A 144,179-nucleotide genomic window follows, 5' to 3' on the forward strand; every position below is an offset into this window, starting at 1 on the left:
CACTGTACCGCACCTACAGTTGTGACTGTACCGCACCTACAGTTGTGACTGTACCGCACCTACAGTTGTGACTGTACCGCACCTTCAGTTGTGACTGTACCGCACCTTCAATGTCTTAATGACCTTGTCCTTTTTAAGGTTATTTTCTCTAAAATAAGACAAATGACAAAACCACTGAGTCCTGGAATAGTTTAATTTGGGTTTATAAAATACTCAATATGAAAATGTAAAGTGATTTGAAAGTGCATCTGCAAAGATTTCAAAAAAATTCTAGTTCTATGTGTGTGCCGGTGTATGACAGAAACACTCTCTCATTCTATCACACCTGCGCTTCTTTGCATTATAGTATAATATATCTGAAATGATTTCTGCTAAAGAACAGTATCTACTATAGCTCATAAAGATCATTATGTTCTCTCACCTTCCATTTTTTTGTCATACTAAATTTCAGTTTACAGTTCTCACATGTCCCAAGAATTAATCGCACCCCAACGATTAATCGTGTACTGGCACCCAAAAGGTTAAATGAGTGATTATTTCTAAATGTTTTTTTCTCTATGACCTTCAAATGCATGATTATTTTAATGTGAAGCTTATTTATGATATGTTAATTAAAATTGGAAAACAACAGTTTATAATATTGTTGGTTTATACGTGTGCATGTGTAATTACTTGACAAATTAATTTTAGATTTCATTACCATACTAACACATTATGTATTTGATAATTATACAGTACAGCCACTACATTTTATTTAAAATAACAACAAGAAATTATTTATTTCATTTAAACGCCCATAGGGCTTTTACATACAATGCAATTATGTTTTTTAAATACAATAACAATAAAGAGTTTACATAGTATATGAGAATATACAGATTACATAAAATATAAGATTTAACAATGCATAGGTTAACAAAATATAAGTAATATGAAACAAGAGTTACAAAACGTAGGTAACATGAAGTTTAAGTAAATGAAATAAAAATATATGATCTGCCAATATCCTCCAAATCAATTGAATGAAAAGGGATGAAATTGTTGTTCACATTAGCCTATAAACTATGTAACTTTAATTAACAAGCTCTATTATGCAAGATTAGGATAAGAATCGACAAAAGTCTAATAGAAAAACATTTAGTTGAGTATTATAATATTAAACCAAGTATCACAATATTAAGTTAAGTATTATAACATTAAACCAAGTATTATAATATTAAACCAAGTATTATAATATTAAACTAAGTATTAAAATATTAAGTCAAGTATCATAACATTAAACAAAGTACTATAATATTAAGTGAAGTATCATAATATTAAACTAAGTATTATAATATTTATTTATTTAAACGTATTTTGTAGAGTAGTAGAAATAGTTCGCATACTCCGTTTAATGTTTGCCAAGTTCATATTTGACATACAGATTTGATAATAATGTGTTTATAGGCTGATAGACATTCAGTACCGTTAGTGTTCTCGCAATATTTATTCCCTGCACTGTGTAGTCGGTTCATTACTGAATTTACTTCTGCTTTGGTACCTGCAATGTTACAATGGTAAGGTACCTTCTGACGAACTGTTCTACTAGGCATATGAAAGTCTATCAACCTAAGGAGTTCAGGGAGTCGAACATGTTATTAACAATTTTATAAAGAAAAAAGAAATCAGAACATATTCTTCTTTCTTTTAATGTGGCAAGGCCCATGACTTTCAACAGTGAGGTGTAGTTAATGTTTTCAATAGGAATACCTAATCTATAATTTATATTCCGTAAAAATTTATGTTGGATTCGCTCGATAGATTTTTCATGAATATTGTAAAATGGATTCCAAATGGTTGAGTTGAATTCTAAATGGCTTCTGACAATGGATGAATACAATATTTTTAAAGTTTTAAAATTTTTGAAATCTTTTGAAGTTCTTAATATGAAACCCAACATTTGCATCGCTTTAGTGGTTATATTGTTAATGTGGGAGATAAATTTTAATTTGGTATCAAATATTATCCCCAGGTCTTTTATTTCGGGTACAGATACTAAGGCTTGATTATTCATACAGTATGTGAAAATCAATGGGTTTTTCTTCCTATAAAATTTCATGACTTGACACTTTTTTACATTGAGGGTTAATTTATTTAGGATACACCAATCAGTAAAGCTAATGAGATTTTATTGTAATAATAAGCAGTCATTAATATTGTCAATAATTCGGTAAATTTTCATATCATCTGCGAACATCAAAATAAAGACACGTTTAAATATATTTGTAACGTCATTTATAAATATGTTGAAAAGAATGGGTCCTAGATGTGATCCCTGGGGCACGCCGCTTGTAGCTGTAAAAGTGTAGGACAGTTGACCTTTAATGCAGACAGTAAGCTCTCGATTAGACAGAATATTCTTAAACCAGGATAGTACGTTACCGGTTATGCCAATTTTCGCCAGTTTGCTAACAAGAATTTTATGGCAAACCTTATCAAACGCTTTGCTGAAATCAGTATATATAGAATCGACTTGTTGTCTATTAGCAAGTGCATTTGTTATATAATTTTCGTACAGAGATAGATTGGTTAAGGTTGATCTGTTTGAAACAAAACCATGTTGGCAAGTTGTAATGATGGATTTCACGCTGGGGTTTATCTCTAGAAGAATTAATTTTTCAAAAATCTTGGGTATTGATGATTGGATACAAATTGGACGATAAATTTCAATTGCAGATCTATCCCCGCATTTAAATATTGGAGTTAAGTAACTTTTTTTCCAAAGTTTTGGGAAATTTCCCGTTGACAGAGACTTATTAAATAATATGAACAACGGAATGGATAAGCTGTCTGCACAGTTTTTGATCAAGATGGGTGGAATTTGATCCGGCCCGGAACTTAATTTTGGTTCAAGTGTTTTAAGGTAATTTGTAATGTCGGTGATGTTAATATTAATATTTGATAATTGCAAGTTTATATCAGAATTAAATTCCGGAATTTGTTCATCTGAAATGTCAGGTTCAAACGCATCTTTAAAGAAATCGGCAAACATGTCAACAATTTCTTTTATGTTGCTAGAACTCCCTTGTTTATGATTCATAGTTCCGGGGATCCCGACTTCATTTTTTTCATAGACTTTACGTGTTTCCAGAAATGTTTTACATCGTGATTTATAGTATTTTCCACTCCCATTATATAATTTTTATAACTATTTTTAGACAAATTTTTGCAAGCTTTCCTGACACTTTTAAATTTAATATAATTAGGTACAGATCTATGTTCTTTATAGATTTTATGAGATTCTTTTTTACAATTTATCAAGTGAATTAATTCCTTAGTGAACCATATTGGATACGTTGATTCTTTATGTTGGGTAAGAGGAATATTATTTGAAATTACATTATTGAGTTGCGAGTAAAAATAGTCAGTATTATAATCAATATTACCGTCATTTAGACTCGTCCAGTCAATGTTAGACAGTACCTCATTAACTTTATTGTAATCTGCGTTTTTAAAATTGTAACAAATTCTTGAGATTTTAAGATTATCATTTCCAGTGTAGGGTATAGAAATTATAAGTGTAGGATGGTGTTTATCTATAGGGACAATGAACTCAGGAGATTCGTATACATTTACATTATCTTCATTTGAGAATATCAAATCGAGAATGCGATTGTTAACATTGGGTACGTTATTAAATTGAGAAAGATTTAAATAAGAACACATATCCAGAATATCCCTTTCACAATCAGAAATCGGCGAGTAATTAGGATCGTTAAACTTACAATTCGGTAGGTTGTAATCACCACAGACAATTATTGCGTGTGTTGGAAATTTTGTTTTTACATACTCGACATCCTCACAGTGATTTTTGTATATCGACAAGTCCGAGTTGGGAGGAATATAATATACACTGCCAATAATAGTTTTACACGATTTTCCGCTTAATAGTACAAATATTTGCTCAACATCATAATTTTTATGTTTAATTAATTTAGAGTTAGTGCTTTTATTTACTGCTATTAAGACGCCCCCTCCTCTTGTTTCGGCACTAGTATTATGACTCCGGTCCATTCGGTATATGTTGTGATTCGGTAATCCGAGCTCCGCTGAATGAATGGAAGGTTCCAACCAGGTTTCGGTGACTACGATGACGTCTTGTGTGATGGTAGGAGCTTTAACTTTGAATTTGCCGAGTTTTGATTTGATACCCCTGATATTACCCCTGAGTTACTCCATAATGTATGTACTAGAAATCTCCCTTGTATGTATATTTGGAATTGGAATATATCACAGTTCTAGAAGTCTCCCATGTATGTATATTTGGAATTGGAATATATCACAGTTCTAGAGGTCTCCCATGTAATGTATTCGCAGAAGTCTGAGACGTTATCCTGTGACCGCCAGAACCATCATTATCTCGCAGAGAGGTCAGGAGTCAAAATAATCAGAGTACGAGTATATTGGTTGTGTTGTTTTCCTGTTCGACGTTTTATCTTTTTAGAGTTATCAGTCTATTTATGTCTGTCAAGTCAATGCATACAAATCTGTGTTTATGAACCCAGAATAAAATGTAGCAAATAAATTATCAAGCCTATAAAAATGGCTTAAAAGTGCGAAATCTCGTACTTACTATTTTTCGGGTAGGGTTTTATTTTAAATGCGGCCAAATAAGTTCTTTAGAAAATAATCGTTTGGTGTTTTGTGCCTGAACTTCACAAAATTAAGTAAAAAACGCTTTTGGTACTCTGTATCCATTCATTAAAGGCTATTAAAACATTATTTTGGTACTCTGTATCCATTCATTAAAGGTTATCAAAACACGCTTTTGGTACTCTGTATCCATTCATTAAAAGCTATTAAAACACACATTTGGTACTCTGTATCCATTCATTAAAGGCTATCAAAACACACTTTTGGTACTCTGTATCCATTCATTAAAGGCTATCAAAACACGCTTTTGGTACTCTGTATTCATTCATTAAAGGCTATCAGTACACGCTTTCAGTACTCTGTATCCATTCATTAAAGGCTATGAAAACAGACTTTTGGTATTCTTTATTCGAGCATTGAAGGCTATTATCTTCTTTGATTTTTACGACATATATGTTTTTTTCCTCCGGCGGATTTGTTAAAAAGTAGTTTTGTTAGTATAAACGATAGCTTGACAGAGCGCGACAAACATGCATTATGGAGGTGATAAGTATGATCTAGTGATATAAGTCCTCTGTCCTAAATGAGATTATTCTAACCTTATCTAGTACATTACAGATGTTTTAAATAAAGTTAACGAATTAAAATATTGTTAAAATGTTATTAATCTGTGAAAGTTAGTATCTCTTATACGTTTTTTAAATGACGGAAATTTTGTGCAGAACATTATTTGTGTATGGCCAATTGCCTTTAAAATGAGCCCTTCCACCTAAATACGTTGTTACATCTTTCACATGAGAACGGCTTTACCCCAAAATGTATTATTTTGTGACGCACCAAATGGTTCTTTCAATTAAAACTCTTCTTGAAAACATCGCACACAAATGGCTTGACACCAAAATGAACCGCCATATGGTGTCCCAAGTGATCTTTAAGCCGAAACTTTTTTTGCAATCATCACATTGGAATGGTTTCTCACTCAAGTTGAGGACATTATGAGCGGTTAAGTTACATTCTTTATAAAAAACCTTCTCGCACGCTTTACAAGGATAAGATACCTTTTGACAATGTATTCTCATGTGACGGACTAGGTGATTCGTGGAACCAAACGCCTTGTTGCAGTGTTTACATACAAACGGTTTTTCAACCAAGTGTATTTTCATATGTACGAGCAGCATGTTTACCAGAGAAAAGCTTTCTTTTCACTTTTCAAATGAAACAGACTTGTCCATAGTATGAATCTTTTCATGTTTCACCAAGTCGTTCTTTGTAAAGAAGCATTTCATGCAGACCCCACAAATAAACGATTTATTATCAGAATGATACTTGGTTATTCATACCTTATGATATAAAAAAAAGGAAAGGATACTTGGTTATTCAAATACCTTATAAATAACCAAGTATCCTTTCTGGCTAAGCGTTTTACCACACTCGTCACACTCATACGCTTTAATTCCAGCGTGAATTCTCTTGTGACTATCTAGATAAGCTTTGCGTTTGGAGTTTTAGTTACGTTGGTCACACGAGAATGATCTTTAACCGGTGTGAATTTTTCTATGGCTGTCCAAATAACTTTTCCGTGCAAAAGCAATACTGCACTCTTCACACTGAAAGGGTTTCGCGTCTGAATGGGTTTTCTTATGACTTTCTAGGTGTGATTTTTGACCGAAGGTTTTCTCGCATTGGTTGCAATGGTATGGCGTTACACCGGAATGAATTAATGTATGTCTCTTAAGGTTTTTTGATTTGCGAATACGTTGTGACAAATTTCGCGACAATGCTTGTTGTTGACAAGTTCTCCTGCCAAAGGTCTTCTCCCAACGAATTCCAGCTCGTTGGTTTCCTGGTCCTGTGGGTTAGTTTCGATCTTCGGCAGACAGAAGTTTCCAACTTCGGGGTTGAGGGCTGGATAGAAAGCGACAGTGAATACTCCAAAGAAGAGTGACGGGGACTCTCCGTAACCGGATTAAACAAAACAGAACTTGAACAAAATAAGATATTTTTAAAGTTAGGTTAAGTTTGTTATAAAATACTAATTTCGGCTACGCGTCTCTCGTAAGACCGGTTTAATTAATTTTAGAACTTTGAATTTAAGTGAATTGTTTGTTTGTTCCTCCATCCTCTTCCCTTCAGCCTTAAAACTCAGTTTATACCCAAGTTGGGGATGCTATAGTAACACGGCTAAGGGGAAATAGGATTAACATGAACAAAAGACAGAACAGTACAACTTTACAAACCGTCTGAGGATATATTTCTCTCGGTGCAGTCTTCCTGCAGCGCGGGAACCCTCAATTCCACTCCGTATTCCGGCAGAGTAGGGGAGGTAGGGGAGGGATTGGCACTTTTTCACAATTAAATGTATAAAAAATTAGATCTTATAGATAATCAATATTTATTGCCAATTCTTATTTCACCACACATTTGGTTAGATATTTTAGAGAGAACTTTCTTGAAATTATAATCAGTCTCAACATTACGAGATAATTTCAGAAGTTATTCAAAAGTGCCTGATGCTCCCTATGGCAGGGAGGTTTGGACATACCCTGTGGGAGGCTTGGGCATGGCCTATAAAACACTTGATATCCATAATAGTATTCAAAAATAAAAGTTAACAACAAATAAAAAAACATCTTAAATAGTATCTTAACTTATCTAAGATTAGGTATAACCCACAAAGGTTTATCAAATGTGTACTTAGAGCTACCACGTTTGGTTTTATTGCATGTCTTTGGTCCTGGCAATTTGGTTTTGATGTCATCTAGTGGGACACTAGCTACGTCATCTACTTCAGGAAAAAAAAAGGTGTTTCTTATCTTACTCAGCCTCACAAATTTTATTGTAGCCATGGTATGACTAATGTCTTCGATTCGGCCGACATAGTGCACAACAGTCTTTTTTGTAGTAAATTTATCGATCCAATTTTCAGGAATATTAGTTTTCTTTATGGCTACAGCATAGTCATAGACCAATTTACGTGCTTGTATCTTTGCCAATCCATAATTATGTTTAGAACAAACTATCATGTAATTTGACAATTTTTGTTCTTCTTCGTCGGTGAAAATTTGTGAGGTTATAAATCTGTGCGAAGAATCCTTTACAGAATCTTGTTTACTTTTATCTTGTAAACTTGATCTAGGGATATGATATTTATCAGCTGTTGTTTTTATTTTTGATCCTTTTGATACCTCTTCTATGGCTCGTAATATCAAATCTTTAGGAATTTCCCATCGCAAACCTTTCTTTTTGAATTAGAAGGGCATCTTTCTGTAATAAAAACTTATTCAAATAGTTTAATTAAAGCAGGTAATAAGAATTTTAAAAAATCCTCCTATACTCAATATATAGTAGGGAGCTTTGGGCATGCCCAAACCTCCCTCACATCAGAATGCCCATTACTCCCTCTGTATACATTTTCAAAATAAGTTACCGGTATTTCTTTTTATTTAGGTATTTAAGCATGAATTTCAGTTTGATTTATAAGTTAGTAAATATACAAGAGATATATTATAAAAAATAGACATACCTTTCGTTAGTTGTCTCTTTATTACGATCCGAAACCACAAAAAAATATTCACTTTTACGAGTGCATTACCTTCAAACGTGTCTGTGTGTAACAACTGACAGAAATCACAGAAAGTCTATGGATGAACAGTGTTGTCAGTCGGTAAAGTAAACTACAAAATTAGGAAAAAAATAAAATCTGTGACCGGATCAGAATAAAAGGGGGGTGCCTATGTCTCCCGACTTCCCGTCCCTCCCCTACCTCCCCTACATCTATAGTCCATCTGCCCAACTTCGAGTAGGTACTTCTTCTTTCACACGAGAAGGGAGAATATCAACAGAAGTGTCTGAAGTATGAAGAGAAATCTTCCAGTCATTCGCTTGAATTTCACATTCACTCTCTTTGGGGTGAATTGCCTAATACAAAAAAAAAAAAAAAGATTTCCGTAGAAGGTTCAGCTAATTGAGAGAGATGCTTCAACTGCATGGCAGATGGCATGCACATTCGCTTCTCCTTTGCAAATTGTAAACCCATATCTCCTTTGATCAATTCCTATCATTTCTTGTTTCAAATTACAAAGTACATCTGGAGTATTAGACGATGTTTTGCACTTATTGATGTGATCTTTTGATTTGCGGAAGAATTCAGTCGTCGGAGTTAGAATCTGAAAGCTGACATAAAGAGGACATTTTCCATTACTTTTAGAATCGTAGTTAAAACCTTCCATAGAGGCCTCAAACGGCTCAACTTTAAGGTCCATGATGATTATTGTTAAATAAGCATAACGTGCTTAATGTTTCGGAGAATATGTCACGTTTATAACAAAGGGGGTAACAAATAAGCTATAGGTACCTACATATCATTTCAGGATGCCATTCTTCAACGCGGAGATGAATTGATCCCTACCTAAAACGAGCAGTACTAATTGAATTGATTGAATACTTCAGCGTTCTATGGTGGCCATTGTACGTCTTCAGTAATACGAAGCAAATAACGCTTTGAAGTTGATATTCTCAATATGCACAGAATTATACTAGGCTTTCATTTTGACAGCTTCATGCCGCTGGAGATACGGATAAACGACTCCGATCGTCCATAGATTTGTTCCCACTAGTCCGTAGAAATAATAGTGTATCTCTTTTGATTCTATTTTATAAACGCTGGTTACAGTGATGTCCTTGCCGAAGGCAAAAAACTTTATCTTGCTTTTATTTATAGCGAGAAAGGGACAACACGCGACTACGAAATGTGTGTTATTTTAATCAAGTAGTTTAGTTTGAAACATGCTGAATGCAAGCAATGCATCAGTATCAGAGATGTGCAAAATGGGTACTCAAAACCATTTGAAATGCAAAATGCAAATGGGTCAAAACATTTCCATTTGAAAATTCAAAATGCAAAATGGTTTTTAGAAAAGCATTTCAAATGCAAAATACCAATTTTCAAAATGCATTGAAAATGCAAAATGTTTTCTCAGGTCAAAAAATTAAAATAATTATAGAATTTTTAAACAATTTTGTCATTTAATAATGGACATCAATGTAGAACATACATATTACATGATGGTAAATCCAAAAACACCACGACTACAGATTATGAAACCACAAAAAATTTGCGCGGGACTAATGTTGCCAACGTAAAAACATAGAAACTGCCTTCTAACATTTAATATAACAGCGTCATGGCCCCATGTTCAGTATGTTTTGTAATGGTATCACTCAATTGCCAGGGCTCCTACCAGGGAGCAACTTGGCAAATGTAAATTATCTCTCATAGCGAAGTTGAGGACCGACTGATATTTGGGGCTTATGATAAAAAAAATGAGTGGAGATAGTAGGAAGAATGTCGCAAAAAAGCATTTAAAATGGAAAATGCATTGAGAAGAGCATTTAAATTGCAAAATGCAAAATGGTTTTTAGAAAAGCATTTAAATGCAAAATGGAAAATACCCGTTTTGCATTTCCAATTGAAATGGATTTATTTGAAATAAAGCACATCTCTGATCAGTATTAGTACTGTGTTTCATGCACCTAGACCCCGCGGCATTCTCGCCGGTTTTTTCGTCTCATCACCGAACTTAAAGTACTAATATCTAAAAAAAATACATAATTATAAACAATACTGTCACTTCGCTTTGCTTTAGTTTCATATAAAAATAATTAATGAAAAATTCACAAAATTTAATCATTTTTCCCCGTCGATAATTTTCAATTGCTTCCATCGCCTCAACAAACGTTGAAATTTGACGAATTGTTCATATTCTCCGAAACAACCCGTCCTAAATTTTTCCCAATAAATTGATAGCTAGTAGAGGTGGGTCCTATGAGTACTTTTCGTTACTGGGTACAATGAGTACAGGTACAGAAAAATACCGGTGACAAAATACTCAAAAATAAATATTTGTAATATTGTAATAATATTTATAAATATACCTGAGGATTGATTCAGAATAAGTAATTCTAATGAACTCGCATAAATTCTGCCCACAAATTCCTCACAAATATTCTACGTGAGCTTGATTCCCCCTTTTATTATTCAAAAAACATGGGGGGGGATTTTCTGTAAAACATAATTCCCCACAAAAAAATTCAAAATGAGTGCTCCCCACAAAATATTTATGTGATTCCCTACAATGATTTTTGGAAATCCATGGGGAGGGGGAGGGTAGCTACGGAATTCCATTTCGAAAAATTCCTTACCCATGGAAAATACCTATCAAAAATACCTACTAAAAATACCCATCAAAAATACCCATCAAAAATACTCATTAAAAATACCTACTAAAAACACCTGGTAAAAGTACCTATTAAAAATATTTTGTCCCAGTATAAAATACTCGTGAGTGTTTTGGAACCAGGTATTTTGGAGATCTGTCACAAGTACAAAGTATCGCATGGAAATACCCGGTACTTTTACTGGGTACGATAAATACGCCTCACCTTAAGGCCCGTTTATAATAGGAATAAGCGGTAAGAATAAGCCGTAAAGCCCTAGGCCGTAGAAGTTGGAAGATAGGAAACTTGTGTATCCGTTTATAATAGATGGCAATAATCTCTTATTTTATTCCAAAACCGAAAAGATGGTCCAACTTTATCTTTTGCGGTTACGGATTACAGAAAGCTGAGATATATACCGAGATTTATGTATTTTCGATCGATACTCTATGGTATCTACTATTTGACAAGAGTGGTTTATTTATGTATTTGACAATCGAACAATAATATTTGTGTTGTAGAAGTCCTAACAATTTATAGAAATTGGTCTGCGACATTCTTGTATATTTCTTAAGTTGATCGTTGTCTACTGTCGCCATGTCTTCAAACAAATTATGGAAATGTCCTGTTTTCTTCCTTTTATGATTAATGGGACGCACACTCCAACGTCGTTTTTTCCTTATTTTTTTCGTCAACTGTGTGTCTCCTATTGCAGCGTATGCTAGCCCCAGAATTGACAAAAACATTCCACATGCAACAATATCTGTTGCACTTCTATGGACGTATTCTATTCTATTCCTATTTCAATTATAAACGACGATCTAAAATATTACGGATTACGGTTTACGGCACCGGCCTATTCTTACCGCTTATTCCTATTATAAACGAGCCTTTAGAGGTGAAGTAATAGCTAGGTAATAAAATAATTATAGCTAGGTAATAAAATAATTTGTGTGTATTTTACAAAAGAAATCTTATTTTTTGGCTTTTGTAACTGTTTGCTAAGTAATGAAAATATTTTATCGTCACGTACGAGGTCGTTTTGGCACTTTTTTAATGCAATGACTCTAAGCGACGCGTGGCAGTTTAGTACTCAAACTACGAAATTGAAAGCAATACAAGTAACTTGTTTTTGGCTTGCCACTACGAGATTTTTTCAGCGAATTACAAATTTTTTGTTTTAAATCCACACTCCGTCACTGTCATTCTCATTGTTTCTCGTGTTCAACAGCTGTTATTGGCAAGTATGTCAAAAAGCGTCCCCGCTCTTTCATACACACTAAATAATAACAGTTAAAAATGACACAAATGGTGCCATGCCATTTCGTTGTGATTGTAAAGGCGCGCGAGTGTAGGTACGTACGTACATCATTCAACGAAACTCGAATAAAATATGTTACCGGACAGCAAAGTGCCAATTACATTTTTTACTCCAAATGCGCTAAGGAATAGCTGGTTAAAGTTTGTCACGTGCCGATACACGCATATATTGTGAAGTCATGGATTTTTATATATAATATTATTCAACATTTTTGGCTATTCGATAAAAAAAAACAACATAAAGCGCATCACGGTATGGCAATACCAACACGGCGTCTTTAAAGTACGGTATCTATGGTTAAGTTTGACGTTTCACGAATGACAGATTGATCATAAATTTGATTGCCTGGGCGTTATGTGCGATTCTTAATAACTTCTTCATGATATCACCCACCAATAGAAGAGTCATGGATTCCACCAGCTCTGACAGTTGTGTTCCAGGGACTGCGCCAGGTCAGAAATATCAATAATATATTATCAAGAGATAGGAGTGAGTCTCCCAGGTGAAAATCAGAATCGAATCGTTATTCCTTCAAATGGGTGTAGCCGTGTGTTTGGTTACCAGATCTAAATACCCCGGTGCTTCTCAACCTACTTCTCACCCATCTCCTCCCCCAGCCCAGACTACCGCAGCCTGACAACATAACCCAATTCATTTATTCATTAGGACACTCACAGTACGTTTTACTACAAGTTATATGGTTCTCAATTAAAATATAAATAGCTAATATACCCATTACGAATGTCCTTAATGTCTTGTTAATTACGTAGGTGTAAGTAATGATAAACAAGAATAGGATATGTGTGAAAAGTGGAAGAAATTTTTACAAATTTATTTAAATCAATAAGTACACGAAGCCCACGAATTGAAATTGACTTTTAATAAAACTTGTTGTTAATCATTTCGGATCGCTGGCAACGCTTAATGCGATTTTTTTAATAAAACCATATGATTCACCTAAATTACTATAAAAGGAAACCATCTGAATTTGGAATTTTTTTAATTTTAGCATTCTAATTTTTATTTACGTTAAATGAACCTTCGCTTTCGATATATGGGATGACAGCCATTTAAAATAATGTTTGTTGATGACATTTTCTTATGTTGGTATTTCTGATACTATACGAGTGGCTAGAAGAAACTTTATAACCATGCGTTATACTCTAAGCTAATTAGGTAGGTACTATTTTGGCTAAAATGAAAAAAAAAATATAGGTATTTAGGCATGTTTTTTTCAAATATAAAAGATTACTATAGGTTAGGTTAGTATAGGTTAGGTTAGTATATGTTAGGTTAGGTTAGGTTGGTTAGGATGGTTAGGATAGGTTAGATAAGGTTGGGTTACGTTAGGTTTTTTACCAAGACAATTATTATTTTTTTTATTAAACTTGCTTAAACACCCTAATTGAATTTGATTTTATTTCCAAAGTTCCGTCAAAATTGTGCCTACATAATATGAGTGAATTAAATGTTATTAACGTTTCTTCTAGCCCCTCGTGTAGTATCAAGAATACCAACATATTAAAACACCGTTGTCATCAGGTCATCCCATACAACGAAAGCGAATTTTCATTAAAAATTAAAATGCTAAAATAAAAAATTCCAAATGCAGATGGTTTCCTTCTATAGTAATTAATTTGAATCAAACGGTTTTATTTATAAAAAAATCGTTTTAAGCATGGCCGGCGATCCCGAATATTTAAGTTCTTTAAAGTTAAGCGCAGGGTTTTTAAATTAGTTTTATACTTTAGAAAAATGAACAGCCTTAGCATTTTTTCGGGGTATATGTTATGATTGTGCGAGTGATTTATGTTTTTATTTAGTTATTTGCTCCATTCGTGTTGTTAATAATAATAATAATATGGCATTTATATAGCGCAGTTTAGTGTCATTTCACTTCAAGTGCGCTTTACTATAACAAACTTAAAAACGGTAATTCAGTATTAGTGGTCATGTTCTTAAAATTATTCCTACAGTGTGCCTTACCCAATACAGATCTAATATTATAACACTAAACACAATACTGTTTATACAAAGTGATGACAAAACTAAGATTAACAATAACAGCAGGACAGGACAAAACAAGAACATTAAAACTATAACATAATATAAAACAGTAAGTAGTTTGTGCTCAGAAATGAGAATCTTCCGAGCAGAAATTTTAAAAGGTAAAATAAGGAGACAAACGAAACCAAACAATATCCGGAAGTTTGAGAATATGGCTTATTATAAAATATTGAAAAGAAGTTATGATTTATGAATGGTAGGATTTTTTAAATAATGAATTGCGTGGTATGCCTGGTACGCCTCATTGGAACATTTAAACCAAAAATAGATTAAAAAAATTCAGATTGCAGATTATGTAGAAACAATAGACCTGACAATTTACATCTTTTTGTGAAGTTAACATATTATTTGTAGTTTTATTTCTTGAAAATTTATTCTGAATGCTTTATTTTATATCTATGTTTACCTTGTATTGATGATTCCATATTGTGGAAGCATATTCCAGTGAGAAGAACAATATGTCTAGAGTCTTAGCACTTTTAAAAACTTTACTCATTCTTAAAAGGAAACTTAGCATCTTGTAGGATTTTGATATAATTTGTTCGATGTACTTTTCAAAAATTAATTTGCTGTCTAAGTAAAGACCTAGTTCTTTACATGTAGGCATAGATTGTAGAAGTTTTATTGTTCAAGTTGTAAGGATGGATAATTTAATTTTTATTTCTAGTGAACGTAATCGAGCGACACTTAAATATATTAAAGGCAAATTAGTTTGATTCACAGTTCGCGTATAAATGATTGAGATCTTTTTGTAATTTCATACAATCGGGTAAAAATTTAATATTTTTAAACATTTTCATATCATCCGCGTATAGCACGAAGTAACTATTTTGTAAGCATACATAAATGTCATATGTAAATATTAATTAAGAGTGGTCCGAGATGCGTCCCCTGGGGCACACCTGGCGGCGAAAGTGAATTATTAGAACAAGATGGGGACGCCCGAGAAAATAAAAATATGAATAAAGAAAAATACAATTGATTAAAAAAGAAAACATTGTGATAGTGCCAAACAGCATTGACGAAATCGCCATTTAGGTGAGGGGTAAGGCTTTCGACTAGCAATCCGAAGGTCGCGGGTTCAAATACCGGCGTGCGCAAGTAAATTATATTTTATGAATTTGTGTTATTTCAGAATTTATTAATTTAAAATAATAAAACATATTATACTTGCAGTACGTTCCACAGTTAAAGGATCTCTCATTATCGCCCTGGTGTAAGACCATCACTCAACTACACCGCTTTCTATTTTGAAACGTTGCTTGAAATGGCTTTGGCCATGTTTGGTAACTAGCCAGGTACTTCCCCACCCTCCTCTTCCCCTCCCCCGCTACCTTCAGCCTCACAATATACCCCAATTGGGGATGCCATAGCCTCACTAGCTCCAAACGGTTGGGAGCAGTTGGGACTCTTGTGCGGTTTTACTTGTTCTTATTGTTGGTATTTACTTAAATAACCCTTTCGTTTTATTTTTAAGTACTTATATCCTATGTTTTTTTAAAGGAAAAAATGATGAAGGATTTTTCGTAGAAGTCCCAATAACGAGTATCTTGGAAGCTGAAATAAAACCCGTTCCCGCTTCATCTAAAAAGAAGAAGAAGACGAAACCTCGATCGGGAGATGATCAGAAAGTCAAAAGTAAGTAATGACGTCTTTTATTTAAAAAATGAAAACGATTTCGATATCACAATTGGTAAATAAGTTACTCGTGGAGACAATGAAGTTGTGTTGGTCGCAACGAAATCTTTTTATTTTCTGCGTGTTATTCTGTTTTATATTCTTTATATACTTTCTATTATATAAAATGTACATGTATTGTATATATTAACCTTCCGGAAAAAAATCTCTAAATTGTAGTGAAAACCTTATCAAAATCCGTTGCGTAGTTGTTAGGAATGTGGCTCCCCACGTTATGCGCCAGTGTTAGGAATTTGGAGAATTACGTAGGGTGCCAGTATTAGGAATTGGCGAGGGACACCCCACGATATGAATAGAAATTATTATTATTTAAAAATTATCTGTCATCTATATGTTGCACTAACTACATGTGAAAGTGCCTTGGGCGACAAATAAGTAAATAAATAAATTAGTCTATTGGCTGAAGGTTGTTTATACTCAACTTTCATGAGTCTGTGAGACGTGGCTTCATACTATGTTGAATTGTGGTGACGACAGTAACCTGCTGGCTACCGCGTCATCATTTCCGATGAGTGGAGAAATGACAATACGATAAACGCAAACACTGGCTTCTTGATTTCGGTGAATTCTGTACAGCGTTATCACAAATGTGGTCGTAAAGCTTGTACATTGGTTCTAGTTTATTGAAACCCTAATTCTGTTGAATTATTTCCAGAAAAGAAAAAGAGACCGAAGCCGCCGTCAGAACCGGAGGTGACCATCTGTCTGCAGTGCAATCAGACCTTCAAGCGTAAATACCAGCTGAAGGAACACATGTGGGTCCATACCGGTCAGAAACCATTTGCATGTCCACAGTGCCCCAACACCTACACGCAGAGCATCAGCCTGAAGAACCACCTCCTTGCGCACACGGGGGAGAAACCCTTCTCGTGTCCGGACTGTGGCGACCTCTTCAGTACCAACAAGAACCTCAAGATACACCAGGCTAACCACAGCGTCAACAAACCCTACTCCTGCAACGTGTGCAACTATTCCTGCGTTCGCCAAAGCATCATGAGGGCACACATGCAAATTCACACCGGTCAAAAGGCTTACGCGTGCAACGTCTGCAGCTATAAATGCTACCGGAAGGCAAATCTACAGATCCACTTGCTGATTCACTCCGGTAAAAAGGAGTTTTCGTGTTTGGAGTGCGGTTATTCCTGCACGACCAAGTATCGCCTGGATAGTCACATGCTGTGCCACACTGCTGATTACCCCTTTTCCTGCACCGTATGCTCCTATACTTGCCAATACAAAGACTATCTCAGGAAGCACATGCGTATACACAAGAACCAAGCGAAAAAGCAGCAAGCGATGGATAAAGACGAAGCGCTTAAAGTCGTGTAATCTTTCGGATTTTCTAGTTTTTTTTTAACCGCTTATTTGATTTTAAGATGAGATGTCGCGACAAAGAGAAGATGATCCGATATAAATGTGTCGTGGGGAGCGTAAGCACAAATTTTCGATATTTCTGCTAAAAATTGTTAAAACTTTTTAGGCTTGTCCATGAATTTCAAACGGAAAAATATAGAAAAACACCAATCATTTTGCTGATTCTTAAATTTAAGCTTTAGGTCTCGGTTACACAAGAGTTTCTTTGTCTTAATGAAGAATCCTTTCTAATGATATCTTAGTTTCAAGAACAGTAAAACGAAATGTGCACGTTTGGTCGAAGGTAAGTACTTATTTTCGGTTGTAATCGATTTGAATCTTAATTAGCTTTAAGGTAAGGCAAAATAATAGAAACTGCTTTATTCTTAAATATGTTAAAAGCGGAAAAAAATATTAAAATTGTAATTTTTCTTATGTAAGTTAATGTTAGTGCTTACTCCGAGGATGAAATACATAGAAAAAAAATCATAACACTAAATAGATAAAACGATATAAGTGCGCTGGGCGTGTCTGTATGCCCCGAGTGACCTGCAATAATTATCAACTGTCTGATGTAATTGATACAATATTTCATCAGACGGTTATTTCATCGGCTTGTCTAGGGCCTAGGAGTCAAAAGATCTGCTGCAAATTAACGACCTTTTAATCAATTTTAGCTCTAAATAACACTCTGAGATTATTGCAATGATACCCAGGAATTCCGTGTAGGCACATTAGCACTGCCTACGCTGCTGTATTCGCTTAACATGAAAATATAAATAATATTTAAATTCATTAAATTACTAGCTTTACCCCGCCACGCTTTGCTGTGGTCGGTCTGTCTGTGCAGATAGAGAAACGATAACGAGTGTTGCTTTTACGTCCAACAGATGGCGTAGTTTAAAAAAAATCATGTTTTACTTGTCACAGGTGACATCTATATAATATATATAAACACACGCGTATTCGAATGCAACGTTGTTTCAAAATTTCAAAGCAATCGGTGAAGAAATTTCGGATATTTAAGATTATGAACATTTAAATTTTAATTTAAAAATATGCGCGAAGTTCCGCAGCGAATTGCAGCTAAAATAAGCTCAAACGTGGCTTAAGCATTAACTACGGCTGTCCAAATGCCGCCAACGTCAGATTAGATTATTCAATGTTCACTTATTATGCAGAATATTATGTACATGTGTAAAGTGAGCTTTGTAGGCATTCAAGTTATGACGCTTATGTGTTAGTTTTTGTGTTAATGGTATGGCAGTGCTTGTGGAACCAATGGCAATCGGTGACATATGTTGATACCCACATTAGTACTCATGGTTGACTTTATTCCACGCACTTGTCAGGTTGAAAACGTATGTCATTATTTATTAATCGTGATTTATCTGAAAAAATATTGTAAGTATTATCTTGTAAAACTTGTAGTAGTGAGAGAAATGTATGTTTAGCTAAATTTAAGAAAAAACCTGCCACATATGTGTATAATATATATCTAATAATACAGTGTTTTCATTCTTCCTACCCTGATTCAAAATTCCGTGCATGCCACTGGCTGATACTGATCAACAAACTAATTTCTAAATAAAATCATTCTTAAAAATTGGTAATTAATATAAACTAAATAATCTAAACCCTCCATACCAATGCGCTTTGAATCCGCGCCACTAGCTATGAAATTATGTACTCACAATAGTCTGTTGAAGCTTGATTTTAGAGTAGCCAGTGGGTGATATAAATATATACAATAGCAACGAATAAACGGTATGACGAAAAAACATTATTTTATTTAAGGAAAAAGATTTTCATAACCTTTCTCTTGCCGAGAGGACGTTCTTAAATTTCACAAACAAAAATCATCGATGTAACCAATAAATCTCTAAGTCGAGCTAGATCGCTAAATAATACAAGAATATTCCGAGTGCACCAAAGCCATTCTCGTGTTCTAGCTGTAACTTTTTACGCTCCCAAAGTCAAGATTGAATTTGTGCTTGTGTAGAAAAACCAGCTAAACTAGAATACGCTTCTGCTGTATGGCCCTCATGTCAGCTGAAATAAATTGATATTTCGGAAAAAATTTAAATTTATGATATCTACATGAGAATGAGGTACTTACCATGATGCTATGTAAAGATTATAATCTCTGACAGACACTTCCAAAGTCTCCAGTCAAGAAGGAGTGGGGTCCATGGAGTAATAGCGTATAAATTCGTAAATAATTTGGTAGATAATCCATAACTGCCGGAATGCTACCGCTACGCGCGGCACCGCGATCTTCTATACAGGGTGTATCGGCACGTACCCGACAAACTTTAACCAGCTATTCCTTAGCATATTTGGAGTAAAAAATCTTATGTGCACTTTGCTGTCCGGTAACGTTTTTTTTAATAAAAAATGTATTATTCATATTTTCACCACATGTCACATGTCATGTTCACTCTTTTATCCTTTGTCAAAGTTTGAAAACCCATCTGGCAAATATTTTATTCGAATTCCGTTGAATAATGCACGTGTGTACCTATATTGGCGCACTTTTACAATCACAACGAAATGGCACGGCACCATTCGTCTCATTTTTAACTATTATTATTTAGTGTGTGCGAAAGAGCGAAGACGCTTTTTGACATACTTGCTTATAACAGCTGTTGAATACGAAACGCAATGCCAATGACAGTGATGTAGTGTGGAAATTTAATTTTTTTTTTTGTTTTTAATTGAAAAAAAATGCTACCGGACAGCAAAGTGCCCATAACATTTTTTACTCCAAATGTGCTAAGGAATAGCTGGTTAAAGTTTGTCGGGTTAGTGCCGATACACCTTGTATAGTGCACATAACCGAACGTTTTGGCTATAGCCCGATCTGCTATCGACCAATGCCCCCTAACTTTTTTGCATTGTTGTAAATAATTATTTGGTATTACGTGTTTTTTGACCGGTTTCTGTTTTGGTCCTCCATGATTTCGCGTGTTAGAAACAGCAAAGTGAAATTTGGAACAAGAGGATGACAATATTAAAGTTACTCACAGTTCTCATGGGAAAGGTCACTATTTGTAATGTAGATGGGAGTTGTACTTCTAGTAGCTTGTCTTGATGAATAAATATATTTTTCCAAATACCTGTTCCCTAGCATTACGCACCAGTAATGGTATGTCCAACATTTTTATTTCCTTAAATTTCCCTAGATTATGGATTGGTTTTGTGTGGAGTATTGCTTACTCGGTGCTGGATTCCCCACAATATTTTAAAATCCATAGGGGGGGTATTGCTAAGGAATTTAAAACGATATAATTCCCACATTTTTTTGTGACCTCTGATGCGTTTGCTTTACGGGTGTTCCAAGTAATTGGATTAGTAAAACCCTATTCTCATTAAGCGTCTAGCGAGTATTACGCGTCTTGCGTTTATGGAACGCGTAATATTTAAGAACAAATACTAAGTACGAAATAATCTTTGACACGTCTGTTCTAGTATACGCTTCACCTTTATTCTAATGGCCGTTTCAGTTGATTTCGATAGTAATCAGGAACTTTACAAGTCGCAACACTCTTGTATACCACGCGTGGTTTTCCCGTTCACTGTGAAGATTTGAATCAGAATACTGCGCAGCGATGTCACTCATTAGAAGGTCATTATTGCATTTTTTTAAGAAGAATACTGCACAGCGCTGTCACACATTAAAAGGTTATTATATCACTTAAAACTTTGTGACCTTGATAGGTGTTAAACTTGCTATTTTTGTTAGACGTTTTGTAGAGAAGTGTATGGGAAAAATTAATATTTAACAACACGAGCCACATTTTTTAGAACATTTGATATATTTTTCAAATGATTATTATAAATATATAAAATGTTCGCAGGAAGCAGTTTCATAAGAAGTTTCAAACCAATTCATGGTAGCTACAGGTATTAAGGACTTAGTCCCAACAGCTCACAACTTGTCCAATTGGAGTATGTTGTGAAATTGAAAGTAGTGGGATGGGAAGGAGATATGAGATGGAGAGTATCACAATTGAATTATTTGTGAAAAAACACAAATTAAATAAGTACAAACAATTAATTTGCGCGCCGGGATTTGAACTTCTGAATTCGCAGTCGAGTACTTAACTCCTCGACCACAGAGGCTGTCCAAAATTGAAAGAAAGAAGAAGACTAATTGAATCAAGCAGAAGTAGTTGGTTTCATACCGTGTGAGTTTTTAATAGAGATTCAAGCCGGGCCTTTGCTACAAGAAAAGTGCACTCATCACACGAGAATGGTTTCTCTTCACAATGGGAAAGTGTGTGGACTCTCCAGTGCTCTGTTCTCACGGTGGTGTGGTCGCAGCTCTGGCATGTAAAGGGCGCGCGCCCGCGTGTTGTTATGTATCTGAATTGCCGTTTCATATCGTGATTCATATCGCAATAAGGCTGCTCGCCCGAGCGCACGTTTACGTGAGCAGTGAAGTAATCTTTGCGCGAGCACGAGTAGTCTCATTCCGTGCACGGATATACTCTAACATCAGCGTGCACGCGCAAGTGAGCCTGCAACCTGTTGGCAGAAGTCAATTCCTTTCTGCACATGGAAACGTCTTTCGGAGCTGTGCAGACGCAGGTGCTTGTTATGGTTTTTTCTAGAATTGCTCGCATAAGTACAGTCCGCGCACGAGTGCTTTAAAATGTGTCTTTTAAGGGTTGATTTCTATGCGAACGACGCACTGACCGGGTTGGCTTCACTGTGAGTTAGTAATAATAATAATACGAATTTATTCCAGAATGTTTGCAGGGGTAGTGCAATTCAATACATTCCATATTTAAAATAATATACATAATAAGCTTAAGAAAAATAATAATAATACATTGGTGATTCCGATAGGCACAAAAAAGCAGAATTTAAGGGAAAAAAGATAAAATATAAACACAAAAATGAGTGTAAGCAGCCGTTTATGGAGGATATTTGCACATCTCCCGTCTCCAGAGGGCCATCAGAGGGGACTCCATCCAGGCAACCATGGCAGTGATGATAGCGTTACTTGATTGGCGTAGTCTGCGCCATAAGCTTCCCATGTGATGGCGGAGAAACTCTCTGAAAGAGTGTACTCGTCCCTCCAGGAAAATTTCCGTGGCGCTGCTGTGTCTCGGTAGGCGGAATAGTTGGCGATAAGCATTATTGTAAGCGACTTATAGCTTATGCCATCGGGAAGCAGTGTAATCCACCTACAGTTCTGACGTGTACAGCGAAGTGCAAAATGCGTTGAAAAGTATCTTTTTCACGTTTGTACTGCAAAGGTGAAAACGACTTGACAGCATACCTGCTCTAACGGATATCGCTCTTCTTTGCCTTTTCATATCATCGATGTCTTTCATGTCATCTGTCATAATATGTCCCAGGTATTTGACGCTACGACTAACATCCATTTTCCTTCCATCTAGCCATACTGAAGGTATTAGCATGTTTTCGTTTTTGCATTTGAAAACCATAACTATTGATTTGGAAGTATTATATTCAAAGTTATGATTTTATGCTAAATCTTCACATATTTGGAGTAGTTTCATTAGTGCGCTAGGTGACGGTGCTAAAAGAACCATATCATTTGTATAATTAATATTGTTTACACATACTCCTTGAACATGACAAAGTTAAGTTAAAACATGCAACGTCAAGATAAGATAAGAAGCGTAGCTGCATTCCGCGCATTTAAAAGGTTTTTCACAATCATTGCTTTGTGGAAAGGGACTTCTCGTAGAGAGAAAATTAAAATGGTTTAACACCGGAGTGAATAAGTAGGTGGTTTTTTTAGATTTGATTTCCTAGAACTGACATAACCACATACGGAACAAGAGAAAGGTTTTTGCATTGTATGCGTCAGGTTATGATTGTTTACGTTGCTCAAAAGCGCATACAAAACTGCATTTATCACAAGAGAATTGCTTCTGCTTGGAGAGGTGAATTCAACACACCTTTAAAAAGTGATATAGAGTTATTATAAGTGATGAAACCAATACTAGGTTTAATAGTTACCAACGAAACTTATTTAACCTTGTTTTTGCTTCATAAGTTTTCATGAATTTATATCACTTTTTGTAAGTGTGTTTTTTTTAAGTTTAATATATATGTACCTATAAGTGGCTACAGGATGTTATATAAGTACCTACATATGGTTACAAAATATATTTATGTTCGCAATCTTACCAATGAAGAAACTGATTATTGTGCTTGGTGAGCGAGTTACACTAATCATAAGAAAAATAGAATACCATTATGCTATAGGTAAGTATATATACTGTTCCTATTGTTTTTTCAGTAAGAAGTCAATTGGAGTATAACTCACCTATTTGGTCCCCTTTATATAAAGTTCATTCCAATAATATAGAAAGAGTTCAGCACAAATTTCTTAAGTACGTAAATTTTAAGCTCAGAATTCCTATTGATTATATTAATTATGTCAGTTTGATGAAACAATTGCATCTAATAACACTGTCTGACAGGAGAATTATTTCAGACCTGGTTTTGTTACACAGAGTCATTAACAACTTAATTGATAGTCCTGCCATCCTTTCCACTATTAAACTACATGTGCTGACTAGGAATACAAGACAAAATATAACATTCTTCTGTAATACATACTCGAACAACTATCAGACACACTCACTGACCAATAGGATGCATGATATGGACAACAAGTATGGGGGTGCTATTGATTTATTTATTAACTCCATATTTAGAATTAAGCATAATCTACACCAACACTTTGTTGAATCCTACAAATTAGAGTAGCGTTGGTAAATTAGTTTTAATGATTTGTCTTATATGTAGTGTTGTTGTAATTTCTTTTTTACTTGATGTTACTCTTACGTTTTACTAATATTGCTTCATATTTTTTAATATTTTCCCATTATACTTGTAATCACAATTTTACAAGTGTGTATTTTGTACCTTCTTTAAAATGGATTACATCTATTTACTGTCAATCTCCTGTATAATACATATTCTCCTATGTACACTGCATCTTGTATCACTTCTATGTAAAAGCCTTTTTAGGCGTATAAATATATAAATAAATAAATAAATACAATAGGAACAATTACTTCTGGATTATTTATATGTGTAGTTGTACATATATAGTTTTCTGTTACATACTAATTATTGAGTAATTAGGAACATCTAAATACAGTGTTGAATTGTCATTTTTATGAGATACCCGGTCACCGGAAAAAGGCATAATGGGTTGGAATCTGGTGTCGGAAGTATGAACCTATCCCTCCCACTGCGGTGAAATGCGATTATTTTTGAGAATCCGGCTGATAGGTCATTGGGGAAGTGGTAAGAAGACGAATAAAAGAGGTTGTGATGACTCCGGACAGATGCTCACGCAGTTGGTGAAGTGGTCGACGGTGAATTCCCCGTGAGCGCACTTGTAAGACTGACCGAAGTACTTTGACGTGGCCGTTTTATATAGGCGCAAATTCGTTCGAGAATATTCCGTGCAATCGCAAGTAGATAGGCCGGCGGCTTCGTTATTATTCTAGAAGCGTCACTTCGCCATGTCACGGCGGTTTATATGGTGACGACTCATCCGAGAGACTTTCCCAAGGGGGGTCGACTCCGACCTAAATTTTGGTCCTAGAATGGTGGTGCTTTATGTGACGTCATAGCAATATTTAAAATGCCAATATCCAATAGGAACACTTTGAACGCCATAGAAGAACTGAGTTGTATAAAATGGGATATCTGTGGTAACAAAAGTCAAAACACCACATGTTTATGCAGGGGCGTATAACTCCCGCATGACCTTATAACCCTGATGGGAGGAGTTATTCAATACCCAAATTCTTATAGACAAAGCTGTTGTGGCTGAAAGCTCAGATCTCATTGGCTTAGAGCAAAAATTGTAGTTTGTTCTCTCGCTCTCTACCATAGCGATTTGTGTAACAGAAAGAGAAGCTAAGCATGCTTTATGCTCCGATAAAAATTAACGGTAATTTCCAAGACGCCATTTCGTAAGTTGAAAAGTCAGTTGATGTTTTTACGTAAATATTTTGAATTTTCTTTCACCCATCTAAAAATAATGTTACGTGCTAGAATTCTTCAAGGTGATAAATTAATGCCGTGTTGTGTTAAAGTGTGTTATCCGGTCTATCTCCACCAATTGAAAGAAGGACCCGAACCCGTTTGTAAAATACAGGTACTAACCTCTCGTTCTTTGATACAATGTTCCTGATTTCTGAATGTACTTCATTGGCTAATAATTTAATTAATTTTCCTTTTCAGACCTATCCGTATTCCGACGCGATACAATACCACGTATTAGGATGCTAAAACTGCTAAAAAAGCCACGATTACATCATACAAGGTCATTTAAACCTCTCCAGAATCGCATCATGTAAGTATTCAGATTTAACCAGCATTTTCCCTGATGTTTGCTGACGACAGAGCTGTGGAAATTATATGAAACCCTTGCAGGAGAATTTGAATAACTTCTAGTGCTGTGGCAATAATAATGAACACTTAAATTTGTTGAATATGTATTTTGTGTATATATTCTTGTATTTTTGTGCAAGGTCAAATTAAATCCTATTAAGTTGTTGCAGTAAGACTGGGTTCGATTCCTAGTTGAGACCGTTACTTTTTATTTTTCTGTGTCTTGTTCTGTTTCATGTTTTGTTTAGATATATTAGTTTTATCTTCTACTTCAATGATAAATCAATGCTCAATACATCGGTTGTACTGACCCTGTTTTGTATTACTGTCCATTGTCTTTTTGAAAATAAAAGTATTTTTATGTGTGCATAGTTGTGGGTTTTTTTTATTTTCCTTTTCCTGCATTCCAATATTTTTATTTTTAAAATATAATTTTTGTGGGCTATTGAATGAACGATGTTCGCTGGGTGTAGTTATATTGTTTATGGTTACACTTTTTTTAAATGGCCTTGAGATTTATTTATGGTCCACGATATATTTACCTGTCTGGACCAAACGACCGTTTTATCTGTGGTCGTCTGTGGTTAAGGGGGTGACAAAATGGCGCCATACAAAAAGCCCGAAGATATCGATCTAGAGAGTGGTTTATTTATGTGTTTATGGTTATGTTCATGGTTCTTCGCCGACGTAAATATTTGTGAAAAGTGAAAGTAGATTTGTTAAAATGCCTCGCTAATTTCGCTGTAGTGTCGAAAGCTGTGAGGATGTTGTTTCAGTGCGACACGACAATAACGAGAGTCTGTTTCGGGAATGGGCGTGGAGAATTGGCAGAATAGATTATATTTATTACCCGATTTTGGCAAATTATGTACATGTTTGTAGTTCGCATTTTGCAAAAAAATTAAAAACGACGTGGCTCGTTGAAAAAAAATGCTTTGCCGACCCTTAATCTTCCAGATATCGGAATATATCGGGATTTACCTGGTGCACAAGGGACCCGGGATGTTAACCAAAATGCAGGTGCGAATCTCCCTCTGTTTGTTTAATGTTTCTAATGTAACTTATCATTAACTTTATTTATTATTAGAGAGATAGAATGAAAGAATAGACGTTGATTTGAGTCGTTATTATGATAAAAATATTCATTCAATAGAATTATTATTTCTTCAAAGCCAGCAACTGAATTACAGATATAATATTCTATGTTTTGTTTGAGTAATGTGATGTTTATTTATTTCAGAAGCTAATGTCTTCCCTGAACCCAGCAGCGGGCTCATTGCTGCCAATATGGACGTAGAAGCGTATACCTTCATACGCTTCTATATACAACTGTTTTATTTTTCTCTAAAGTAAATAATATTCTAATATTCTGTTTTGGTGTGTTAACATTTTATTGTCATTTAAAATGTGTTTTGTGTTTACACAAGCTTGTATGTCCCTTTTTGTGTTATCTGTGTTTGAGTAATAAAATAATTCATGCAATTACGAGTTTTTCATTTTTAAATAATATTTTAGGCTAATAAATTGGGACCGTATTTATATTGTCTATGGTAGTACCGTTTTTTTTTTTTACTTTCCTCTATCTTTGGTCGATGGTTTGTGACGTCGTGACAACATATTCCCTTCTCTTTCTTTTTCTCTTAGTTCCAAAAAAATCCGTCGGACGAAATATGTTCAGTACTAAAAGCACGAAGATGACGATCTAGGTGTAAGTTCATTTATGGACTTTCCTAAAAGTTAGTGCGCCAAAACCTGATTTATCAATCGGGCTTTGTCTGTCGGATGAGTCACCAGCTCAGGGTAGCAAGGTAGATGACTCCATACTCAGGAGGTGGGCACTGCTGTGAATATCATTTGGGCACTGTGTAGAGGAGGAATAGGTTTGTAATAAAATAGTTTAAAATTATCCCAAGAAAATAAGTTATATGTTGAATATTACATAATTGTAAGCGACTGGGCAGACGGATCGGTCAACTAGGTGCTAAAGAAGGTATCACAAAGTAAATTTTCTTAGAAGATTAAGAAATAAACTAAATGGAAACACTACAGAGTTCATTTATAAAACTATAGTTGCTCCACATTTAGATTATTGCTATACTATGTTATATTTGCCCAATGAAGGAAATTTGAACAGACTATATGTTATACAGAATAGAGCTATGAGATGTATACTGGGAAAAGGCAAATAAGCAAACATTAATCAAATGAGAGAGCAGCTAAATTGGATTCCAATAAAAAAAGAGACTGTTATTTAATGTGTTAACTTTTGTGCATAAAGTCATGAACAACCAAATGCCAAAATATTTTAAGGATGAAATTGTTTTTAATATAGATGTTCATAATTACGAAACCAGAAATGTAAATGGAATTAGATTGCCACATATGAAGAAATTAAAATCACAGAACCGCCTAATGTACAAAGGACTAAAGATGTATGATGAAATATGCATGTAAGTCTGAAGAATGAATGTATTTAAAAAGAAATGTTATGTTTATTGTAAAAATATTTAAAGTTACAAAATGAAATATTATCGTGTTTATATTCAAATGTTGTATAAACTAACTCAATAAATAATATAAAACAAACAAACCTCACCCCATAAACCAATGGCAGAGGTGTTGTTTAAATATAAACGTGATAAGACGTTTCATTTATGTTTGAATATGTTGATAAACAATTACATTTAATCTTCCAGATTGAAGAAATTTGACAAATTCCAAAAACGTTCGGTTTTACCTTATATATCCCGAAATTAAAATTAATTTAATTAAAAATGTTGTTAAACGTCGTGTTAACTTACATCAATTTGAAATAATCTACCCAGAATTAGTGATTTCTCGATCTTTTGACTAATTTTAACATTTAATTTAGAAAGTAAAAAGTCATCAATGTCACAAAGTAATTCCATAGATAAAGTTGAAGTTGAAAAGAGTGGCTAGAAGAGCTTCAGGACCAACCTGATATTTAGGCCAAATTGGTGTTCTTATGCAACAGGCATTTTATGATGCCCCTAGGAAATAAAATAATGTTCTCTTTGTTTTCCGTCAGCCCCGGTTCACTCGCAAGACTTTCCAAAAATCGCTCAAATGCATGCCACGTCATACTTATAATATACGTGGTAAGCGTTTTTTCAACTGAGTGGACGATATCTCTCAGTATCTCGTTGATATAAGACCACCATCCGGAATTGAAACGTCGCTTGAAATGGCTTTGGCCATGTTTGGTGGCCGATCCAGGTATAATATTACCTGGAATAGCCAGGTACTCCCCCATCTCTTTCCTTCAGCCTCACAAAATACCGTAATTGGGGATGCCATAGTCTCAGTTGGGACTATTGTGCGGTTTCACATCAAAAAAACTTTTTCACTTTTAAAATTAAAATATTACAATTATTAAATATGAATGTAAATTTCAAATACACAAATATAAAAGTTAACAATACCTAGCTTCTAAAATGGAATTCGTTAACGACAACTTAAAATAAGAAGTTTATAGCACATTTAAAATATTCCAAAATTTTATGAGGAAATTCAACAGCTAAAACACTTGAATATATAAAACTAGCCTGACCCCCATAGAAATTGTTCAAAAAGTCATAATAAAAATAATACTAAAAAACCTCCAGACTTCTCCACTGAACGCATATCCGAAGAATTCAAAATTCCTACATGGACGGGTTGTTTCGGAGAATTTGAACAATTCTTCAAATTTCAAAGTTAATTTTCAGGTTCTGTGAAAGATTTTTCCAAGTTCTGTTTTTATTTCAGTTCTGTCAAGCAACTAGCCTATAATGATATAATAACAGAACTTGAATAGGACTTTCACAGAACCCGAAAATGAACATTGAAATTTGATGAATTGTTCAAATTTTCCGAAACAACTAGTCCAACACTTTTTTATGAAAAATTCAAATTATAAAAGAAAAAGATAAATACTGATTCATGGCTGAAAATCGAACCAGACTTAAATATATATTTGCATGCCCTAAACTACACACTTCTTTTGCCCAGCACCATTATACCCACCAAGGAAAATGGTTCTTTGATAAATTACCAGAAGAAATTAGAAGCATTAATGATAAAAAAAAAACAAATATTGAACCATATAAAAAAAATATTTTATGGAAATCGTTAACAAAAAAACTAATTCCCCTAGTTTCACTTGAAAATCTCACAAATTATCCCACTATACTCTATTTATCCTCCATAATATATATTTTTTCTTCCTTCCAAATACAATAATTTTTATGGATTTTAATTCTGTAATTTTTTTTTTACTTTGTAACCTAGTTATATTATTTTTTCGCAAATGTACACTCCTCTTCCATCCACAAGCAAATGCTTTTAATGGAAGTGTAGTATAAATTAAAACAGTGTGACTTGTAAACATTGTATATTTGTTGTAAAAAACACAAATAAAAGGTCAGCTGGGGTAAATGCGTTTATTCATTATATTGCATCTATTCATCCTCCTTCGTTTGATGTTTAAAATATATGTAATTAATGCCATCCTGTAACTAATGCCATCTAGTGATTTTCTTGTGTATTATGTCATCATTCAGAAGTCTGTAGGCATCGCTCCTTCGTTTAATGTTTAATGTAGATGTAATTAATGCCATCTAGTGATTTTCTTGTGTATTATGTCATCATTCAGAAGTCTGTAGGCATCGCTCCTTCGTTTAATGTTTAATGTAGATGTAATTAATGCCATCTAGTGATTTTCTTGTGTATTATGTCATCACTCAGAAGTCCGCAGGCAATGGCAAAAAAGTGAGTGAAAAATGAGTGACGTGTCGCATTTTGTATCTTCTATAATCTTGAATTTCTTTCTGATCACCTTGATAGAGTGTGGGTTTTAAATTTACGGTGAGTTAAAAAGAAATAATACTATTTTCAATTAAACTTTACGGGAGTAAGTTACGTAATGCACATTAAAAACACTGTACTGGACACTAGAGGTGGGTCCTATGAGTACAATTCGTTACTGGGTACAATGAGTACAGGTACAGAGAAATACCGGTGACAAAATACTCAAAAGTATTTAATACCGACCTGAGGATTGATTCAGAATAAGTAATTCTAAACTGCACTCACATAAATTCTGCCCACATATTCCCCACAAATTTTCTACGCAAGCTTGATTCCCCCATTTATTATTCGAAATCCTTGAGGAGGGTTGTTAAATAATTTCTGTAAAACATAATTCCCCACGAAAACTTTCAAAATGAGTACTCCCCCACCAAAAATTTTAAATCCATGGGGGGGGGGGGTTGTTACAGAATTTCTGTGATTCCAGGATTAACCGTTGAAAATTCTCGTCAAAAATACCCACTAAAAATACCCATCAAAAATACCTTCTAAAAATACCCATCATACCTATTAAAAATATTTTATCCCGGCATAAAATACTTATGAGTATTTTGTAGATCTGTCACAAGTACAAAGTATCTACTGTACTTTTACTGGGTATGATAAATACGCCTCACCTCTACTCGACACCTATGCCAGTGACATCGACTCCTTTCCCTTACTGTGCTAAAAAAATACACGCGTTACGGTGCTGTGTAGTCAGTACACATCTCAAAATAAACAATTTAATATGGGAAAAATATGAATATTCATAGCTAATCGATTATAATTATTATATGTTATATCAAAAGTGATAATAATTGTAATTTAATTGCTGAAAACTTGAAAAAACCATCGGCAGATGCTAAAGAAACGTGCGAGGGATCCACATCTAACGACGGTTCGAGGCCAACTGGCTAGCGGCGCGGCTGGTAGCTGGCACAAACACAGCTGTGCGGTCGTAGGTATCGATGGTCTAAATCAAAAACAACAACTGCAGAAGTGTGGATATCTCATGTTCCCGCATAGCGAATTAAAGCGGGACATCAATAGCGTGTCATTTCCTCGCACACTCTTCGCGTATTTTGTATCACACGGTTGATTGTATTGGTGTATTTGTTCCCGATTTTTAACAAAAAAACTCTGATTTTTAATTGAATTTGAAAACTATGTAATATATATTTTTTTAATTCAGTGCATAAATGTATAACGGAGGAATACCTAAAATCTGAACCCAGAATTTATTATATTTATAGAGTTATTAAAGTTATTAGAAGCAATGTGTAGTAAATATACACCACAGATGAGGAAAGGTTAAAATGCCGGTTTCCACTCGGGGGTATCACAGGGAAGGATTTGCAATGAAACACAACTTTGCGAATGTCGTCGGACAACTGACTAATTGGGCCAGTTGTGTGCATATTTATTGAGTTGAAATTCAACAGTTTATTCATGTGTTAATGTGCAGCAATTATTTTTATCACTAAACAGAATGGATGAGAGCATTAAGGAACAAAGAAAAAATAACCGAAATTTAATTACTACGGTTAAATCCCATTTGACACGTGATACGTGTCCGGTGATAAGCATCATAAAGGATTCGACGTCGTAAAATGTGTGATAACAGATAAACATTCATTTCCTTAATTATTTAGGAACATCCACCAGCTGTCTGGTACAAACATAAAAGACATCAAATTCAAACTCTAATGTACAGATATTCCAACAAATTATTAGAAATCCGCGAGAAAAAACGTAAAAACTCTTACGGTTAATGGTTGAATATTTCTGTTTTTGTCCGAACTTGTTCTTGTGACGTCATGCAAAATAAATAACGGGCGATATCTCTGTCGATGTGTAAAGTTACAGGAATATGCCCATAGATGGCAATACGATGCATATTTACAGAATCTATGCGACGCCTGATGTCCATAGCCGTCCATACACCTTTGGCGAAAGTGTGTACCATCATTCATGGGCGCCGGGGGGGGCAAGGGGGGGCACTTGCCCCCCCCCCCCTGGATTGATTAAAAATAGTCAAATAATGTTAATTTTATTTTAAATAATTAGATATTGTGTTTGCCTTAAGTCAAATCCTTCGATATTGTGCAAACTGGTATACCACATTGATAATTTTGAAACTGAAGTCTTGAGTTGGTTTGATTTTTGTAAAACGCGAGAATACAAAAGTAGCCAAGACTTCATCGACTTGTTACCTTTTACAAAGTTTTATCCGAGTGTCAGGTATGCCTTACTAGTTTTGCTAAGATTACCAGCAACAACATGTACGGTGGAGCAATCGTTCAGCACATTACATCGTGTAAAAACATGGCTTAGATCAAACGTCTGTCTGGATTGTGCATGTTAAGCGTACACAGAGACAATGTGAACTGCAACAAAAAAGACTTTATGGACAAAATTGTAGAGTTTGTTTGGTAGAGATAACAGACGACTCCAGTTCTTGTTTAAAGAATAAATTTTATTTTAAATTTATGTTGTTATAGTATACATATATATTGTGTTAAATTGTTACTACAGTATGCCCTTCATTACTACAGTGTTCTGTAGGTTCGTTCACCATACAAATACTCTACAGTAAATTAAAACTACATTAAAACATTAGTAAAAATATTTTGCCCCATCCTAGAAAATTTTCTGCGCGCCCATGCCATAGTTCATTAGCGTCCATACTCCCGGAAAGGTTAAAATAATTATTTTAAAGAAACCATTGCAAAAAAAATAAAAATAAAAAAAATATATATATATCAGTTGAGTCTATTTTACGCTTATTAGTAAGGTATTTGTTCAATAACCGCTAACCAGTTAAATAATATTAAAAAAAAAAACACATTTATTAGTTAGACTGTATATATATTTTAAAACATTGGGTTATTATACATTTTAAATTCCTGAAAAAAAACTATGAATTGTTTTTATTATTTTGGAATTGGTTGTATCTTGAACATAGCAATTATCATTATATTATTGTAATAAAAGAAACTTGTTGATTTAATAATCTCTGTTTTGAATTAGCTTTCCTAAATGACACGCTATCACAATTTTTAAAATGTACGTCCAAGGTACAAACTTCGCAATATGTCCGACGTACAACACTCTTGTTGTAAATTTCTAATCTAAATTAGCATTGCCTAAAATCACCATTAATTTCAAACATACAAATCAAAGCACGCTCAACAGATGCTAAAATCACACAAAATAAAGTGGGCAAATGTAAGAACATATTTTTGCAGTAGGGATTGTTATCAGGAACTTTTTTAATATATATGCCTTCCTGCAAATAGCAAAGCTTCCAAACATCCTGTTGACAGATCAATCCACCAGCATAATGGCAACCTTTCACAATCATAATCATATTTTAAAGTCAAATTAGATTTAGATTTTTCAGCAAAACCCTGCCATCTATTGGGAATGTCAACAAGCTCTAAATAATTTAGTTCTCCTTTAAATACATAGAGGCATGAAACAATTCTTGAGGTACCATATAAAAAAAATGTATAATTATTAACACAATGTTTGCGGCCGGTCAATGATTTCAATCCACTTTGTAAAGCGGACAATTTTTTCAGATTCGCACGTAAATGACAGACGCAATATTTTTTACAAATAATTTGTAACAGCAGAATGGAGGCAAAAGCAAAAATGGGGAACGTCTTGAACCAAAGAATATCGTTACAGCATTGAAAAAATGTAAAGATACAAAACAGAATGTTACCGCAATGCTGTATGTTCTAGGGCCACAGTCTGACACCCGGCAATGTCTCTACGAATTGCCGGGTATTCTAATTTTTACTTAACAGAATAACAATGCGTTTTGGCTTTTCCCGTCGTCTACCAATAGCAAAAAAATACATAAAAAACGCTTCAAAGCGTCTCCCTCTTTCTACCAATCGTACCAAAAGACGCGTTTAGGCGTCTCCAACAAACGATGTGATTAACCCTTTCAGCCCCAGTGTTAATTCAAATTAACGTGAACTTTGTGATTTTTTTACCGTAATGGTAGCAATTTAGAAAAGACATGTTTTTGTTTTCTTATAGCATGTAATTTTTTCTGTGGCGTCCGCTCGGTTGAAATCCTTATTCCCGCCACAACATCGACAAATATTTTGACATCTGCTGATTGTGAGTTTCATTGAATTTCTGCCGTCATTGATTACTTCATTTAAGGTGAGATATCAATATTTTCTAATAGAATTATAAATATTTTAACGCATAAAGATGTGTTCTACAGTAATAAAATCAGTCCAATTCACTTTTCACAATCATTTGCCAGAATATTGTAAATGAATTTCAATGTTCATTCAAATTAACACTGGTATTGACGGACATGTTTTCGACTAGCGTGGTGAATTTTTAAATATTTATTATCCTAGATTATTTCTTTATTTCTGAATGAATTTTAGTAAAAATGTTATTTGTTTGTACCTTAGAGATTATAACTACATTGTAAATGTACATTTTTGACATGAAACAGTTATTAGTATGACTTTTGTGTTATGTTTATTTCACCTTACTATTTAAAAAATACCCTCTGACATCCAATGTTAATCCAAATTAACATAGAAAAATTTCTAAAAAACAAAAAAAAAATCATTTTCAAAAATTTTCAAATAATTTTCTAATGTATTATCAAGCATTACATATTTTATATGTGTGGAAACAATAATGCGGGTGTGAAAGGGTTAATAAAAAAGCAAAAAATAAATTATGGAAAAGTGATAATAGATTCACAGTAACAACTTATACACGAAAGCCGCTTTGTTAATACTGCGGGAAGATTGCAAGATATTTGAGTGAGAAACCGATAAGGTAAACTGATACGCTTGTGCAAGACACAAGCACGCGGGTGTTTGCCTTGTTGGTGGAGGCAGCCACAGCGGTGTGGTTCCTGTCGGTGTGGGGGCGGCGCGTCCGCACCGTCAGCTGGAATACTGCCTCGGCCACTCCGCGGGCCGACCGGACCAGAAGGGAGAACTCACCAGAGTCCGAAGGCAGAGCTTCAAGGATGCTAAGCCGGGCTATGTAGCAATCAGGCGACGAGGAGTTCTGCAAACAGCGTTTAGTTACATGTATATTAACGCTCTTTTAAATAGGAATACATTCTACAAAGTGTATAAACATTGGAGGGGACCCCGCCACTTTCGAAACATACGCTTTTCTCTTTCACCGCACACGTCAAGAGTCTGCTCTCTTACCCTCCAATGTCCTTGCATACGGGGTTAGCAAGCAGTATGCAAGTACTTACAATGTCCCTGAATACGGGGTTAGCAAGCAGTATGCAAGTACTTACAATGTCCCTGAATACGGGGTTAGCAAGCAGTATGCAAGTACTTACAATGTCCCTGCATACGGGGTTAGCAAGCAGTATGCAAGTACTTACAATGTCCCTGAATACGGGGTTAGCAAGCAGTATGCAAGTACTTACAATGTCCCTGAATACGGGGTTAGCAAGCAGTATGCAAGTACTTACAATGTCCCTGCATACGGGGTTAGCAAGCAGTATGCAAGTACTTACAATGTCCCTGCATACGGGGTTAGCAAGCAGTATGCAAGTACTTACAATGTCCCTGAATACGGGGTTAGCAAGCAGTATGCAAGTACTTACAATGTCCCTTAATACGGGGTTATCAAGCAGTATGCAAGTACTTACAATGTCCCTGAATACGGGGTAAGCAAGCAGTATGCAAGTACTCACATACATTAGTTTAATATTACAGACACCACAATCTGAAAATAAAAGGGTAAATAATGTAAAATAAACTGCATTATATTTTATTATAAGCAATAATTATTAGCCTGAAACACCAACACAAATTGAAAAAAATCTCCCGAGAATAAGAAATGCTGCCGACGGGAATTGAACCTGCAGCCTTGACCGGTGTCCACGGCATTTAATTTTTAGTTAATGTTAATTTCAGGCTAATAATTATTGCTTGTCCTTTGTGCTCTGCATAATAAAACATTGTCTTGTTTATCTTTAAGTCAAAATATTACACCATTATTTTTATTTATTTTTTTGTATTTAATAAATGTTTACATGTTACATTTTTTGACATTTTTTTAATTACCATACTAGGCTAATGCCCGTGTTATGGTAGTTATACATGAAATAATAATAACAATGACATAAAAGAACTAAAAAATACTATTTTATAGAAACATAAGTATGCAAGTATGAATCATACATGAAGAAATAATAAAAATAACTTAGAAGAACTAAAAAATACTATTTTATAGAAACATAAGAAGTAAAGAAAAAAAAAACAAATTTAATGATAAATAAAACTAAAAACAAATATTTTAACATTAATAGTAAACTGAAAAATAAAGAAAAAGTACATGTATATTTAAAAAGATACAAATAAAAATTAAAAATATTAAACTTAGAGCGTGAGCACACAGAGAGCGGTCAGGAGGTCCGAGTTCCGAGTTCCGCGTTCGGCGTTCATTAGAATGTACTGATACTATAACAACAACGCACACAGTGGGCAGTCAGACCGCGGCGGTCAAAACGGAACGCTGCGTTCTAAGAGTTCTTTTGCCGCCGAGGCAGAGAACGCCAGAACGCCGCGATGTTTGAGGTTACAAACACAGAAATGTTAATTGAATTGGTTAGGGAAAGGAGTTTGTTATACGATTTAAGTGATATAAATTATAAAAAACGCGAAAAAAAAGTCGAAGCTTGGTTTGAAATTGCTACTAGTAAATTTAAATTTTAAGTAAATTTTATTATTAGTAAATTCGCCTTGTTCTTCTCGCGTTGTGTTGATTGGGTGCACCCAATACTTTTTTTTATTTTTAGAAGCTGTTAAGCTCCACAAGAGCAATATATTTTCACGGATGATGAACTTTCTAGTGACATGTTGCATATGCAAAGACCCAAACGAAACTAGAACGCGAGAATTTGAACGCCGCTTGTGTGCGTTGGAACTCTTGAGCGGTCAACGGTCACTAGAACGCAGAACTCTGAGAACGCTCTCTGTGTGCTCACGCCCTAAGATTAAAATATAAACATAATTAATATAGATTGTTTAATGCATATAATTGTTTGTGTGCAAGTTTATTTATCGTAGGTATTATCTATAAGACAACGTTTATTATAATGATAATGATAATGAATAATATGTCCCGACGCCATCTAGTAGGAAATTTAGTATTTAACAATTCCTTTGGTTGTTGGTTGTTTTCTGGTGAAAAAATCAATAAGCAATAATTGTTGATTAAAATACTAGCATTATATATTTATTGTATTATTTGACAGTTAAAAATAAGCCGACGTTGTGGTTCAGTGCACCTGACCAGTAATCAGAAGGGGTGGGTTCAATTCCAGTCTGCGGTATTTATTATTTGGCAGTTAAAAATAATCAATTCACGTCTGCGGCATTTATTATTTGGCGTTTAAAAATAAGCCCACGTGGTGGTTTAGTTCACCTGACTGCCAATCAGAATCGGCAGCGGCATTTATTATTTTCTGAAGATTTTTTCAATTTTGTGTTAGTTATTATTACTTATAATAATGTTTTGTTTACTTTGACACCACACGCGAGACAAACAATACACAGAGAATAATTATTTTCCTTTCAGTCATCGTCATCTTCGGGGATGCTGTGTGAGCATACTAATCAAATAAAAAATGTAGCCCTGCTTATTTATTTACTAAGAATTAACGGCACAAGTGAATTTAAATTTAAATTTCAGTGTTTTTGATTTATCTAAGAGATGCTGTTGATTTTTATGTTTCCATAATATGAATTAAATTTTTTTTTCAAATTAACTCCCAGTGATTTCATTACCTTAGTTGGACAAGGTTTTTTAAAGACATTTTTTTCTAAATGAACTGAATTCAAAACCATTTCTTTTGTCCATTTTTATCCAAAATAACTTTCAAAGTCATCTTGGTTGTATTTCTGTAGTTACTTGTATGACGAAGTTCAAAGTTTGAAGGATTTTAAAGATAAGATAGGCCGTAATTATTTTCTTCAGGGCATTCTGTTGAGCTATATTGGGAGGTGGGTTTGAGTACCGCCGCCCACTTATTGGATAACCAACACCTCTGCTATAAGTCGCCCCAAGTGGTTAGCTACGTCTGGTGAGTTAGCAGAGATGAGATGTGTTCAGGATGTGCCTGCCCACAAGCTGCGTGGTGTACCAGATCGGGAGAGGCTCTCTCTTGAACCATTGCCTTTTGACTGACTTTTCTCTACCTTCTATAAATATAATATGCATGTATTATATGCATCTTCCGCAAGAAATAATTACTGTATTATTTAATAGCTGAAGTGTAGCCGGCTATTAAATAATATTATGATGTTTTGTATTTTTGAGTAGCGCAGTTTCAATGACAAATAATCTAACGGCGATGGTTGGGTTAGGTTAGGTTAGGTTGGGTTAAGTATTATCAACGCCTTGGCGCATAGGAAAGTTGGCGCCCGGAGCGCACTGCTCCAATTGCGTCCACTAAGGATCGGCCTTTATTATGGTTAGCAAACAACTTCACTCTAGTTTAGTACTTTATCGAAAGTACAAACTCAAAATTCGATCATAACCTAACATTAAGGTTATTATTTTTTTGGTAAACTAATGTTTAAGACAAGATTTTTTATGCATAGCACAAAGGGTAACAATTATTTTACAAGCAATAATTATTAGCCTGAAACACTCATCCACATTGAAAAATCTCCTGATAAAAGTTACATGACGCCAACGGGACTTGAACCCGTGTCCTTTCGATTTCCGGTCGACAGCTCTGACCACAAGTTCTAGTATCTTCACCAAAAAATGTAGACAATTTGTCTTGACGCCATCTAGTGAGAGAGTTAGCACTTACAATGCCTTTCTCATATAAAATAAAGTTGGTTGTTTTCAGGTGAAAAATGTAATAAGCAGTAATTGTTGAATGAAACACTAGTAAATATTGAATTATTTCGCGGATAAGAGATAAGCCGCCATAGCTCAGTGGTCAGAGCTGTCGACCGGAAATCGAAAGGACACGGGTTCAAGTCCCGTTGGCGTCATGTATCTCTTATCAGGAGATTTTTCAATGTGGATGAGTGTTTCAGGGTAATAATTATTGCTTATAAAATAATTGTTATCATTAAGGTGTATAAAAATACCTACATAATATATTAAAATTGAAAGGATAAGTTGTACTCTGATGGGTGCTTACCGTGTAGTTGTGCGTCACAATGCGGCCATGGCTGGCAGCCAGCGGCAGAGCAAGGCCCGCAGCGAGCCACACTACCCGGCTGGGCGCGGGGGCTGAGCAGTACTCGCTCTCCAGCAGCACGGGGCCCCCCTCTACAGCCGGCACCGTGGCGTTAGTCGGGTACACTGTGGGGCCCCCTGCAGTCATACACGTACACTTATTTATTTATTTATTTATTATTGGATAATTTGTATAGCGCCGCTTTTGTGAGATATCACCTCAGGGGCGCTTTACAGTTGATGCAGGTATAAATATTACAAAAATAGAGTGAAGTTAAGTTAAGTAAAATGAAGTATAGGAACAGGTGACACGAAGATAGAAGATGGAGACTCTGCAGCAAGAATCCTAGGTGGTGAAGAAACTGGATCATCTGCTGCAGCGAGAGAGTCCACCAACAGTGCCAGCACGAGGTTCGTCATCCGTCCAGGTATGTGTCTGCTGCTAATAAAGCGCTGACACACTATCCTCTCACAGATGCCAGACCTTGGCAGCATCTCTGTGACGTTCTACGAAGATAGAAGATGGAGGCTCTGCAGCAAGAATCCTAAGTGGTGAAGGAACTGGACCAGCTGCTGTCCACCAACAGTGCCAGCACGAGGTTCGTCATCCGTCCAGGTATGTGTCTGCTGCTAATAAAGCGCTGACACACTATCCTCTCACAGATGCCAGACCTTGGCAGCATCTCTGTGACGTTCTACGAAGATAGAAGATGGAGGCTCTGCAGCAAGAATCCTAAGTGGTGAAGGAACTGGACCAGCTGCTGTCCACCAACAGTGCCAGCACGAGGTTCGTCATCCGTCCAGGTATGTGTCTGCTGCTAATAAAGCGCTGACACACTATCCTCTCACAGATGCCAGACCTTGGCAGCATCTCTGTGACGTTCTACGAAGATAGAAGATGGAGGCTCTGCAGCAAGAATCCTAAGTGGTGAAGGAACTGGACCAGCTGCTGTCCACCAACAGTGCCAGCACGAGGTTCGTCATCCGTCCAGGTATGTGTCTGCTGCTAATAAAGCGCTGACACACTATCCTCTCACAGATGCCAGACCTTGGCAGCATCTCTGTGACGTTCTACGAAGATAGAAGATGGAGGCTCTGCAGCAAGAATCCTAAGTGGTGAAGGAACTGGACCAGCTGCTGTCCACCAACAGTGCCAGCACGAGGTTCGTCATCCGTCCAGGTATGTGTCTGCTGCTAATAAAGCGCTGACACACTATCCTCTCACAGATGCCAGACCTTGGCAGCATCTCTGTGACGTTCTACGAAGATAGAAGATGGAGGCTCTGCAGCAAGAATCCTAAGTGGTGAAGGAACTGGACCAGCTGCTGCAGTAAGAGAGTCCACCGCGTCCAACAACAGCGTCCAGGTATGTATCTGCTGCTAATAAAGCGCTGACACCTCACATAGATAAGAGACCCTGGCAGCACTGCTGTACTGCAGCACTTCACATTGATAGACCAGCCAATCAGCGAAAGGGGGCCAGAACAGGCTTCGGGAAGCGTTGCAACCGCCTCTGACAGTATACAGGCCATAATCACTATTTTACCCACCTCACTCATTTTTAGCGTCACTACGCCAGGTGGTTCGGATAAAAACGAACATTCAGATCCTGCACAGATAAGTTCCACAATGGACTTGTGTGCGTAGAGTCTTCTGGTGCCAACAAATGTCTGACATAAATGACAGAAGAGAGTTTGAATTTCCGGGTGCAAAGGTGAAATATTTAATGTTTTAAAAATATGTTTTGCAAAATACGAAAGGGTTTCGTATTTGTCTGTAATTTTTTTTCTGTTAAGCATTTTATGACGGTCAGCGGAATTACATTTACTAAATTTATTTTATTTATTTATTACACGCCCTAGTGGGCTTTTCTTTAAAAAAATACAAGCATTTTGTATCAGAGTAAACACTTAGAAACTAATACAATAAAGAAGAATGTAAACATAATGGCAACAATGAATCCTCACGCATATAATTGAATTTAAAAGATTCAACAAAACAAAATAGTAGAAGCGGAGAAGTTATATGGGTACATAGGTCTATTTGTGTCTAGAAGAATAAAAGTGATAGAATATACAACATTTATACTGATTAGTTTTCAAATGAAATATATCACCCAGATCAGAATATTTGTTTCCGAGATTGTGAAGTCTCGGAATCGGAGAATTTTGGTAAGCTAGTGTCCTGGTGTTATTAAAGTAAAATGTCGGCATGATTTTTTGGGAACATGGATATTGATACATTTAAGTAATTCGGGACAGTCAATATTAAAATGTAGTATTCTTTGTAACAGTATTAAATCTGTGCTTATTCTTCTTTCTGTAAGTTTCAATAATTTTCAAAATGAATTCAAATAAGTCGAAGATACACCTGTTTAGTATTGAAACAGTTTTTTTTGGATAATACCTACTATCATTTTTCCCATCATATACCTACTATCCATCTCCTTCCCTAAAAACAGTCTTACCCACATTGGAGAAATTATGAAGATTTATGTTGCACTGTAAATTATCGCAAGTCTTAACCTTAGTTTCGTCGTTGTATTATTCATATGCAAATATCAAAATTCTCTCGTTTTTCTCGTTCATCTCGTTGTGGAGGAAATTTCACCCAGTGCAAGTGCATCGAGAGCCCTATTGCCTGGATTCATGGGAATTCCAGGTAGGCTGTTTCCTTCATTCCACATTTCCTGTGATTTATTCAGAACCAATTGAATGAGCTCCTTACTGTCGTTTTTTAATATAAATTTGATTTACAGTTCATTTTTTTTTTTTTTTTTTTTGTTGTTTGTTTTTGGGGTGTTATGCCGTGTTGCGCTAACTCCTTCTTTAGCCGACGTTTCGGACAGCGTTGCAGTGTCCATCATCAGGGCAGATCCGGTAGATCCGAAGATGTGTAATTTTTGGTTGTCGAGTTTGTGCTTATTTATTTGTGGCCTGGGCCCGTCCAAGTGCGAAATGCAAACGGAAGTGGCGACATCTTGTGGCGAATTGTGAAAGCACAGTATTTATGTTAGCCTGGGGCCCATCCAAATGTGAAATGCCAACGGAAGTGGCGCCATCTTGTGGCGAATTCTAGAATTAGAAAACCGATTGACAGAGGTAAGAGTAGATGTACCCAGTATCAAGGTTTAAATGCAATGGTTTTATATTGTATTATTATATGGTATTGGAGTATACTTAGACATGTTATTTGCGTTTAGCTTTGGTGTAGCCGTCAATTACCGGATACCAAGAGCTGTTGAGCTTAGCTCCGTCGTCTCTATTGATATTAAATGGATTTTTGTAGATTTCAATTGCCTCCATAATCAGGCGTGATCTATAAGTTTTGGGTCTTCCCAGGACCTCGGGAGCAAATCCAAAGTAATGGCCGGTTGGATTTGCTCCCGAGGTCCTGGGAAGACCCAAAACTTATAGATCACGCCTGATTATGGAGGCAATTGAAATCTACAAAAATCCATTTAATATCAATAGAGACGACGGAGCTAAGCTCAACAGCTCTTGGTATCCGGTAATTGACGGCTACACCAAAGCTAAACGCAAATAACATGTCTAAGTATACTCCAATACCATATAATAATACAATATAAAACCATTGCATTTAAACCTTGATACTGGGTACATCTACTCTTACCTCTGTCAATCGGTTTTCTAATTCTAGAATTCGCCACAAGATGGCGCCACTTCCGTTGGCATTTCACATTTGGATGGGCCCCAGGCTAACATAAATACTGTGCTTTCACAATTCGCCACAAGATGTCGCCACTTCCGTTTGCATTTCGCACTTGGACGGGCCCAGGCCACAAATAAATAAGCACAAACTCGACAACCAAAAATTACACATCTTCGGATCTACCGGATCTGCCCTGATGATGGACACTGCAACGCTGTCCGAAACGTCGGCTAAAGAAGGAGTTAGCGCAACACGGCATAACACCCCAAAAACAAACAACAAAAATGCTTTTGGCCGTGAGAATCTAAAAACTTACCTACAGTAGAGGTGAAGCGTATTTACTAGAACAGATGTTTGGAACAGATATTTCAAAGAGACTTTCGTACTTAGTATTTGTTCTTAAGTATTGCGCGTCTTGCGAGTCTTGCGCGTCTTGCGAGTATTGCACGTCTTGCGAGTCTTGCGAGTATTGTACGTCTTGCGAGTATTGCACGTCTTGCGAGTATTGGACGTCTTGCGAGTCTTGCGAGTATTGGACGTCTTGCGAGTCTTGCGAGTATTGGACGTCTCACGCGTCTTGCTAGTCTTGCGCGTCTCGCGTCTCGCGTATTCATACCGAGGGCGGGGCATATGTATAGGCATCTCGTTACTCGCTTACATAAGAAGAGTGTTTCCCTAATCTTTGAATATTAGGGAAACACTCTTCTTATGTAGGTGAGTAAGGGAGAAAGGATATGATACTGAATTAATTTAGTAGATCGCGATCAGCGCGATCTCGACTGGTATTGTCAATAAATTCCGACAGTATGCGTCCACCAGTTAAAAAAGGTTTTAGCAAGAGTACAAAAGCATCGCCGGAGACGAGGTCCGGCCGGGCGCTTCCTACCTAGTGCACATAATTAGTGCACGGCTAATGTATTATTTCTCGCTTTCGAAAATTGGAAGCTATCTTGTGCGAACTGTGAACGAAAGTGGCGCCATCTAGAAATAAAATATTAGGGCTTTATAAAAAAATATTTTCACTGTGTTCTTTGTTGGCATTTAAAATCTTTGTTGTTGAGATGCACCACCATAATAAAGCTTGGCTTGTGTATGTGGGGGTGTAATATTATGTTCGTTATTTTTACTATGAGTATTCTGTTTATATTTTCAGTGTATTTTTAAGGTGGTATTTAAAATGTTTATTGTTATTTCTAATACTTTCTGATAATGTATTAAAAAAAATTCACTCCAAGATATTTATAGTTGAATTGCACTGTTTTTTAATTACTTTCTCGAGTTGTGAGAGTTGATGTTTATCTGGGTTTTCTATTATTTTAAAAGGTGCAGTTTTATTTAGACTATTTTCTTTGTAAATTTGTAAAATTACGTGATATAAAAATAATGCATTTAGTTTTCTGACTTTAAATTCTTTAAACAGAAGTTCTGATGAATATGTACCTATATGATTTAAGTGGAATTATTTTTTAATTATTATTTTTTTGAATCTATGATGTATCTTAGTTTCCTCACTCTGTCTTTGAGTACTTTAATGTGTGTGGACGATTTTATGCATTAATTTGTCTACTGTAATGTATAGGTATTTTATTTCGGTTTGGTTTTCTATCACTAAACACGAGATATTGCAGTTATGTTGTTGTGTATTTGCTTAGAGTGGATTATAATTAATTTTTCTTTAGTGTTCCTTGTTTTTTTATGCAGAATTGCATATAATAAATTTTTTTTAAACATAGTGTTAAGTAGTAAATTTATGTCAAACCACTTCTTTAGTTCATTAATATATCTGTGTTGGCCATGTTGTTTATTTCCGTCTATGTTTAGCTTTTATTAGTAGCACTGTGTCGTCCTTTTGTTTCACCTTAATTACTATAAAAGGCAATCTGCTCTGCATCTGGGAAATTGAAATTTTAACATTCTGATTTTCATTTAAATAAAATGAAAATTCGCTTTCGTTGTATGGGATGACAGACATTTAATAATTTAACTTCTCGGGGCCTCTTATTTAGGTAGCAAGTTTTCCGTGCTAAGACTCATTTATCAAATTAATTAGGTAAGGTAAGATGAGAACCTCCGAAACCGGTTCGTTCAGACAGTAATAAATAAAGTTTTAAAAATTTATTTTATTTTGCTTCATTGAAATTGAAATCCCATGATGGATTTGAAATGATAATTTTTTGGGGGAATTACTTTTTGAGAAATTCTCTAACAACCCCCCCCCCCCCCCCTTATATAATGAGTAATAAGTGAAATACTAGGGAACAGGTATTTGGACTAGGTATTTATTCGTACTTGTACCAATTGTTCCGAGTATCAAGAAGAGCTAGTACGACTCACCTCTAACCTACAGTTCATTTTATTATTATTATAATGTAAAGAGCAGGCAGCATTCTGCTGATGCGCTCATATCTGATTTCACAACAAGTTTGCCAGTAATTGAGTTGTTTTAAGTTTGAATTAAGTCCTTTCTTCTCTCCAAATGTGAATCCAATAGAGCTTTTAATTGATTTATATTTGTTGCATCGATGACATGTTGTGTAGAACACGTTACAACACCATTGCAAGAATCTTGCATATTTGGAGTCACTTTAAAAGACTACAGATGTAGAAGATCCTTTCTAAAAGAATTAAATATTTGCTTTCTACATTAGAGACTTGAAATAAAAATTCCATTGACTAATTCATTTGTGACTTGGGAATATGTGGCATTGAATAAAGTAATTTTAAAAACAAAATAACAGTTTGCCTACTTGAAATCAGTGCAGCAAATAATTGTTGAAACAAGTAAATAAAGCGTGTAATGACTTACTTGATGACAAAACAGCAAATTTTGAGATGCGCGTAAAGGTGAATACATCTGTATGTGCCTAAGTTCGAAGCCCACAGACACAGAGCAAATATGTCACCCTAACCAGTGGCGGTTTTCTCTAAAGTGCGTTTGTGCGGCGAACCCCCATTAAAAAGATGAGAAAATAAAACAAACTTGTTTTATAATAATATAAGCACATTATAGATAGCACGCTATTAAAATTTCGCCTTCAAAACCCGCGCCACCGAAAAATACGATACATATTCCAAATTTTGTGCGAGTTGAAATCCGCGCCAAACTCTTCATACAAAAGAATTTTAGCCGGTACAGATCCCTATGACGGTGACATATACAAAATTTGGTCTTTCTTTGCAAAAGTAAGACAAATTGTGTGCGCCGAACACGCGTTATGTTATCACGTGACCTCCGAACATTGACGAATGTAACCGAAGAAACCCGAGAACTTCGCGGTCGACGTTTGACCTTTAGGGAAGCAAGTGTTATTTTTTATGTTATATTATGGTATTTAACTTTGTAGTCATTTTTGTACATATTTTTGTTTTCTTGTTTCTGCATTTCTCCAACCGTTTGCTTATGGCATTTGCAAATCTACTACCTATTGAAGTAGACTTAGTAAATTTATTTCGTGCCACCTTTATTTGTTTTTTTTTTATGTTTTAAATATCTATTATATGTATATTCTACGAAATTATTCTTCTCGAAAAAACAATAATAATTAGCAACATACATTGAGTGCTATAAAAACATTAAACAATTTAATTCCTATAAAACTTTTCTCATTATCTAATATTTGTGTCTAGTGAAGTGATTTAAAAACAATAATATGTAGGTACCCCTCCCACTAACTTTATTTAAGTTGTGTGACTGCTGCCGTATTCGACTATTTGACGAAGGACAACAGTAAGTAAATTTTAATTAGATATGTTTATCTTCTCTTGAATTTCTGAACCCCCTGTTAAAAAGACCACGAACCGCCACTGACCCTAACGCAGAAGTTCCCAAAGTGGTCTATATTTATTTTTATTTTTTCATGTTCTCCATAAAACGGTTATACACCAATATATCAAGGAGAAGATTACAAATTAAAAAGCTTACAGAGGCAGTTTTACTATTTCGTGACATGTGTTAAAAGATAGTTACTGAATTGTCTGTAGGTGACATTGAAAATGTCTATGGCTATGCAGAATCGTTAAGCAGTTGAGTCGCTCTGTTTATTGGCGCGTTCTGATAGGCAGAAGTCCTCGCTTTCGGAGCATATAAGAGTGCATGGGATCTCCCTCCAGTATTATTGTTAGTTAACCTCTTTCAACATAGGCGGATTGTGTATTGTACCAGAGATTAACTTAAAAAAGTGTTTGCCTCAAAATATTTTTCTGCGGGCTTCTAATGTATTGAAATCGAGCATTCCTGTTAAGAACAAGGATGGATACAGGAATGGATAGTATGTATATTCCCTCATATACAGGTAACGCATAAAACTTTTTTGTACTTTTTCTATTTCAAAGATATGGTTTTGTTCTGAAGGGGGCCAAATAATGGAGCTGTATTCCAGGATGCTGCGGACAAGTGCTTCATATGTTCTTGGACTCCCAGGGGTCGATATCGGCTTGCTGGGGGTCAACATTTAGGAGTTCCGTAAATGAAACAATAGACGTAATACAAATATAATAGACTGTGAATTTACTTATTTGATATTTGTATTTTTATATTTTGTAAAGTTGTTAATTGAGGTATATAAATAGAGTCTACGTTCCTTTTCTCTTCAGAATTAATATATTAAAGCAAAACATTGCACATTGGAAGCCGCTAATTATCCTAATTCCCCAACTTGATTTTGAAAAACATCCAGGGTAATAATGACGTTCAACGTTTAAATGCACTTCACACAGGCTTCAAAACTAAGTTTGAGGACATTTTAACTATGGAAATGGAACGTTGAAGAATCGGATATCATGTGACAAGAAGAACTGACAAATAACTTAAGGGGTAGTTCTGTAGGGCCAGCTACAGAAAGAAATTCCTGTTGCTTATCCTGTTCCATTTTCATTTGGTGTAATACCTCACAAGGGTGCCCCTGTCTGCACAATGTAAAGACAGAGGAACTATACCGCCACCCGGTTGTTGGACAGGCAAGGGAAGGGAATCTTTTTACGAAAAAAAAAAAAAATTTCATGGGTCGTTAATAGTTTTAGGAAAATTCAATATTCGGCAGGCAGGGGATCTACGGAATTTTTTTTTTTTTGAAAGTGGCAAAAACGGGACAAAAAAATTTAGGAACCTCTGCCCTAAAGAACTCGGTAATGTTCGGTTCCAAGTCCAACAAAGCATTTGTGACGCACAAGAATAACTAATTTTGGCTCTTAGAATACTACATCACCGTTCAGAACAGACTTTATGTTTTATGAATTATACCATAGGTTTCTTAGCTTCCTTGACTGTAATGTTATAATCGAGTGGGTCTTGTCGGCCATAATTATCCTTTGGTGGTTCAACGCACGTCTGCACCGGGAGCACGGTGGGGTAAGTAGATATGCCTACCTGAAGAGAGAGCGTGCCGCCCCGCTTCGGGCCCTGGCCGGCCCTGACAGCGGTACTCCCCGCGGGAGGTGTACAGCAGTCCGGCGGGGGCGGGGGCCGCAGAGCTCGACACGTGCGGAGACCAACAACCCTCGCTTCTTTGGTGGTTCAACGCACGTCTGCACCGGGAGCACGGTGGGGTAAGTAGATATGCCTACCTGAAGAGAGAGCGTGCCGCCCCGCTTCGGGCCCTGGCCGGCCCTGACAGCGGTACTCCCCGCGGGAGGTGTACAGCAGTCCGGCGGGGGCGGGGGCCGCAGAGCTCGACACGTGCGGAGACCAACAACCCTCGCTTCTTTGGTGGTTCAACGCACGTCTGCACCGGGAGCACGGTGGGGTAAGTAGATATGCCTACCTGAAGAGAGAGCGTGCCGCCCCGCTTCGGGCCCTGGCCGGCCCTGACAGCGGTACTCCCCGCGGGAGGTGTACAGCAGTCCGGCGGGGGCGGGGGCCGCAGAGCTCGACACGTGCGGAGACCAACAACCCTCGCTTCTTTGGTGGTTCAACGCACGTCTGCACCGGGAGCACGGTGGGGTAAGTAGATATGCCTACCTGAAGAGAGAGCGTGCCGCCCCGCTTCGGGCCCTGGCCGGCCCTGACAGCGGTACTCCCCGCGGGAGGTGTACAGCAGTCCGGCGGGGGCGGGGGCCGCAGAGCTCGACACGTGCGGAGACCAACAACCCTCGCTTCTTTGGTGGTTCAACGCACGTCTGCACCGGGAGCACGGTGGGGTAAGTAGATATGCCTACCTGAAGAGAGAGCGTGCCGCCCCGCTTCGGGCCCTGGCCGGCCCTGACAGCGGTACTCCCCGCGGGAGGTGTACAGCAGTCCGGCGGGGGCGGGGGCCGCAGAGCTCGACACGTGCGGAGACCAACAACCCTCGCTTCTTTGGTGGTTCAACGCACGTCTGCACCGGGAGCACGGTGGGGTAAGTAGATATGCCTACCTGAAGAGAGAGCGTGCCGCCCCGCTTCGGGCCCTGGCCGGCCCTGACAGCGGTACTCCCCGCGGGAGGTGTACAGCAGTCCGGCGGGGGCGGGGGCCGCAGAGCTCGACACGTGCGGAGACCAACAACCCTCGCTTCTTTGGTGGTTCAACGCACGTCTGCACCGGGAGCACGGTGGGGTAAGTAGATATGCCTACCTGAAGAGAGAGCGTGCCGCCCCGCTTCGGGCCCTGGCCGGCCCTGACAGCGGTACTCCCCGCGGGAGGTGTACAGCAGTCCGGCGGGGGCGGGGGCCGCAGAGCTCGACACGTGCGGAGACCAACAACCCTCGCTTCTTTGGTGGTTCAACGCACGTCTGCACCGGGAGCACGGTGGGGTAAGTAGATATGCCTACCTGAAGAGAGAGCGTGCCGCCCCGCTTCGGGCCCTGGCCGGCCCTGACAGCGGTACTCCCCGCGGGAGGTGTACAGCAGTCCGGCGGGGGCGGGGGCCGCAGAGCTCGACACGTGCGGAGACCAACAACCCTCGCTTCTTTGGTGGTTCAACGCACGTCTGCACCGGGAGCACGGTGGGGTAAGTAGATATGCCTACCTGAAGAGAGAGCGTGCCGCCCCGCTTCGGGCCCTGGCCGGCCCTGACAGCGGTACTCCCCGCGGGAGGTGTACAGCAGTCCGGCGGGGGCGGGGGCCGCAGAGCTCGACACGTGCGGAGACCAACAACCCTCGCTTCTTTGGTGGTTCAACGCACGTCTGCACCGGGAGCACGGTGGGGTAAGTAGATATGCCTACCTGAAGAGAGAGCGTGCCGCCCCGCTTCGGGCCCTGGCCGGCCCTGACAGCGGTACTCCCCGCGGGAGGTGTACAGCAGTCCGGCGGGGGCGGGGGCCGCAGAGCTCGACACGTGCGGAGACCAACAACCCTCGCTTCTTTGGTGGTTCAACGCACGTCTGCACCGGGAGCACGGTGGGGTAAGTAGATATGCCTACCTGAAGAGAGAGCGTGCCGCCCCGCTTCGGGCCCTGGCCGGCCCTGACAGCGGTACTCCCCGCGGGAGGTGTACAGCAGTCCGGCGGGGGCGGGGGCCGCAGAGCTCGACACGTGCGGAGACCAACAACCCTCGCTTCTTTGGTGGTTCAACGCACGTCTGCACCGGGAGCACGGTGGGGTAAGTAGATATGCCTACCTGAAGAGAGAGCGTGCCGCCCCGCTTCGGGCCCTGGCCGGCCCTGACAGCGGTACTCCCCGCGGGAGGTGTACAGCAGTCCGGCGGGGGCGGGGGCCGCAGAGCTCGACACGTGCGGAGACCAACAACCCTCGCTTCTTTGGTGGTTCAACGCACGTCTGCACCGGGAGCACGGTGGGGTAAGTAGATATGCCTACCTGAAGAGAGAGCGTGCCGCCCCGCTTCGGGCCCTGGCCGGCCCTGACAGCGGTACTCCCCGCGGGAGGTGTACAGCAGTCCGGCGGGGGCGGGGGCCGCAGAGCTCGACACGTGCGGAGACCAACAACCCTCGCTTCTTTGGTGGTTCAACGCACGTCTGCACCGGGAGCACGGTGGGGTAAGTAGATATGCCTACCTGAAGAGAGAGCGTGCCGCCCCGCTTCGGGCCCTGGCCGGCCCTGACAGCGGTACTCCCCGCGGGAGGTGTACAGCAGTCCGGCGGGGGCGGGGGCCGCAGAGCTCGACACGTGCGGAGACCAACAACCCTCGCTTCTTTGGTGGTTCAACGCACGTCTGCACCGGGAGCACGGTGGGGTAAGTAGATATGCCTACCTGAAGAGAGAGCGTGCCGCCCCGCTTCGGGCCCTGGCCGGCCCTGACAGCGGTACTCCCCGCGGGAGGTGTACAGCAGTCCGGCGGGGGCGGGGGCCGCAGAGCTCGACACGTGCGGAGACCAACAACCCTCGCTTCTTTGGTGGTTCAACGCACGTCTGCACCGGGAGCACGGTGGGGTAAGTAGATATGCCTACCTGAAGAGAGAGCGTGCCGCCCCGCTTCGGGCCCTGGCCGGCCCTGACAGCGGTACTCCCCGCGGGAGGTGTACAGCAGTCCGGCGGGGGCGGGGGCCGCAGAGCTCGACACGTGCGGAGACCAACAACCCTCGCTTCTTTGGTGGTTCAACGCACGTCTGCACCGGGAGCACGGTGGGGTAAGTAGATATGCCTACCTGAAGAGAGAGCGTGCCGCCCCGCTTCGGGCCCTGGCCGGCCCTGACAGCGGTACTCCCCGCGGGAGGTGTACAGCAGTCCGGCGGGGGCGGGGGCCGCAGAGCTCGACACGTGCGGAGACCAACAACCCTCGCTTCTTTGGTGGTTCAACGCACGTCTGCACCGGGAGCACGGTGGGGTAAGTAGATATGCCTACCTGAAGAGAGAGCGTGCCGCCCCGCTTCGGGCCCTGGCCGGCCCTGACAGCGGTACTCCCCGCGGGAGGTGTACAGCAGTCCGGCGGGGGCGGGGGCCGCAGAGCTCGACACGTGCGGAGACCAACAACCCTCGCTTCTTTGGTGGTTCAACGCACGTCTGCACCGGGAGCACGGTGGGGTAAGTAGATATGCCTACCTGAAGAGAGAGCGTGCCGCCCCGCTTCGGGCCCTGGCCGGCCCTGACAGCGGTACTCCCCGCGGGAGGTGTACAGCAGTCCGGCGGGGGCGGGGGCCGCAGAGCTCGACACGTGCGGAGACCAACAACCCTCGCTTCTTTGGTGGTTCAACGCACGTCTGCACCGGGAGCACGGTGGGGTAAGTAGATATGCCTACCTGAAGAGAGAGCGTGCCGCCCCGCTTCGGGCCCTGGCCGGCCCTGACAGCGGTACTCCCCGCGGGAGGTGTACAGCAGTCCGGCGGGGGCGGGGGCCGCAGAGCTCGACACGTGCGGAGACCAACAACCCTCGCTTCTTTGGTGGTTCAACGCACGTCTGCACCGGGAGCACGGTGGGGTAAGTAGATATGCCTACCTGAAGAGAGAGCGTGCCGCCCCGCTTCGGGCCCTGGCCGGCCCTGACAGCGGTACTCCCCGCGGGAGGTGTACAGCAGTCCGGCGGGGGCGGGGGCCGCAGAGCTCGACACGTGCGGAGACCAACAACCCTCGCTTCTTTGGTGGTTCAACGCACGTCTGCACCGGGAGCACGGTGGGGTAAGTAGATATGCCTACCTGAAGAGAGAGCGTGCCGCCCCGCTTCGGGCCCTGGCCGGCCCTGACAGCGGTACTCCCCGCGGGAGGTGTACAGCAGTCCGGCGGGGGCGGGGGCCGCAGAGCTCGACACGTGCGGAGACCAACAACCCTCGCTTCCTGCGACACATTACATATATACATGAAATTAGTTAATTCATTAGCGCACAACAACATCAAAACACAATACATCAAAACAAAACACAATTTGAAAATGGATTACTATGACGATTTTTCGGTCCCAGACACTAAGGTTTATGAAAATATGACAGAACTAAATAACTACATAATTGAGGGAAATACAGATTTCAATTTAATAAATTTAAATATAAGAAGCATACGCAAACATTTTGATGATTTCTGTATTTTCCTCAATTCTCTAGATTTTCGTCCAAATGTAATCATACTTACCGAAACGCAAATGCGTGACTCAATACCCTACCACATCTCCGATTATGAGACTTACTCACTACCCTGTAAACATACTTCTCACGATGGTCTCTCAATATTTTACAGTTCAAATAAAATAACTAACGTAATAATTAATATCCCCAAATTTAAGTATTCTAATGCCATACATTTATCCTTCACACATAACAGTAAAACATACTCTATACTTGCTATATATCGCTCCCCTTCCTTAGACTCTAAATCCTTTATCACAGAACTTAAATATTTTATAAATGAAAATATTTGCAATCAATCCGATTTCTCATTTATTGTAGGTGATATAAACATCAACATTGATAATTCGATCCTAAACCCTATTGCAAACGAATATCTAAATGTTATATATAGCGAGGGTTATCTGTCTTACATAAATAAACCCACTAGATATGGCCATCACGCTGATTCTTGCCTCGATCCTATATTACTCAAAACTAATACAAATTTTATACCCAGATCAGCTGTCCTAAAATTCGATATCACAGACCACTACCCAACCTTTTTCGGTCACAGTAAATTAAATTTTCATCATACAACTAAAGAACAACAAGTGGAAAAAAATAAAATTAACTACCAAACACTAAACAATTCTCTAAAAAAAGAAACTTGGAACCAAGTTTTATCCAATGATGACCCAAATCAATCACTGAATACATTCTATTCGATATTAAATAATAATATCAAAAATAGTCTAGAATTAACACGAACACCTAAAAGAAAACATAAAAAAATTAAACCATGGATCACGCGTGGACTGATAATTGCAAGTCAACACAGGAACAAACTGTACAAAATTTACAAAAACCATGAGAATTACTGTATGGTAAAAGGTGTACCATCTAATGGAAATTTACGTCAGCAATACATAATCTATAGAAATTTTTTTAATATTCTTATGAAGAAATGTAAACAAGAATACTATGCAAACCAATTGCAAAAAGCTGATAATGATTCTAAAAAAACATGGCAAGTCATAAATGAAATAACGAATAGAACACACAAAATAAAAAGATTTCCCGAAAAAATTGTAACAGACGATAAAATAGTCATAACGGATGTAGGAAAAATCGCAAATAAATTCAATGATTTCTTTACAAACGTTGCCGCAGATTTAATAAATAATAATCCCTCATTTCAAAACAGTATACATAAATCAACCCAAATAGACATACCCACCCCCGAATATACTCCTAATTTATCTCAATTTAAACGGATAACTGAATCTGAAATTATAAAACACATTGACAATCTTAAAACAAATACAGCCAATGGTCCAGATGAATTAAGCTGTATCACAATCAAGTCTATTAAACAACACATTTCTATGCCCTTACAACACATTTTTAATTCCTGCCTTGAAAAAAACATTTTCCCAAATGCATTTAAACTCTCAATTATTGTACCCATACATAAATCTGGATCGATCTCTAAACTTGACAACTACAGACCAATATCGCTGATATCCCAACTTGCAAAGATATTAGAAAAAATCATAAAGATACAAGTACTAGAGTTTCTAGAATCTAATGCACTCTTGTCACCACACCAATATGGTTTCAGATCAGGTCTTAGTACTGATGATGCTTTATTTAATCTAACAAAAAAATTATACACCAATCTAGATTCGAATATGAAAAGTTTAACAATATTCTTAGACCTAAAAAAGGCTTTTGATACCGTCAATCATAATAAACTGCTTGGAAAACTTAATAATATGGGAATCAAAAATAATTGTCTGTCACTTTTAACAAATTATTTACTTGATCGCAGACAATCCACAAAAATTGGCGTAAATATTAGTAAACCAGCATCTATGAGACATGGGGTTCCACAAGGAACAGTTATAGGTCCGCTTTTGTTTCTAATTTATATTAATGACCTATGTAATATTAGTATTCCGGGAAAACTTTTCTCGTATGCTGACGATACTGCAATCACAGTTCATGGTAAATCCTGGGACGAGGTCTCTAAAAATGCAAATAAGTGCACAATTATTGTCAAAGAATGGCTCAATCAAAACCTTCTAACTCTGAACTGTGAAAAAACTATATATATTCCTTTTTATAATACCAAAAAAGCGGCACCCTTAACTCATCTAAGTATAAGGTTTCACAAAAATACTTGCAATCCTGTCTTATGCACTAACTGTACAGAAATGAAATCGGGGAATACAGTTAAATATTTAGGAATTATAATAGACAGCCAACTCAAATGGACAAATCACGTAGAAAAGCTTGTAAATAAACTTAGATATTTAACTTATATTTTTAAACGTTTAAATAATATAGTAGATATCAAAAGAATCAAATTGGTGTATCATGCATTGGTGCAATCATCAGTATCTTATGGAATAATTGCATGGGGGGGGATTTATAACACCCATATTAAGCCACTAGAAATAACACAAAAACTAATACTAAAAATAATGTTGCATAAAGATATGACCTACCCCTCCTTGCAATTATTCGAAGAGGCTAAATTGTTAGAGATAAGAAAAATTTACTGTACACAATGTTTAAAATATATATTTGCTCGAAATTTTCTTTTTATAAAAAATGAAAATCGGTCTAGTAATAGGGTAAATAATGTATTTAAAGTTCCACTGTGCAAAACAAGGCTTGCGCAAAGACATGCTTATTTTATTACACCAAAAATTTATAATGCACTCTATACCAATACAGAAATCAAATGTGAAAATATATCATCCTACAGGAAACATAAAAATGTAATAAAGTCTTGGATAAATACCATAGATATTAATATTTACCTGCTGTAACATCTGATCTTAATCTCTATTAACTTTTAACAAATCCTTATTAACTTTTATTTTTCATATTTAATCCCGTAAATACAGTAAATAATGATTTTACTATAAATATTTTCATTCTTTTCTTTTCAATTTTCTACAAAGATAAAATATGTATATTTAGAGTAATTTTAACTGAACTGCCTTAAAGAAACACAAGTATACCCACGAACTGGCGATGCCTATGTGGGATTTTTTTGCTATCATACATTTATGCATATTATTATTTTTATGTATATGCTGTTTATGAACTCGTGTGTGTGTACGTGTATTGTGTGTGTATGTTATGTATGGTGTGTAATACACTATATATGTATACATATGTGCATGTGTACATATACTTTTCTGTAATTCGCATTGTTTCTTTCTTTTTTTAATATGTATGTAAAAAACATAATTTGTATTTTAAAACCATGTATGTAACAAAAAAAAAAAATAAAAAAAAAAATATATATATAAATAAAAATGTGAAAAAAAAAAAAAAAAAAAAAAAAAATACTTTGCTGTATAAAATGGAAAAATAGTAGATTAGGAATAGAACAACAAATAAATTAAAATTAGTAGAGGTAGATCTTTGGGGATGCTGTGAGGAAGGTATTTTTAAAGAGAGGAAGGAGAGGAAATTCTGGGAAGGAAAAAGGTATGAAGTGACACACTAATCCAATATAATAATAATATATCCCTCCCGCTGCGACGCAAGGCGATGGGTAGAGAGTCCAGTTGGAGAGGTCAAAGGGTCTCCCCAAACCAGCCTCTCCGATCTGGCACCCTACGCAGGTGATGCATCCTGAACATACCTAACCCGATGAACCCGGGCACCCCTGCTAACTCACCAAACGTAGCAAACCACTTCGGGTGACCGATGGCAGAGGTGTTGGTTATCCAATAAATGGTTCCCGGGGCGGCGGTACCCAAAACCGCCTCCCAAATAGAGTTTGTTCAATTAGATTTGTTGTTCTGCTTGCCGATATAAAATCTATTAAAGCATGTTTATATATAGTGAATAGTGCGTTAAATATGCAACAACATCTTTATAATCATTAGACGAATTCAATTCAATTCAATTGTGATTCCGTGTTGGATTTGTCGCAATAATACGTTAAATATGGCCTCGATGTTGGTTTGCAAGGAATATAGAATGAAATCAAGTATAACCAATGAAATGAAACCAATAAATCAAGTATATACAAGTATGAGTATAACGAAAACAAAAACAGAAATTCAAATTTTCATGTTTTGATGTCAAATACTCTTCTTCTTTCAATATTTTTACATGGGACTAATGTAGTTATTTACTGTTCTTTGCAGTAAACAGTTACCAATTTTTTTTTAAACCCTGTATTGAATCTCTCATATTATTATTATTTCACTAAGTTAATTGTTCTTTTGTTCCATGAAATATGTAATGTAAGTGAATGATTAGCATAATTTGGTGCTTTGATACATATTTTTATTTCCTTCTAACGTAAGTGAATGATTAGCATAACTTGGTGCATTAATACATATTTTATTAAATGAAAAAACTTACTTTGTTTTAAACCACTTTATTTGAGTTATATAGGAGTTTATATTTTAATTATCCTGAAGAAAGTTGAGTGCAACCGAAACCGGTCGAATAAATAACTCAAATAAAGCGGTTTAAAGCAGTCCTTCTTCACCACACCGCTACAGGACCTACTCGTCTACACTCGGCATTGCACGGTATACAATTACTATGGACTTCTTGGGATCACATCAGTGCCCTGGCCCCGGCCATCGTTCCTGGCTAGCACTGATCTCACGCGCCTAGACCCTGCGACCACTTCGCCGGCCTGCATCTTCCGCTCATCTGCTGACCGGGTCAATCGTAACTTCGACTACCACGTTCACACTGGAGTACCCGGAAGAATCCATGCCTTCACCAGTGCTGAACACACCCACGAGTCCGGTCTCCATCAACGCGGCGTCGACTCACTGACCCGTGCCTCGACCGCTTCGCCGTCATCGCCGTCTACACCTGGTGTCATCATCATCATCGATCCCAGTCATCTCGCAACTTCGCAACTCAACTGACTCGAATAAATGCTGTGACACAGCACAACTTGCATCTTTCATTTGTCTCACTACCAGATCATCAAAAATTCAACATTAAACTTCTTTATTTCTTCATAATTTCCAACTTTAAAACGCACCCAGTTATCAGGTATACTAGAATTCACAACATCATGACTTAGAGTTAATTGTTTAGTTAATTAAGTTATAATAGAGAAGTTAGGCACTTTACCTGGTGGACATTGCAGCTGGACGGCCCCTCCCATCGCCAACTCCAGCCGCTGTCCAGACGCCGAAACTGTCTGGTGGTGAGATTGCTGCGTCGGTTCCACTTCGTCTGTTAAACACAACCAACTTTCCATATTATCAATCGATGGCTATGCGATCGAGTGATCAAGTGGCAACGATTAAACAAACTACAAACCAATGTAAAGGATGAACTTTCTATACTGCCGTCCTTAACACGTAATACCCGGAGGTTCAAAATAAAACACGTGCGGCGATGGTGGGTCCAGATTGACCCGGCTGAAATGATGAAATTAAAAGGCTTTTTATGCATTTTTCGTTCATATCCTTACTTTTATATGATATTATGTAATTCCTCATTAACTCGTAACATAACTCATATCACATCTGCGCGGGACTGTGAGAGACAAAGACGGAAGGACAGAGCAAGAGATATGCTGTTTCGTCGGCTGCTCGAATTCAACTGAGAAGAAATGGAGTTTTTGCGTGTTTTTATACACAATTATTCTAATAACTTTTTTAAAACGTGTCCGATTTTAATCATTTTTGAGTCGAAATGTGGGTAAATATTTGATGAAAGAATAGACAAAAGGAAATTAGCCTAAACGAGATATTTGCGGCAAAATCTTTTGTTTAAAAAACACTCGGTGAAATCTGACCCATCACCGGAGTCGAGGTGTTAAGAAAAGAGTGGCTTGTCCAAAAAGACAACATAAGTGTCTTTCTACCATCTTGTAAAATACATTTGTAATATTTTTATAAACTTATTCTGAATATTACAATTTATGAGCATTGGAATAAGAAGTTTAGGAGAAATGTCTTTTAATTTTTTTAAGGTAGCAAAAAACACATTGGAATCCATTTTTAAAAGGTGACATTTGAGAATTGGCAACTTTTAGATATAAAAAAAACAATAAATTCTTAAAAAATTTTTGAGCCACTTTTAATGATTGATTATAAATACATACTTCAGATTCATTGTAAAAAAATAAAATCTATTTTATTGAGACGTAATCATTGTTAATATTAAAATATAATATTCTTAGACTAGAAAACCTAAAAAGAGTGTACTATGCAATTGTACAATCTATATTACAATATGGTATTATTAGCTGGGGAGGAACTTATAACAATATATTAAATCCACATAAAATAGTTCAAAGATTGATAATTAAAGTAATATTGAAAAAACCATCCAAATTTTCTACTGAGATTCTCTTTTCAATATTCAATGTACCCACAATAGACAATATATATAAAAAATATTCAATTCTACAAATTTATAAAGAAATACAGTTAAATAACTTACAATTCAATTCATCAGCAAGATATCAAAAAACTATCAAAATCCCTAAACTTAATACAAAGCACACACAAAATACCTATCTCTATCTAGGTATAACATATTTTAACATCCTTCCATTATATCTAAAAAATATTGAAGATATTCAGGAATTTAAAATTAAATTAAAAAATTACCTAAAACTACTATAAAAGTCCATATCTTACTCTTATTATTATTTCCTTCAAATCTTGAAACTGTATTATTGATAAATCTTGCCTATTTCTTACTTATCCCTTTGGTTTTGCAAATATATTATTTACTTACTTACATGATTCCATATAATTGAGCTAGGATTCACTCACCAAACACAAGAGCCTCGTCTCTTTATGGTGAGCAAAAGCTATTATTATTATTTACCTTTATAACACTGTATAATATGTATAAATTGTATATTTATTGTAAAAACATACAAATATTAAATAAAAAATAAAATATATATATATATATATACAGGGTGTCCGGAAACTCGTAGTACAAGCGGGAAACTGGTGAACTCTACATCACATTTGGAGTCGATTTTGTAGTATATTTTTTTTTTATTTGAGCTTTCGTTATCGAGTAAATCGAGTTTGAAGTTGATTTTTTTTTTTTTTTTTTTTTTTTTTAATCAAATTCTTATAAATTATTACTGAAGATCAATGTACCCAACTAATTAAAACTATTTTAAAGTAAAACAAATGAAGAAACTCGGATTTGAAGCATTATTTTGAAATCACCCTTCATTTAACCCGGTGTAATCATAAAATATTTCTGCTCTGCAGGGTTAAAACATCTGTTATTCAACCCTAAACACCAGAAAAAACTTTAACCCTAAAATAACGAAAAATATTTTTTTTTTGGTTTTTTTTTTTTTTTTTTTGAAAATGCTCAAATCAAAAAACTTTATGTTTTTTTGGGTTCCCCATGTGGTGTAGATTCTCCAGTTTCCCGCTTGTACTACGAGTTTCCGGACACCGTGTATATATTGGAAAGTTAATAATAGTATAGATATGAAAGAGTATTATCATTATATTTTGTAAGCTGAAAATTTATTATGTAAACCAAGTGAATGTTTAAACAGATCAAACATACCCATCTCCCGCACGTTACTAAACAGGAAAAAACAATCGTACCAAAAAGGCGGAAAATCCGTTGATACATATTTAAAAAGAGGTAAATTCATTTCTTATGTTTTTATTTGTCAAAAACCATACAAATATGCAATCTTTTTAAATTTTTTTTACGTTAGTTATTGAACTTTGGCACACAAAATGGATGATATATGATGACGCTCAAGGTTGCTTCACTGTAATGGGTCAAAGGAGGAGTTCGATCATCTCTTTGTTCTAGGAAGACTAGTAATTCAGTAGGATCGCGATGCCACGGCCAACACAGAGAGTAGCAACGCAAGATTTCTGCACTTACCAGGTTAACTAACTAACCATCACGCCGTTTCTCCGCAGGGGTAGACAGAGAGGACGGACCGCCAAACAACTCAGTCTTGGCACACACTCCTTGCCTCATTCACATTCATACATCGTCTCATACATACTCTTCTATTATTCTGACTTTTGACATGGCCCGACTCGAGTTTCTGACTCTTACTAGTCTTACTAGGGCGTCCCCGACTTCTGCTACCATTCGCATTTGCATCATATATCCTCCTCACACTCCTTTCTTCGCTCATTCGCTCTACATGCCCAAACCATCTAAGCGTCCATTTCTTAATCTTACTAATGACGCTTACACCAGCCTTGCACAATTTGCGGATTTCCACATTCCTCACATGATCATACAATCAATCTACTTTCATCCTTCTTCTGCCAGTTCCATGCCTCATTGCCATACATCAGGGTAGGTACCAGCACTCCATTGTAGACTGCTGAATATAATGCTGACACCAAAAGCGTTCAGTCCTCCATTAATGGAGTTACCTGAATTTACCCTTCAACTGCGTTTGCATCATATATCCTCCTCACACTCCTTTCTTCTCTCATTCGCTATACATGCCCAAACCATCTAAGCGGCCCTCTCTTAATCTTACTCATTACACTTACATCAGCCTCCGCAGCACTATATAATGTTCGGTAATGAATATTCACAATCAGCGTTTCCCTTGTTGCAAACAATTATGTTTAACGGCGGTGTCTTTATGTCGGTAAAGAACAAAATCAATCGATGACTTATTTAAAACACTGGTAAGATTAGAAATTGCCCAAAACGGTGCACAGCGTTTCTTACTGTGGTAGATATCTTCTTACATGTTGAGAAGATGGAGGTTGTTCGATGATTGCGTTCTGTCAAAAATTAAGCGTAGATTTAAGATGTACTATTGAAATCCTGCTCTATGATTGGCGGAAGCATAACGAAGCTATTAATGTGACGTAACTACAAAAATGACAAACGTCTTGCGACATTTATATAGATAAATCGGAGATGCTACTTTCTACTCAAGGACAGCAATATAGTTATAATAGAAAGAAATATTTATGCATTTAATAATAATCTACCTGTATACATTTATAAAGAAAAAAGACGTGGCAAGGTCCAATAAAACAATTACTTTTTTAATTTGGGTGGCCGTTTTATCCTTAACCTTTAACCTGTCATCGGTCAAACCAAGTGGTTCACTATGTTTGGTGACTTAGCAGGGGTGCACGGGTTCATCGGGTGAGGTGTGTTCAGGATGCGCCTGCCCATTAGCTGCGTGGCGTGCCGAGACCCTTTCACCTCTCTAACTGGTCTCCGACGATGTATTTATATGTCACTCCTGGATATACTGATCCCTACATTCCTACCCATCCTTCATAACTTCAGAACTTCCTCTCCTTAAAAGATGACTCCTGTGGTATTATCACGATCGTCAATAACTATCATGTATGTAAGTGGCACTTGTGCCGTTAATTCTAAATAAATAATAATAATAATAATAATTGGATGACTTGTATAGCGCCGTTTTTGTGCAAAATCACCTCAAGGGCGCTGTACAAACTTATAATACATTTCTACAGTGATCTATGTTATTACTTAACTATTTATGGAGAAAATATACAGTACAATACTTACCTGGTAGATCACTTGAGATTAACACTTAATTAACATTAACTACTTAATTGTTTATTGGCGAAATTTAGATACAGGATTTAGGACTCTATTGAAAAATTGAATATAACTGGACTTTCTCTTAGGAATGGTATATTTAATTTAAGGGTACGACAGCTTAAAAGGGTAAGTTTTCAGTTTAGACCTGAATTCTGTTGGACTTGTTATGGATCTTAGTTCCGGAGGGAGTTTATTCCAAGCCTTCGGCCCAGATACTCCGAAAGCGCGATCACCAAACTTAGTATTTGGCTTGCGCTTAGGTTCCATCAGTCTGCCTACAGCTGATGATGTTGCTGATCTAAGAGTTGACTGCCTCAGACCAGTGTTTTCCGGGACGCTTAGTTCAAAGATGTATTGTGGGGCCATTTCATTGATGGATTTAAACACCATCCAGCACAGTTTGTACTGGATTCTTTCAGGGCACTTGAGCCAGTGAAGCTTACGAAGGTGTTCTGAAATGTGCGAATATTTTGAAACCCCTGTTATAAGCCGTTCTGCTGCATTAAATACTGATTGAAGTTTGTCAATTTGATATTTTGAAAGGCTGGCATAAATGCTGTTGCAGTAATCGAGACGTGAGACTACGTAATAGTTGACAAGTAGTTTTGTTGCTTCTGTAGGAAGGTTTCTTCGGACAGACTTGAGTTGTCTTAGGTGAAATAAATTTCAATTATAATAAATTATAATTCATCCTGCGAACCCTTTGCAAGAGGCCCGGACGATGCTGTGTGAAGGGTTTTTTTAGGAAATGAAGCAGATGAAGTTCTGGAAAAGAAAAAGTTTTGATGTTTGTGTGTCCAGAAGTGGCGTCCGCATAAATCCATCATACCCACTGCGGTCAAAAAGTCTCTGTTGACGCAACTATCTTCCTTTAACATTGTCCTTGAAATTTTCCCATCCTATTACCTACAAGTACCTGTCATTATCCGACTGTACCCACGTTTGTTTGACATTTACAACAATAAACGTAACTGTCAAATCAGTTTATTGTTGAAGCCTGTTTGATTAACATCTCTTTGTGATCAGTGCTATTATTGATATCAACTCAGGGTAGAATACCTACTGTGCAGTGAATATATTTGGTTCCCTTCAGTGTGTTTCTTATCCAACCCAGATGTTGTGGAAGTTGCGTGTGCAATAAATCATCTCCTGTGAGTGAAACCAACCAGCAACATCGTTGACGAACATCAAAGGGGTAAGTCAGATTCCTTCCTTACTCCCTCCTGTTCACCATCTCTAACCATCGTTGTGTCAACTTCAAGTTCACAATTAATTTTACAGTCCATTCTTGATTCGCCTTGCAATTACAGTCTTCCTCAATCAGTATCTCTTGATCGGAGCCGCCAAGACCTGGACAATCCTCACCATAAACCGGACACCCTTGCTAATTCCACTCACCTATGGTGGAAGTGCTGGTTATTTAATGATTAGTTGAAGGGTAGTTAATTCATTTTAGCTGTGAATGACATTGACATTGCTAACTTACATCTGACGTTTAGAAAGTATCCGATGGATGAGAAGTTGCCTAGGGAGTGCGAAGCGCTGCACTTGTACCAGCCAGAGTGCTCTCGCCTCACTGCGCTGAAGTTCAGGTAGCCGTCCGCACTCTGCGCAACCTGCCACAGAGACAAGTCATTTCATTAATTAAATTGTATTTTAACACACTTAGGACGGGTTGTTTCGGAGAATTTGAACAATTCATCAAATTTCAACGTTCATTTCCGGGTTGTGTGAAAGATTTTTTCAAGTTCTGTTTTTATTTCAGTTCTGTCAGCAACTAGCCTATAATGATATAATAACAGAACTTGAATAGGACTTTCACAGAACCCGGAAATGAATGTTGAAATTTGATGAATTGTTCAAATCCTCCGAAACAACCCGTCCTTACTGTTCATACTTCATACTTCATATTGGAATAGATTCATATTAAAATAAAATTCATGAAGAATTTCACCCGATTTTCATAAATTTACAGTATTTTTATCTCCAGAGATGGCAAATTTTTTTTAATACAAATTATAAAATTTTTTAATAAATTTACTAACCGTTTTGACATGAGTAAAAAACTCTCATAAACAAACTGTCAAAGTCAGTGACCAATAATAAAGGGAAAAGTTTCCATGTGACTTGGTCAGTTTTTCATGTAGCAGCACTTCAAATATTGACTCGGTCAATATGAAATTTATTTTTAACTTTAGCTCCACATAGGAGGCCCTGAAGAAAATAATGTTCCTCGGTGTCATCTTTGGGGATGCTGTGAAATGAAGGAGAGGAAATGGGTGTGAAGGGCGGGTAGGAACTTGGTGTGTCCAAGGGTGACGGACAAAGAGTCTTCTTCGAAGAGACTCTCGATATCCGGCCCGCCATGCAGTAGTGGGCAGATGTATCCGCCGCTAATATACAAACATAATCCCATGAATCTGGGCACTGCCAAGTCACTAAACGTTGCGAAACACTCGGGGTGATCTACGGCAAATATCAATTTTGTTTAATTAAAGGGGGTTTAAGTCGACTTTATTCCAGTGGAAGATCTTGATGAAGTAAAATATTTGACTTGGCCACTTTTCCTTGCATGCTCATGATATATAAGTGTAAAATAATGTGTAACTCACGGGCGGGTCCATCTCGTCTTTGCGCCAGCGCGGGTGTGAGGGAGGATTACTATCCACTTCGCAGCGAAGTGCCACGGCAGAACCTTCCTTCAACGGGAACCCAAAGCCGGGCACCCGGCAGATTTCCTTGCATGCTCATGATATATAAGTGTAAAATAATGTATAACTCACGGGCGGGTCCATCTCGTCTTTGCGCCAGCGCGGGTGTGAGGGAGGATTACTATCCACTTCGCAGCGAAGTGCCACGGCAGAACCTTCCTTCAACGGGAACCCAAAGCCGGGCACCCGGCAGATTTCCTTGCATGCTCATGATATATAAGTGTAAAATAATGTGTAACTCACGGGCGGGTCCATCTCGTCTTTGCGCCAGCGCGGGTGTGAGGGAGGATTACTATCCACTTCGCAGCGAAGTGCCACGGCAGAACCTTCCTTCAACGGGAACCCAAAGCCGGGCACCCGGCAGATTTCCTTGCATGCTCATGATATATAAGTGTAAAATAATGTATAACTCACGGGCGGGTCCATCTCGTCTTTGCGCCAGCGCGGGTGTGAGGGAGGATTACTATCCACTTCGCAGCGAAGTGCCACGGCAGAACCTTCCTTCAACGGGAACCCAAAGCCGGGCACCCGGCAGATTTCCTTGCATGCTCATGATATATAAGTGTAAAATAATGTGTAACTCACGGGCGGGTCCATCTCGTCTTTGCGCCAGCGCGGGTGTGAGGGAGGATTACTATCCACTTCGCAGCGAAGTGCCACGGCAGAACCTTCCTTCAACGGGAACCCAAAGCCGGGCACCCGGCTGATACCAAACCTCGGAGCGTCTGAAACAAACAACAATCACACGGGTTGACAATTGAACCCTTTAAAAAGTATTTATTTAAACATCCTGATACTGACGCTTTTACATGATACATACATATTTTACATCATATCATATCATAAAAATTATAAATTAGTCAAAGTTTTTGTAAGTACTCGTATGCTCAAATATTTACATTTAACTGTAATGAATAATTTACTCATACATTCGTGCTTAGTACTCTTCATACATTTAATAATATTTGTATAAAGTCTAACATCGACATTTTTTCAGATTCACTGCCCAAATTTAAAATGAGCATCATGTCAATGAAATAAGCTGTTCAATGCGTATATATATACACACACACACACCTATACCGACACTACATACATCACCCGGTAATTACTAATTATACTTTTTTGTTCTTATATTAGCTCCACACAGGAGACCTTGATGAAAATATATTTCTCTCAGGACCAATGTCATCTTGGGGATGTTGTGTGGAAGGTCTCTTCGTGGAAAGGAAGAAGAGGATGATGTGTTCAAGAGTGACGGACGTATGATCCATCCCTCCCACTGCCGTGCAAGGCGATGGGTCGAGAGAGTCCGGTTGGAGAGGTCAATAGGTCTCCCTCAATACCTGTCCCTTTCGTTTCGGACAACGTTCGGTTTCGTTTCGCCAAGACAAAGACATACCTCTCCCCGTGAACCCGGCCACTCCTGCTAAATCACCACAAACGAACCACTTCGGGTGACCTATGGTAGGTTGGTTATCCAATAAATGGTTCCCGGGGCGGTGGTACCCATACCCGCCTTCCAAATTGTGATACATACCACATATAAGACATTGCTCTTTTATTGCAACAAATTAACTCTACTTTAACATATCTATTCACCTACCTACTTTTCATATTATGTATACTTTTATTTTTATTTTTATAGTCTATCTTTTTCCATTTAAAATGTTTCTGTATGTTATGTTATGTAAAAGCTTGTTATGTAAAAAACTTGTTATGTAAAAGCCCACCAGGGCGTTGAAATTAATAAATTAATAAATAAATTAATATTTCTATTTTTGAGACCGATAATTCGTGGTGGAATTCCATTATAATATATTATAATAAAACAAATAAAAAACTTTATTCCACTTAATTTTATTTTGACCGTAACCGGTTTCAGCTCGTCAAAGCCATCTTCAGACTGGTACACAAAATTCTTAGTCTACGGTTTATATACACAACATATGGGGGAGGGGGGAGAGGGGTAGTTTATAGGGTTTTAATCAATTTTATTTGTTACTAAGTCGTTTAAGATTGTCGAATTTCTAAATAAAATTGATTAAAACCCTATAAACTACCCCTCTCCCCCCTCCCCCATATGTTGTGTATATAAACAGTAGACTAAGAATTTTGTGTACCAGTCTGAAGATGGCTTTGATGAGCTGAAACCGGTTACGGTCAAAATAAAAATTAAGTGGAATAAAGTTTTTTATTTGTTTTATTATAATATATAATAAATAAATTGCAAGGAAACATATCACAGGTATTCAAATTGATATAATAATAATAATAAGAATTTATTCCAGAATGTATGCAGGGGTAGTGCAATGCAATACATTCCATATTTGAAATAATATACATAATTAGTAATAAAAATAATAATAAGGTTGGTAATAACATAGGTGATTCCGACAGGCACAAAAAAGCGGAATTTAAGTGAAAAAAGGTATAGTATAAACACAAAACTGAGCGTGAACAGCCGTTTATGGGGGATATTTGCACATCTCCCGTCTCCTGTCGGGCCATCAGAGGGGACTCCATCCAGGCAACCATGGCAGTGATGATAGCGTTACTTGATTGGCGTAGTCTGCGCCATAAGCTTCCCATGTGATGGCGGAGAAGCGCTCTGAAAGAGTGTACTCGTCCCTCCAGGAACATTTCCGTGGCGCTGCAGTATCTCGGTAGGCAGAATAGTTGGCGATATGCATTATTGTAAGCAAGTTTTATCTTATGCCATTGGGATGAAGTGTAATCCACCATGTAATGATATATTGAATATCTGTAAATTGTTTAATCATCGTGAACAATGTACTGTTGGTTTCTACAATATAAATGAAATGTGGTTGATATACTAACACTGGACGTGCAGCAGGGTGGAAGCCACCATGGGGGCAGCCAGCGAGGGGTGCGTGGCGATGCAGGCAATGGTGGTGTTGTGATGAGCTCGCCGCACTGTGAATTTAGCCACCGATGAGGACACATCCATCCCTGCCAAAAATACAGAACTTTTATAAATGTTATGTACGTTTAAAAGTATTTATTATTACTAAAAAGTAAGACATGGGAAGAAACATTTCATAGAGCGGATCTAACATTGCAAATTATTAAACAGTGGTTGGATGATAATCTACTCACCTTAAACATTACTAAAACGAAATCTATAACGTTTAGTCTTAATATTCCGAGTCAGCCTTCAATCAATCATACACTAAAAATACATTCTTGTAGAGATAACTCTAGTTGTCTGTGCAATCCACTAGAACGAGTAGATTCCATTAAATATTTGGGTGTAATAATTGACAATAAACTACGATGGGAAGATCACGTAATAAATGTTACAAACCGTATACGGAAACTGGCATATATCTTCAGGTCATTACGAAATATTCTAAATAAAAATACACTAAAAACGGTATACTTTTCTTTATGCCAATCAATTATATCTTACGGTATAATAGTCTGGGGAGGATGCTCTAACACGATATTAGATCCATTAATTAAAGCTCAAAAATTGATAATGCGGACTATTTACAAAGTACACTATATTCACCCCACGAAGGACATATTTAACGACTTCAAAGTACTCAACATAAAATCCTTATACGTCAAAAACATATCCTCCTACTATAAATTCAAACATACGAAAAAAAATATTTTTGATTCGACCCATAATACAAGATATTCCAACAAATCCAATTATACTATTCCCCCAATAAAAACCTCAATGGCACAAAGACAATTTAACTTTCTTGCTCCAAAAATATTCAATAATTTAACGTTAGAAATAAAATCAATGGCCAAATACGACAGTTTCAGGAAAGCGCTCGGGGATTTTTTGATGTATGATTGTTATAGTGTTAGTAGCCTATTCCAAGTACTCAGATAGAGGTGTATATATTGTTTATATGCGTGAGGATGCGTCATATGGGTGTATGTATACATGTGTTGTTATATGTATATAGGTATGTCTGCTGCTATATACACATGTGTGCTTGCATGCACACATACTAAAAATTATATATATAATTATGTACATTTTTACAATCTAATGCTAATTTACTTCTTTCTCCTTTCTAATTTCTATCTTCTACTTTTTGTTACAATTTTTCCAAAATTTTAGCTTCATCTATAGTTACTAATTTCATATGTTTACACTAGATTTCATATTTCATACAAAGTAATTACACTCAATTGGTCACCATGAAACAGGCAGCCGCCTAGTATGGTGATTCATTATATCTATTTTATGTAAATTTCAAAATAATGTAACATGTATTAAATAAATAAATAAAATAAATAAATAAAATGTATGTTTATAAAATGTATGTTTATAAAAGGCACAATGTCATTACCTTATTTTGGCGAGTCTTAGGTTATTTCAATAAACACTCTTCGGCGGTCAACTTACGACTGTCGTAGTATATTTAAAGTACTCTCGAACCCTCTTGGTGCTAAAATATGGTCACGTGAATCCCACCAGTATAGCCGCGGGCTACCAGTGCATGGTGCGACCTCTCTCGGCGGTGCTTGTCAGGAGTAGATAATAGCTATACACGATATAGTACTGATACTGACCGTGGCGCGCTGTGTATCCCACCACTATTGCCGCGGGCTCCCAACGCAGCGCAGCGGCAGGTCGTCCTCTCTCGGCGGTGCACGCCAGGAGTAGCTCGCTGCCCTCAGCGGCCGGCACAAACACATTCCCCGCATCCAGTCGCCGCCCAAACACCTGCAGATACGGGGCAGACGGGGGCTCTGCAATCACCAACACAAGCCACCGCTACATTAGAGCAACATTGACAGTGATACATTGCAAAGCGAAAGCGAGGGAAACTCACCCATGACGATCAGCGCCACCCGACTGAGGCGGGCATGGCCGGCCGAGTCCTTGCCGCGGCACTCCCAAACCCCAGCGTGCTCCCTGCCCACGCTCACCAGCTCCATGTGACGTGCTTCCAACAGCTGGGGACGTCGCCCTCCCACTCGCACAGCCTGAGGACGAGAAATCTCCATTAAATAATATCATATCATCAAATATTCCCGCTTGGCATCCAATTTCAAATAGTACACAACTGCTGACCCTGAACAAATGCAAAAGTATACTCCACTGTTCAATTTGGTACATACAAGGTATGTGCACAAAACTCCGTTTGATGAATTCCCCAATCAAAAAACAACAGAAAAATTAACAAATAATAAAACATATTACAACTTAAAATTTATATTAAAAAAAAATCTTTGTGTGATAATTTTGAAAATAGTGACATATTTTCTTCGCTGTAAACATCTGGATAGTTGAGCTACGAATTAAGTGTGACGAATTCAATATCATAAATTCAATTTGACGTATTCAAAATGACGAATTAAGCATGAGGAATTCAATATCAAGAATTCAACATGACGAATTCAATGTAACGAATTCAGTATAACGAATTCAACATGACCAATTCAATATGACGAATTCAATATGAGAAATTTCATATGAATTTGATAAGTGATTCCTTTGTCGCCATTCTGAAATTTTAAAATTGCGAAATTTTTGAAATATAAAACAGACACCAAGTCATGGATCATCAGCCAAGACAGATCCAAGATCATAAATTTTATAAAAACCCATTTATAAATATATACTATGCTATATAGATGCTGATTGACCTCTGTCATTTAATGTAATGAAATATTGTTATATATTAATTATATTTATTTATTTAAAATCTTATTAATTTCATCTAAATAAAAAGTAAAATTTCAATTTGATAAACTCACATGTCAATATTTTTTTTACTATATTGCTATTTTTGAATTATAATATTTGAATATTCTTTTAGTGTATTCTCTACGTTTATATTATTTTAAATATATAGTTAGCAACTTCTTATATCAACCAAGAAAACTTTTCATATTATATAAAGTGCAATAACTAAGTAAAAGTCAATACACTAGACTAAACAAGAATTGCATTTAATAAATCTGCCTAATTCTGACTGTCCTAAAACAGGTAATTTCCTAGTTGGACAGCCAATGATCACTGTAATATGTAATATGTCATGTTTTTTAAAAATTAATAAATAAATAAAATAAATTAATATGTTATCAGAGGTTATACTGCTTATGTTAACTTCCATTTATTACTTCATTAACTATTTTATCTTAACTTTTCCATATATATTTATATGTATATATCCCGGTAAGATAACCTACAATTTCTATTATGTCTTCATGGTATAAAATGTATACTACTTTATAATTTATATTTAAGTTATGGTTTTGAATGTATCAAATAATATGTAAATACTCATTATTATTTTTTAATGATGAACTAATGTTTATAAGACAAGGTTTTATGCATATGCCAACGTTGGCGGCATTTATTTTTACTCGGGAGATATTTTCAATTTGTACCAATATTTCGGACGGCTAATTATTGCTTATAATTATTTTTTATGTAAATACTCATTTATGTATCCAATACGTCTGTCTCGACACAGGTATATCCTAGTGAGACAGATATCGAAAAACAACTTTATATTGATATAAAAAAAATTATAATATCACAAAGTACCTGCATCATATTTCCTTGCCAAGCGAATTATTTTAGAATTCTCGGAGCATTGTTTGCTATTATCAAATCTACAGTGAATTTGTTGAGGCACCAGGGGTTAAAGGGTCCATTTAATATTGACTAACCGCTTGAGCAATTTCAGGAGTCTTTTTTGGGAGCTATGTTTCCAGCCTGACCCGGGTCATAAAAGTTATGCTATCTCACTTTGTTTTATGGTGAGATATATGATTTAAGCCGTGTAAGAAAGAGAGAATACCACGCTCTCAGTTTGCATACAAAAAAATTACTATGGACGCTCCTGAAAAAATTAAATAATTCTATAAAACAACAATTGGCATTTTATAAATATTTTTTGTATTAAACGAAAAGTAAAATGACTCTCACTTTGTTTTTTTAGTTTCTTGTAAAGTGTTAATTATAATTTACACGATAAAAACCATCGGTAAGCGATTTGAAAAACTTTATCTCTGCTTGCATTCAAAATGTTTGTTTTTTAATTTATGATGTCTATTAGTAATATTAAAACATGTAAGAGTGTTTCATCTGCATTCTAGCATATGAGAAGTATATAGTTATTACCTCTCCGTCTTTGTACCAAGTAATGTCAGTGACGTCATCGGGCAGCTTACACATGATGATCTTCCTGGAGTCGAGCGCTGCCAAGGTCTCTTCAGTATCGTTTCCCTGCGCTTCGGACTCATCATCGAACACTCCTTCCTGGTCATCTGCCTGGTAGTCTGATCCGTACCCGGACCAGGTGCGAGCCCCTCCCGTCGCGTTGTTGGGCTCGGAGTGCGGGGTCTTCCCGCGCCTCGTCTTCACAAGTTCCTCCCGCAAGAACTTGCTTGGGTGTATCACGATATCGTCGATGTACGACTTGGGATTATCCTCTGGGAAGAAACGCCTCTGCGCGATGGTTTCTTTGAGGTCAGTTTCGGACTTGATGACATCGCTCACTCCGCTCCTGATGTGCAGAACCGTGTCTCCAGTGATGTCCTTAGGTCTATTCTGGTAGTTCTCCGTGACGTTGGGTGAGTCCCTCTTGCGACGCTTCTCTCGCGAGTCTTGCGCTATACGGTCGAAGAATGAATCTCTATAGTACCTCGTATAGTCTTGTTTAGATTCGTCCTTTTCTTCAGAATCGTCGTCGTAATATCCATATTCGTCGTCATCGGGTGATGCATAAAAATCAATGTTTCTTTTCTTGGTGACTTTGGATTGTTTTCCTTCGTCTTGCACATAGTTTTTAAGCCAAATATCATCGAAACTAGCGTGGCTTCCGGTATTTTTTTCGTAACCGTCGAAAGTAATGCCTTCTTCATTGGTATCTTCAAGTTGTCCGTCAGTATTGTGAATGTTACCTTTTCCCAAGTCGTTTATCTGTTCAAATTCTATGTCCACACTACTGTAGTAGTCGTCAATGTTCTGCTCTAGAGATTTGGTTGTCAACTTTTCGCCATATTCGGGTGAACTTGGTGACGTTAGTATTTCTTTAGAGACTGACGCAATGTCTATAAGCGGGAGACTTGTTTTGACGAAACTCTCTTGTGTTTTTGTGTCGCCTGAAAGAAAAAAATCAAATGCGTCAGTATAAAAACCAAAGCGAGTCACCTAGAACAACTGGGAATTATTTATTTATTTATTCATGTTCTCCATAAAACGGTTACGGAGAAGATCTCAAATTGGAGGTTAAAAAATCATGGGGGGCAGTTCTACTACTGTTGTGATGTGGATTGTGTTGTATGACATAGTACCATAGTATGGGAAGCTTTTTTGCCCAAATGATGGTTATCATTTTTCGTATGACGTCACGGGGGACACCATTGCAAACGTTTTACCCAAGTTCACTTTGAAACTCAGAACTTTGTCATTTTTGGAGATAGCTAAAAACTAATTTTACTGTCATTATTAAATTACTAAACACACAATAAATATAGGGGGTAAAGTGCGCTAACTTCGAGGTGATTCTACATTATGGTAGAAGTAAAAAGGATAAATAACCATTTTTTGAAATTCCAACGTTTTTTTTCCATGGAAGAATATTTATTTTCCCACTTTTTTGTTTTTATTGTTTTATGTGACACCGCTAGGGCTGCCACCTTTCAAAAAAAGTAGACCCGGAGATTTTAGATTTTTTTATTTTTTATTAAAATAAAACTTTAAAATATATATTTTTTACTAAAATAAAGGTATGAAATATTTAATTAAGGCAAAATGTCATGGTAAATTACCATTGGTAATGTTTTTTTTAAATGACCTAGCTAGTGCTAAACTGACTTGGACCAGCTTGACGCTTAAAAATATATTTTTCATTCTGAAGCATCTTTTCTTGGTCAGGTTTCTTCAAAAATTCTTGGCAATTCATATTGTAATTAATCTTCACAATTAACTCTGCCTTTACCATTTCCACTGACAAGCTGTTTCCGCTCGTCTGTCCACAAATTTCCCATTAAAGAAAAGACGCGTTCAACAAAAGCATTGCTTATAGGGATTGAAAAATTTTATCCAATTATTTTTGGCAGTTCGGTGAAGGTTGAGGTGACTTTGAATAACTGAACCCATCTTAAATCAACAGGCAATGTTGAATCACTAGATTGTACGAACTGAGGAAATACTTGGTTTAATTTTCGGGTCTCGTCATAAAGTTTATCTTCGTGGACATTTTTCAAACCGAGTGATTCGACAGCTTCCACAGTATTTTCGTAACTTACTGCACTTGTTAGATCGAATTTGTAAAATATTTTGAATACAGAATCCTCCAAATTAGAATATTTCTGTATGTATTCAAGAGTTCTCCTGTAAACCTCTTTTTTTAATTGATCCTGATCAGAAGGCCTTAAAACTTTATGTTTCTCATTATTTTGGCACCGTAAAATTCATCATGCATTCACTCGGTCAGATAGTCACGCGCTCCGTGCTGTGCTCCGCCGTGATGGTCGTCTGTCGCTTCGCTGTCACCGCCCGGTCTGACCCGGAGATATCGTATAATCATATAATTGGGATTTGTTGTGAGGCTGAAGGTAGAGAGGAGGGGAAGGAGATTGGGCAGAGGAAGGTGGGTAAGTACGTTGATATTTAAATCTGGTCACAAAGCCATTTCAATCAACGTTTCAATTCTAAATGGTGGTCTTACACCAGGGCAATACTGAGAGTATTTTCTACTATGGAACGTGCATATACGTCGACTCTCGTTAATTCAAACCTGCGATAATTCGAACCTCTCTATAATTCAAAGTTATCACGAGTTCCCTACGAAATCTCTTTATATTTCGAACTAAATCCATTCATTTTTGTACACTTGGTAATTCAAACGAAAAAATCATTGCTATATAACAAAACGACGCGTTAATTCGAACTCATCGACGTTCAACATTCGACAATTCAAAGTTGCAGAGAGAAAGAGGCGGAAAGATTGTTTCACACACGTTAGTACAAATACAATTTTGCGACAAGTTCAAACGTGTATTGTTTTTGTTATGATTAGTTTGTGACACACACTCTAACGAATTGGTTTGTGTTATCATTCAGTTACTGTTACTCTTTCTTTGTGTATACAGATTAAAAGTTTCTGTTAGTCATGAGCCCTAGAAAGTATAAATGTTTGACGATTGCTGAAAAGAAGAAGTTAATCGAAAAAGTAGAGGAAGGTGAGAAGAAAAGTGATGTTGCAAAAGAATTTAAGATTCCTCTGAGTACTCTCTCAACCATAATAAAGCACAAGGAGAAAATTAATGCTGCTCAAACTGCTGGAGTAATTAATTCACATTATGATTACATGTATGTACACGAATGTACCTATAAACTTTTGTCATTGTTATAGAATAGGAGTTAATAAATAATAATTGATCAACACTTAAGAATTCGAAGTTTTATTTATTTACTCTCACAAATTTCGAACCATTTGATATTTCAAACACTCGATAATTCGTTATATTTTAATCGACTGTATATTGTTTTAAATGAGTAAATTGTGAAATGACACCAATAAAATTTACGACGGGATTCGAACCCACGTCTCTGGCTTGTTAGTAAAGAACCTGACCAAGGAGGCCATCATATAAACAATTCAACTTTTTTTACCTAAATACTACCTTAAAATGTTGGAATTTCGAAACAGTTACTTATATATTTTATGGAAAATCACCTCCAGAAGTTAGCGCACTTCACCCCCGGACATCCTGTATAACACATTTTCATCAAAATAATAACATTACAGACAACCGAATTCAATTTGAATAGTCATAAAATAAAATTATGAATAACAAATAATGTAAAATGAAATAATTGTACTTACATGTTGCCTCAATGATGAAATAGGTCAAAATGACCAAAAATAGCGTTATTTTTACAAGTTGAAGTCGGGTGGTTTTTGGTAACGCCATTTCGTTAAAAAAATTATATTTAGTACATAATTGATTATAACTATAGATATATCACTCACGTATTTCACTGACACCAATAATAATTAATTTTATAACTAGATTTACTTTTTAAATTGTTTAAACATTTTTAAAATACTTTTATTAAATTTCTAATTTGGCTTTTTTTGTCACTTTTTAGTAAAAAAATTTTGAGAATATTTTAGGACAAAAAACTATTTTTTTTCATTTTAAATTTAAATGATTTGGACGTTGACTTTTTCGAATATTTTATATAATCATTTTAATTGAAAATAATTGTTAGAAGAAATATTTCACAGGAGAAGACGTTTTTTATTATGTGATTACCACACAAGAGTCCCAATGGCTTGAAATTAGTGGAAGTGAGGTTAAATTGGTTGAGGAAGGGAAGAAGATAGAGAAGAATCGGGCTGTTCAGATTTGGTCACCAAAAACGACTGAAGCCATTTAAAGTCGAACATTTCGTTTCTGAATGGTGGTATTTAGCCAGGGTGATACTGAGAGTATGAAAAGAGGGTTAGATTTGTTCAGGATGGTAGGATAAGGGTTTAAGGAAGGATTTACATTATTTAGTTTAATGTCACGTCATTCTATCTTTTACTTGTACCGCTAAAATTAACCCAGAATTTTAACGACATTTTTATTTCAAAATTAACCCAGAATTTCAACGACATTTTTATTTCAAAGTTTACTGTTTATTTTAGTTGCAATTATAATATTGATTTCGTTTCAGTTCAACACTTTTGATTACACTTTGTTGTTTAATTTTCGTTTTCCAAACATCCAATCCATAGTTTCTGAAATAAAGAGAAAATGGTATATTAGTACACGCACGAAGGAATTCAAAGAAAACAAAGTGAAGAAAACAAAGATTACCTAAAATCAGTACAAAAGTCTATGGTTAAATTACTGGTTTCAAAAAAAAAGTTTTCACTGAGATGTAATATTTTATTGTTGTACCTAAACTTAAATACCTTGCCTGTGCAGGCTTTACTATGGAACAATATATTGATTTAGCACGTATCTAAATTGAAACATGAACACAACACTAGGTTCGACAAAGAATGAAGGCTGCTTGTTCCAAAATATAACAATGCATACGGACATCGAACCCTGTAATATAACGTACCCAAAATGTTCACCAAATTACATCAAATATTGTAAATTCCCACATAGATTCAGATATATCCTTAAAAAATGGCTCGTAAGTAGAAATACTTTATACTAATCGTCACTGTCAATCTATATCTAGTTGTTATTTTGTATTATAAAGTAGATTTAGTGTTATTTTAGATTATGTGTTCCAATAATAAAAATCTGAATATCTCAAAAGTAGCAACAATATTATGTATATTTATTTACATTATAATTTAACAACAATAAAAAATAAAAATACTAAAATCACTAGTTTCATAACATGTTTCATCACTGTTTATGTACATCAAATGTTTCATCACTGTTTTAATCATATGTTTCATCGCATGTATATATCACTGTTTTCATCACATTTTTCATCACTGTTTTCATCACATTTCATCACTGTTTTAATCATATGTTTCATCATAGTTTACATCATACGTTTCATCACTGTTTTAATCATATGTTTCATCACATGTTATATCACTGTTTTCATCACATTTTTAATCACTGTTTTCATCACTGTTTTAATCATATGTTTCATCACTGTTTTCATCACATTTCATCACTGTTTTAATCATATGTTTCATCACTGTTTTCTTCAAATGTTTCATCACTGTTTTCATTGCACGTTATATCACTGTTTTCATCACATGTTTCATTATTAGTTTAGTCAAATGTTACATCACTGTTTTCATAACATGTTTCTTTATTGGTTTCGTCACATGTTACATCACTGTTTTCATCACATGCGACATCTCTGTTCTAATCACTAGTTTCGTCACATGTTACATCACTGTTTCATCACTGTTTCATTATTAGTTTCGTCACATGTTACATCAGTGTTTTCATTAAATGTTTCATTATTAGATTCGTCACATGTTACACCACTGTTTTCTTCGCATGCGACATCTCTGTTCTAATCACTAGTTTCATCACTGTTTCTTTGGTATATTAATGGGGGCTTTCTCTGATACATTGAAATTGACAGATGTATGTAGGAATTAGTTAAACTTATAAAAATATCATCTTGAGCACTTCCATATTGCATTCTGAATATCTGAATGACCAGTTTTTTAGGACACAACATAATATGGGTGTGAAGAATAAGAACTAACCGGTCAGTGACTGAGTTGGCATCGCGTTTGGGTCCCACCTATAGTAGTGGTAGTGAATCCAATTCTTCGGCTGGTTAAGCAACTTCGGAACTTTTGAAGTAAATTGTAAATATTTAAATTACGATATATATAGAACGTAAAATTAGATGTAAAATTTGAAGCAACTTCGGAACTTTTTGAGAAAATTGTAAATATTTAAATTAGGATATACAGGACATTCAAGACGTAAACTTTGAAGCAACTTCGGAACTTTTAAAGTAAATTGTAAATATTTAAATTACGATATATAGGACGTAAAATTAGATGTAAAATTTGAAGCAACTTCGGAACTTCTGGAGTAAATTGTAAATATTCAAATTAGGATATAAGGACATTCAAGATGTAAACTTTGAAGCAACTTCGGAACTTTTGGAGTAAATTGTAAATATCAAGATATAAACTTTAAAGCAATTTCGGAACTCTTGAAGTAAATTGTAGATATTTAAATTACGATATATAGGACGTAAAATTAGATGTAAAATTTGAAGCAACTTCGGAACTTTTGAAGTATATTGTAAATATTTAAATTAGGATATATAGTACATTAAAGAAGTAAACTTTGAAGCAACTTCGGAACTTTTGAAGTATATTGTAAATATTTAAATTAGTATATATAGTACATTAAAGAAGTAAACTTTGAAGCAACTTCGGAACTTTTAAAGTAAATTGTAAATATTTAAATTGGGATATATAGTACATTTAAGAAGTAAACTTTGAAGCAAATTCGGAACTTTTGTAGTAAATTGTAAATATTTAAAAATATATTCTTCCCTTCCTATTGTGTTAATATAATGAAAACTAAAGTAAAAAATAAAATCGCAACAAATCAATTTTAATTTATACACCAGATTTTTGTTCTAATATAATTCGTTCGTGTTTAATTTAACTTTACGCCCAATCAAACACAGATAAATAAATTGAAATTAATTCGAAATAGAGGTATGAAAGCAGTAGTGAATTGTAGTAGGTATTCTAAGATAATTAATATGCAGAAACAACTAGGTATGTTAAATGTCCGAAAGCAAATAATTTAAAATACCCTAATATTTATTTATATATATATATTTTTGTAATTATTTTTTATTTTTAATAATATGTTTACATGGTACATAATTCATTTTACATCTTGGGTCTTTTTACTACTCTTCCATTGAAAGCATTTGCTTGTGTATGGAAGGGGAGTGTACATAAATGTTGTTAGTTAAATAATTCATTGTACATAAATGTATGTTTGCTGTGGTATTTTTTTTTGATAGTAGTGAAGGATAATATATTAATATAATAAATTTTAAAAAAGAAAGGAAGTTATGGAAAACTAAGGATATTTGTGAGATTAATTAAGTGACAGTAGTTTTTTTTTCAGAATATTTTTAAAGTGCCTCTTGACAGAGAGCAGTATTCGGGTTTTATCATTAATGCTTCTGATTTTTTTTGGTAGACGATTGAAAAAAGTTCTTCCCTGGTAAGTATAATGATGTTGTGCAAAAGACGTATTTAGTTTTGGGCATAGAAAAACATGTCTAAGTCGCGTTCTGTTTTCATTTACAAATTGATATTTATCTTTTTCTTTTATAATTTGGATTAATGAGTTTTTAATATATAGGTCTTTAAATGTAGGTACTTGAAATTATTCAAACAGGCGTTCTGTTGGGTAGTCAAAGGATTTTTTTAATATAATTTTAATAATTGTTCTTTGTATAATTTCAATTGGAAGAAGGTTACATTTATACGCGGATCCCCGACTAATAATAGCGTATTGTAAAGTGGATTGAAGAACTAAGGCATAGTAAATTAAATATAGATTTTTTATCGACAGAAAGTTAAGCTAAAAAATAAAATGATCCAGAAATACATGTTTAAGAACGTAAATTTTAAAGCTACCCCAAGAGAAACTGTGGAGATTTTAGATTTCCAAAAACACACTTGTCGAGAACCCAAAATAATCTCTATTTTAAAAGATTTAAGTTTCTTAATTTAAAACTACCGACAGATATTAAGGCGATGCACTACGTCCTGTAATATTTTGAATCGAGCCGCTATCAATAACACCCCTTACATAGATGGCGATAAGGCTTAAATTCCCGCTTAACACCATCCATCTGTTTTGATTTATGCAAGAAAAAAACATGGCCAAAAAGTGCATTTTATTTTATTTTGTGGATGTTCAGGCATAAATATTTAAATTTTTTCCGATCATTTTATAAATAACTTAATTTTTCAGATTATACAATAAAATCATAACCGAAAATGGGTTCGTAAGAAGAGATTTTGAACTTTAAAGCAGTTTTCATAGGCCTTATACATTATTTTTTTCTGGGCTTATAAAAAGACTTATCTAAAAAATACTCCATTATTTCAAAGGCCAGGGTGTATTCTACTCGCAGTATTTAATTAAAGCATCTGAAACATTTCTAGGCGACCAAATTTTCAAACCAAAAACACATGATTTTGCATTACTACGTATGGCATCGCCTTAAAGAAGCTAAAAGCCTTGGGTAATGCCTAAATACTATAAATAATAAGTTTTAGATGTATTGTAAAGTGTCCTTAATGTCATAGAAAAAGGTTGTTAAAAGGTTTATACTAGATATAAAAATGTTTTTTTTTTATAAATACATATAAAAATATTATATTTTATTTTTTATATAATTATGATTACTTAACTCACAAATAATTTCCAAACTTGCTTTTAAAATCACAAATAAAATTACATTTTATTTGCTATACATTTGGATTTTTTTGGGTATTTTGATAATCAAATTCAAATTAAAGTTTTGTATGAAAACGACCGCCATCATGAAACGGAAGGAGCCGCAAACAACTTTACCTACAGACAAATTGCAAGCCGGCCGAGTTAAAACATGACATTGAACCCTTCAGGCATATTAACCGTTATACTTCTTATAAACGCTGTCAGAAAGTCGGAAAATTTGTGTTATTCCGATTCGCAATAAAATCCAAATAAGTGGGATATGAACATTATGGCTACCTCACTTTACTAGAGAGATGTATTATAACATTATAACTACCCCATTTTAATAGAGAGATGTATTATGAACATAATGGCTAACTCACTCTAATAGAGAGATTATTATGAACATTATGGCTATGTCACTTTTTTGTCGTTTTATATAAAAATATTTAATAAAAATTGACCAAGTTTCGTAATTATTTTTTTAAATGCGGTCGGAACTTTTGGTTTCATAGAGGTTTACATCAGAATGACTCTGTGGATAACTTCTATATTTAAATAGACAGAAAGTTTGGAGTTTTTTCTTTCTAACATCATTTAGTCCATATTTCTAACTATGACGGCAAGCTACTGTGTTTAGTCGGGTAAGCCGATCAAATTAAATAATTTACCCTTCTGGGTTTCAAACCAGCGCGCGGTTATGTATGTGCGGAGGCAAACAAACTTACCATTCTTTTCGTCAGACTAAATCTAAGTGTGTTTTTTTTGTAAATTTTTTGGCCAGATTTAAAAAAACGTCGTTCCCCTGTGCGCACCGTATCGATCGCTCTCAGTAATATTGTTTCATCCCCCTCTTTCTTGCTGTCACCGGTGGCTGTTTGTATCTCTCTTTCTCGCGCAGTAAATACATTGGACGTATTATAGGACAGAACACACCTTAATACTTCTCCCTCTTTCTTTCCGTCTACGAATTTAAGAGCCCTCCAGATTAGTGAACTATTCTAGAAATTATTGTTCAATAAAATATTTAGTGATACGTTGTTTGATAAAAAATAACATTACGGAATGCTGTGTTGAAGGTATTTTAGAGGAAATAAAAATATGAGCCTAGGTCTTGAATGTAAGAAGGAGGAAACACAAGAGATTGCCGAGTTGTTCTATTCAAGAACGAGTCGCAAAAACGACCCGTTCTCATATTATGACAAGTGTCAAGTATTTACAAATGTTCGACGCGCCTTTGGTGTGTTTCCCGACTAGGCACACACTAGTTCTTCGGAGCATCATTCATTGAAATACCGGTAGAATATTTTAATACTTAATATGGCACAAAATGAATAAAGTGTTAAAAGTAAGTATGAAGTATTAAATAACTAAAAAAGTTTAAGTATAAGTACAAAAAGTATAAAAAAACTAATAACGTTTTAGTTTAAGTACAATAATTAAGAAAGTTTAAGTGTACAAACAAAAAGTTTAAAAATAATTAAGAAAGTTTAAGTGTACACACAAAATTTTAAAGTAAATAAGAAAGTTTTAATATAAGTACAAAAGAATAAAATAACTTAAAAAGTTAAAGCACACACACAAAAAGTATAAAATAAAAGACAGTTTAAGTATAAGAACAAAAAAGTATAAAATAACTAAGAAAGCTTAAGTATAAATACAAACAGTATAAAATAATTAATAAACTTTAAGTTTACATACAAAAAGTTAAGTACTAGTAAAAAATAATTTAAATTTAGGGTATAAATTAAAATATTATATACCACAATAACTCGATTTTCATTCCTCATACAAAACATCAAGTATAAATTACAAAATATTAAAACACGGACGTCGAAAACGAAATGTATTTATACAAGGATAGTTAAAAAATAATATAATATTATACATATAAAGTTTTAAATGGTGTTTATAAGAGAGAGTACGAAAACAGTGTGCAATATAGTTGTTGCTGAGGAATACTTGTCGCAGGTGGATGAGTTTGTGTATTTAGGAAGTATGTTCTAGAGAGATGGGAAGGCTGACAGAGATATTGAAACAAGGGTACTAGCCGTCCACAATGGAGTGCTGGTACCTACCCTGATCTACGATAGTGAGGCATGGATCTGGCAGAGGAAGGATCGAAGTAGACTGAATGCGGCAGAAATGCAATCCCTGAGACGGACGTGTGGTAAAACCACGTGAGAAATGTGAAGATTCGCAATTAAGGCAAGGCTAAAGAAATCTGTGTAAAGTGAATATCTTATGAAGCAAAGGTGGATGGTATAAAAAGTCGGGAAGGCAACATGAAACGATCATTTGAACCAAATACTTGAGTTGGGCCATGTCATGCGTCAGAATAACATAATGGAATGTGTGATACGAAGTATGAATGTGAACGAGGCAAGGAGTGTGTGTCTAGACCGAGTTGTTTGGCGGTCTGTCCTCTCTGCCTACCCCTGCGGGGAACGGCTTGATTGTTAGTCAGTTATTGCGATTTATAGCTAGGAACTTGGCTTCAATCAGAGATGAATTCACTTGAAAAATGTCTTGTCATTAATGTTCTTGCTAGTAATATTTAAAAATTGTTCAAAAATACCTTTTTAATGGCGTCAATCCTGATAAAGTTGATCACTTATTTTTTTATATATTTTTGAGATAAATTTGCTACTGACAGATCGCACTGAATTGCTTTTCTAAACAAGATATAGCTAGGGGTGATTCCGTCGGTAAGTATTATGTGTAGGAATCTGCATTACCGACTTACCGACTATGGGGTGGAACTACAGTAACACCTCGTTTTTACTACATCCAAATTTATTTCGATTTTTTATTTATTTAAACTCCCATTGGGATTTTACATACAAAGATATGTAAAAAATTCTTAAAGAATCTACAAGATTATTATTATAATAGCATTCCTATTTTAGAAACTGACAATTCGTGGATGAATTCCATTTTAATGATACTGCATTGAAACTTACAATTCGTGGTGGAATCCATTATAATGATAGTGCATTGATACTAACAATTCGTGGATGAATTCCATTTTAATGATACTGCATTGAAACTTACAATTCGTGGTGGAATTCCATTATAATGATAGTGCATTGATACTAACAATTCGTGGTGGAATTCCATTATAATGATAGTGCATTGATACTAACAATTCGTGGTGGAATTCCATTATAATGATAGTGCATTGATACTAACAATTCGTGGTGGAATTCCATTATAATGATAGTGCATTGATACTAACAATTCGTGGCGGAATTCCATTATAATGAATGTGTATTGAAACTGACAATCTTTTTTATTTTCAGTATTATGAGTCAGTCTTCCGGTAACGGTAGAAAAAAAAATTGAACTAACATAAAAAACAAACAAATACAAACGATTTATAAACGTTCAGAAAGAAGAAGAAGGTGTTTGGAAGGGACATATTATGTAAATACGAATGATAGAAAGAGTGCGCTAATATTGAAATAACGATTTTAATTTATAGGCGTAAGCGAGTGTTGAGGAAATATTTAATAAAAAACGACTTATTTAAAAAAAAGTGCAAACATCTCTTGACATCTGAGTTAATTATCATTTAAAGAATTTTTAACTGCATTAAATGGAGTAGGAAGTGTTGTTTTTATTGGGTACGCGATACTTAATCATGAATACCCAATGGGACCGTGGCATACCCAGGCGGGATGCTGGAGGAAGAATAAGATAAGTTAAGTTATTAGATAACACTGTTAGCCATTTCGAGCTAAGGCAAAGCTTAACGTGAAATCACCATTTTCGATTCATCTTTAATACGAATCAGTTTAAACTACTGTTGGCATGACCCAACTCAAGTATTTGGTTGATGTTGAGAAGTGATTTAGCTAAGAGCTTCACATATGCAGACATGACAACATGATCAAGGTTCTTCAATGCTTTTACACATTTCGCCTCCTTGCCTTAGCCCCCATCATAGCCCTGGTGATTGACAAGGGTCCATGCTAATCAGAAGTGACATTTGCGCCCAACGTGGGGCCCGATCTCACACAGGAGTCAAAACGTTTGTTTTATGTTTGGTTAGTCTACACGGAAAGTCTGTATCCTTCAACATTTCAATCTCACCGAACAACCACACTTGAACTAAGAACCGGCTGATCTCGCGTAGGAGTCAAAACTTCTCTTTTATGTTTTGTTAATTTACACGGAAAGACTCCGAAGGATCGGTTCATGGTATCCGCGTGATCTTTTTCATTATTTTCAATCTCCATTTTTTCTCGCCAAACGCCACGCGCACCGCGGAATCGTCGTCTCCCGTATTGATCCCGATCTACCTACCCGCGTTATTTTTGCCCGCTCGTCCAACCGATCGCAGGGCAGCCACCCGAAAAAACTCTCAACAAAACAATCATCGGGCACTACCCTGGCAATCCAAACTTGCACAATTCTTTAACGTTACAGGCAGTGCAAAGAGCTTGCTTGGAAGATGGCAGCTAGTAGTCAGTAGTCGCTGCTTCCAGACAAACATGGTGTTTGCAGATCTCATTTAGCCAGCTCCTAGTTAGGTCGACCATCGAAGTCACTCTTGTAATACGTGAAGTATTGAATAAATCCCTGATTTAATATAAAGAACTTATTCCACGACGAGTTGGAGAACTGTCTGTGGTAACACAACAGTTCAAATGATCTTTTTATATTTTCCTCGGGCGTCCCCGATTTCTTCTACCATTTACATCTGCTTTGTAATAAGTGTAAATTACTAAAAAAGTATTTTTTCGTTAGAAATCTATTAACGCCTACAAGAAACAACTTATTAAAAATTCATTTTTATGGCAAATAATATTTGTGAGAGTTTCCCCTGAACTGCTTTTATAAAATTATTCACAATTTTTATTAAAAAAACAAATTTTGTGCTAAAATCGACCGTTTGTAGACTTCGTTTTCCATTTATAGTCGTTGTGATATAAAATATAAACATGTTTGGCTTGTGTATTTCTCTCAACACCTCAGGATAATTTGGTCGGTTTTTTGAGAACATACAGCTATTACCCGTAGAGTCTCATATTGAGAACACAAACCTATCAAATTATAACAAAAATACACAATGTATAATATTGAGAACACAACCCTACCAAATTATAACAATAATACATCATGTGAACGCAATATAATATAGAGAATATAAATACATAATGTGAACTTAATATAATATTGAGAACACAAACCCATCAAATTAAAACAAAAGTATATAATGTGAACGCAATATAATATTGATAACACAAACTTACCAAATTATAACAAAAATACATAATGTGAACTTAATATAATATTGAAAACACAAACATACCAAATTATTACAAAAATTAGTACCATTCTACTGACTAAATATAATAATAATAAGGACCGGTTGTTTCGGAGAATTTGAACAATTCATCAAATTTCAACGTTAATTTGCGAGTTCTGTGAAAGTCCTATTCAAGTTCTGATATTATATCATTATAGGCTAGTTGCTTGACAGAACTGAAATAATAACAGAAATAGAAAATATCTTTCACAGAACTCGCAAATTAACGTTGAAATTTCATGAATTGTTCAAATTCTCCGAAACAACCGGTCCTAAGTGTTTTATTATCTTTTTTTTGTGTAACAAATAGATATAACGATATCCTCACTGGGATCTCCCATGCTGATGAATGAATGAATATAATATAAATGAAAGTAAAAATATGTAAATAATTAAGAGAATAATATTGGAATAGACCAGCCGAGACGTTACTGTACTTTTCCGTGGGGAGCGTGTTTGTAGGGTGGCGAACACAGTGGAATTTTTAGGTAAAAGTTGAACCAAAATATTTTAATGTAGTTACGATTTTTTTTAATATTCATTTTTTAGCACTTTATGATAATTTTGCAAAAATGTTTTGAGCGATCGCAAGATTGGGGAATCTATCAAACGGACCGCCCGTTTCTGCACAGAGTCAATGGTGTTTTTCAGGTATTTAGGGGCTACGGACCAGAGATGGCTGCCAAATTCGACAGTAGGGCGCACTTGCGATTTGTACAGGGTCATCAGTTGTGTACTATTAAAGTATCTGCGGGCCCTGTACAGTACGCCCAGCTTCTGAGAGGCCAACTTTACTCTGGCTTCGATGGAGCCCCCATACCTGAGCTGGTCACTTATAGTTACACCAAGCATATCAATGGAAGGCCTGTTCGGAAGATTGCTTCCGTTGAAGGAGACTAGATCCATGGTTTGTGAAAATATCCCATTTGGCACAATCTTTACATTAGCACCACAAAAGATGCAGAGGTGTTGGTTATCTGCTCTGGAGGTAGGCGGGTACGAAGTAGATGGAGTAGAGGAAGGTGGGATGTTGGTATGAAGTGAGAATCAGAAGAAGTGTCGTTGCAGCATCATTCCTTAGCATTCGTGACGAATCTGGGAGCGCCCAGTGATGCATGTAAATGAGATTACGCTATCTTCCTTGATAAGATAATAAAGTTAATGACGTTATTGACTAGAGTATAGCTGGGAGGAACCGATTCTAAATATATTTTATTATCAGTTCTTTTTATTCAGCGCGCAGTTTTTCATATTACATAAATGATTAAAATAATAAGTGTTTTGTAACAAATGGAGATAATGATTTCCGTGCTGAGGATTTCATATTGTTAAAATTTGGAGTAGGTACTGATAAAATAAATGTATGAAATAATGTTTTTTTTTTAAATAATTATATTTATATTAAAGGCGTTTTTTTTATTATTTTTTTGTTTCGGCTTCAGTCTGTATTATTTCTGATCTTTATTTTTTAATGATAAACTTATGTTTATAAGACAAGGTTTTATGCATAGCATAAAGAATAACAAATAATTATAAGCAATAATTTTGTCAAATAATAATATTTGACAAAAAGTCAAAAATATTTCACCAACAAATGAAGATATAATGTGACTCGACGCCATCTGGTGAGAAATTTAGCACTAAAAAAGCCTTTCCTACAAAAATAAAGTTGGTTGTTTACAGGTGGAAAAAAATACAATAAGCAATAATTGTTGATTAAGGTACTAGTACATATTGAATCATTTGGCGTATTGGAAATAAGCCAACATAGCTCAGTGGTTACATAGCACCTGACCAGACATCAGAAGGCACGGGTTCAATTCCCGTTGGCGGCATTTATTTTTACTCGGAAGATATTTTCAATTTGTATTAATATTTCAGGCGACAAATTATTGCTTATAATTATTTGTATTTCTGATCTACTTATTTTAATATCCAGCTTTTTTATTTGAGATTTAAACGTTATAATATTGTTGTGAGTTTGGAATGAGAGTGGGATTTTGTTGTAGAGTTTAGTACCATAGTATAGGAAGCTTTTTTGCTCAAATGTTGTATGTTGTAGTTATTTGTTGGAAATGTTTTTGACTCTGAGATCTCGTGTAACTAATACCCGTGTAAGTTATTTCTTGTGTTTTGTATTTATGAATGTTAAGGAGTATTGTTTTAGAATAGAGTTTTTTAAGTGACATGATGTTATGTTTGTCAGTGCTAGTTCTTACAGAGACTATCAGAAACATTTTCATTGTGGATTTTTGGGTTTAGATGAATTTTTCAGGATATTGTCATTTTCACTGCTCCATCCGATATAAGAATCATATTCTGGAGTCGGTCATGTCATGATTAAATCTGTTTTCCATCCTTCAATAAATAATATCATCTTACACAGCCTCCGCTTAAACCCGCCTCACTACGATGCCAAACCTAGTGGTGACATAACTCCCCTTTCTTGAAACTGTACAGACAGGGGCGCTCTTGTGAGATGACTCTAAAAGACTATGGATCGTGTATACGATTTCTTTCAATTCTAAGAGCTTGGTTAGTTCACCTCCATTCTATTGACAGCTTATCCAACGCTAAAAGTAGCTGTTTTTGTCTACCAACTGTCAGAATCATATTTTAACCGTGCTCTCAAATATTGATAACTGACTATAGACGAAATTTTCCGTATTGCCATATGACTTTATCGATCGCCGGTGTGAGACCTCCCGAAGACAAACAACAACAACAACAGCCAGATTCGACAACAATCTTTTTGTTATCGTTCACAGCTTTGCAGTGTCACCACGGGAGGCAATTTCACAGTTTGTTGTTGTTTTTTTCTGGGTAATTAAAAGCAAGTTCACAGTTTTTGTTGTTGTTTTTTTCTGGGTAATTGAAAGCAAGTTCACAGTTTTCGTTGTTGTTTTCTGGGAATTAAAAACAAGATCACAGTATTTTTTGTTTTTTTTTCTGGGTAATTAAAAGAGAGTTCACAGTTTTTTTGTTGTTTTTTCTGGGTACTTAAAAGCAAGTTCACATTTTTATTTGCTCCTTTCTGGGAATTAAAAGAAAGTTCACAGTATTTTATGTTGTTTTCTGGGAATTAAAAGCAAGTTAGTTAGTTAGTTTTTATTGTTGTTCTTTTCTATGAATCAAAAGAAAGTTCACAGTTTTTTATGTTGTTTTCTGTGATTTAAAAGCAAGTACACAGTTTTTTTGTTGTTGTTTTCTGGGAATTAAAAGCCAGATCACATTTTTTTAATTGAATGAACGAAGTAAAAAGTGAAGAGATATTTTTCTTCCCAATTCCTCAAATAAAGGACTTGTTTTTTAACTGTAAATTCTGCAAAATTTTCAGACGTTTTGACTCAAAAAGTATGTGACAAGATTTTTTAAAATTTTAAAACTAAAATTTTGCCATTCTTAAATATAAAAGTGAAGTTTCCACTAACTATTTTATGTCAGTTTTTATATTAGTAAGGTTTTCACATACACGGTTGTTTGTCTTATTATTTGAGGATTGCGTATTTCTGTTGTAGTGACAGTAATATACTAATATACGGTAAGAACCAAATACATTATTTTCTATTCGAAACCCAACACGGACGAATATTGATTTAAACATTCAGGACACAAATCTATGTCGTGTTGTGGTTACCCCGACCTACCCAAAGTAGGTACTGTTTGAATACGGGGTTTAGAACTGCGATAGTCATAGGACCGGTATGTCAGTTTAATAGTTATTATAGGTCACTCTAAGTAGTTCGCTACGTTTGGTGACTTAGCAGGGGTGCCCGGGTCATATATTTTTCCTTCCCAGAACTTCGACAAAAAATGACATAGTGTGTGTGTAATGTAAAAAAAGTTAAAATTAATGCTGTAATTCAAATAACGCTTTCTTGAAAATCACGAAATTTCAAATATAAGAATAAAAATAAAAAAAATTGTAGAAAAGATAAAAAATATTTTTTATTTTTTATTTATAAATATAAAAAAATTAAAATTTTCGTGATTTTTTCAACTTCTATACTAGGCTCATTTCCGTACTATGGTAGACGTACATGATTTGTGTAAGAATGACAATAATAAAACATAACGGAAAAGAAAAATGTAATGATAAAACAAAAATTTGAAAAATGCATATCATAATTCGTCATCCAATCAGTTCCAATTTTGAAAATGACACTAAAATTCAAAGCAAATTCTAGTTAACTGAAGCACACATTATTTGTATGTTTGAATAATATAATGCATTGACCAGTGGCGCGTCTCAAAGTAAAATTCATGATAACCTATCAATGTGATTCACATACAATTTACCTTGAATTGGGTTTTGCTAGTTGCTGATAAATTTACCTTGAATTGAACGCGCAGTGACAACTTTCAAACAATTCTTTCAAAAACTCGTCGAAAATTGTGTAAGTTTTCGTTTAAAGTGGTGGAAAAGTATTATCCGTCAGCACAAAGTAAGCTAAATTCATTTTGTTAAATAATTCATGTAACATTTTGAAAATATGTTTTTTTAACCCGTTGTTTTTGTTGTTGTATTAATTCCACACAAGAGGTCCTGATGGAAATAATTTCCCTCATGGTGTCATCTTTGAGGATGCCGTGTGGAGGGTCTTTTTGAGTAGAGCAAGGAGTGAATGTGAGGGCCACCGTGGTCGCGGAGGGAAAGGCTAACGGGTTCAAATCCCGGCGTGCGCAAGTATCGAGAAAAAATATATCGATTGGAAATTACTCTCAGTATCGCTCTGGTGTAATGGCTTTAGCCGTGTTTGGTGACCAGATCTGAATTGCAGGTACTCTCACACCTTCCTCTTCCCCATCGCCTTCCCTTCCCTTATCCTCAGCGGAGCAGTTGGGACTCTTGTGCGATATTCGAGTGGGCACCGGTGCCGAAGGAATCAACATACCTCAATAATATTAATAATGAAGCTAATACTTTCCAACTTTACATTTCCCATACATTCTGATGGCAACATGCTACGTTAGCGCCTCCTAGCGGCATGAGTTAGGTAACCTACGTATGATTTTACCGCATATTTGCTCATTCATAAAAGAATGAATTCCTCCCCCCCTCCCCTGCCCAATCACCACCCTGCCGACGTCCATGTGGGGGACTTATTATCATAACATGACTCATTATTCATGATATCATCTCTTGGGAGTCCCCAACTTCTTTCTTCATTATTTTTCTCATTATCTATATATTTTCCTGGCACCCCTTTCTCCGTCCATCCACACTCCAAATATTGCCATGAATATATTATAATAATACCATGAATTTGTTAAACATGTATAAATATATACTTACAGAATAACAATGGCAGCAACAATTTACACAACGCAGAGTGGTAAGTTGCCATAACATAATTTTTTTTAATTAACCGTGGCTCTATCCTACTGACTCGGTCGTAATGTCTCTACCTGATGGAGTATGGCTACTAACCGTGGCTCTATCCTACTGACTTGTTCGTAATGTCTATACCTGATGGAGTATGGCTACTAACCGTGGCTCTATCCTACTGACTTGTTCGTAATGTCTCTACCTGATGGAGTATGGCTACTAACCGTGGCTCTATCCTACTGACTTGTTCGTAATGTCTATACCTGATGGAGTATGGCTACTAACCGTGGCTCTATCCTACTGACTTGTTCGTAATGTCTATACCTGATGGAGTATGGCTACTAACCGTGGCTCTATCCTACTGACTTGTTCGTAATGTCTATACCTGATGGAGTATGGCTACTAACCGTGGCTCTATCCTACTGACTTGTTCGTAATGTCTATACCTGATGGAGTATGGCTACTAACCGTGGCTCTATCCTACTGACTTGTTCGTAATGTCTCTACCTGATGGAGTATGGCTACTAACCGTGGCTCTATCCTACTGACTTGTTCGTAATGTCTATACCTGATGGAGTATGGCTACTAACCGTGGCTCTATCCTACTGACTTGTTCGTAATGTCTATACCTGATGGAGTATGGCTACTAACCGTGGCTCTATCCTACTGACTTGTTCGTAATGTCTATACCTGATGGAGTATGGCTACTAACCGTGGCTCTATCCTACTGACTTGTTCGTAATGTCTATACCTGATGGAGTATGGCTACTAACCGTGGCTCTATCCTACTGACTTGTTCGTAATGTCTCTACCTGATGGAGTATGGCTACTAACCGTGGCTCTATCCTACTGACTTGTTCGTAATGTCTATACCTGATGGAGTATGGCTACTAACCGTGGCTCTATCCTACTGACTTGTTCGTAATGTCTATACCTGATGGAGTATGGCTACTAACCGTGGCTCTATCCTACTGACTTGTTCGTAATGTCTATACCTGATGGAGTATGGCTACTAACCGTGGCTCTATCCTACTGACTTGTTCGTAATGTCTATACCTGATGGAGTATGGCTACTAACCGTGGCTCTATCCTACTGACTTGTTCGTAATGTCTCTACCTGATGGAGTATGGCTACTAACCGTGGCTCTATCCTACTGACTTGTTCGTAATGTCTATACCTGATGGAGTATGGCTACTAACCGTGGCTCTATCCTACTGACTTGTTCGTAATGTCTATACCTGATGGAGTATGGCTACTAACCGTGGCTCTATCCTACTGACTTGTTCGTAATGTCTATACCTGATGGAGTATGGCTACTAACCGTGGCTCTATCCTACTGACTTGTTCGTAATGTCTATACCTGATGGAGTATGGCTACTAACCGTGGCTCTATCCTACTGACTTGTTCGTAATGTCTATACCTGATGGAGTATGGCTACTAACCGTGGCTCTATCCTACTGACTTGTTCGTAATGTCTATACCTGATGGAGTATGGCTACTAACCGTGGCTCTATCCTACTGACTTGTTCGTAATGTCTCTACCTGATGGAGTATGGCTACTAACCGTGGCTCTATCCTACTGACTTGTTCGTAATGTCTATACCTGATGGAGTATGGCTACTAACCGTGGCTCTATCCTACTGACTTGTTCGTAATGTCTATACCTGATGGAGTATGGCTACTAACCGTGGCTCTATCCTACTGACTTGTTCGTAATGTCTATACCTGATGGAGTATGGCTACTAACCGTGGCTCTATCCTACTGACTTGTTCGTAATGTCTATACCTGATGGAGTATGGCTACTAACCGTGGCTCTATCCTACTGACTTGTTCGTAATGTCTCTACCTGATGGAGTATGGCTACTAACCGTGGCTCTATCCTACTGACTTGTTCGTAATGTCTATACCTGATGGAGTATGGCTACTAACCGTGGCTCTATCCTACTGACTTGTTCGTAATGTCTCTACCTGATGGAGTATGGCTACTAACCGTGGCTCTATCCTACTGACTTGTTCGTAATGTCTATACCTGATGGAGTATGGCTACTAACCGTGGCTCTATCCTACTGACTTGTTCGTAATGTCTATACCTGATGGAGTATGGCTACTAACCGTGGCTCTATCCTACTGACTTGTTCGTAATGTCTCTACCTGATGGAGTATGGCTACTAACCGTGGCTCTATCCTACTGACTTGTTCGTAATGTCTATACCTGATGGAGTATGGCTACTAACCGTGGCTCTATCCTACTGACTTGTTCGTAATGTCTCTACCTGATGGAGTATGGCTACTAACCGTGGCTCTATCCTACTGACTTGTTCGTAATGTCTATACCTGATGGAGTATGGCTACTAACCGTGGCTCTATCCTACTGACTTGTTCGTAATGTCTATACCTGATGGAGTATGGCTACTAACCGTGGCTCTATCCTACTGACTTGTTCGTAATGTCTCTACCTGATGGAGTATGGCTACTAACCGTGGCTCTATCCTACTGACTTGTTCGTAATGTCTATACCTGATGGAGTATGGCTACTAACCGTGGCTCTATCCTACTGACTTGTTCGTAATGTCTCTACCTGATGGAGTATGGCTACTAACCGTGGCTCTATCCTACTGACTTGTTCGTAATGTCTATACCTGATGGAGTATGGCTACTAACCGTGGCTCTATCCTACTGACTTGTTCGTAATGTCTATACCTGATGGAGTATGGCTACTAACCGTGGCTCTATCCTACTGACTTGTTCGTAATGTCTCTACCTGATGGAGTATGGCTACTAACCGTGGCTCTATCCTACTGACTTGTTCGTAATGTCTATACCTGATGGAGTATGGCTACTAACCGTGGCTCTATCCTACTGACTTGTTCGTAATGTCTATACCTGATGGAGTATGGCTACTAACCGTGGCTCTATCCTACAGACTTGTTCGTAATGTCTCTACCTGATGGAGTATGGCTACTAACCGTGGCTCTATCCTACTGACTTGCTCGCATTGTCTCTACCTGATGTAGGGATATAGGGATGTAGGGATGTAGGGATGTAATGATGTAGGTATGTAGAGATGTAGGGATGTAATAATGTAGGTATGTAGAGGATGTAGGGATGTAATAATGTAGGTATGTCGAGATGTAGGGATGTAATAATGTAGGTATGTAGAGATGTAGGGATGTAATAATGTAGGTATGTAGAGATGTAGGGATGTAATAATGTAGGTATGTAGAGATGTAGGGATGTAATAATGTGACGTGAATGTGTACTGACGGCCGGCATAGTCCAGTGGTAACGCATTGGACTGCCATTCCGAAGGTCGCGGGTTCGAACCCGGCGTGCGCAAATAAATTTTATTTGATTAATTTGTGTTATTTCACAATTAATTAATTAAAATAATATATAGTATATTTGCGGCACGTTCCAGAGTGGAAGATACTACCAGTATCGCCCTGGTGTAAGACCACCATTCAGAATTAAAACGTTGCTCCAAATGGCTTCAGCCGTGTTTAGTGACTAGATCTGAATAGCCAGGTACTTCCCCACCTTCCTATTTCCCTTCCCCACTTACCTTCAGCCTCACAACATCCCCCAATTGGGGATGCCATAGTCTCACTGGCTCCAGACGGGAGCAGTTGGGACTCTTGTGAGGTATTCACTATAAAAAAATTTAAAAAATGTAGGTATGTAGGGATGTAATAATTTAGGTATGTAGAGATGTAGGGATTTTTATTTATTTATTTATTTTTTTTATTATTTATTTATTTGTTAAGACATACACAGTACAATAAGATACAGTAAGAATTTTTTTTTAGTTATTACATAGTTGTAGTACCTATTACGTATGTCCATAAAATATCATTACGTAATTTCGCCTGAGATTGTTATAAAAGGAAGGAAGTGTGTGGATAGATAATAATAAATGAATTGAAAATAAGAATTATAATAAGCTCACGAATTGTAATTGACTGTTAATACATAGGAGTTTTGAGAAATGATGTGAAAATATTTTTGAAATTAGTAATGCTGAGAAATTTAATAAGTTAGTTTTGTATGTTAGAAAAGAATCATGAAAGATGTCTAAATGTAGTAATTTTTCGTAATGGGTGTATGTTGTGATTGCGCGAGTAATTACTGAGTTGTTTGCTGCATTGGTATTGTTGGCTTCAATGTGAAATAGTGTAATGTGCCTGGTACGCCTCGTTGGAACATTTAAACCAATGACGGATAGCAATTCTGGACTATCGATTTTATTATTTAGCAGATTATGTAGAAACAACAGGTCTGACAATGTGCGTCTTTTTTGTAAAGTTAACATATTATTTGTAGTATTGTTGTGTTTCTTGAGTAAATGTTTCGAAAATTTATTCTGTATACTTTCTACTAAATCTATGTATACCTTATATTGAGGATTCCATATTGTGGAAGCATACTCCAGTGGACTTCTGACCAATGAACAAAACAAAATTTTCAGAGTCTTATCATTTTTGAAAACTTTGCATATTCTTAATAAGAAACCTAGCATTCTGTAGGATTTTGAAATAATGTGTTCAATGTGCTTGTCAAAAATTAATTTGCTATCTAAGTAAACACCTAGATCTTTACACGTAGACATAGGTTGTAAAGGTTTGTTATTCAAGTTGTATCGATAGATGATTTTTTTTTTATTTCTAGTAAATGTAATCGAGTGACACTTAGATATGTTTAAGGACAATAAATTTGATTCACAATATACGCACAAATTATCAAGATCGCTTTGCAATTCCATACAATCGGGTAAACACTGTATAGCTTTATAAATTTTCATGTCATCCGCGTATAAAACAAAGTAACTATTTTTAAAGCATACGGAAATGTCATTTATATAAATATTAAATAAGAGTGGTCCAAGATGCGATCCCTGGGGCACACCTGAGATGATTTCCGTTAAGCAAGATGCAAAACCATTGACAACCGTGATTTGGTGCCGATTATTGACGTATGATGCGATCCATCTATAGAGTTCACCGTGAATTCCTAGACCTAATAACTTTTGTAAAAGAATATAATGATTAACACGGTCAAATGCTTTAGAATAATCCGTATAAATGGCATCTACCTGACATCGCATATCCATTTGAGCATGAAGAAAATTTGTAAAAAATGCAAGATTTGAAGTTGTGGAGCGATTTTTCATGAAGCCGTGTTTATTATTTAAGAGTGAGGGTGAGATTGTAGAATATAATTGATCGTAAACAATTTTTTCCAATACTTTACTTAGTATCGGTAATTTGGATATAGGTCGATAGTTCGAGACATCATTTTTACTGCCATTTTTATATATTGTGGTAATCAGGGCTGTTAGTTTGAAAATAACAAAAATGGGGGGTGTCAATTGTTAATACAATAATTTATGACGATCCCTGGAAGTTGATCATCCCCTGGTCCCTTTTTGATATCAATGGACTTAAGGTATTTGAATGTGATGTCTTCATTGATCTCGATTGAGTTGATTATGCTATTTGAATTAGAGCAAAGACTGGCATTGCTTGTATGTGCAGGTTGAGCATTCGAAAATACAGATCCAAAATACTCAGAAAATAAGTTGGCTACTCCTCTACTGTCATTAGCAGTTTTTTCACCGTAAATCATATGATCAGGGATGGCAGGAGATTTTCTTTGAGAATTGACGTAGGACCAAATTTTTTTTAACATTATGCTGTATACCGGATTCTATTGTAGAAATGTAGGTTTTGTAAGCTGCTGACGCGACTGTTTTTTGCCTTTTGCGAAGCAATGAAAATGAGAGATAATCAAGGGGGTTCCGATGGCGCTTCCATTTTCTAAAGAATTTTAATTTTTCGTTTGTTATTTTTATTAAGGCTGCCGTATACCATAGTGGGTATTTTCCAGATTTCACAACTTTCTTAGGAATAAACGCTTCGATAATCTGTTCAATTATAACATAAAACGAATTTAACGCTGTATTTACATCTGGTGCATTTATAACGGTTGACCAGTCGGTTTCAGTCTCTCATTGAGGAGGGACTCTCCTAGCCCTCCGAGCTGACAGCCACTCACACGCGGAAAGAATGGACTGCATAGAAACCCAAGGTGAAGACTTGTGCGTGAAAGTATCGCATAGAAATGTCATCATTTATATATGTGTTGTATATTTTCCTCCAAATACAACATCTGAACAGTATCAATTATTTTACGACAAAACTATAAGTGAAAGTGTAAAGTTACAATCAAAAAATATTATTATTTTCGGTGATTTTAACTTTCCCTCAGGGAAAAACCCAATTGACGTTTTCGATTACTTTTGTTCTTTTTATAATTTAACACAATTCAACACTGTTTATAACATAAATGCACACATGTTAGACCTAGTATTAAGTAATGTAAATTCTAAAAATGCTGTTATCTGCCGCCATGACTCCCCATTAGTCAGAGAGGATATTCATCACCCTTCACTTTCATTCACATTCGATTACACAACTCAATCACATATACAAACAGACACATTGCCTCCAGACATAAACATGGGTTGGATTTTCCACGAAAGCTCAGATAACACACTTAAGAATGCCTTAGAACAACATCACTGGAATCATTACGATTGCCTTGACGTAAATCTAGCTGTCGAAATGTTTTATGAACAGCTCAATAATATTTTCAACATTTGTTTTAAGAAAAGATCTACACGTATGCTCAAAGATGTTAGACAATATCCGAAATGGTTTAATGGGGAAATCATTCACCTCATACGAGAAAAAACTAAAATGCACTATCTTTGGAAAAAAACAAAATCCGAACATGCCTTAGCTAACTTTAAAACTTTGCGAAAATCAATCAAACGGTTAATTGGTCAGGCCTACACTGACTTTACACGTGAGGCCGAGAACAGTATAATAACAGACCCAACTCGATTTTGGTCTTACACTAACGATAAACGCCGCGGCTGTGACAAACTTAACCACATGGACTACAAAGACAATAAATATGATGGATCGTCTGAGATCGCCGCAGGTTTCGCACACTATTTTCAATCAGTATTTAGCGACAATATCCCCAAACTTGACATATCCTCTATAGCTTCATCGTCATTTAACTCTTTACCTGTACAAATTCATGAAATTAACGATGACGATATTATTACAGCTTTCCATAAGCTAAAACCTAAATACTCCGTCGGCCCAGATTGTATTCCACCTATAATCCTTAAAAGATATGCAAGTTATTTTGTTCAACCTCTAAAACATATTTTTAACCTATCACTTCGCAAAAATATCTTTCCGGAAATGTGGAAACTAACGAAAGTAACGCCTATACATAAAAAAGGAAAAAAGTCAGAAATAGATAATTACAGACCTGTAGCTGTGTTGTCAGCACCCGCAAAACTTTTAGAAACCATAATTTATTCACAGATATATAACCAAACAAAACACGCACTCACCGAAAATCAGCACGGATTTCGTCCCACACTGTCACCTTCAACAAATCTTATGAATCTCATTACCTATATTAATAATTCATTTGAAAATTTTGTACCTGTTGATGTGATTTATACAGACTTCGAGAAAGCATTTGATAAAGTCGACCATGATATTTTATTAAAAAAATTAAGTGACATCGGATTCTCTCAGAATTTCCTCGCTTTTGTGGCTAGCTACTTACGCAATCGTCGTCAGTATGTCAGTTACGGACACCATATCTCTCACGAATACAAAACTAACTCCGGGATTCCCCAGGGATCGAATCTAGGACCCCTTCTCTTTCTCCTATTCATCAATGACATTGGCAACACTATAAACCACTCAAAATATCTCCTTTTTGCTGACGATATAAAACTTTTCAAAGCAATCAAAAGTTACATCGATTCCATTCTTCTGCAGAACGATCTTGATTCTCTTGTCAAATGGTCGGAACTGAACAACTTACCCTTCAGTATTCAGAAATGCAGTGTCGTTACATTTACAAGGTCCAAAGATACATTCCTGTTCCCCTACCACATTAATAAACATGAATTAACACGTAAAAATGAGATTCGAGACCTTGGCGTAATTTTTGAAGCAAATCTCTCTTTCAAATCCCATATATCTGATATTGTCTCCCGTGCCAACAAAATGCTTGGATTTGTTCTTCGTAATTCATGATCATTTACCAACGGAATCGCAATCCGAAGAACGTATGAAGCACTTGTTCGCAGTATCTTGGAATATAGCTCCATTATTTGGGCCCCTTCCGAGCAAAACCATATTCTCGAAATAGAAAAAGTACAAAAGAGATTCATGCGTTACCTATATATGAGGGAATATATGTACTACCCTTTCCTGTATCCATCCTTATTCTTAGCAGGAATGCTCGATCTTAATACATTAGAAGCCCGCCGAAAAATATTTTTAGGAAAACATTTTTTTAAGATAATCTCTGGAACTATACATAATCCACCTATTTTGAAAGAGATTAACTTATATGTCCCAGACAAGTATACTCGTGGAAGGTCCCATACCCTTTTTTATGCTCCAAAAGCGAGGACTTCTGCCTATCAGAACGCCCCAGTCAACAGAGCGACTGAACTGCTCAACGAGTCTGCATTGACCATCGACATTTTTAACGTAACCTACAGGCAGTTTAACAATTATCTTTTGACGTATGTCACAAAGTAGTGAAACTGACCTTTTTATGTGTTTTGCTATACTTTTTGTCTAATTTGTAATCTTCTCCATAATGTATTGGTGAATAACCGTTTTACGGAGAACATGAAAAATAAATAAATAAATAAATAAATAATAAATAAATTGATCTCTGCATAATCTGCTTTATGGAATAATTTTATTGTTCGAGGAGTTGAGAGGGTTGCAATAGTGGATGGAAATTCTAGTTCTACAATCAATGATTTATGATGAGCATCTTCTTTAACTAATGGGTGGTCGGCAAGCGACACATTAACTGAAGTGTTACAAAAGACGAGGTCCAAAATTCGACCGTATTTGTTAAGGTAAATGGTAAATGGTTAAATTGGGTTAAATTTGCAAAAGATAAGCAGTTAAGTAACGCGAGTGCGCATTGATCTCTATTACTTGGCATTTGTTGATTATTCCGTTCGATATTGGGCATGTTATAGTCGCCAATGATTAAAAACTTGTCATTAGGAAAACGGATTGTTAAGTCAGAAATAGTATTGGTATGACTAGTAAATAATTCTAATCTTTCTGATAATGTTAATTTTGGACCGACGCTAGGTAAATACACGCAGCACATATGAATATTATAACAATGACGATTCGATTTTGATGTATTGATAGTTATCCAGATATCCTCAGCGTCTGATTTCCAAGAGCGAGGGGTAACAAAAAATTCTTTTTTAATTCCTATGAGTACGCCTCCGCCAGTTGATTTGCTAGTGCGGTGTATATCCCTATCATTTCTGTAAACAGAATAGCGATTATCGAATAATTCCTCATCTCGGATACTATCAACCAACCAACTTTCGGTAATGAAGATCAAGTCATAATTATTGAGCAGTATATTTTGATGAAATTCCAGTGTTTTCGAGCGCAAACCTCTTGAATTTTGATAAAAAATTATTAATGAATCATGCATTGAGAATTTTCGGTAATTACATTATTATGTTCGGTTTCTGTAGAATATATTTTAAGAATATTATATTGTAGAGTTATGTTATTAGTCAAGAGTCCACTGGGCTTAGCAAAGCACAACATACTATTATTATCAATTAAAGTGAGTGAGTATATTATAGAATGTAGTAGTGAGCAATTAGTGTAATTATTAGCATGTGGGGTTAATTTAAAAAGGGTGATGTTGAAAACATTATGAAAAAAAATACGAAAAAAATAGTAGTTATGAGAGGATAGGTGGTTTAACATTGCAATGGTAGTTAGATGAGGTTTTTTAGCTGTAATTCGCATGAGACATGTATGGGTGGTGATGTTTCGTTTTTCCGTAGGTAGATTTTTGCACTTCTTATCCATAAAAACTGATAGTTGTTTTCGTTTTTAAAGGCTTTAGCGCACCTCAATGTAGATTTATTCTTCCGCGTGAGATGGTCGTTGACGAAGATCTTCTGGTCAGCTCCAACCATCCCGATGGCCTTGGTAGTGATTCCTTTTCTTTTCTTGATGGCTGCGACAAATTCGTCCTTCTTCTTGCGGGAGGTGAATTTGGCGATTATGTTACCCGGACATCCATCTGTCGTGGCTTGTGTACGATGGCGCTTACTGATTCTGCTAACGCATTCAATGTCGCTTTGATGGAGAGGGCATCCAATGACTGTCGCGATATTCGACATCATGGTAGGTAGATTCTCGTTGGTGGTCTCAGGCATTCCATGTATTTCTATATTGTTGGATAGAAGTTCCTGGTCCCTTTCGTCGTTTCCCCTCTCTAACATGTAAACTGTTTGTTTTAATTCTGAGACCTCCATTTCTAGCTTATCAATTTTAGCTAATTTTTCGTTTATAGATTTCATATTACTTGAAAAATCTTCCATGACATTATTATTATAAATTATGACTTTTTCGAATTCCGCCATTTTACTGCTCATTTTTTCTATTTGTAGTGCCATTTTTCTAATCTCAACAGTTAGGAGTACGTTGCTTTGATCTGAGGAGCAGGATTGGGTATCTAAATTGTCCAGGGTTTGGATACAATTATTGCACTTCCACGCATCCTTTTTACCTTGCGACATGCGTTTAAAAACACTTGCCGAAATATCAGCGCATTCAAAATGGATGGTGCATTTGCAGGTTGAACACTTTATACACTCAGCCAGTTTCAGCTGCTTAACGCAATATTTGCATGTTGTATCCATCTTATGTTTGGCTTGCGGCTGCAATAGATTACAATACTGTGGGTAGCTTGAAGATTTTTGAAGAATAACTAAAACTCTAGATTTAGCACTTTTTACACTCCAGACAAACACTCACTTTCGTATTTTAATCCACTTCTATGAATATTATCAGCTGGTATTAAAATTGTAGGATAAGGGTCGATGTTTTTAGAAGAAAATATAAGATTATTAGGGAGCGAAATGACAAACGTCAGACTTGTGATGATTGTTGTTGTTGTTTTTGGGATGTAATAATGTAGGTATGTAGGGATGTAGGGATGTAAGGATGTAGGGATGTAGGCATGTAGGGATGTAGGGATGGAAGGATGTAGGGATCTAGGTATGTAGGGATGCAGGGAATTAGGGATGTAGGGATGTAAGGATGTAGGGATGTAGGCATGTAGGGATGTAGGGATGGAAGGATGTAGGGATCTAGGGATGTAGAGATGTAGGGATGCAGGGATGTAGGGATGTAGGGATGTAGGGATGTAAGGATGTAGGGATGTAGGCATGTAGGGATGTAGGGATCGAAGGATGTAGGGATCTAGGGATGTAGGGATTTAGGGATGCAGGGATGTGGGGATGTAGGGATATAAGGATGTAGGGATGTAGGCATGTAGGGATGTATGGATGGAAGGATGTAGGGATCTAGGTATGTAGGGATGCAGGGAATTAGGGATGTAGGGATGTAAGGATGTAGGGATGTAGGCATGTAGGGATGTAGGGATGGAAGGATGTAGGGATCTAGGGATGTAGAGATGTAGGGATGCAGGGATGTAGGGATGTAGGGATGTAGGGATGTAAGGATGTAGGGATGTAGGCATGTAGGGATGTAGGGATCGAAGGATGTAGGGATCTAGGGATGTAGGGATTTAGGGATGCAGGGATGTGGGGATGTAGGGATGTAGGGATGTAGGCATGTAAGAATGTAGGGATGGAAGGATGTAGGGATCTAGGGATGTAGGGATGTAGGGATGCAGGGATGTAGGGATGTAGGGATGGAAGGATGTAGGGATGTAAGGATGTAGGGATGTAGGCATGTAGGGATGTAGGGATCTAGGGATGTAGGGATGTAGGGATGTCCCTGTGTTATGGCTGGTGAAGTTTAAAGATCGACATTTTTCATTTGCGATAAAAAATGATACAATTCAGATTAAGTTGAAAATATTTATAGTATAAAATAATGTCGCTATCCATGTCTGTCTGTTTATGCGCTTAGTTTTTCTAAGCTGAGCATCAGATTTTGATTGTACTATACATACTATCATTTAGCTAGTGTTTTATATGATAACTAGCTGATGTGTACCCGACGTCTGTAGGGGGTTATGCTTAGGAGATTTTATGGTTATGCTTAGAAATATATTTTATTACAACTTGATTACAAAACATCGTATTTTCTCTACTTTCTATAAATATAATATTCATGTATTACAGAAATATAAACCTTCCGGAAGAAATTATCTAAATGAAAGTGAAAATCCTATCAAAATCTATTTCCTAGCTAAGAAAATCTAAGCGAACAAACAAACTATATTATTTTATACTATTTAGAGATTGGATGCGGAATGTGATGTATGAGTACGAAGGGAGATAAGAGATAGGTGCTAACAGTTACTTGCCAGAATGTATGCTTGTTATGATTGAAATATATTGCAGATTGATGGATCCACAGCGCTCTTTTTGTTTTGAGAGAATAGAGTTGAGTTTTGCTTTTTTATTCTAATAATAATAGAATTGATTATGACGACTGGTGTGGTTGATTACAGTTCCCGTCGTGCTGGTGTGCCTTGGCCCGAATTCCTGCCAGATGACCTGTCCCAACTGTCAGCAGGAAATCCGCTCTGTAGTGAGGCCCACCTCGGGCCTGCTGACTTACCTGCTGGTCGGAGGACTGTGTGTCTTTGGGTTAGTATTGCACCATATACATGACAGACTGGTGTGGTTGTTTGCAGTTTGAAGCCCTGCCGTTTCAGGGCTTCAGTTTAAAATTATTAGTGTTTTAGTTTCTCCGTTATTCATTTTGATGTTAATCGGTTTTAGGTAGATCATATTCTAAAACATTTTTTGTTTCATCAACAGATGTCTTTTTTGCTTGATTTTTAGTTAAATCACGAAAATCTTTTGGTTGGCTTTTAGTTTCATCAACAGATGTCTCTTTTTATTATCTTTTACCAAATACTCAATGATATTAAGGTTAAACGCAACGCTTGTTATATTCTACGTGTTCATAGATGGCGTTAATTAAATAATTTTATTAAAATACGCTTTTGCAAAGTATTTCTTTACAATATTAAGAAAAATCATTTGTTTGCGCCCGTATATACGCAATATGAATATGAATCAATAGTTTTGTTCGTTTAAAAACTCAATTCTTTCGAGAAAGGCATACAAATACAATATTGTACCGATTATTCAATCCAATATTGTATTTGCATGCCTTTCTCGATAGAATTGAGTTTTTATATAGACAAAACTATTTATTCATATTCATATTGCGTATATGCGGGCGCAAACATATAATTTGTCTTAATACTGTAAAGCAATACCTTGCAAAAAGCGAATTTTGATCAAATTAATTAATTACGCCATCTATGAACACGTAGAATATTACAAGCGTTGCGTTTAACCTTAATAATACGTGAAATAGTTGCTATATCAACAATTCTAGCCGCTAGAGACGCTATTGTAGCTTATTGAGTGTGATATTCCTTTCAATGGCAGCAAATTGAATTTATTCAGTACTTCAGTGGCGGTGTTTGACGCTTTTTACTTTGTATTTTATATTTCAATCAATATTGATATTTCAATATCAAAATAAATATATAAAAATGTCCCAAAAAGTAGGTTCTGTGTGTGCAGTTTACTAACGTAATAATTACAAACAACAATGGATGCCAAAAAAACAGGTTGACAGGTTGGTTGGTGAAATATAAAACAGGTTGACAGGTTGGTTGGTGAAATATAAAACAGGTTGACAGGTTGGTTGGTGAAATATAAAACAGGTTGACAGGTTGGTTGGTGAAATATAAAACAGGTTGACAGGTTGGTTGGTGAAATATAAAACAGGTTGACAGGTTGGTTGGTGAAATATAAAACAGGTTCACAGGTTGGTTGGTGAAATATAAAAATAGTTCGTTAAATTCTAGCGAATAAATGAAGTATTTTATTACATTTCTAAGCCATCAAAGACAGTGTAAAGATTAAACGCGACGTTCGTTATAATATACGTGTCCATAGATGGCGTTAATTTAATTATTTCATTAAAATACGCTTTCTACAAGCTATGTATAAAATATATTATGAAGATGAATTATTTGTTTGCGCCCGTACGTACGTAATATGAATATGATAAGATAGTTTTATCTCTAGAAAAACCCCGTTCTTTTATGAAAGGCACACAAATACAATATAGTATCGATTATTTAATCCAATATTGTATTTGGTATGCCTTTCTTGAAAGAATTGAGTTTTAATACGGATAAAACTATTAACGGGTGTACATACGAGCGCAAACTAATAATGCATCTTAATATTTTAAAGCATAATTTACAAAAAGTATATTTTAATAAAATCGCATGTGCTTACATATAAAGAATTTATTCCGTACATGTAAAAACCATAAACATATATGAAAGAAAACCTGACGCACAACTCACGCCGCTAGGAGGCGCTAGTGAAGCGTGTTGCCATCAGAATGTATGGGAGATGTCAGAAGTTGGAGGTATTATTAATATTAAAGGGTATTTGCTTTTACTACTAGGATGAGGTTTTTTATTTTTTCACAGTTTGTATCGGATGTACAGAAATTTTTATTTATTTTTTGTTTATATCAGAGGTTCCCAAAATGTTCATTTGTAAACAGTTTACATTAGAGGTTCTTAAACTTTTTGTTGTTTACAGTTTACATCAGAGATTTCCAAAGTTTTTAATGTTTACTGTTCACATCAGAGGTTCGCAAACTTGACCACTTGCCAATTTTTTGCTTTTAGCAAACGGGTTACAATTTTTAGAGCATAGACGTAAGGTGGGAATGCTGTCTGTGATCTACCAGTATTAAATTGGAAGATGCTTAAGGAAACTAGCTTCATTGATCTCTTCGGCACCGGTGCATAGTCAGGAACGCCAAACACGCGCCCAACATATGTACACGATTGACATATCTCACAAAAGAACGGGTCGCTTGTACGACTCGTTCATGAGTTCAATATCTCGGCTGTGAAACGATTTGCCGGTCTCTGTGTTTCCTCCCTTATCTCCTCAAAAAGACCCTCCACACAGCACCCCCAAATACGACATTCGTGTGAATTCCTGTGGATTTAATAATTTTTAAAACTTCACTTTCATTTTACTTTAAAAAAAATGTAGATGTGTATAAAAAATAAAATTAAGCCGCCCGCCACTGACACTCTTCTATAAGATATATAACAGATAGATAGTGCATAAAGTGGGAATAATAAAATAAAATAAAGTTTTAAAATAATCCAATAAATATTCCTTATCAAAAATTATTCATAACATATAATAAATATTGTTTCACCTTCGCCGCGCTATCAGCAGTTCTCATTATCGACTAGCTCACGTGATCCGGAGTTGCTGGGAGACGTTTATCTATTTTAAATAAATAAAATATGCATGTTTTATATATTTTAAGTCCATTTTTAAATAGCAGAACTTTTACATCATTAAAATGGTCAACAATGTCATTGATGAATAATAAGGAAAATATTGGGCCTAGGTGGGGCCCTTGAGGAACCCCAATTGTGACCTCAAATATATAAGATTGTACAGAATTTATCTTTACGCTAAGTACTTTATTGCTAAGATAACTAACAATATAACTCAATAATTTACCTTTGATGCCCAACAATCAAAGTTTATATATAAATATGTTATGTCGAATCTTTGTCAAAAGCTTTACTAAAATCAGTGTATATACTTCGTTGTTTGAGACCAATATGTAATTTACATAAATCAACACAGCGACCTGTGATGAAACCATGTTGGTTAGGAACAATAATGTTGTTGATAAGCTTTGAAATGGTATCTACCACTAATTTCTCTAAGTTTCGGTAAAGCAGACATTATACAAATTGGTCTTTTGATATATCGCTTTTATCGCAATTTTTATGAATAGTTGTTAAATAACTATTTTTCTTCTTTACCGGAACAGACCCAGAAGATAAAGACTGGTTAATAATAAAATAAAATACTTTTACTTTTAAAACCGCGAGTTTTTAATAATTTTTAGAACCGACCGGTTTCGCTTTGCTCAAGCATCTTAAGGGTACAAATTATTACTAAACAAGAAGTACAAAGTGTGAGCTTATATATAAACAAAAATTTTGAGGGAGACAACATTATATAAATATAACAAACACAATAAAGAAAGCATACAATAAATTTACACAAGTACAAAAGACATGGGAAAAACCGAAAGATAATTATGTAGACTAATGGATTATAATAATATATCTGGAGAAACAAAGCATCAACTGACATGGTGATAAGGAGAACTTGGACATTTTTTAAGGGTTTATTGTAAATAAACCTAATATTGGACTACTTGATATGTCTAATTGATTATTGAGTATAGGACTTTTGGTTTTTACAGCTTTTTTTATTTTTAGTGCTTCTAGATTATCAAATCTGTTACCATGCCCGTTTGTATTGAGTCTGTTACCATGCCCGTCTGTATTGAGTCTGTTACCATGCCCGTTTGTATGTAAAATATTAGCTAATAATCATCCGGTCCCTCAGATTTATTGCTATCTAATTATTTTATGTTTTTTTCTATGGCTTCTATTTCGATGAAACATTGGCTTAGATTTAATGACTCTGATCTGAAATATCGCAAACAGTATTGACAGGAATATCTAGAAAAGAGATTAACTATACCTTCGATACAGTCGGCACAAATCCACAATCGTTTTTGTGTTGAGATTTAGAAAAACTCCATATTTTTTAACATTTTGGTGTACTCACTTGAAAACATTAAATCTAACATTCGACTTTTAGAATATGGACATATCACGAATTTAACGCACTGTAATTCAAATCCGTTTGTGGCAGATCAGATGTGATATTGGCTGGTCCAGTTCAGCAGATTATAATCACCAGCAATTATGAATTTTGCTTTCGGATATTTAAATTTCTATTTCCGCATTGTGGTTTTTATATATTTGCTAATCCGATACAGGTGGGATACATGTTAATAATTACAAAAATGTGTTCAACTCTGGTGCGCTTGACCGGTGGTCTACAGGTGAGATATTTTTAGACACACATAACATCACACCTCCTCCGTTTGACTTTTCGCTCGAATTAGGAATTCGATCAAGGCGATAGATAGTAGAATTGATTTAGGCGTAATTCTGACGAGTCGATATCTGGATTTAACCATGTTTCAGTTAATAATAAAATATCATATGAGAAGGTGGGTAAATTCATTTTAAGTTGTTACAATTTGGTACTCATTCCTCGAACATTTTGATAATATCCATCGAGTCTTAACAGTATGTTATGTTTGTTTATCCGTTTTTAGGATAGTTTTTGATAATTTTAGGAATTCCATTAAAATGTTTGATTCGCAAATCAATTTCACCATTTTCTTGTCTCTTCTCTATTTCTTTCCAGAGGTCAGTTAAAAATTCTCTTTGTTGGAGGGTCCTATCCGGTTTCAATTTTATTAGGCAAAGTATATTTAAAAAATATTTTTTCCAGCTTCGGGTCTTCAAATTCTACTTTAATGAGCCTGATTTTGTTTGAAATTTTACTACCATTTTCTATTCTGTGGGGTATTTTAAAGTCTTATTTCCTCACGTCAAATGGCAAAGTTTTCTTAATTGTTTAATAATGACACGACTGCAATATCAATGCGTTATATTGTTTGATATTGACGTGCCGGCAATTTCAATGCGTTATATTGTTTAATAATGACGTGACTTCTATTTGAATGCGTTATATTTTTAGGCCTTGTGAACATTTTCCTTACTTTATTAATTATTGTTATATTGGGATCGTTCATTCTTTTATTGATTTCTAATAGTTCAAGTAAATTTAATCTACAACCCTTTCTTTCTCCATTTAAGAGTAGGCTTGTTGTTGTCAAGCAACACTGTTGAAGAAATGCTTTTATTATTATAACATCGTATATGTTCTTTGATTTAGCCCTTACCGTCTGTCTGATGCAGTAATGCTGATGATGCAGGTAATGCTGATGATGCAGTAATTCTGATGATGCAGTAATACTGATGATGCAGTAATACTGAAGATGCAGGTAATGCTGATGATGCAGGTAATGCTAATGATGGTAATGACTGTTTCAGGTGCGTGTTCGGCTGTTGTCTGATCCCCTTCTGCGTGGACGCGTGCAAAGACGTGGAACACACCTGTCCCAACTGCAATAGCTACCTGGGCAAGTACGACAAGCTGCGCCACTAGCCATTGGGACAAGGGACAACGGGACAGTGGGACAACGGGACAGTGGGACAACGGGACAAATGCATTTAATATTTACATGTATAATAAATAAATAAATATTAATATAAATCTCACCAAACACAAGAGCATTGTCTCTTTATGGTGAGGAAAGGCTACTTTAATTTCTATTGTTTTATATCTTGTTTATATCCTGTATACTTATCTATGTAAAAAAATATTTTTTTCAAATATTAAACAAAATAAAAAAAATAAAAAATAATAATGTATGCACTTGTTTGACACTTTTGAATTGTAAGACCACAATAATTGATAAAAACCAACACTACTCTTTCCTTGACTATATCTTAACATTCATTTGAATGTAATTTATGAATAAAATGTTAAATATAAAACGTGCGCCTATACACGGTGTTCAAAAAACTCGTTTTACACACGGGGATTTTTTTTGTTTTAATTTTAATTAAAAGAGTTATAACAAATAATAAATATTGATAAAAGTAAGTACGATCATCAGTGAGTATACAGCAGACAAAGGGTTAATATTAAGAAAATTAGAAAGTAATAACACGGCATATATACCAACCTATGTTATTTCAAATGATCTGCACAAGGGTTATTACATAGTATATGTTCCAGGGTGTTAATTAACACCTCCCTTATTGAGAGTAACTCGTGTTTAGGGAGGGAGTATCGTCTTAAGTTTGTAACATTAAATCATTTTAGGAATACTACCATACATACCAACTTGAAAATTATGAACATATGTGTACAGAATAACAGATACGCGAAATATTACAAAAATAAAAATATTTTACAGAAAATATTCCTGCGTGTAAAAACATATATTTTTAACACTGATTTTTAATACAATAATATACAACACAACCAAATTAATTTCAGTTAAAGTGTATGTTAAGTTGATAATTTTTAAATTTATTATTTTTAGAGAGTTTGTTAAAACAATTAATGGCTGAGTATGTGTAATGGTGTTGTGCCGTTGTTGTTTTGACTTTAGGGATTATTTAATGGCTGAGTATGTGTAATGGTGTTGTGCCGTTGTTGTATTGACTTTAGGGATTATTTAATGGCTGAGTATGTGTAATGGTGTTGTGCCTTTGTTGTATTGACTTTAGGGATTATTTAATGGCTGAGTATGTGTAATGGTGTTGTGCCGTTGTTGTATTGACTTTAGGATTATTTAATGGCTGAGTATGTGTAATGGTGTTGTGCCGTTGTTGTATTGATTTGAGGATTATTTAATGGCTGAGTATGTGTAATGGTGTTGTGCCATTGTTGTATTGACTTTAGGATTGTTTAATGACTGAGTATGTGTAATGGTGTTGTTCCGTTGTTGTATTAACTTTAGGGATTATTTAATGGCTGAGTATGTGTAATGGTGTTGTGCCGTTGTTGTATTGACTTTAGGATTATTTAATGGCTGAGTATGTGTAATGGTGTTGTGCCATTGTTGTATTGACTTTAGGATTGTTTAATGACTGAGTATGTGTAATGGTGTTGTGCCGTTGTTGTATTGACTCTAGGGATTATTTAATGGCTGAGTATGTGTAATGGTGTTGTGCCGTTGTTGTATTGACTTTAGGGATTATTTAATGGCTGAGTATGTGTAACGGTGTTGTGCCTTTGTTGTATTGACTTTAGGGATTATTTAATGGCTGAGTATGTGTAATGGTGTTGTGCCGTTGTTGTATTGACTTTAGGGATTATTTAATGGCTGAGTATGTGTAATGGTGTTGTGCCATTGTTGTATTGACTTTAGGATTGTTTAATGACTGAGTATGTGTAATGGTGTTGTGCCGTTGTTGTATTAACTTTAGGGATTATTTAATGGCTGAGTATGTGTAATGGTGTTGTGCCGTTGTTGTATTGACTTTAGGATTATTTAATGGCTGAGTATGTGTAATGGTGTTGTGCCATTGTTGTATTGACTTTAGGATTGTTTAATGACTGAGTATGTGTAATGGTGTTGTGCCGTTGTTGTATTGACTCTAGGGATTATTTAATGGCTGAGTATGTGTAATGGTGTTGTGCCATTGTTGTATTGACTTTAGGATTATTTAATGGCTGAGTATGTGTAATGGTGTTGTGCCTTTGTTGTATTGACTTTAGGGATTATTTAATGGCTGAGTATGTGTAATGGTGTTGTGCCGTTGTTGTATTGACTTTAGGGATTATTTAATGGCTGAGTATGTCTAATGGTGTTGTGCCGTTGTTGTATTGACTTTAGGGATTATTTAATGGCTGAGTATGTGTAATGGTGTTGTGCCATTGTTGTATTGACTTTACGATTATTTAATGGCTGAGTATGTGTAATGGTGTTGTGCTATTGTTGTATTGACTTTAGGGAATATTTAATGGCTGAGTTCGTGTAATGGTGTTGTTTCTGCTATCGTGGTACGAGAACAGGCCGTCAGATGGAATGCAGGAAAACACTTCTTCTTCTTGACATATGAATTTATTAAATCACAATATAATTGCAGAGGACCTTATTTTCCTCTGCTTAAACTTAAACTGAAAGAAATGGAGGTCTTGTTTCCTTTATTCTTCAGTTTTCTCTAGGTTTACATAAACCTAGTAATTATCTCACGACTGACTGCGTAAGTACGCATGTACCTACCAGTTATTTCAACACAAGCTCCTGCGTAGGTACGCTTGTACCTACCAGTTATATCGATACTGTCCTTTTTCTGGGAGGTATCTGTATTTAAACTAAATTCTTGAAGGACATATTACAAAAATAAAGCTGTTCCACCCGCTCGTCGGAAAACAACATTCTTAAACATAAAATATAATGCACTTAACTATCCTAAATAATACAGACGTGACTTAAACAATACAAATATTTTAAAGGAATTATTTTAAGGGAGATGAAACTTTATTTGGGGCTTTTATTACTATGGGACAGGGGTGGGAAAGGTATTGGAAAATATTTCTAAGCATAATGGTTTAAGGGCCAGCTTTCCGCGTAAAGAATTTAGATTTGGGAAACGCCCACAAAATAAACAATATTTAGTGTTAAAAGAATCCGACAGAGGTGTCTGAATTCGTATTAGGAATAATTTTGGGGATTATTTGATAATTTAAATAACGAAATTAAATTACCGACATCTATTGCAATTTTAGAAAAACAGAACCATTTTTAGTTAGCACCGAGCAAATTACTCGTGGAACGAGTAATTTGCTCGGTGCTAACTGAACGAAAGTCAAAATGAAGATGGTTCTCAAAATATGGGTTTTATTACGGATTTAGTTAATTATTTTTTTTTTTTAATTTTACAAAAAACATTTACGAAAGTTATTTGTACAGGTATACAAATTACTTTACTTTACTAAAATACTATTATCACTTTTATAAAAGTAATTTATAACTTTTATAAAATCAATAAATATATTTTTACATCAATAAGGTTTTTCTTATATGGTTATCTTTATAGGGTGTCCGGGGGTAAAGTGCTCAAACTTCAGGAGGTTATTCTTAATGCTAGAAGAAGTAAAAAAGAAATGGAAATTATTCGAATTTCCAAATTTTTTCCACAAAAATTTATTTTCCGTAGAAGAAATTGTTTTTTTTTCTATACAAAAAATTAAACTTTTTTACTCGAAAACTATCTTAAAACGTTGGAATTCCAAAAAAAGTTTTCTTTCTTTTTTACTTGTACTATCAATTAGAATCACCTCCCGAAGTTTGTGCACTTTACCCCCGACATCTTGTATAATATGCGCAATATAATATTTATACACGTGTAATATCTACTTTTGTACATTTATATAAATTATATACACGTTTACATTTTTATGCTCATCAAATTTATTATATTATAAAGATAGATAGAAAGATCCTTAGTGCTTCCTGAGGACTTACAAATCAGAAGACTTTTTTGTAATTATTTATTTATTCATTTAAACAATTCAATAATTATAAAGAGTAATAAAACATGTAAGCAACATAAAATTACATTCTAAAATGTGAAAGGGGCTCTATTTATTTACATTTTTATGAAATTACTACTTTTAATAGTTTAAGCTTTCAGTGAACTTTCAATTTTATTTTTAACTTCTCTAAATATTATTTGTTTAAATTGTCAAATATAATTTAATCACAAACACAAGATTCACTCAAAATGAAAGATTGGTGGTTCCGAAATGTTCCCATAAATACGGTGAAAGAACCCTAAACTATAAACTTATTACCCTAAACATGCTTCGAGCGAAATGCGGATCTGGAAACCTTATCGTCAATCTGAGCAAAACATACCATGAACGTCAATATAGCAACAGCCTTTGTTCTGCTGCAGTTTCATTAAATGCCGAGAGATCCGTTTAAAGTCTCCAAAAAGCAAAACTAGGGCACAACCCTAGAAGCAAAGCTAAATGATTGGAATACAGAAAGATAAAAACACACCATTGTCAAAAATATCTTGGCCGTAAATGATTAAATAAAATTAGATTTATTCAGGAAGGCAAGCATTACGGTGATCGATGTTAAAAATCTAACATAGCCCTAGAATAACTCCAGTATCTTTAAGAAACCTTTCTCTTAAAGCTCAGAAAAAAACTTTCCATGACAGTTAGATATACCACTCTACAACAAGACCGCGTACGGTAAAACTGTAAAAAAATAAAGTAATAAATAACAAAATAAATATTTCACAACACAATAATTTCATCGAAAATCTTAAATCCGTTTCACCTTTCTACATTTTCTATATTCTCCTCAAGAGTATAATCCTTAGATAATGCCTTTTCAGATTATTCGTGGAAGCTAGAAAAAAATAAAATCATTGATTATAACTGCACTTCAAGTGACCTTTTAAATAACAGTAAAGGGCTCAAATGATTTTATTATTACGTCCGTGCCTTTGCATCTTTACAAGACTTGGGTAAAACATTCTGTAGCGGAGTATAGATTTCACATCTGAAACATAATTAAAGAGTTTATTGAAAATAGAACACCAAGGTACGGTTAGTCAAAAAACGTACAATAAAGTTAATTCTGGGTAGAAATTGTACAGTTGACATTCAGGACAGGTTCACTCCCTCCTCCTCAAAAAAGACCCTCTATACAGCATTCTCAAAGATGACACAGGCTCTGAGAGAAATTATTTTCTTGAGGGCCTCCTTCTGACATAAAAAATAACATCACTGAACTAAATTATATTCTTGCATTATTGTAGAAAGCAATCACTTTGTGGTTTGACATATTTAATAAAATAAAATACTTTTTTGTTTTAAAACCACGATATTTATTAATTTAAGAACCGACCGGTTTCGCTTTACTTAAGCATCATCAGGGTACAAATTAATACTAAACAAGAAGTACATAATGTGTGCATATATATAACAAAATATAGAGGGAGACAACATGATACAAAGCGAAACCGGTCGGTTCTTAAATTAATAAATGTCGTGGTTTTAAAACAAAAAAGTATTTTATTTTATTAAATTATATTCCCCACAGTTTCAGAACTTTCAATAGCTTTTTTCGCTGGCACGTTCATTATTTTTCTGGATTCCACGTTCGAGTATTGTTATTTGAAACAGATGGCCCATATATTATTATTACATATTATATTATATTTCGGACATCGTTGCATTGTGAATCATTAGAGCAGATCTTAGAGTAATATTACTCTAAGGAGCAGATGTAAAGTGACGTGTGTATTTGTGTACGTAGAAAGTTAATTCACAAATAAATCACGATCATTTAGTATCCTCAACAAGCAAACTAAATTAATAAGAACTTGCCCCGTAATTTCTAATGTTTTGGAATTAGTTTTATTTCCCAAAGTACGTATTCTGAAAAAAATAAAATAATAATTTTTATAACTTTTTACTACACAATACATAAATAAAAATAATAATTAATTTTTATAATAAATTATCGTTTATCGTATTCTGAAAAAAATAAAATAATAATTTTTATAACTTTTTACTACACAATACATAAATAAAAATATGAATTACAAATGTTTATAATAAATATAAGCTTGTAAATCAAATATTGTACTTTTTTCTTCTCATCTATCATGCGTTGAACCCTTTGGAGATATATTGTTTTCTTTGGAATACGAGATGTCTTTCGCTTATTTCCCATCTTTGAAAAAACAATATTTATGAACTGATATACGCTTAAAATTATCTATAAATAGGCAATAGATTTATCTCCCAAAGTACGCATTCTGAAAAATAAAACAATACCTGTCACCTTTGTTACACAATATATAAATAATTTATTTTTATAATAAATATTACCTACGTAATAGTAAATAATAATATATTCATCAAATCAAAATTTATATTTTTCTTCTTACCTTACAATGCCCACCATGCGTTTTTGTTTCGAACGAAATAGTCTTTTCTTAGAAATACGAGCACTTTTTCGCTTATTTCCCATTTTCGGAATACAATATTACTATTTACGATAAATATTATTTGGGAGAAATCACGAAACGGACAACAACACGACCGTCCGCGAAGCTCTCTAAGCAGTGACTGAAAGGCAGATAGCGTACGCGCGTGAGGAAGCGAGAGGGGCTGCAATAATCATGCTTAGAATCATAAGACGTAGGCGACTGTTGTGAAAATGTTTAATAAATCACGGCGTATTTCAAAAATAGCAAAAATCACTTTTGGGGTCTATTGAGTAGCATTAAAAGAAGCATTGTGATTTTTTTCATACATATAACTTGTAAAATAACAGAAATAAACGTGTTAATAATATTTTTCGGAGCATACTTTGCGATTTATTTCTATCGAGGGAATTTCAAATAATTACCGTTTCGGCTTTTGGAACAAATAGATACTATCTTAAAGAATAACATATATTTTTTTAAGAGCTTAAAAACTTCAAACTTTTAAGGAAAATATGTCGTAAATTGGATGAAATTCGAATAGTGGGCCCTTAACTAGGGTCATCATAAAATAGAGAGCGAACAGCTCTATTTGAAAGCTGCCGCTGCTTGAAGTAAAATGTCACGAATTCTTAAATCATAAATGATTCAAACAAGACAATATTTTTATAAAAATGCCAGGCCAAAGAATTGTTTTATAGTAGGGTCGAATGTGCAAATGTGGGAAACTACGCTAACTTTGAAAATACGAACAGTGGGAACGGGCCTGAAGGTTAAATTTTATTGAGCAATATGTAATAGTCGCATTCTGGAAGATCTATACCTCCTCCCGTGAAGATACTTCACAAAATAGGCAAAGAATGCGAATGTTATCTTTGTTAGGTACCTACTGTTTGTCTACGAAAATTACCAGTAAAATTTATTAAATGTCTAAAATACAAATATTTATGCTACTCAACTAGAAATTCCGTGAAATATGTAAATCTTATGACTAAAAATTGTGTAGTAGGTAATGTCTTAAAACTAGAAATTCCGTAAAAAATTTATATTTTATGACTAAATGGTTGTATTTCTCATTCACCTCCCCCCTTAAACCCGCCTTGAGCATATATGTATGTAATATTTTGTATTAATTTCTTCGCACTTTCTACTGAATTTACACTATCTTAATAGTCGTTCATGTAATGTTTTTTTTTATTGCTTCGACGGCCTGGGGATACCGAGATAAAAATTGATCCGCGTTTTTATTTTTTACGAATTGCGCCGAACAAGGTGATGATTTTGCGCCAAAAATCATTGAATTCATAATGTATACAGACGGGGCTACCTTACGATCTTTTCCTCTCCATAAAAACAACTGAAACGGTGTATCTTCATCAATAATTTTAATTTGTGTAAACATTTCTTGAATATCGGCGGTGAATGCAATCTTATTTTGCTTAAATTTAAAAAGCATTCCTAGCAGAGAATTATATAGATCGGGCCCGGTTAAAAGCCTATCATTCAAGGAAATTCCCTTTGATTTTGCCGCCGCATCAATTTCAACCCGAAGCTTTCCTGGCTTATTTGGGTTGTAAATAGCAAAATGTGGTAAATAAAATTTATCCGAGCTATCCGGGTACCTACCACTGACATTGAATTTTTTTGCATATCTGGTGTCGCGAAGCTGCGACTCCACTATATTTTTAGAGGTGGTGCAGAGCAAAGCCCTATGCCACACGCCCAAAGGACCAGTCCCAAACTACACCGAATGATAGGTTATGGGACGATTTATGCATCCGACAAACCCGATGGACAGTGCAATAGTCAAAAAGGTATAAATCTGGGCTTCTGGAGCAAAAGATAAGCCCAGATTGGAATGCAGGAAAGATGGACTCACCCGTTGATGATTATCACACGTCTCCAGGAGTTGGTTGATTTCACTTCACAATATATGAATAATCGCCCTGTCTGATATTAGTTATCACTATGAATTCTGATTAACAACTGACCACTTATCCGATTTTACATGTGTCGGAACAATATTTTTATTATGGTGACATTTTGGGATGGGTAAAAGGGTAGGTAGGACATTTGCAGGATTTTGTATTGACTTACACTTGTCCATTAAGCCGGTGGATGCATACCTAACAATCCCCTATATATTGCGCGAACAGGTATTCATAATGTACACCGATTCGTTATAAAGATTAATCAAAATAGTGATTTAGCATTAAGCTTCGCTTTAAGATGAAGCTACAGGTCAAAACTGAGTATATTCTTGGTATAGGTACCTCATATTTTAGGTTGAAGGCATTAAAATCGCTTGACAAACGGAGTCTGGAAACGCTCGATTTCAAGAATTCACAAAACTCGCTTTTATTTATTTTGTCAATAATGTTATAAGAAAGCAAAAAGTTAATCACGCTAAAATGTCGCAGAAAATCTTAGCTATAAAACTGTATTTTTTTAGTTTTTTTTCCATTACCCGTTCATACATTTCTATTGAAAAAATATTTTTTTTAGTAGTTTACATTTATATTTTTTATTCAGTACATAAATAATTTTTTTTATTTGTATTCTACTGAAGCGAAACGATAAGAAAATCTTCAATTTATCTAAAGCATATTTTTTGGTATTCATAATGTTCACGTTATGAGGATTAATCAAAATAGTGATTTAGCATTAAGTTTCGCTTTCAGATGAAGCTTCAAACCAAAACTGTGTATATTCTTGGTATACCTCATATTGTAGGTTGTAGGCATTAACATCGCTGCACAAACGGAGTCTGGAAACGCTCGATTTCAAGAATTCACAAAACTCGCTTTTATTTACTTTGCCAATAATGTTATAAGAAAGCAAAAAGTTAATCATGCTAAAATGTTGCAGAAAACCTTAGCTATAAAACTGTATTTTTTTAGTTTTTTTCCATTACCCGTTCATACATTTCTTTAAAAAAATATTTTTTTTAGTAGTTTACATTTACATTTTTTATTCAGAACTTAATTAATTTTTTTATTTGTATTCTACTGAAGCGAAACGATAGGAAAACTTCAATTTATCAAAAGCATATTTATTGGTATTCATAATGTACACCAATCCGTTATAAAGATTAAGCAAAATAGTGATTTAGCATTAAGTTTCGCTTTCAGATGAAGCTTCAAACCAAAACTGTGTATATTCTTGGTATACCTCATATTGTAGGTTGTAGGCATTAACATCGCTGCACAAACGGAGTCTGGAAACGCTCGATTTCAAGAATTAACAAAACTCTCTTTTATTTATTTTTTTCTATAATGTTATAAGAAAGCAAAAAGTTAATCAAGCGAAACTGTCGCAGATAATCTTAGCTATAAAACTGTATTTTTTTAGTTTTTTTCCATTACCCGTTCATACATTTCTTTAAAAAAATATTTTTTTTAGTAGTTTACATTTATATTTTTTAATCAGAAATTATTTTTTTATTTGTATTCTACTGAAGCGAAAAATAGGAAAACCTTAATTTTATCTAAAGCATATTTATTGGTATTCATAATGTTTTTTTATTTTTTTTTTATTTTTTTTTTATTTGTTTTTTTTTATTAACAAAATTTTTGATACATATACAATTCAGGTACATACATAGTAATATAGAATGAAAGAGTAACAAAAAAATCCCACAAAGGCCAAGCCTGAGCGTGGGTATTATAGTGTAAGGATAACACAGTGGTGTTTAAAATATATTTTTTATAAACTTGTTAAATGTATCTATAGAGATCAATGTGGTTTTTTTTTTAGAGAAGTTTCTATTTTTTCTTTTTTTTTTTAATTTACAAACATATACACACACACATACACACACAGACACACGCACACACAGATACACGCACACACACTCACGCACACACATACACACCCACACACACACATAAAACATAGATGCATGTATATATTTCTTTGATTTAAAGAAATTAATCTTTAATTTACAGAAAGACATGTGGTTAAAACCAAAACTGTGTATATTCTTGGTATACCTCATATTGTAGGTTGTAGGCATTAACATCGCTGCACAAACGGAGTCTGGAAACGCTCGATTTCAAGAATTAACAAAACTCTCTTTTATTTATTTTTTTCTATAATGTTATAAGAAAGCAAAAAGTTAATCATGCTTAAATGTTGCAGATAATCTTAGCTGTAAAACTGTATTTTTTTAGTTTTTTTTCCATTACCCGTTCATACATTTCTATTAAAAAAATATTTTTTTTAGTAGTTTACATTTATATTTTTTATTCAGAACTTAATTAATTTTTTTATTTGTATTCTACTGAAGCGAAACGATAGGAAAACCCTCAATTTATCTAAAGCATATTTATTGGTATACATAATGTACACCAATTCGTTATAAAGATTAATCAAAATAGTGATTTAGCATTAAGCTTCGCTTTATGATGAAGTTACAACCCAAAACTGTGTATATTCTTGTTATACCTCATAAAGTAGGTTGTAGGCATTAAAATCGCTTGACAAACGGAGTCTGGAAGCACTCGATTTCAAGAATTCACACAACTCGCTTTTATTTATTTTGTCAATAATGTTATAAGAAAGCAAAAAGTTAATCATGCTAAAATGTCGCAGAAAATCTTAGCTATAAAACTTTAGTAGTTTACTTAGTAGTTTACATTTATATTTTTTATTCAGTACTTAAATACAAAAAAAATTATTTGTATTCTACTGAAGCGAAACGATAGGAAAATCTTGAATTTATCTAAAGCATATTTTTTTTTATTCATAATGTACACGTTATGAGAATTAATCAAAATAGTGATTTAGCATTAAGTTTCGCTTTCAGATGGAGCTACAAGCCAAAACTGTGTATATTCTTGGTATACCTCATATTGTAGGTTGTAAGCATTAAAATCGCTGCACAAACGGAGTCTGGAAACGCTCGATTTCAAGAATTCACAAAACTCGCTTTTATTTATTTTGTCAATAATGTTATAAGAAAGCAAAAAGTTAATCATGCTTAAATGTCGCAGAAAATCTTAGCTATAAAACTGTATTTTTTTAGTTTTTTTCCATTACCCGTTCATACATTTCTTTAAAAAAATATTTTTTTTAGTAGTTTACATTTACATTTTTTATTCAGAACTTAATTAATTTTTTTATTTGTATTCTACTGAAGCGAAACGATAGGAAAACTTCAATTTATCAAAAGCATATTTATTGGTATTCATAATGTACACCAATCCGTTATAAAGATTAAGCAAAATAGTGATTTAGCATTAAGTTTCGCTTTCAGATGAAGCTACAAGCCAAAACTGTGTATATTCTTGGTATACCTCATATTGTAGGTTGTAAGCATTAAAATCGCTGCACAAACGGAGTCTGGAAACGCTCGATTTCAAGAATTCACAAAACTCGCTTTTATTTATTTTGTCAATAATGTTATAAGAAAGCGAAAAGTTAATTATGCTTAAATGTCGCAGAAAATCTTAGCTATAAAACTGTATTTTTTTAGTTTTTTTCCATTACCCGTTCATACATTTCTTTAAAAAAATATTTTTTTTAGTAGTTTACATTTACATTTTTTATTCAGAACTTAATTAATTTTTTTTATTTGTATTCTACTGAAGCGAAACGATAGGAAAACCTTCAATTTATCAAAAGCATATTTATTGGTATTCATAATGTACACCAATCCGTTATAAAGATTAAGCAAAATAGTGATTTAGCATAAAGCTTCGCTTTAAGATAAAGCTACAAGCCAAAACTGTGTATATTCTTGGTATACCTCATATAGTAGGTTGTAGGCATTAAAATCGCTTGACAAACGGAGTCTGGAAACGCTCGATTTCAAGAATTCACAAAACTCGCTTTTATTTATTTTGTCAATAATGTTATAAGAAAGCAAAAAGTTAATCATGCTTAAATGTTGCAGATAATCTTAGCTGTAAAACTGTATTTTTTTAGTTTTTTTTCCATTACCCGTTCATTGAAAAAATATTTTTTTAAGTAGTTTACATTTATATTTTTTATTCAGTACTTAATTAATTTTTTTATTTGTATTGTACTGAAGCGAAACGATAGGAAAACCTTCAATTTATCAAAAGCATATTTATTGGTATTCATAATGTACACCAATTCGTTATAAAGATTAAGCAAAATAGTGATTTAGCATTAAGTTTCGCTTTCAGATGAAGCTACAAGCCAAAACTGTGTATATTCTTGGTATACCTCATATTGTAGGTTGTAAGCATTAAAATCGCTGCACAAACGGAGTCTGGAAACGCTCGATTTCAAGAATTCACAAAACTCGCTTTTATTTATTTTGTCAATAATGTTATATGAAAGTAAAAAGTTAATCATGCTAAAATGTCGCAGAAAATCTTAGCTATAAAACTGTATTTTTTTAGTTTTTTTCCATTACCCGTTCATACATTTCTATTAAAAAAATATTTTTTTTAATAGTTTACATTTATATTTTTTATTCAGAACTTAATTAATCTTTTTATTTGTATTCTACTGAAGCGAAACGATAGGAAAACCTTCAATTTATCAAAAGCATATTTATTGGTATTCATAATGTACACCAATCCGTTATAAAGATTAAGCAAAATAGTGATTGATAAAGCTACAAGCCAAAACTGTGTATATTCTTGGTATACCTCATATAGTAGGTTGTAGGCATTAAAATCGCTTGACAAACGGAGTCTGGAAACGCTCGATTTCAAGAATTCACAAAACTCGCTTTTATTTATTTTGTCAATAATGTTATAAGAAAGCAAAAAGTTAATCATGCTTAAATGTCGCAGATAATCTTAGCTGTAAAACTGTATTTTTTTAGTTTTTTTTCCATTACCCGTTCATTGAAAAAATATTTTTTTAAGTAGTTTACATTTATATTTTTTATTCAGTACTTAATTAATTTTTTTATTTGTATTGTACTGAAGCGAAACGATAGGAAAACCTTCAATTTATCAAAAGCATATTTATTGGTATTCATAATGTACACCAATTCGTTATAAAGATTAAGCAAAATAGTGATTTAGCATTAAGTTTCGCTTTCAGATGAAGCTACAAGCCAAAACTGTGTATATTCTTGGTATACCTCATATTGTAGGTTGTAAGCTAATCGCTGCACAAACGGAGTCTGGAAACGCTCGATTTCAAGAATTCACAAAACTCGCTTTTATTTATTTTGTCAATAATGTTATATGAAAGCAAAAAGTTAATCATGCTAAAATGTCGCAGAAAATCTTAGCTATAAAACTGTATTTTTTTAGTTTTTTTTCCATTACCCGTTCATACATTTCTATTAAAAAAATATTTTTTTTAATAGTTTACATTTATATTTTTTATTCAGAACTTAATTAATTTTTTTATTTGTATTCTACTGAAGCGAAACGATAGGAAAACCTTCAATTTATCAAAAGCATATTTATTGGTATTCATAATGTACACCAATCCGTTATAAAGATTAAGCAAAATAGTGATTGATAAAGCTACAAGCCAAAACTGTGTATATTCTTGGTATACCTCATATAGTAGGTTGTAGGCATTAAAATCGCTTGACAAACGGAGTCTGGAAGCACTCGATTTCAAGAATTCACACAACTCGCTTTTATTTATTTTTTCAATAATGTTATAAGAAAGAAAAAGTTAATCAAGCGAAACTGTCGCAGATAATCTTAGCTATAAAACTGTATATTTTTATTTTTTTCTCCATTACCCGTTCATACATTTCTATTGAAAAATATTTTTTTTAGTAGTTTACATTTATATTTTTTAATCAGAAATTTTTTTTTTATTTGTATTCTACTGAAGCGAAAAATAGGAAAACCTTCATTTTATCTAAAGCATATTTATTGGTATTCATAATTTACACCAATTCGTTATAAAGATTAATCAAAATAGTGATTTAGCATTAAGCTTTGCTTTAAGATGAAGCTACAAGCCAAAACTGTGTATATTCTTGGTATACCTCATAGAGTTGGTTGTAGGCATTAAAATCGCTTGACAAACGGAGTCTGGAATCGCTCGATTTCAAGAATTCACAAAACTCGCTTTTATTTATTTTGTCAATAATGTTATAAGAAAGCAAAAAGTTAATCACGCAAAAATTTCGCAGGAAATCTTAGCTTTAAAACTGTATTTTTTAATTTTTTTTTCCATTTCCGTTCATACATTTCTATTGAAAAAAAATTTTCTTTAGTAGTTTATATTTATATTTTTTATTCAGTCATTTATTTTTTTATTTGTATTCTACTGAATCGAAAAGATAGGAAAACCTTCAATTTATCAAAAGCATATTTATTGGTATTCATAATGTACACCAATCCGTTATAAAGATTAAGCAAAATAGTGATTTAGCATAAAGCTTCGCTTTAAGATAAAGCTACAAGCCAAAACTGTGTATATTCTTGGTATACCTCATATAGTAGGTTGTAGGCATTAAAATCGCTTGACAATCGGAGTCTGGAAACGCTCGATTTCAAGAATTCACAAAACTCGCTTTTAATTATTTTGTCAATAATGTTATAAGAAAGCAAAAAGTTAATCATGCTTAAATGTTGCAGATAATCTTAGCTGTAAAACTGTATATTTTTAGTTTTTTTTCCATTACCCGTTCATAAATTTCTATTGAAATTTTTTTTTTTTTTTATAGTTTTCATTTATATTTTTTATTCAGTAATTAATTTTATTGTTTGTATTCTACTTAAGGGAAACGATAGGAAAACCTTCAATTTATCCAAAGCATATTTGATGGTATTCATAATGTACACCGTTTTTATACGACCTTTGTTTTTGATGAATTGAAGTTTCGCCAAGTACGGCTGCTTTTATACATCTGTCAACAATGTAAAGTATAGAATTGCGGCCGTGATTTAGTATTATCGTGTTGGCCACATATTACGGAGCTGCCCTGACGAAGGACACTGTAACGCAGTCCGAAACATTGGCTAAAGAAACACGTCGCAACACGCAGCACGACCGGCCCTGTACAGGGCAGGCCCTGGAAACACGCCATAATACCCCAACAATAAATTAAAAGTATATTATCTCAAACATGTCCGTAATTGTTTCTCCGTGGTCGAGGGGAAAGGATATCGACTAGCAAACTGGACGTCGCGGGTTTAAGTCCCGGCGTGCCCAAGTAAATTTGTGTGATTTCATAAATAGATTGCTCATTTAAAAAAATATATATAGTGTATACTGTTCCAGAGTGGAAGATACTTTCAGTATCGCCCTGGTGTAAGAGCATCATTCAGAATTGAAACGTTGCTTGAAATGGCTTTGGCCGTGTTTGGTGAACTTATTTGAATAGCCAGTTACTTCCCCACCAGTCGCTAATCTGCCTGAATTGTCTGACTAACCAATAACCATCACGCTATCAATATACAGTAGTCAGATATGATTGTCCTCAACACAACTCCCCGGGCCAATAGACGTTACGATTATTTAAAATACATATTTTAATTTTGTTCTCACTGCCTGACTTCTTATGTCCAATTATCGGGAAGTTATTTTAATGCGTTTCATTATTATAAACATTTTTTAATTCTTTGTAATTATCTCCAATTAATATTAGTGTCTCTGTGGTGGAGGGGTGAAGCTCTCCACAAGTAAGCCAAAGGTCGCGGTATATATAAGGTATATTAGTGACTCGTTCCAGACTGTAAGATACTCCCAGTATCGCCCTGATGTAAGACAAACATTCACTGACTAGATCTGAATTGTCAGGCACTTCCCCACTACCTGCAGTCTCACAATATACACCAATCGGGGAAGCCATAGTCTCACTGTCTCCAGATGTCATACTTAGCATTTTGCATGTGATATCGATGATATTTTTAAATGACCTTTCAATGGGTTATCTTTCATTCTCGAGCAGACTCGAGCTGCTGGAGATAATGTATTTGCCAAACGAAAACTACGTGCACACAATATTATGAAATCAATCGACATTTTAGTAATTTTAGATTGTATTTCACTATCAAATAAGAGAAAACTGAGTCAAACGCCGCCTAGCGCTAGTAAGAACCTCAAGGGCACTGTGTTAGGTGCTAGGTATTATCAACTTGACAAGTCGGCGCCTGGAGCGGATTGCTCTTAACGCGCCTGTCCAGGACCGGCTCTATCACTATAATGTATGGGTATAAATATAGGTTTATATTATGTTTTAAATATTCAACATTTTTGTAAAAAAACGTTTGGTTAACATCTGTGTGTAACGTTTTATGTATTTATTTTTCTTGCCAAGCTGCTTCAATTTTAAACCCATTTTAGACTTATAAAAGTGATGTATGTTGGTCTCCTTCTTTAGCCAACGTTTTGGAGAGTATTACGTGTAATCTGGGTATAACTAAATAGGCATTTAAAAACTTTCTTAAACGATTCTGGGCAGCAAAGTTCATAAACGAAACGAAAGCACCTAAATATTATTGCTACGGTCTTATTATTGTTTCTCTATCTACACAGGCCGACTGAGCCACAGCAACGCGTTGTGGAGTACAACTAGTTTACAAATAAATATCACCTATAGTTTATTTCAAAACATGTATGAATTATTCATGACGGGTGAAGCTTTGAAAGATAATTAATTTAGTATAAATGTATATACTGTAATAACATTCAGACGATAGTTGACGATAGACGGAAAGACTGATAAGAACATTGAGCTATGAAGCCAGACTAGCAGTGCACTATGTAGTGTAGTATCAGACCAACTCTGCAGTGGGGCTGGCAGAGGAACTGGTAGAGGAAGGATCAAATTAGACCGAATGCTGCACAAATGGAACAATCACCTTTGACCGGCTCACTCATTTGGAGATTGAAAAGTGCTGAGTAAGATAAAGAAAGGGACGCTTAGATGCTTTGGACTTGTGGAGAGGGAAAAAGGAGTAGGGACCCGACCGAGTGAATCAATACTAGAGTTGGGTAGTTGGGTTAGGCTCTCGACTAACAAGATGAAATCCCGGCGTTGGGAGCAGTTGAGACTCTTGTAGGTTTGACATTAAGAACGTGTTGCAATAACGGAAGAGTGTGTAAGAGAGGTTGTATGAATGTGAATGAAGCAAAGAGAGTGTTTGATGTAAGACAGTTGGTGTTGTCCACCCTCTCTGCCTGATGGTGAGTTGGATTCTAAGTGAGTTGACTGTTGAATTTCCCGCTAAAGCTGGGTCCAGACATGTTCTTTTGTCCGTACCGTACCTCCGTTTCGTACCAGCGGCGTCGCGATCCAAAAACTCTGGACGCATCATCTTTTGTCCGTACCGTACCTCCGTTTCGTATCCGCGTCGCGATCAAGAGCCCGTATCTCCGTAACGCTGCGATCATCGCGTGTTCATTTCCTCCCAATATTTTTATTGTAATAATTCCTGTTTCCGGGATCCCACAGAATTTCCCTGGCCCTATATCCATCGATAAGCTTCGCAATATTATAGTTATCCCACTGCATTTTTCACGCTGATTCGGGTAGTGACAGAGAACACGACCAATGCACGTCGCGAACACGTCCAGACTGGCGCAGACCCGTACCGTATCGCCTTTGAACGGGTCGAAAAACCGACTCGCGATGGATCGGAGCGTACCTCTATCCGTATCGAGACGCCGTACCACCGTACCGTACCGAACGGGCGTCCAAACTAGCGTTCTTGATCGCGACGCTGATACGAAACGGAGGTACGGTACGGACAAAAGAACATGTCTGGACCCAGCTTTAAGGCCGGCTGAGCAGCGGCGCACTTGTCTTGGGGGGGCCGACATCAAACAATGACAATACATGAAACAGCTTTTACAGGTGATCTTCCAACGAGTCCATTTCAAAAAATTATAAACATTTTTAAGAAAGCTTTTATAGAGGTTCTTACGTGCTTGTGAACAAGTCTCTTTCAAAAAGTAACACACGTGTTATCGATAGCTTTTACAGGGGTTCTAACGTAAGTGTGAACAAGTCAATTTAAAAAAATTACAAACATGTATAAGATAGTATTTACAGGGGTTCTTGCTTAAGTGTAAACAAGTCTATTACAAAAGTTAAAAACATGCATAAGATAGCTTTTTCAAGGGTTTTTACGTACTTGTGAATAAGTCAAATTTAAAAATTACAATCATGTACAAGATAGCTTTTATAGGGTTTTTTGCATAAGTGTGAACAAGTCAATTTGAAATAATTAAAAACATTTATAAGATAGATTTACCAGGGGTTCTTACGTACGTGTGAACAAAACAATTACAAAAAGTTACAACCATTTATTAGATATATTTAACAGGGGTTCTTACGTACGTGTGAACATGAAAATTTCAAAAGGGTTTTTACGTGTGAACGAGACAATTACAAAAGTTACAAACATGATAATGATAGCGTTTATATAAGTTCTTACGTACGTGTGAATAAGTTAATTTCAAAAAGCTAAAAACATGTATAAGATAACAGTGGTACTTACGTACTTGTGAACAAGACAATTACAAAAAAATTAAAACAGGTATAAGATAGCTTATACAGGGGTTATTATGTACGTGTGAACAAGACAATTAAAAAAAATTACAAACTTGATATTGATAGCTTTTACAGGAGTTCTTACGTACGTGTGAATAAGTTAATTTCAAAAAGTTACAAACATGTATAACATAGCTTCTACAGGGGTAATTATGTACGTGTGAACAAGACAATTACGAAAAAATTCAAACATATTATCGATAGCTTTAACAGGGTTTCAAACGTAAGTGTCAACAAGTCAAATTCAAAAAAATTACAAACATGTATAAGATAGCTTTTACAAGGTTTTTTGCGAAAGTGTGAACAAGTCAATTTCATGTTAAAAAGATGTTAAAAAGATTTATAAGACAGTTTTTACAGAGGTTCTCACGTGCTTTGTGAACAAGTCTCTTTCAAAAAGTAACTCACATGCTTACGATAGCTTTTGCAGGGTATCTTACGTAAGTGTGAACAAGTCAATTTCAAAAAATTACAAACATTTAATAGATTTATTTAAGAGGGGTTTTTACGCACGTGTGAACAAGAAAATAACAAAAAGTTACAAACATGTTAACGATATCGTTTACATGAGTTCTACACACAAGTATCAGATAACTTCTACAGTGTAGTTACGTACTTACGTAAGGTACTTACGTACTTGTGAACAAGACAATTACAAAAAGTAACAAACAGGTATAAGATAGCTTCTACAGGGGTTATTATGTACGTGTGGACAAGACAATTACAAAAAGGTACAAACATGTTAACGATAGCTTTTACAGGAGTTCTAAAGTACTTGTGAATAAGTTAATTTAAAAAAGTTACAAACATGTATAATATATCTTCTACATTGGTTCTTACGTACGTGTTAACAAGACAATTTCAAAAAGTTACAAACATGTTAACGATAGCTTTTACAGTGGTTCTTACGTTCTTGTGAACACGACAATTACAAAAAGTTCCAAACATGTTAACGATATATTTTACAGTAGGTCTTACGTAATTGTGATCAAGACAATTACAAAAAGTTACAAACATCTTAAAGATAACTTTTACAGGGGTTCTTGTGTATGTGTGAACAATACAATTACAAAAAGTTACAAACATTTTAACGATATCTTTTACAGGAGTTCTTACGTACTTGTGATCAAGACAATTACAAAATGTTACAATCATCCAAAATATAGCTTTTACAGGGGTTCTTGTGTACGTGTAAACAAATCAATTTCAAAAAGTAACAAACATGTATAATATAGCTTTTACAGGAGTTCTTGCATATATATTCCTCCTTAAATGTTCCCCATTACTTCACTTATCCCACACTCCCCTCCCCAACCTCTCTCCTACAACTGACGCACTGTCCCAGTCAAGTATACTATCCCTTTCGTTCTTGATAATATGTGTATATAAATGTGTGTACTTCTGTATTTGAAAGCATTACTTTTATAACAGTCCTGATGATGGTACGGCGGTACCGAAACCGGTAGACAGTAAAAATATACCAATATAGTGACTTAAAACCAAGAATTTTCTTTTCATTTATTTAAAATGTCTAATCAAAATATTATGGTTTCTTTTTTAAAAAATATATTATTTATTCATTCAAACGCTCTGATGGGCTTTTATGTGATACATATTTTTTAGGATTTACTGCATAATACAGTGCCAACAGAAGGTTTTTTTATTTAAAAAACAACAACGAAAATAACAATATATAAATTATGTATGTTCGTACATGCATACAGTCATTAATATGTGCGTTAAAAACAAAATAAAACTAAAAAGGAGTATACGATGTAACCGTAGGAAGTGTCTTTGCTTAGATTTTGTCTGGCAGGTACATTCATATAAATCAATGCCAAAATTCAGGGCTGTCAATTGTAGATTTAATAATTTTAAATAAAAATAATATATCAGTCAAATAACTTCTATCTGATAGTTTGAGATTTCTGGTTTCGGTACGTACGAGTAAGTTAGTATAATTTATAAATTCGATGGAAATATTCATTTTAAAATTTATATACCGAAACAGGGATTATTGAGGTATGTTCTTGTTGTAACTATATTTCATGCAGTTGAACACATCTACAATTTCTGCGAAATTATTACCAACTACATGAAATCTAGGTACAAGTGTGGACCTAAATGACTCAGTTCTGATATTGTTGTTGTAATTAGAAAAGAAAATTGATCGAGTAGTTCTAGTTGGTATGTTGTAGGTAATTAGGCTTAATAAATCAGGACTGTCTATAATACCATTAAAAAAATGATATAAGTCAAGTCGGAAACGAGTCTTCTATCTGCGAGTTTTAATTGTTTTAATTCTTTCATTAAGTGGTTGTAATTTATAGTTATCTATTGGCAAACTAACATTTATATTTTTTACTGAGTAATTTATTTTTTTATTTGTATTCGGGAAACGGTATGAAAACCTTCAAATTATCTAAAACATATTTTTTGGTATTCATAATGTACACTTATTCGTTATAAAGATTAATCAATATAGTGATTTAGCACTAAGCATCTCCTCAATTTAATATTAAAAGATTGATTTAATCTAAAAAATCTGATTACGTGACATTTACTAATGTTTAAATAAAGTTGGTGAAATTTGCACCAAATTTTGCGAGTTATTTGAATACAATCAGGTATAATTTTTATTTGTTTAAAAGAGCTTTAGATCATCGGCGAAAAGCAGCATATTATCATCAAAAATAGTAACGATATCATTCATAAACAGTAAAAAAAAAGTATTGTACGTAAATGCGACCCTTGAGGGACACCACTTGTGGCCATGAATTTGTATGAAAGGTTAGAACTGACGCAAATGGGTCGGTAATTTGTATGAAAGGTTAGAACTGACGCAAATGGGTCGGTAATTTGTAACATCATGAGTATTTTTAAATACAGATTTTAAATAACAGTTTTTTTTCAATATGTAAATCAGGGAAACAGTTATGTAGAATACAGTGATTGGTTAAATATTCGACATAGTGGTTTTGCTAATGATACACAGTTAATGAATAGCCCTACTTTTTCTGTATGTCAAGTGATTTTATTTTGCGTATAACATCAGAAACATTAATATGAAAAGCAGGAATATGAACTCATTCCTTTGGGTGGAAGGGAGTAATTTGATCATTCGTGTTGTCCTCTTCGTGAACACATTTTTGAAGAAATCAGCAAAGAAGTAAACAAGTGTGTAATAACAATTATTTTTCTTACTGAATTTATGCGTTTATAAAGTTTTGTGACATCTGAAGTATGTGTGTTTGATATAATTTGTTGACAAGCATTTTTAATCAATTCTATAGCAGTGAAATATTTTGTAGTCTGAGATAAAATTGCTGTCCTTGAAATTTTTGTGCCAGATTTTTTCCACTTTTTATTAGAGATGGATTGTTTCATTTAATTTGATAATTCATCAAATTTCGACGTTTATTTTCGGGTTCTGTGAAAGTCCTATTCAAGTTCTGTTATTATATCACTATAGGCTAGTTGCTTGACAGAACTGAAATAATAACGAAAGTTGAAAAGAACTTTCGCAGAACTTGATAATAAAAAATAAAAATTAAACAACCCGTCCTAAGTAAAATTATCAAACCATTTGAAAAGTTTGATTTGAGTTGAAGGTATGTATTTATTGATAGCCGTGTAGATGACGGAGTAAAAAGATTCAAGATTATGGTTAACATTGTTGTTATTGTCTAAAAAATACTAATCTGCACTTTCTAATTGTTTTATTATCAGTGGATATTCTGCTTTGACATTTATTTTATTTTTTTATTATGTTTAATATTTGAAAAAAATATTTTTTACATAGATAAGTATACAGGATATAAACAAGATATAAAACAATAGAAATTAAAGTAGCCTTTCCTCACCATAAAGAGACAATGGTCTTGTGTTTGGTGAGGGAATTCTAGTTCAATTATGTACATGTTAGTATTAAGGTAAATAAATTATTAAGAAACAACACAAGATTTAAACAATATTACTTCTAGATGTAAGTAGTGAACGTATTTTGGACTTTTTTGAGATCTATGAAAATTCCAAGGCATTTTAATGATTTATCTAAAGAATTATATACTAGGCTACTCAATTTTGCAATTGCATCCTGTGTGCTTCTCCCTTCCATAAAACCGAACTGGTTTTCATTAATTATACCATTGCATTTTATAAATTGGCTCATTCTTTTTTTAACTATTTTTTAAAAAAATTTTGCTATTTTTGAGATGACTGATATTTGTCGGTAATTGTTTACTTCTTCTGGATTACCTGATTTAAATATTGGAGTAATGGTAGTTTGTTTGTAAACTGATGGGGATACTCCGCTTTGAAAACTTGTATTTATTATATGCATTAATGGTTTGGAAATTAATTTTTAATGTTTTTTAAAATATCAACTGTAATTGCATCAAAGCCCGGAGCAGAACCTCCTTTCATATCAGTTATAATAGAAACTATTTCGTCGTCTGTGGTGATTTCAAATGTTGCCATTTTTTTCAGCATCAATATTACAGTCTGGAGATGTTATATTTGGGTCAATATGTATAAGATTGGCTAGATTTTTCCCTACGTTTGCAAAATAGGTGTTAAATATATTTGCAGCTTTTGATGGGTTTTCTTTACAACATGTTTTCGAGTTATCATGAGTAATAGCACTGATTTCATTATTCCTGTATTTTTTTTGTCAATTATTTCATTTATCACCGTCCATACTCTTTTACTCTCATTTTCAGCCTGATCTAACTTATGTGTATAATAACTTTCTTTTGTATGTTTTATAATATAAGAAAGTTTATTTTTATATGCTTTAAAATGATTGAGTAAATTTTTATTATTTGGTTGTTGAGTAGTCAATTTGTATAGAGCTTGCTTATGTCGTACAGATACTATTAAGCCGTGAGTAATCCATGGTTTTAAAGGTTTGAATTTAGATAGTTTGGATTTGGGTATTATATTATTTGATGAGTCATTTATGTATTTGGAAATTTTTTCTTCAAATATTTTACAACAAACATTGACATCATTACATTGAAAAAATTCTATCCAATTTTCCGATTCTAATTTATTTTTTAATGTATCCATATCGAGTCCTTTTTTTGAGGTATTATTTTGTTTAAATGATGGCAATATTGGATTTCTAAATTTATGGATAAACATACATGAGTAATGATCAGTAATATTAGTATGAATGACAGCTGATTTTATATTGTGGATATTAGGAATATTTGTACAAATCTAAACATGAAGGTCGTTGACCTGGAACGTTCCTAGTATATGAATTTACGCACGATAAATAGTTGAGTTCCGCTAACATATTGAGGTACTTATCTTTATCCATACTAGAGTAGCCGTTTGCGATATTTAAATTGATATCCCCAACAATAACATTATTTTTGTTTCTAAAATTGAATAATATATTTTTTAATTCATCTATAAATTGTGATATTATTGACATATGCGTACATAATTATATGAGTAATGAGGAACAGTGTTAGAGTCTGTGTTGAGGCGGTTGTTCTTAATGGTCATGCTTAAGGAAGGATGGTGGAAATCTACGGGAAGTATTACATCATTTTACTGAAGGATCACTAGTATCCAAATGCGAGCTCTAAAATGTAGTCATTAGAATTAACTACATTATTCATTTGACATATTTAAAATTTGTCGAGCATTAGCAGCTACATTAAAATGGTATGGAGATTAATTATTATAATATGTGTATTTGTTTGTAATCAAGGCGTATTTACCATTTATTGAAATGACATCATGCAATATTAATAATATTTTTATCATTTTCCTCTTGACTTTAGTAACCAAAGGATAACAACCAATTAAAAATAATGATTTTGACCCATTTTTTAAATCGCAGCGCTCTCGGTGATAAAAACACAATTCTGTAAATAATATTATTGAAATTAAAATGAGATACTCTTTATAGTCCTGGTGGAAGAGTAAATACTAGCCCAAAGTTCAGCAACGCAAGGATACCCCAATCGAGGAAGCCTCAAGTCAGGTGGGACTGCTGTCCTGGTTCTACCGCTATTTCAATGGAAAATGCTCCGAGGAACTGAAAACGGAAATAACATTCGATAGAATAGAAATGACATGGAATGGAAACGACATGGGATGGAAATGACGTGGGATGGAAAGAACTGAAATTGAATGGAAATGAAATTGAATGGAAATGACATGGGAAGGATATGACATGGGATGGAAATGACATAGGATGGAAACGACATGGAATGGAAATGACATGGGACGGAAATATAATGTCATTCAAATGAAATGAAATGGAAATTACATAGAATATAAATGACATGTAATGGAAATGACATCGAATGGAAATGAAATGGGATGGAAATGACATGGAATGGAAATGACATGAGACGTAAATATAATGTCATGGAAATGAAATGAAATGGAAATTACATAGAATATAAATGACATGTAATGGAAATGACATTGAATGGAAATGACATGGGATGGATATGACATAGAATGGAAATGACATGGGATGGAAATGATATGAAACGGAAATAACATGGATCGGAAATGACATAGAATGAAAGTGACATGGGATAGAAATGACATTGAATGGAAATGACATGGGATGGAAATGACATGGAATGGAATAGACATTTATTTATTATTTATTAACGCCCTATTGGGCTTTTACATAGTAAGTTGACAGTATATGTATAAAAGTGTAACATGTACATGGATAAAATAGCTAGATATAATTTACTCATAAGGTAATTAGAAAATAATATGGTAAAGTAAATCAAAGTAAGAAGGCTAGACCTAAAGTAAGAAGCTAATAAATACTACAAGTTAATAACTAGCAAAAAGGTCTAAAATTAGTTGCCTTTTGAAACTCTCAAAGTTATTAACACCAAATATGTCGATAAGTTTACAATATTTGTTTGTAAGGTGATGGATTCTTGGAATTGGTGAGTACAAAGAGTAGTTAGTATTGAGGTTATTGTTACATTTAAAAGTGTCTATGCTTCGAGTTTGTCTGGCAGGTACATTCATATAAATTAATTCCAATAATTCAGGGCTGTCAATGAGAGATTTGATAATTTTGAATAAAAATAATATATCAATGGAATGAAAATGACATTAATAGGAAATGACACAGAATGGGAATGACATGGGATAGAAATTACATGTAATGGAAATGAAATGGAATGGAAAAGACATAGAATGGAAATGACATGGAATGGAATAGACATGGGATCGAAATGACATGAATATTAAATGACAAAGAATGTAAATGACATGGAATAGAAATGAAATGGGATGGAAATGACATGGAATGGAAATGACATGGGACGGAAATATAATGTCATGGAAATTCAATGAAATGGAAATTACATGTAATATAAATTACATTTCATTTCAAATGTGACAACAATAACAATCACGAAGTATTCTTTCAAAACTCCTGTTAATAATATCTAAAAAAACAACCAAAAACGCAAATTAACAAGTGAAAAGTGATACTATTGGATTAATCGTCCACGATTTATTCTGTGGAAGTGTTATTTCAGTTTGAAATTGATGTTTTTATACTCAGTTATTTAGTTTAATAATTTAAAATCTTTGTTTTTATTCCCAACACTAAAGTTTTACTAATAGACTGTCGTAACCTCGATTAGGCAATGAAATTAGTGGATGTGAAGAATACAGTGAAAGTGAATATCATATAAAACAAACAAAAAACAATAGTTAATTGTTTATGAAAGATTGTTGAACAGTGAAAACAAAAAATCTTAAATAACATTGTAATCTTCCAAAGGCGATTTATAATATATAAAGGACTATACTGTCGCTAACTCTTAACTTGGGAGTAGTCCTGTGGATAAATCGGTCACACCAGTTGAAATTTATATAAACGGGGCGGGCGGACGTTCGAAACTCAACCTAACCAACAGGATTTTTATTTTATTTATAATCAAAAGCACTACTGTAAAGTCTTTGCCACAGATGTCACTACAGTTAATAAATAAATCAACAAAAGCATAAATTATTCAAATAAATATTATAAATAACCTATTCCAATAAATAACTCACTTAAAATTTAAATCAACTTCACATTACCTAAATTACCTAAAAACCATGACAACTAGAGGTAAAAGTGCGCTTGAACTCGATGAAATAAAAATTGAAAAAATAATTCACCATGACAACTAGAGGTAAAAGTGCGCTTGAACTCGATGAAATAAAAATTGAAAAAATAATTCACCATGACAACTAGAGGTAAAAGTGCGCTTGAACTCGATGAAATAAAAATTGAAAAAATAATTCACCATGACAACTAGAGGTAAAAGTGCGCTTGAACTCGATGAAATAAAAATTGAAAAAATAATTCACCATGACAACTAGAGGTAAAAGTGCGCTTGAACTCGATGAAATAAAAATTGAAAAAATAATTCAACACATCGATAAAAAAAATGGATAACAATAAAAAAGAAATCTTAACACAAATCAAATTATTCAAGGGAGAAACGCAAAAAAGTATTGATTTCATCAGCAAACAATACGATGACCTAATAAAAAAAATCGATCTAACCATAATCCAAAACCAAAAAATTGAAACTGAATTCGAAACATTCAAAAAAGAACAACCAGACCTCAAAAAAACAGTGGAGTACCTTGAGAATAAAATTGATAATCAGGAATACGAGTCTCAGTCGAACAACCTAGAATTGCGCAACTTCCCGGAAAATCCACATGAAAATCTAGTTACTATATTTCACAACCTATCCACAAACGTCATAAAATCGGTAGTACAGCCCGAAGACGCGACCTCTGTGGTGCGGGTGGGAGGCAGAAACCGCTCCGATGATTCTCGTTCAAAACCAAGAGATATAATAATCACCCTCAGCTCTAAACTAATGCGAGATTTATTCCTGGCTAAACTAAAAGAACACTTTAAAACCAAAGGCTGAATTACTGCTTCATCCATAGGACTACCACATACTCAGATGGGTCACAGTACACCCATCTATATATCCAACCACCTGACTTCAAGAAAAAAATTCCTCCTGGCTCAAACAAAACAACAGGCTAAAATAAAAAAAAATAAACTATAAATTCGCATGGACGAAAAATGGTCAGGTGTATGTTCGTAAGTCTGAGGACTCTAAAATCCTTAGAATCTCGTATGAATCGGACATTAAAAAAATGTGACTGGAAGTCAACAAAAAAAAATCCATTAACTAATCTGCTTATCTGTAATAATTTTTATTTATTTTCTTTTCTCAGTCAACTTTGCTCACATACAACTATTCCAATTAATTTCATAATTTCAAACCACTTGATTCCGTCTATCCTAGTGATTGTTTTTATTCTTGCACTTTTTTCACTTTTCATAATAATTTTAATTTTGCTAATTCTCTTATATGTGGTATATTTATTAATTTTCTTACATCCCTTGGTAATTATTATACAATTAATTTGAATAACTCTACTTCTCCAAATAACTAAAGTCTTCTATAATTCTCTTAACTGTCGCATGAACTATAATTATAATAATTGTTTCAACCATTTCCTATGTATTAATATTTTAAATCATGATATCTGTTTTAACTATTTTGATTATTGTGTCTCTTATTTTTCGATGAATATATGTAAATTGTTCCATTTTTATTTTTATACACTTCTGTTTTAATTATTTTGTTTATCTCAACGTCTCTTAGTTTTCGATGAATTTAAATTATACCAATTTTATTTTTATTTATACCTGTTTTAATTTTTTCAATTGTCTCAATATCTCTTATTTTTCGTTGAATTTAAATTGTTCCATTTTTATTTTTATAAATAACTGTTTTAATTTTTTTGATCATCTCAATGTCTCTTATTTGTCGATGAACTTAAATTATTCCATCTTAATTTGTAAATACATCTCTTTTAACTATTTTGATTATCTCAATGTCTCATATTTTTTGATGAATTTAAATTATCCCATTTTTATTTTTACAAATATCTACTTTTACTATTTAGATTATCTATATGTCTCTTATTTTTCGATGAATTTAAATTGTTCCATTTTTATCTTTATAAATATCTGTTTTAACTATTTTCATTATCTCATTGTCTTTTATTCATCGATGAATTTAAATTGTTCCATTTTTATTTTTATATACATCTGTTTTAACTATTTTGATTATCTCAATGTCTCATATTTTTTGATGAATTTAAATTGTGCCATTTTTATTTTTATAAATACCTGTTTTATCTTTTTTGATTATCTCAATGTCTTTTACTTTTCGATGAACTTAAATTGTTCCATTTTTATTTTTATAAATATAACTGTTTTAACACTCTTCCTATTGTTCTAATTCCGTTGATTCATATAATTCTACTAAGCACTAGAGTAACTAAACATCTGCAAAAACACATCTTAAATATCAATTGCTATGGTTTTCCATTATCTTTATACATCCACTTAACTCACAATGTTACTGATGAATTCGAGCCCCCACCATACACATACGCTTATAATGGACCCAAATAACCCTTTCGATAACTTACTAAACATCAAGGTTCAAACGACAAATGATATAAATGAATATAAAAAAATTATCTCCACACCTAAAGCACTAAAAATATTTGCCATGAATATCCGCAGCCTCAATAAAAACTTTGACAATTTACTTGTACTCCTAACTGAATTAGGGAATGAATTTGATATAATTGTGCTGTCAGAGTGCTGGATAAATGCAAATTATATCCCGAAAATAATCAACAACTACTCCGTGTTCAATACAACTCGGCACATGTCCCAATCCGATGGGGTCTTAGTTTATGTCAAATCTTACTTTTTTTTATATTAACTTTACACAGGAGGCCCTGAAGAAAATAATTTCCCTCAGGGCCTATGTCATCTTTGGGGATGCTGTGTGGAGGGTCTTTTTGTGGAGAGGAAGGAGTGAACATGGGTCTTGAAGAGTCCCATGTTGTAGGAGGGAGGAAACACAGAGGCCGGCAGTTCGTTCCACAGCCGAGCTGTTGAACCTAAGAACGAATCGTAGAAGCGACCCGTTCTCATGTGACAATTTTTTTTTTTTATAGTGAATACCTCACAAGAGTCCCAACTGCTCCCGTCTGGAGCCAGTGAGACTATGGCATCCCCAATTAGGGGATGTTGTGAGGCTGAAGGTAAGTGGGGAAGGGAAAGAGGAAGGTGGGGAAGTACCTGGCTATTCAGATCTCTGAATTCTGAATTCTGAATGGTGGTCTTACACCAGGGCGACACTGGTAGTATCTTCCACTCTGGAACGTGCCGCAAATATACTATATATTATTTTAATTAATTAATTGTGAAATAACACAAATTAATCAAATAAAATTTATTTGCGCACGCCGGGTTCGAACCCGCGACCTTCGGAATGGCAGTCCAATGCGTTACCACTGGACTATGCCGGCCGTCAGATGTCAACCGTATACAAATGTTGGGCGCGCGTTTGGCGTGTATCCCGACTACGCACCGGTGCCTTAAACCCTATAGTGTCTGAAATTTCAGTTGACCATGCAAATTGCCTTAAAGTCACTATTGACAACTTAAATGTCTTCGCAATATATCGCTCCCCTAAGCTCAATAATGTCTCCTCTTTTCTCTACTCACTCGAAAAAAAAATCGAAGACTCAACTAAAGATCTCATCATAATCGGTGATATCAACATAGACATCCTAAACGAAGCCAGCTCTCATACAACAAAATACCTAAACCTAGTGGGCCTGCATGGCATCAACATACCTACCCAAGTCACACTCACTACTAAGATATGCATAAATCACATCATGGTCAAAACAAAGCGATCTGCTAAATCAATTGTATTCGAATCTACTGTAACAGACCACTACTCAACGATCCTAGAATTACAAAATTCAAAATCTCCTCCCCCTAAGCCCAGTAATCCTACTCATAAAATTGTAAATATGGATCATCTGATAAAGGCAGTAGAACTAGAAAAATGGGAGTCTACCCTGCTTTCTGAAAATGTCAACACAGCTCTCGAAACGTTTTCTGCATCACTAACTGCCCACATTAATTACGCGTCTTTCCCCACCAAAACAGCCTCCAACAAAAACAAGAAGTTGAAATCTTGGATTACGAACAGCCTTATCTTCTGCATACGTAAAAGAGACAGACTCCATAAACAAGCACTAAATAACCCTGACCCCCAATTCTCACGTTTCTATAAAAAGTATCGTAACATTTGCAATAACCTGATAATAATAACCAAACAAAAATATTATAAGAAAAAAATTGAAGAATCAGGATATGACAGCAAAGTAATTTGGAACGTAGTCAACGACATATCAGAAAATAAAAAAAACTCACTAAACATTCAATCACTAGTTATAAATGGGAAAAATATCCAAGTTCACGAAGACCCAGAAACCTTAGCTGATCACGCCAACCATTATTTTAGTAATATCGGCACAAACTTAGCCAACAAAATTCTGAAAGCCACAAATAAAACCCAAAATCTTCTAGCTTTAAGGGAAAGACAACAGAACTTTCTACATCCCACACTTATCCTAGCCCCCACATCCACCAAAGAAATTGTTGACACTATACTCTCTATAAAAACAAATAGTGCTGCAGGAAATGACAAAATTTCACCTTACATACTAAAACACAGCTCAATTATTTACCACACCGTTAAAACACATTGTTAATCTAAGTTTCAAAAGTGGTACCTTCCCCAACCAACTAAAACATGCTACGGTTATCCCAATCTATAAGAGTGGCGATAAAACAAATATCGAAAACTACAGACCCATTTCTTTGCTAAGTGTCCTATCAAAAATCATCGAAAAAATTGTCAAAAGTAGACTTATCTCCCATTTGGAAACCCAGAAGATTCTCTCGCCCAATCAGTTTGGCTTCCAAAAAAAATTAGTACAGAATCTGCAATCTTAGATTTGACTGAGAACATCTCTAATAGCCTGGATGAAGGCGATTCCTGCCTAGCCATATTTTTAAATTTAGCCAAAGCATTTGACACGGTTTCCCACCCCATACTTCTAGAAAGGATATCTCAAATAGGCATCTGGGACTCAATTCTTAACTGGTTCTCCTCATACCTAACTGGTAGATCATAAACTGTAAAAATTAACAACACAGCTGAAAGTAACCCTCTACCAATTCAATTCGGAGTCCCACAAGGGAGTGTCCTAGGCCCTATTTTGTTCCTCATTTACATCAACAAACTCTGTAACCTACCCATAACCGGAAAACTAATATCCTTTGCAGACGACACTGTACTCATAGCTCGTCATAAAGACTGGAAAGGAGCATTTGACATAGCTCAACACGACATAGGCCTTGTAAATAAATTGGTTAGATGATAATCTCCCGACCCTCAACGCTGGTAAAACAAAATTCCTAACCTTCAGTCTATCTGTTGCAACCTAACCTACTAACAATCAGAAAATAACAATTCACACTTGTCCAAGACCTTATTTTTCCTGTACTTGCCCAAACTTAGAAAAAGTATCCCATATAAAATACCTAGGGGTCCTAATTGATCATCATATTCGTTGGGATCAGCACTTAGCCAGCCTAACTCCCCGAATTCGCAAGCTCTGTTATGTTTTTCGAACATTAAGAAATATCCTTACTCCTACAATACTGAAAACAGTCTACTATGCTCTCTGCCAATCCCAATTAGCATATAATAATAATAATAATAATAATTGGATAATTTGTATAGCGCCGTTTTTGTGAAAAATCACCTCAAGGGCGCTGTACAATTTATTTCCTAGGATCTACATTTGTTATTTAGACCAACTGTGCCAGCACGAGGTTCGTCATCCGTTCAGGCATGTGTCTGCCGCCAATATAGCGCTGACATGTATCTGCTGCCAATAAAGAGCGCTGACACAACATCCTCACATAGACAACAAACCTTGGCAGCACCGCTGTGACGCTCGACGAAGACAGAAGATGGAGACTCTGCTGCAAGAGTCCTAGGTAGCGAAGGAACTGTACCAGCTGCTGCAGGGAGAGAGACTACCCCGTCCACCAACTGTGCCAGCACGAGGCTCGTCATCGGTTCAGGCATGTGTCCGCCGCTAATATAGCGCTGACATGTGTCTGCTGCCAATAAAGAGCGCCGACACAATATCCTCACATAGATAACAGACCTTGGCAGCACCGCTGTGCAAAATCACCTCATCCTAGTTTACCTTAGTCTCTCCAGTCACCTCCCAGCCTTTCATGCCACCTAGTGCATCCTCTCGACCCTTTCAGACTCCTTCCTGGCTCCAATACATTCTTTCTATTGTCGTGATCCGACGATTTCACACCTCTGTCTCAGACCCTTAGGGCTCGCTTATCGCAGGCTATCATAAGCAAAATCTTGAACCAAAGTCAAAGTGAAGTTTATGAGTGTCATCTGTAACAAAATACATAAACAAAAACAGAAAATAAAAACAAAGACAAAAACTTTAAACAAAATATGGCTTATCTGTCCTCCATGCAGACATCCTCGGTTGAAAAGGTCCCGTAATTCCCAACACCACTTGACACTTGAGTCAGGTATAAAATCTTCGACTGCATTGAGAAATCTTCGTTCTAGCTTCACTTTTAAAAATTAATCGGTTTAAAATGCTATAATAATTGCAAATTCCGGCTAAACGGTAGAAGTTACGCACATTTCGTGAAATAAGAAGGTAAGCACTATATAAAACACGGATGCTGAACAATTTTCAGCGATCTCTTAGCAAGGGAAACCTTCTGAAAGGATCAAACAAACCGGAGCGGTTAAAACACGTCCGCAACGAAGAACGGGTATGAAAAACCACGATAGCATGTTGTTACTACGTTACTGCGAATGTACAAATTAGTCACACTCAACTTGTTGTTGGAGTCATAAAAATAATTGGAT

At 35.4% G+C, this 144,179-nt stretch overlaps 3 protein-coding genes across 4 annotated transcripts; 2 read left to right on the top strand and 1 right to left on the bottom strand.

Moving 5' to 3' along the window:
• Positions 1-4,062: 4,062 nt before the first annotated feature.
• Positions 4,063-18,859, top strand: LOC149416498 (uncharacterized). 2 transcript variants are annotated; one of them, XM_089642174.1, is made up of 3 exons: positions 4,063-4,120; positions 15,740-15,874; positions 16,590-18,859. In XM_089642174.1, exons 1-3 carry the CDS (start codon positions 4,093-4,095, stop codon positions 17,261-17,263), a joined length of 837 nt encoding a protein of 278 aa, XP_089498300.1. In that variant the 5' UTR covers positions 4,063-4,092; the 3' UTR covers positions 17,264-18,859. The 2 variants fall into 2 exon arrangements, with proteins under 2 accessions (XP_089498300.1, XP_089498298.1); XM_089642172.1 differs by lacking the exon at positions 4,063-4,120 and adding an exon at positions 12,491-12,621 and having other exon boundaries at positions 16,590-18,858.
• Positions 18,860-35,241: 16,382 nt separating this feature from the next.
• Positions 35,242-84,233, bottom strand: LOC149416499 (uncharacterized). Its single transcript, XM_089642010.1, has 22 exons — positions 84,128-84,233; positions 76,458-77,360; positions 72,743-73,725; positions 70,440-70,593; positions 70,177-70,356; positions 68,458-68,589; positions 66,202-66,341; positions 64,392-64,521; positions 58,466-58,570; positions 52,891-53,069; positions 52,538-52,695; positions 52,144-52,301; positions 51,750-52,080; positions 51,356-51,513; positions 50,962-51,292; positions 50,568-50,725; positions 49,977-50,307; positions 49,583-49,740; positions 49,263-49,489; positions 48,795-48,987; positions 39,720-39,895; positions 35,242-35,599 (listed from the first exon to the last, which is right to left on the bottom strand). Exons 2-22 carry the CDS (start codon positions 76,543-76,545, stop codon positions 35,315-35,317), a joined length of 4,755 nt encoding a protein of 1,584 aa, XP_089498136.1. The 5' UTR covers positions 76,546-77,360; positions 84,128-84,233; the 3' UTR covers positions 35,242-35,314.
• A 6,954-nt stretch (positions 84,234-91,187) lies between these two features.
• Positions 91,188-110,662, top strand: LOC149416500 (lipopolysaccharide-induced tumor necrosis factor-alpha factor homolog). Its single transcript, XM_089642175.1, has 4 exons — positions 91,188-91,308; positions 92,162-92,199; positions 104,787-104,925; positions 110,346-110,662. Exons 2-4 carry the CDS (start codon positions 92,169-92,171, stop codon positions 110,458-110,460), a joined length of 285 nt encoding a protein of 94 aa, XP_089498301.1. The 5' UTR covers positions 91,188-91,308; positions 92,162-92,168; the 3' UTR covers positions 110,461-110,662.
• Positions 110,663-144,179: the final 33,517 nt, after the last annotated feature.

This window comes from Hesperophylax consimilis, chromosome 17 (assembly GCF_061612785.1).
Source record: "Hesperophylax consimilis isolate HC1 chromosome 17, BYU_Hcon_1.0, whole genome shotgun sequence".
In the NCBI taxonomy this organism is placed as follows: Eukaryota; Metazoa; Arthropoda; class Insecta; order Trichoptera; family Limnephilidae; genus Hesperophylax; species Hesperophylax consimilis.

Bases quoted from the DNA above. Each gene is read 5' to 3' on its own strand.
- LOC149416498 (XM_089642172.1), top strand. From the start codon at position 12,549: ATGATATCACCCACCAATAGAAGAGTCATGGATTCCACCAGCTCTGAC. The intron at 12,622-15,739 runs GTCAGAAATATC...GTTTTTTTAAAG, and splicing joins TGTTCCAGGGACTGCGCCAG to GAAAAAATGATGAAGGATTT. The intron at 15,875-16,589 runs GTAAGTAATGAC...AATTATTTCCAG, and splicing joins AGATGATCAGAAAGTCAAAA to AAAAGAAAAAGAGACCGAAG.
- LOC149416499 (XM_089642010.1), bottom strand. From the start codon at position 76,545: ATGGCGTTACCAAAAACCACCCGACTTCAACTTGTAAAAATAACGCTA. The intron at 51,514-51,749 runs GTAGGCATATCT...CTCCCGGTGCAG, and splicing joins GCGGCACGCTCTCTCTTCAG to ACGTGCGTTGAACCACCAAA. The intron at 49,741-49,976 runs GTAGGCATATCT...CTCCCGGTGCAG, and splicing joins GCGGCACGCTCTCTCTTCAG to ACGTGCGTTGAACCACCAAA.
- LOC149416500 (XM_089642175.1), top strand. From the start codon at position 92,169: ATGGCAGCAACAATTTACACAACGCAGAGTG. The intron at 92,200-104,786 runs GTAAGTTGCCAT...GGTTGATTACAG, and splicing joins AATTTACACAACGCAGAGTG to TTCCCGTCGTGCTGGTGTGC. The intron at 104,926-110,345 runs GTTAGTATTGCA...TGACTGTTTCAG, and splicing joins GGAGGACTGTGTGTCTTTGG to GTGCGTGTTCGGCTGTTGTC.